This window comes from Artibeus jamaicensis, unplaced genomic scaffold, assembly GCF_021234435.1.
Source record: "Artibeus jamaicensis isolate MK-2021 breed Jamaican fruit bat unplaced genomic scaffold, CSHL_Jam_final contig_432, whole genome shotgun sequence".
In the NCBI taxonomy this organism is placed as follows: Eukaryota; Metazoa; Chordata; class Mammalia; order Chiroptera; family Phyllostomidae; genus Artibeus; species Artibeus jamaicensis.
Window position 1 is genome coordinate 11680871 of NW_026521828.1, and position 144179 is coordinate 11825049.

At 46.6% G+C, this 144179-nt stretch overlaps 2 protein-coding genes across 7 annotated transcripts; one reads left to right on the forward strand and one right to left on the reverse strand.

Moving 5' to 3' along the window:
- The first annotated feature begins 22068 nt into the window (after positions 1 to 22068).
- Positions 22069 to 89580, forward strand: GLRA1 (glycine receptor alpha 1). Of its 2 annotated transcripts, none has more exons than XM_037156920.2 (9): positions 22069 to 22124; positions 51927 to 52054; positions 58012 to 58079; positions 73907 to 74130; positions 76732 to 76814; positions 77987 to 78124; positions 79431 to 79645; positions 81355 to 81501; positions 89257 to 89580. In XM_037156920.2, exons 1-9 carry the CDS (start codon positions 22069 to 22071, stop codon positions 89569 to 89571), a joined length of 1374 nt encoding a protein of 457 aa, XP_037012815.1. In that variant the 3' UTR covers positions 89572 to 89580. The 2 variants fall into 2 exon arrangements, with proteins under 2 accessions (XP_037012815.1, XP_037012816.1); XM_037156921.2 differs by having other exon boundaries at positions 89281 to 89580.
- Positions 89581 to 102738: 13158 nt separating this feature from the next.
- Positions 102739 to 142103, reverse strand: G3BP1 (G3BP stress granule assembly factor 1). 5 transcript variants are annotated; one of them, XM_037156897.2, is made up of 13 exons: positions 141293 to 141312; positions 126567 to 126679; positions 122785 to 122866; positions 122217 to 122390; positions 119478 to 119568; positions 118493 to 118586; positions 116878 to 117079; positions 115656 to 115757; positions 113650 to 113761; positions 113314 to 113442; positions 112875 to 112984; positions 109746 to 109996; positions 102739 to 103939 (listed from the first exon to the last, which is right to left on the reverse strand). In XM_037156897.2, the coding sequence occupies exons 1-12, from the start codon at positions 141299 to 141301 to the stop codon at positions 109790 to 109792; spliced, it is 1425 nt and encodes a 474-aa protein (XP_037012792.2). In that variant the 5' UTR covers positions 141302 to 141312; the 3' UTR covers positions 102739 to 103939; positions 109746 to 109789. The 5 variants fall into 5 exon arrangements, with proteins under 5 accessions (XP_037012792.2, XP_053521846.1, XP_037012793.1 ...); XM_053665871.1 differs by lacking the exon at positions 102739 to 103939 and adding an exon at positions 141984 to 142103 and having other exon boundaries at positions 105109 to 109996; positions 141293 to 141342; XM_037156898.2 differs by lacking the exons at positions 102739 to 103939; positions 141293 to 141312 and adding an exon at positions 141984 to 142103 and having other exon boundaries at positions 105109 to 109996.
- Between the last annotated feature and the right edge of the window lie 2076 nt (positions 142104 to 144179).

The following is a 144179-nucleotide window of genomic DNA, read 5'->3' on the forward strand; positions in this document are numbered from 1 at the left end:
TGGATGGAAGTTTGCCAGCCCGTGTAGTAGAATATCACAGGCATGAATGAGGCACAGCCCCTGCACTCACAGGCCCGGGAGAGAAGGAGGCATAACCAATTCCACTCCTAGGGAATTCGCTTCAGTTCAAGTTCAATCACTGCATTACAACCTCCACACACTTGCCGTAACTGCAGGAAATTGCTATTATTTCGTTGTTTTTTCCCTACCAACTCACTTTTTGACTTATATAATCTCATTTTTAATGTTATAATACCTTTTATCACTGAAAAACCCATGTTACTTGCCAGAAATAGAAGCTGAACATAAATAAAAACAATATAACTAAATGATTGCTATTAAAATTCTAGCTAGCTGCAGCCACCTGCCTCACACTCTGGGCCTGAGGTCTGCTCTGCCCTCAGCCCTTATTTGAAAAAAAGAAGAAGAAACTGGCACATGGCTAAAAGGTGTTCGCGTCACAGTGGCACCAACGTGAGCCCTGCTTCCGCCCCCCCCCCACCACCCTCCCCCACCCCCCACCCCCCCCCCCACCCCCCCGGCTTCAGCCCCTCGTCTTTGCTGTCTTTGTCGTTGTAAAGCCGACCTCCCAGCCGCCAGGCTTGGGAAGCCCACATTCTGGGAACTGCATGAGCAGGAGAGAAACATCTGGACAGAGTGCAGGACAAAACTTAAGGGCACATGTGGCCTTTCAGTAGGACTTTGGGTAACGTCGAGGGTTTTGTCAGACATGAAATTCAGGAAGAACATTCCAGGCTACCTGAGTAAGAGAGTGACTAGAGATGAGATGAAAAAGAGGCGTGGCTTCTAAATTGTGAGCAGCTGGAATACCACGAAGAGGTTTTAGATACAACCCATCTGTTGCCCCAAGTGCTCCCCAAGACCGTGGGAGCTCAGGTTCCATTTCTAGGCTCTTCTGTGTGAGGGAGACAAGGAGCCATGGGCCAGGCTCTCTAGAGAAGGCCTGTGGGACAGGCACAATCATCAGGACCAGTGGCTCTTGACTTTTGTGCCACTCAGTGGCTCTTGGCTGTTGTGCCACTGAGGGCCCATTTGCCTGCCTAGCTGCAAAATATTTCAAATACTGAACTGCAGATTTAAGCCTTGATGATTGTCCTTCTGTTTCTTAACCAATGACATGCATTCTCCCTGGCCACCATGGCAGACTGCCGCTAACCACACTGAGTTGCTCTAATCCCAGGAGAAAATGGGGGTGATCTCACTCAGGTGGCTGTAGTGAGGACCTCTGGTGCCAAACCAAGTGCTCACAATGCCAGACCCCACTGCCCTGCTCTGACCCCACCCACACCATACAAGTTCAGGGCTACCAACTGTGTTACACTGCACAGAACTGGTAAGGGAATGGGAATGAGAATAGAACAGCCTTGAAGGTAATTTTTGAAAAGAAAGAATAGAGTGTCATGTGCTCTATTACTTGCTTTCACCTCTATTTGGAAACCCATACATAAATATGGGAACTGCTCTTCCTTTATGGTCAGCAGTGGAATTTCAGAGGAGCAAATGAAGTTTGCAGGAGCTGCCTCCCTCCTGCAGGGCTCCCAGAGAGTTCGATAACTCGATAACTCACAGCGGGTTGGTGGATAACAGTGTAAAGCAACGTGGCTGCAAAGCAGCAGCAGAAAATGCCCAGCAGGGCCCCTCCCAGGAGCTCCGAGGACCAGCAGGGCAGCCCCTGGCAAATCATCAGAGTAACAAGGCCCATCCTTGCACCTCCTCAGCAACAGTCGCTGCCCCGCCCCCACGAGGGAACAGAGGGCTTTGAGGCTTGCAGGCGGCTCCCCTTATCTCATTCCACATTCACAATCTCCTGGGAGAGAGTGGGATGAGACAGCTGAGACCCAATGTCTCATGTGAGATGACCCAGAACTCCCACTGCCTAAAATGACCTCTCCTCATCCCGCCCACCTGCTGACATTCACAGCTTCTTCCTTTGGTATGAAAGAGTATCTCACAGAAAAACAAAAACGTGACAAAGTCATCGTGACTTTTCCATGTTCTAGCAAGCACGCCGGGATGCGAGCGCCCACACGCCCGGATCTGTGTTAGCCTCTAATTCAGCTCGGTCTCCCCTCCTTCCCCCTCCCTACACAGCTCTGCAGCCCTCCCCCAGTGTGGCCCCCACTTTTGTCTGCAGCTTTGCTCCTCATTGCTCACCAGCATACCCTCAGCCTTCTCAGGGCTCCACCAGGCACTCATCTCCAAAGACTGAAGTCCATCCCCACCAGGAGTCAAGTCCCTCCAGGGTGTGCCTGGGCCCCCCACTTCCCTCTCCATGGTACTCCGCCTCCCATTCCCATGTTACAGGCTATCAGTCCCCAGACAATTAATTCTTTCTGGGCGGGAGGTGTGCCATCTTCCCCACCATTCCCAGCACTAAACCCAGTACCTCTGCCAGTGGAGAGTGTCAAAGATTGTCGCCTGAATGAATAAATCACTCATTAAGTGAGCAAGTGAGCACAGGCCTGGGAGTCAGGCATAAACGGCTTCAAACCCCGACCCTACAAGTCTGTCATCTTTAGAGTGGCCCATGTGACCACACGTGACTCAAGCTTCCCAAGCCTCCACCTCATCATTTGTAACATCTGTGAGAGAGCCAGAATACCCTGGTCAGGGGCGGTGGGGAGGATTCAATGACACATGCACACTCAGCGCTTAGCCCAGCCCTGGAGCAAGCAGAGCAGTCAACAGATGGCCCCAAAGCTGCAGACCTAGAGCCGCAGCTTCGTGCCAGGCACCTCGCTAGGCACTGAGGATGCTGCAGTAGTCACAACACACCCCCTGCATTGTGTTTGAACTATTTGTGTCCTATCTACCCTGTTAATGGTGCAGCCATTCATTCAGCACTTACCACAATAATAAAAGAGCACATGGCTTGCACTACATAGTTAATATTATCTCCTATAATGTTCACAATAACCCTAGAAATTAGGCACATTTGGTAGATCAGAAAACAAGGCCCAAAAGAGTCACTTGACTTGCCGAAGGTCATAGGACTCATGAGGGGCCAAACACTTGGACACACTTATCTGACTCCAAAGACTGATCTCTTAATCTCAATACCAAGCTCTCTTCTTGTCTCTAAGAACTTGCCGTTGACCTTTTCCCATCCTCACACTGACCTATGTCACAAGGGAAACACTTTACGTTATCCTAAACATCTATAAAACACAGCTTGTTTATGAGCTCTGAGGTCCCTGGAAGTAGGATGGGTACCACTAAGTGGGGTTGAGGCAAGAGCTAACCAGTGGGGAAGGGAGGGGTAAAGCAGGGTCACCAGTTTTCAGGTGAACTCTTCCCCAGGCAACTAACTACCTGGCCTAGTGCAAGGTGCTAGCTGAATGAATAACTAGGAAGGGAAGACCCAAGGAAGCTGGCCCACCAGGTTAGAGACCTAAGTGGCCAAAAGAAACTTAGCAACTCAGGGAACTGGGAAGGTGGGCTGGATGAAAAATGAAATAGAGGAGAACAAAGACTGAGCCTCCCATGAGAACAGCTGGCCCTACCCCATCCTGTGCACTCATCTCCTCGTTTGCCTAACGGCAAACCTTGCTGCAGACCAGTCAGCACCACAAGAGGCTGCAGAACACACCTGCCGAGCTCGTTGGACCACTGAGAGACTCCAGGAAGACACTGAAAGCAGTTAAAGAAGGTACATTTTGAGGATGATTTTTTAAAATTTATTTCTTGTAGGGTTAGAACTGTCATATGGTAGGAAGTGCACCAGCCAACTGTCCAAGAAGCAGTGTCTGCGCCCTCGCTTGGCCTCCTGAGCAAACTGCTGGGCCTCCTGGAGCCTGTCCTTCCTCTGGAAGTCAGCGGCGTGAATGCTCACCTCGAAGGGGTGGCCTGGGGGCTAACTGTGCAGACGAATAGATTAGCTCCCCATACAGGTGTGTTACCATGTCTGACATTTCCACAGCTGTGTTTTGTTAAATTTGTTACATATAAATAATAAGTCTTCTCCAGTAGCCCTCCTAACAGAAGACAGGCGGCATGGTCACCATAAATGCCCAAGCTTTGGGGTCAGACGGATCTGCCTTACAGTCTCAACTCTGCCCTGCATCAGCAGAGGAGGGTGAGCCGCTGTGCCTCTCTGTTTATCTTCAAAGCAGATATGATAACACGTTCTCATTTCTCTTCTTTAAAGTGGAAACAATATCTTCTTAAGGAGATAAAACATATTAATTGCCTACCATGTGTAGTAATTTTTTATCAAGGCACTTATATAAAAGAGTTTACATAAGAGAGTCTTTCTTTGAGTCACCTTTGTTCCATCCTTATTAAATATCAAACTTTGCAGGACAGAGAGTCACTTGGGAAGCAGCCGTGCTGTCAGCCAAGGGGTGTGCTGGGGACCTGAGATCCCCTTCCGCTGTTCCCTGAATGAAGGACAACCATGAGTTCTCTATTCCCGGGGCACATGCCTTGTTGATGCACTATTAACCCAGGCCCTGGAAATTCAGGTCAGGGATGTGGGGGGAAACTGGAGAAACTGCCATCGGCCTTTTGGGAAACCCATGTTAGACGGGAAGGTTTTCAAACAAATACAGACCCTTTGCTTCCGAAATTCAGGAGAAAACTGCCTTTCATGAGAGCCAGCAGCCAGGACCCCAGTAGAGAAGGGAGAGACGGCATTGCGTTTTTATCTTGCTCCGTTGCCTTTGGAAAGTGGCTGGGAACCTCAAAGGCTCAGATCTCCAGCCTCACCGTCAGGGGTCAACTGGCTGCTCAGAGGCACAGGCCCTGGGGTCTCTGAGGGACCCGCCCTCACCATTTCTGCCTGAGGCCTGAGATGCTACCAGGAGGGAAGGACTGAGACAGCCCCCAAAACACACAGGTCACCGACACAGACTAGGAATCATGGCGAGAAGAGTGTGGTGGCACCAACGACAGCAACGACGGGACATTTTCTCTGTGCCGGGCGCTGTGCTACGAGCTCTGTGTGCATGACCACACAACATGCCCATGACACAGGTACTGTTATCATTCCCACTTTACAAATAAGGAAACCAAAGTTCAGAGTGTTAACTCATTTTGCCAAGGTCACGCATTAGTGAGTAGGGGAGCCAGAATGGGAACCCCAGCGCCCATGTTCTTAGTCACTGTGACCGATGCCTGTGTGTGTAGCAAATGAGTGAGGATTCACCTCCTGAGTAGGTTTGCTCCCGGAGCCAATTACACCAAAGATCTCTTGAATCTCCTGCGTGCACAGGAGAAGCGCCAAGAAGCTCAACTCTTCCTAAGAGGCTTGGCTCTCCTCTGCACTACCCTCACCAAGCAATCACCCAGGAGTAGTACCTGCTTTCAAACCTTCAACAACACAGGCCTTAACCATCTTACAAGACAGCCCCTTCACCTTTTAAGAGCATTGGCTACCGGAAATTCTATACTGAACTAAAATATTTCTCCCCAAGACATCTACCCACTGGTTATTTCTGTCCTCTTGGATGACACAGAGCAAACTCAACCCTTCTCCCACCCAACAGTCCTCTTTGGAAATTTGGAAACAACAATTATGGTCCCTTCAGATATACTACCCCTACTGTCCCATACTGCACCCCATACCCCACCTCCCACACACACAAATTAAGGCATTTATTTAGTTCTTCGCTCTCAGTAAACACTGCCTGAACACCTGCCACAGACCAAACACTAGGCCATCTATGTGCCGAACAGACTAGGGAGCTTAAGTTCTAGGAGAGAAGACGAAACACACACAAATTATTCTGTTACCAGATACAAAACTGTGACACTGTAAAAAATACCTGGAAGAGTGCCGTGCAGGTTCAGAGGAGAAATCTTTTCCAGCTGTGTCGTGTGTGAAGACAAGAGGAGCGGTATTAGAGCCTGGTCTTAAAGAAGTACCACTGACCACCAGCTGTCGCAAAGAACTGGGTGCTCAGAGGGGTGTGGGTGGCATAATAATGAGGGTGCTGGGCTTGGAACGGACCTGCAAATGCTGTGGCTGTCTCTTCCCGCACCTGGTCTTCCTCATCCATACACTTCAATGGAACTGGTAACACCTGTCCTGACCACTCCGAGTTTCCATACAGATCAGAAGCAAGGGGGTTGAAAGACAAAAATGGGAGGAAAATGCCCTAGTGTGTGTGGAGTTCTTGGACCCCCTTTTCCTACCTGAAGACCACTCTGACACTTGCACAGTGTGTTGGGAGCTGGAGGAATCGCAAGACACATGCTTTGGTGAGAGCTCCCAGCACAAGCAGAGGAAAAAGAGAGAAAACTGAATTGCTGGCTCAAAGCCACGTGGCCTAAGTGTGAGCCAAAGCAACCAAGGAATAACCCCCGTTCCTGGGCACCATCTCATTACGGAATAATCCTATAAGACGTGATCAAAGAAAGGATCAACAGCTCAAACACGTTATCAGCCACCTAAGCCTTTGGAGGAGAAGGCCCACTGAGAGATTAAGACACTTTGGACGTGCCTGAGAGGTTTTCCTGCAGTTACAGCTTCACTAATTGATATCACAGCCTCAGCAACCACTCCCTCTGGCTCACTATTACCACCACCTGGGAGAGGAGAACGAACCCTCGTGCTCTCACGGGCCCAACGTGGAGAGCTGTGGCAGGTGCGCTGGGAGACGTGCTGCAAGGGCCCATGAGACACCCTTTTGCCTCTAATCATACACAGACACACTTTTGGGTGAGGTACAAGTCCCATGTCCACAGAGTCTATCAATCATCAAGAGGCATTTAGGGGACACTGTGTGAATCAGGGTCTCACAGGTGTAAAGGGAAGAGAGGTCCAACTGGCTTAAGCACAAAATAAGTTAATGATCCACTTAACTAAACAGGTTTGAGGTGAACTAGAGGCAGCTGTGCAGGCAGTGTCGCTGAGAAGCTGGCTCCCAGCTCTCCCCTGCCCTCGTGACGGCCTCACTGTGGGCTTCATCCTTCTGGTTTCGTTTTGGTGGGGGGCGGGGATGAGTTCTATTTCCATCCTCAAAGCACGAAGTCTAATGAACCATGATTGGATGGATATGGGTTATGTGCCTATTCCTGAGCGAGTCCCTGTTCAGGGGCCGGGGTGTGTGGATTAAGCAGCCCTCTGTCAGGCCCTCTCATTTGGGGATCTCAGGCTAAGCCCACCCAGGCCTAAACTAACAGTGGGTGAGGTGAGGGGTGTCCCTTGAGGAAAATCCAGATGCTGTTAGCAGAAGGATGACAAATGGGTGCAAGTTGAGCAAAAACAACATATGGTGTATTCTCAAAACTCTTCTGCTAGAAATCCAAAAGGGAAATCTACAAATCTTCAGTTGAGAGGAAGTTGCCACCTGTGAAATTAATAGAAAGCCAAACTGATTGTGAGAAATAACCCGAAGTGTACACTACACAGCATAAGTCCAGAAAATGATGCTAGGGGCTAAAAGTGCAAGCGTGGGACGACTCCCCAGTGGCACTGGTTACCTGCTAGGACTGAGCAAGATGCCGGACGGAGAGGCCTCACACACTGGTCCTCTGTAAGCTGGAGACCATGATGGACTCTCCACGGCATTATTGTGATAATTCAATGAGCAAGCACATCAAGAAGAGCGAAGCACAGGGCATGTCACATAGTAAATAAACCAGGAGGATTCCGCTCATTCATTTCAGGCTCACTGTGAGCCGAGAACTACTGTGGGCATTGACGACACAGTGGAGAAGAGGAGCTCCTGTTCCTGTGCGGCATATACCCCGAAGTGAAAAAAAGTGACTATGTAAATCAGCAAAAAAATGTTACATAAGGATAATTGCTATAAAAAATAAATAAAACAGAATGAATGGCAGCGGTGAGGCAGAGGTACTTTGGAGAGGGTGGTCAAGGAAGGCTTTTTGAGGAGGGGACAATTTAACTGAGATGGGAAGCACAAGAGCTAATTGTGTGAATATCTGAGCTCAAGACAAGTGAAAAACCTGTAGTTTGGCAAAATAAGGGAACAGTGGCATGAGGTGTGGTCGGAGAGGGAGGTCAGGGCTGAGCGCGTAAGTCTGGGGCAAGGAACTGTGTTTTATTCTTCAGGTAAAAGGAAGTCACTGCAAAGACTTGATATTTTAGCGATTACTCTGGCTACTGTGTGAAGAATGGACTGTGGGTAGGGTATAAAAGTAGAAGTAAGGGCAACAGAAGAAAAATGCTTGGTGAAAGAAACGAAGAGGAAAACTAACAGCGGTCCCTGAGGGAAGCATAAGGAGAGTTAGAAAGGCAGGCCTAACGTGAACCAGCCGCGGAGAGCCGGGAGTGCAGCACAGAGCAGGGGTGGGAGCCCTCGGCGGTCCCTCGCACCTCCTGGCTGTGAAGAAGTAATTTGTATCTGACAAACCCTCCTGCTGGGAATAACTATGAAAACTGGATCAAAAATAAAATCAGGTCTTTGAAGGCAATGGGGAGGCACAAGGAAGCCCTGACTTGAAGGGCCACAGGAAAGAACAACATATTGAATTAGGTCCTAAATCAGTGCTTTCTTCACTCGGGGCACTTCCGGATTGTCGTTGCAGAACAAAACGTCAAAACAGGAGGCAGTGGTCTAGCTAGAGCTTACAGCAGTTTCACTGGGCTTAAAGGACAAGTTTTTTAAAAAAATTAAAAAGTTACTGGCAGCCAGGAACCGCAGAGCCCGTATCCAGAGAAAAAGAACCCACAAAGAAGTGAGCCCAGAAGTCCCTGTGCAATCTCCCCACAGGGCATTTGCCAGATTCTCAGATGCACATGGTTGTGGCAAGTCTGGGAAGCCAAGCAAACTCGGGTCACCTCCTCTTGGAGGTGGGACTAACTTTCCTCCCCTTGACTGACAGCTGGACTTAGTGACTCTGCAGGGCAGAAACCTGCCAGCTACCACCATAACCAGGTGATCAAGGTCAACATCCACAGTGATAAATTGTGGTGCTATCCTGTACCCGCAGGCATCACGAGACAAGAGGGGCACATCTCTGTTGTGATATTCTTCCCAAAATTCATAACCTATGTTTAATCATGACAAAAAAATCATATGAACTCAAATTGAGTGATGTCCTACAAAATGCCTGTCCAATGCTCTTCAAAACTGTTAAAATCATAAAAAACAAGAAAAGACTGAGAGTCTAGCAAGACTCGGAGACTAAAAAGACTGATACCTAAATGTTATGTCACATCCTCAACTGGATCCTGGAACTGTAGGAGAACAATAAGGGGAAAACCGGAGAAATCAAAATAAAGTCTGTAGTTTAGCTAAAGGTAATATTGCCTCCTCAGTTTCATCATGTAAGATGTTAACATCTTACTGGGGAAACTGGGTGGAGGACACATGGGAAGTTTCCAGCCTATCTAAAATAACAATAATAACAAACAACAGTAATGGGGGTACTTCAGGGAGGGTGATCTGGGAAGGCTTTACTACAAAAATAAAGATTCTTTTTGACAAAGCGGCTGCTGAGAGGTGGAAAAGCTAAGCAATGATTTCAACAGTCCCATAGAGTTGGGGAAACAAACTTTGGGGTTCAGAGCCAGTAAAAGGGAAGATACTGGCTTTCAGTTGAGAAACTGAGGGGTGAAGCCCAAGGAGCAACACCAACCAAAACCAGACGCCCCCCACCAAGTCTCAAATCATCTCAGTCCGAGGTTGGATCAAGGTGATCTGTCCATCCTCTGACAGCCAGGTGGAGATTTAATCCTTTCTGGAAGATAACATGATTCAGAGCCACTCGAATTTTTTACATTCAGTTTAAGGTACCAGGCACGCCAGTACAGATGCAATGACCTAAATCCCATAAAATAAAATATCAGGCACTGCAAACATTCAATAAATAGCCCAGGCTCCAGCATTATCGGGCAGGAATATGAAATAATTATATTAATGTGTTCCAGAAAATAGATGAAAAGATGGAGAATTTCTTCAGAGAATCTATTTTTTTAAAGAAAAGAGAAGCCAGTGGAAATGCTAGCCTGAAAATTGAATTAATTGAATTGAATTCAATAGGTAAGTATAAAACCAGATTAAACACAGCAGAAGAGAAGATGAGTCAGAAGAGAAGAAAAGATCCAGCTGGACGCCGGAAGGGAGCGGGGCAAAGAACGGAAAATGCAGAACCCAGCCTATGCGACAAGGGGGACGCAACGAGGAAGTCTAACGTATATGGAATTGGGGCTGTAGATGAAGAGAGTGAAGAACAATAACTAAAGAAATACCATTGATTAAACACATCAAGACACAAATTTGGAAAGCTCTATGAGCCCCGAGCAGAATATTCACAAAGAGAACCAAACCTGAGCGGCATTGCAGGCTGAAGTGGGTGGAGGCCGCCAAGGGCGGCAGGCGTGACGGAGGACCTGCGTGGGGGTCTGCTGCAGTGAGACTGTGTGCCTGCCGCAGGAAGGAGAAGCCCCTCGGCAGGGTTAGAAGTAAGGAAACCAAAAGCTTGGAAATCTTCATTTTTTAAATGTAAAAGATCAATGTTAGATGCCAGATCAAGGTTCAGAGGTAAAAAAAGATATTGATACCATTGAGTTGAAGTGGAGATGAAGACAGCAAAGGGTTTTCTCTAGTCACTAAAACAGAGAAGCCAGAACAGAAGACATAACTTCTTGCTCCACGTGTTTGCTTGCACCGCTTTTTCCCTCCACGGAATACTGAAGAAGTCAGATGAGTTCTGTTTTCTAATATGCGTGAAGTAAATGATGCTCTTGCTTTAAGTTATTTTTAGAAGAAAAATTTAATTGAACAACTTCGGACAAGGAGCATAAATAAATGTGTTTGGAGAGTTGTTATAAAACACACAAAAAATGGAAACATTATTATTTTCAAACTTGACTCTTCAACCAAATGACACAATTTTTTACGTTTTGTGACTATATGGTAAAGGCCACTGAGAGGACAGATTCACTCAATAATAGGCAGCCTGGTGAGAAAATGCCTATTGAGAAATTTTAGGATTAAATTTTCTGTTATTCAATCTGTTCTACTTAGTTCTAAAACAAATTGTGTTTGATTCTTTTAGAAAAAGAAAAAGAAAACCAAACCTAGGCACATCATATAAAACTGATGAAAAACAATAGCCAAGTGCTGGAAACAGCCTAAGTGACCGAAAGTCCTGTAAATGAGCAGATCAAAAGACTGTGGTACATGTACACAATGGAACACTATGCATCAGAAAAAACGGAACTCCTACACTTCACAACAGCATGGATGGGGCCAGAGGGCATTATGCTGAGTGAAATAAGCCAGGAAGTGAAAGACAAATACCATATGATCTCACCAGTAAGTGGAACCTAATCAACAAAACAGACAAGCAAGCACAATAGAACCAGAGACACTGAAATAAAGAACAAACTGACAGTGAGTGACCTGAGGGGAGGTGGGACAGGGATATGGGCAGGGGGGCAGGGGGAGGGAGACTCAGTTCAAAGGACCCAGGGACAAAGGCAACACTAGGGGAGGTGGGTTGAATGTGGCAGGTGGGGGGAGGGTAGGGCAGAGGAGAGTAATGGGGGTAAAAATGAGGACAGCTGTAACTGAACAATAAAATTTTTTTTAAAAAACAAAGACAATAAAATATTAAAAACCACCAGGAAAAAGATGCATTGCCTTTAAAGTATCAAAAATAAGACTTGTAGCTGACTTTTCAAAGATATAATAAGGCAGAAAAGAATAGAATGGCATTGTTTTTTTTAGCACCAAACTTTTTATTTCATATAAGTCTATATGCATTGAACCTTTTAATTGCAAAAAATTAAGAATCAATAAAGAACACTAAGAGTTGATGAATACATAAGAATACATTATACTGTATCTATTTCATAAAAATAAGGGTTACATTCTTAGTCACACAATCTAAATTGCTGTTTCTGTTTATTAAATACAACTATCTTGGTCTCAAAAAAAATTCATGCAGCTTTGAAAGGGGCTTAACTTATAATCAGGATTATTTTCTAGCTTGAAAAAAATCTGTTTCATAAATATAAAGCACCATAGATTGGCATGAAAGGTTAGGTTAATTGAGACATTTCTGTGTAATCTGCTACAAGCTGAAGAATCTGAAACCTGAGTAATAATATATATTCATCTCAATACGGGTTATGATGTCTTTATATAAACAAAATATAACAATTCTTTATGCCACTGCAATATGTCACAATACATATTGCATATATTCTTATATTTTCTGATGAAAATACACCAGGAAACAAGGCATAAAATAAAGAAACAGGATGAATTTCAAATCCATTGTGTTTCTTACAAATATACTCACGCTTAATACAATATATATTTTAATTGATGTGCCTACTCCAACTATAGTTCCACATCCAATGATAAAGGTCCTAACTTTATAGACATACAAGATGTTTTTTAAATTATCTTTATTTTTCAACTACAGTTGACATACAATATTAGTTTTGTATACACCCAGTGATTCGACATCATATAACTTAGTGATCATCCAGATAAATCTCACACCCATCTGACACCACACGTAGTTATTACAAAGTTGTTGACTATATTCTCTATGCTGTACTTTACATCCCCGTGGCTACTGTGTAACTATCAATTTGTACTTCTTAATCCCTTCACCGTCTTTCACCCATCTTCCCATACCCCACCCCTGTCTGGCAACTGTGAAAGTGTTCTCTATATCTTGGAGTCTGTTTCTGTTTGGCTTTTTCACTTATTTTGATTTTTCTATTCAATTTTTGATAGATATGTATTTATTGCCATTTTATTGTTCATAATGTATGGGTTTTTCTTTCTTCTTAGGAAAAAAGACCCTTTAACATTTCATGTTATATTGGTTTGGTGGTAATGAACTCCTTTAGCTTTTTCTTGTCTGGGAAGCTTTTTATATGTCCTCTGATTCTAAATGATAGCTTTGCTGGGTAGAGTAATCTTGGTTGTAGGGCCTTGCTTTTCATCACTTTGAATATTTCTTGTCAATCCCTTCAGGCCTGCAAAGCTTCTTTTGAGAAATCAGCCAACAGTCTTATGAGAACTCCCTTGTAGATAACTGTTTATTTCTTGATGCTTTTAAGATTCTCTCTTTGTCTTTAACCTTTGGCATTTTGATTATGATGTGTCTTGGTGTGGTCCCATTTTGTGTGGAACTCTCTGTACTTCCTAGACTTGTATGCCTATTTCTTTCATGAGGTTTTCTTGTTATTTTTTCCAACAGGTTTTCAATTTCTTGCTCTTCTTTTTCTCCTCTGGCACCCCCATGTTACAAATGTTGGCACACTTGGAGTTGTCCCAGAGGCTCCTTACATTATGTTTATTTTTTTTTCTTTCTGCTGTTCTGATTGGGTGTTCTTTGCTTCCTTATATTCCAAACTACTGCTTTGTTTCTTGGCTTTATCTTCTCTACTGTTGGCTGCCTCTAATTTATTCTTCAGTTAGTATAGCTTTCATTTCTGACTTTTTAAAATGGTTTCCATGTCCTTTTTATTTTCCTGGTGTTCTCACTAAGTTCCTTGAACATCCATACAACCATTTTTTAAATTCTGTTAGTTTGCTTGACTCCATTTCAGTTGGTTCTTTTTCTTATTCTTTCCCTTGGAACCTGTGTGTTTGCCTCCTCATTTTGGCTGCTTCCCTGTGCTTGTTTCTATGTTTTAGGTAGGCCTGCTATGTCTTCCAGGCTTAATAGCTTGGTCTAATGTAGTAGTTGTCCTGTAGAGTCCAGTGGCACAGTCTCCCCATTCACCTGAGCTGACCATTCCAGGTTCACCCCTGGAGTGGACTGTGTACACTCTCCTATTGTAGTTGAGCTTTGATTGCTGTTGGCATGTCAATGTGAGGGATTTACCCCCAAGTTAATTGGCTGCAAGAACTTTTTGGGACAACTGTGGAGGATCAGCTGTACAGAGTACTCCCCAACTCCAGCAGCACTTACTTCAGCAGAGCTCTGGTGTCCACTAAGTCTGTCCCTTGAGTGTGTCACTTATGGAGGTTATGGCAGGTGCTTCAATGTGGTCTGAAGCTATCCATTGGGTCTATGGGCTCTGGGGCCTCCAGGGAGGTACAGGCTAAGGTCAGTTGTCACCTGTGATCAGCCAAGGGCACCCTGGCATTAACTATAAAGCGATAGGCAGATGGCTGCTGCTTGTGCTAGGTGAGGAGGAGCCCAGAAGAGGCCAAGCTGTGAACCAAGGCTGCTGCCCACTAGTGCTGCACCTGGGGCCACTTAGTGAGAGGTATAGAGCATGCTGAGGCCAATGCTGCTTGTTCAAGATTATAGAAAAGTTTGAAGCATGAGCCAAGACAGGCCATTTTTATGAAAAAGTCACTAGAAAGAGCCTGTGTAGCCCTACAAGTTGGGTGAGGGTGTCTCAGGGAATCACCAGGGTCTAATAAACAGTGAGAGCCAGGTTGATGGAGACTCAGATATGGTGCTGCCTGCTGGCTCTATGGGCAGAACTCAGAAAAGGAACAATGGCCTCCACCAGCACTTCCATCTGGGAGAAAGCTGCCCCTCCAGCTCTTGCCCTGATGCCAGACAATTCAATTTCTCCCCCCAGTGCTGGAGCTCAGAGGGAATGATTCCAAGTAAGTCCATGCCTGGGACTCCAGAAGCCCTCCAATTCACTCAGCCACAATCCTTGCTGGTTTTACAGCCAGAAGTTATGGGGACATCTCTTCCTGACACTGGAACCCTGGGCTGGGAGCCACGTGTGGGGCTGGAACCCCTTGCTCCTCAGTGGGGGACCATTGCAACTGAGATATCTCTCCCAATTTTTATCTGCCACACATGGATGTGGGACCAGCCCGTTCTATATCTCAATGTGGCTTCTTCTTTATGTCCTTAGTTGAGGACTTCCATTTAGCTGGATTTTAGGCAGTTCCGAACGATAGTTACTCAGTAGTTAAGTTGTAATTTTGATGTGGTTGTGGGAACTTCCAAGTACTGTTTTTACCTACACCTCCATCTCGACTGGAAACCTTGGAATGATACTATTAAACAGTACATTTCAAAATACCTCTAAGGATGTCATTTTTAACTAAAAAACATTTTGAACTGAATAATATTGAAAATACAACAACTTATGGAATGTAGCTAGAGTAAAGTAAGGAGAAAATACAAAGATTTTATATATTTTTTTCAAGGTTAAAAATCAATTATCTGAGCATCCATTTCAAAAAGCCAGAAAAAAAGACAAGCAAATCAATCACCCCACCCAAAGAAACGCATAAGTTGAGAGAAAAAACAAATAGAAAACAAATTTATAATACAGAAAAAACTTTTAAGATAGTTATTTGAAATGACCAATAAAATGGCTAATCCCCTAGAAAATAATAAGTAAAGCACAAATTACCAATGTGACAATAAAAAGATGTTACTACAGACTCTGTAAACTAACAAGATAAGAGGATTATAGTAATTTTATGCAAATACATAGGTAAATTTATATTAAATGCCTAGAAAAAATACAATTTACTAAAACCAACACAAGAAGAATACCTGATCATAATAGTCCTATATCTTTTAAATAAATTGAATTTATAAATAAAAACCTTCCACTAAGCAACATCCAAGTCCAGATGTCTTTGCCAATGAATACTTCCAAACATTTTAAAAAACAAATAACTACAGTCTTATATAGACATTTCTAAGGAATAGAAAAGAAAAAATATTCACAGCTTGTTGATGAAGCCACTGCTATCTTAAAATGAAAACCTGGAAGAGCTTCTTAAAAAGAAAAGTTATAGGTCAGCCCCACACATGAACAAAGATAATTTCATTTAGTCAAAAACAAGTAAAATAGATGTTATGAAAATTAAATAGTACACACCTTCAGTGGATAATGACTGGGAGGGAAGATGAGGCAGGCCCCTACAGTGCTAGTGATGTTCTACATTGTGATAAAGATGCATCCATTTTATAAATCATTGATCAAAGTGGAGGCACTTCGCATGTGGGTATCTCTGTTTTAAAGATGCAGTACGGGAACCTCTTTCCATCACCTCCTCCCTTCTAGCAAAACTGATTACGCTCTTCTTGCGCTTCATGTGTGTAGTTCCTTACACAGAGAAGGCACTTAATAAATATTTGTCAAAAACCGAACAAACCTCAGCTCAGGGTCAGACATGCATCCAGAATTTAATAAGTATGTACCTTTTAAAGCAAAGGAATGAGCCACTTAATGAAAACTCAGAAGGAAAAAAAAAAGTCTTCTGCCAAACCTTCTTCATATCAAAAGTCCTTGTGGAGGAAGAAGATGAAAGACCCAATAAGAGGAACTGACTGAAAAAACATGAAATAAGAGTTAAGGGCAGACTGAGAGGAAAGTAGGGGAGTCTCAGAGATGGTGTGAGGGAAGGATGGGGATCAAGCACAAAGAGATCATTAAAAGTTTCACAAGGATGTTGAGCTGCTAGACGTCAGAGGGGAGTATAGACCTGGCTGCAAAAAAAAAACAAAACGGAGAATTTTGAGCAGAAAGCCAAGGTCCAATCAGCTTGATGTGAAGCTTTTCTTCCTCACTGATTCTACTTCCTCTTCTTGCATTTCGGGTCTCTGTGTAAAGGTTTGGCAGCCATGACTTGAGAGGCAGGAGTCCCAAGTTCTAGATTCAGCTTTGTGGTGATACCTCAAGCCAGTCATGCCACTGTCTTGGCCCCTGGGTGACTAATATGCGACAGACAGTCTATCAGGGTTTTATGCATCTACTTCTTATGACTGAAAATTCTCCTGGTGCCACTGAGACTTCTCAAGTGGTTCTGAGGTCCCCTCTTTAAAGCACAAAGAACAGACTAAAAATTTGCAATGACAAAAAAAAGGTAGCAAGCGCATCTCTAAGTTGGATTAGGAAAGGATGGCAGCTCCTTGGACAAAAGGCTCTTCCATAGTCTCACTTTCAGACCTATACTCATCATCATGCTTCAGCACAAGTAGGCAAATTATGTGGCAGCTCCAAATATCCATCTCTCTTTAAAGAGTGTCGTCGAAGCCTGTCAAAGCAGTGTTGACATATCCAGCACTCTCCTCTGTGAGTGTCATTGTGACCAGAGGCTTGGCATTGTTCATTACATGAGCTGGCTAGGAGCAGCGCAATCTTACCTGGTTGACACTATTCCTTCCTCTTCTTTTCTTCTCTTCAGGCTCTCTCCATAAATCTTTTTTTTCTTCTTTGACTTATTCAACGCATTCATCTTTGAAAGAAATATTTACTGAGCACTTCCTATGTGCCAGGCCCTGTGCCAAGTGCTAGATATAGGCATATCAGTAACGAGCGAGGTACAGTCCCTTCCCTTGGAGATTTCCTCAACCTTCTCTTTCATGCCCCTCATCTTAGTTGGAGCAAAATATAGTGAAAAGACCCTTTAGCCCTAATTAGGGTACCTGTATTCTTGTTCCAATCTTGCTGTTAGTCTAAGGGGTAAGTCCCTTAACCTGTCTGGATATAATTTTCCTCTTCTGTAAATAAAAGTGTTGAACAAGAGCAGTATGTAAGAACCTCTTAGACTAAGTGCTGGCCTGTGAACCAAAAGATTGCTGGTTCAATTCCCAGTCAGGGTACGTGCCTGAGTTGTAGGCTGGGTCCCCAGTTGGGGGTGTGCAAGAGGCAACTGATCAATGTACCTCTTGCATACCAATGTTTCTCTCCCAATCTTTCCCCCTCTCTAAAAATAAATAAATAAAATCTTTTTTTAATAGAAAAAAGAACCTCTCACATAGGTTTTTCTCTAGTAGCTCCTAACTAACCTCCTTGCTTTCATTTTTTCCCCTTCCCCCCACACTTATTTTAAACACAGCACCCATACTAATCTTGTTAAAATGTTAAGTCAGGTCTTGTTACTCCTCTGCTCACATCCCCCCAGTGGGGCTCTGCCAAAATAAAACCCAAATTCCTTACTGTGTCCTGGAGGTAGCACACGACCTAGCCCCCAACTACCTCTCTGACCTGGCACTCTTCCCTCCCTCAGTCCCCCAGGCACACTGGTCTCCTTGGTGTTTCCTGCACACTCTAAGCACACTTCCCTCTCAGGGCCTTTGCATGTGCTTTGCCACTGCAAGGGAAGCCCTCCCTCCCCCCCCCCCCCCACCACCCCAGCTTTGCATGACTCATTCCCTGACCTCCTTCAGTGCTGTGCTCCATTGTGTCCTCAGAAGGCATTTTCTGATCTGACCGCCCTATGTAAAATAGCCCCTTTGTGTCACTCTATGACCCTTTACCATGCTTCTTTCTTTTCTATCCTTATAATATGTCGTAATTTACTTATCTTCTGTCTCCCTCCACTAGAAAATACACACCATTAGAATAGGGATCTTACCTACTTTGTTCCCTGCTATATCCCTAGTGTCTAGAACAGTGCCTGACATGTACTAAGTGCTCAGTGAATGTCTGCTGGACTAATGAAGGAATGAATCTCCTCTAATAATAAAGTAAGTCTTGGTGTGTGTCAAAATGTATTTATACTTAGCAGGATTCAAATCTGGCTACTGGGACCTACAAGGGGCTGGTCAGGTATCAGAATTGAGCTACACAGAGTACTTAACAATAGAACTGGACCATCAGCAGAAGCCAGTCCATTCCTTTCCACTCAGACTTCAGTTTCATCGCTAGGCAGTCGCAATGAGATCAGACCTTAATACCATTTCTTTTAAGCAGCTTCACTTGGTGAGAGGAGTAGGCATTACTGTTCTCATTTGACTTAAGCCCAGAAATTTTGGTCATTTGTCCCACATCATCCAGCCTTTTCAAGGCAGATATACAATAAGAACACAGATCCTGACCTCCAAGCCTATCATTGTTTATGTTTTCTTTTTTTAAATCCTCACCTGAAAATATGTTTTTAAATTGATTTTAGAGAAAGGAGAGGAAGAGAGAGAAACATCAATCAGTTGCCTACTACATGTGCCCCAGTCAGGAATCAAACTTGCAACCAGGTATATGCCCTGACAGGGGTTCAAACCCACAACCTTTTGATGTACAGGACAATGCTCCAACCAGCTGAGCCACCCAGCCAGGGCTACAGCTGTTTGTTTTCAACAGTGATGCACGCAAGACTGGAAGACCTGTGTGCACTATTTATAGGCATGAGAAATACGTGAGGTATGGGATAAAAAGTGCACATTCACAATCATGAGGAACTTTTTCCACTGAACCTCTGAAGTGATTGCATGTTCTAGGGGTTCATGTATTGATCTTTCACATTGTCACACCCTCAAAGCTTGGCACATGCTCGATTCATGTGTGCTGATTAAATAAAAGTAGCAGCCTCATATTAAATGGAAGCCCACTAGATAATAAAATTACACTTAGGTAATAATTACTCTCATTGCCTGCATAGGCCACAGCCTTGGAGACATTCACACCCACAAAGAGCAAAACCACCACACTCACATACATACACACCACATCCCTTGAAGGAGAAGGAGAAGAAAAAGTGACATCTCCACACTGTATCCACACCTGCCTGTACAGGTGCTTGCCAGCCAGGTGAGGAGTGAGGACAAAGTTGCCAGCTCACAGTTTGGTTTGGTATCTCTGGGGCACAATAATGATACACACAGATGAATGCATACACAGAGAGGGGCAAAGTAGGTTTACACTTGTGAAACCCAGAGTTTATTCTGGTATTATATGTTATTTTCCATATGAACAACTGTAAACCCATGTTTGCCCCACCCTGCATGCCTATGTGGACAGAGGCCTGTTTACAAACACAAACGCACAAATTCTCATGTGCACCTACATTCATTATAATTAGGCAGAATACAAATTACGACTCAATTTACATACACAGAAATACACATGGCTGTCTCACCCAAGCATACTCCCAAAAATAAATGCACAGGTATACAAGCACATTCACAAAGATAATGTTTACCTCAAGGTATGACTGTAAGAAGTATGTGAGATTATGTGACATGCACACTAATACCTGCCATGTAGAAGACATGCTGATAAAGGTTAGTGATCAGTAGATACATAACACAAATCTGTGTCAGACTTATGTGAATACCCACCTTCAAAGAAAATTTCCTTTCAGTCACTACTCAGAACCTCATGGAAATTCAAAGTAGCTCATTACTGTTCTGGTGCATAGGAGCCAATAAAAGAGCAAGTAACGTGGGGTGTGCTGTACCCCAGGGGAGGGAAGAGGCTGGCAAACAAAGCTTTCTGGATTTTTTTTTTTCTGGAGGACAGGCATGGGCTTGGGGGAAGCTGAACTGTTAAGAATTATTTTAGAGAGAACCAGTCTCCAACAACTCAAAAAGAGTTCCAAAAGTAACGGGGGGGGGGGGGGGGGGCTCAGTGGGCTGGGAGGAAAGAACCCCAGAGTCCCAGCCAATTCAAATCAGCCAGAAAAACCTGCAGAGGCCATTAATCCACCAAAGTCCAGGAGCTTGAAGAAAATCTGATTAACTCCACCTCCTCAGCTGAGCTCTGGAGTGAAATGTATAGCTGGTTTCTGAGACCCAAGTAAGGTGGGAAAACAGAGAAACAGGAGAAAGAGAATGCAGGGAATGGGAGGGTAGATGCTGAATACCTGTATGTACAGCTTGACTCTACCATTATTTTGGAGCAAGCCACAACTCCACATGGCTCTGTGTCCCCAGCTTGTGAGATGTAAATACAACTGTCTTCTGTGCAGCTGGAAGATGGCATGTCTTCCTCATTTCCCAAACGGTTGCCAGCAGTGAGGCCAGGACAGCGGGAAATTGCTCAAGGAATTTCCCCTTCATTTTCCTGCTGCAGTGACCCTAGGGGGAAAGAGCAGGGAGAAGAATGTCTTCCTTTATTGACTAGGCTTCTCTTTGAAACCTCTCCTTTTTCTTGGGGCCAAATATTATAACTTCAGAGCTCTAAAGAAACTCCTGGTTCTTGCTCAATTCTTCCCATTTAAGGTGATAAACTGAGCCCAGAAGCATGTCTGAACTGGGGCCTGTGGGTCTGTTTTATTCACATGCAACTACATTCTTTTAAAAAAAATGCATTGTTTTTCGAGACCTCCAGAGATTAACTCCATAACCTCCTCCACCCCACCACTCCCACGCAAAGAAGAGGGAGACACGATCTCATCCAGCACTCTAAGCGTTAAACTAAACCCAGAGTCTAACACCCAATTGGTGAAACTCTGGGAAAAGATCTGGTTTTTGCTGCCGTTGGCCAATGAGCACCTCCAGTGGGTGGGTTTGAAGATACTAAGGAGTTTTCCCCCCTTTTTTCTCTCCACCCCCTCCCATCAGCCATCGCCTGCCCCCCCCCTTCAATCCCCAACGCCGCCAGTTTGTTAAATTAATGCAGCAAGAAACTCTAAAGATCTGAAGGAGTCTTGGCCAAAGGAAGATGGGTGAGCTCGGAAAACCAAGATATATCTGAAGCCTTGGGCTCCTGAGCCCCCCAGAATCGCCATGGACCCTAGCAGCCCCTGAAACTTGCCCTGAGCTCGCTCACGTCTGCAGCCCCGAGCGATGGGACATCTTTCCTGCAGCGATCATAACTTATTCGGCGGGGACCAGAGAACAGGAATTGAAAGGCGACAGCAGACAGACACACAGGCAGGGGAAGATTTCGGGACTCGGTCGCGATGCGCCAGCCTGGCACATTCTCCAGCATCTAACTGAAGGCAGCACCATCCATCGCTTCCCCTCGCCCCTATCCCCCCTTCAGGCCAGCCCAGGGGCATTAAGCCCTTACTCTACCCAAGATGCTCACCCAATCTAACAGTCCGCGGCCAGTGCTCTGATCTCCACGGAAGATTCTTTTTTCTTGCATGGAGCTGGCCGTTTAAAGAGAAAAACGGGTAAAAAGAAAATATACCCACCCCCAAACGTGCCTCCCCAGCGCCGCAGGGAGCCAACAGACACGCTGGAGTTTAACAAACAGCAATACTCTTCGCGCTCCCGAAAAGCAGGGCTGGACGCTCTCCGCGGTGCTGAAACGCTTCGCAGCGGCTGCTGTCCGCGGTACCTACAGCCCCCTGGCTCCAATTTCCCCTGGGGCTTCCCTTCTGTGCCCGCTTCCCCGCCTCCCCTTAGCATCTGGATTATTTTTCAACAGCGCTCGCTGGTTTTATAAGTACCAATCTGAAACATTTTTGACCCCATAACTCGTGGACTACAAAGCACAAGGACCTGAAAATGTACAGCTTCAATACTCTTCGACTCTACCTTTGGGAGACCATTGTATTCTTCAGGTATGCAATTTTCTACTAACCACATCGCTCTGATGGAGATGGGGGAAAGGAGCACGGAGGCTGACTCTGTCCGTGATCCCCTCATTTGGGGGGAGGGGTATCATATGCCACAGCAATCGGGTCCTTCCGTCCCCCGCTCCCCCCTCCCCAGCCCCGCCCGCAGGATGTCTGGCTTGTGCGTGGAGGTCTGAGACAGTCGTTGCTCCTGGCAGCTGTTCGCCTGTTTCTCGTGATTTGTTTGCCCTTCTGCCTGCTACACCCCCGCTCCATCTATGGCCCCCAGCCCCCCTGCATATTGGCTCTCACTCAGCTGGGGACTTTAAGGGGAAGCTTTAGGAGTTACTCAGTTTAATTAGGACTGCATTCTCTCTAACCGCAGTGCCGAAAACCTCAGCTCCCCCGTCTGGGGGAGCCAAGTGACAACTAGCGGCGACGGGGGAGGTTGCACTGGAACTCACTGGACATAAAACATTTCATTTTCTCTCCTTTTTTTTGCTGTTGTTGTTTTCTTTTTCTGCGGATTGTGGGAGTGTGCTGCTGAGGCTTAGTGCTCGGAAATGATAGTGCGATGACCTCAGTTTGTAAAGTCCTGAACTTGGTTGGGTACACAGTGGGTCTATTTGGAAACAGATTCTGGGAAACATTTCCCTTTTGAAACTTTGACTCTCTCCTCTCCTTACCTTTCCAAACTCTACTTCGTTAGCTGAAGGTCCTGAACTGTTGGGCAACTCCTGTTTGTGTTTTGTTTATTAATATATGTCTATCCCTGACTCGGTAGCTAAGTTTCCCCACCCATTTTCTCCCAGGTTAAAATTCTCTTCCTACAGGCGTAGCATGTAGGTTCATATGTTGGTACAAGCAAAAAGTGAAAAATTGCCACTTCAGGAAGCATTGAAAATGGATAGTCCTTTTGAAAGTGTGTGAATGATACCATCTTCAGAGGTGGTTATGATAAATTCCATTTACATGAATTGAAAAAAATTATCCTTCTTCCATGACCTGCAGGGATCATTAATCTTCCTCATTTTAGATGCCTGCCTCTCATATTTTCCCATGGCAAAGGACTAACAGTAATTTGAAAAACCTACACTAAGCTGCTTTTTAAAATAGGTAACAACTGAATACTATTCTCCCCTGTCATAAACCAGTAAATAATGATTGGATTTGGGGGTTTTTAGCATTGTAGAGAACTCTGCATATGAATGGTTGGTTTGACTAACTGTCGGTTGGACTATTACATGAACGACACCTCCCCCTAGACTGTAAGGGTCTACACATAAGCCTTTCTTCATGTCTTTCTCTGGAGATAAAAAAAAGACCCCTCTCCTTCTCCGAGCTACCCAATATTTAAAGCTTCTAATCTCCAGTTCAAATAATCCTTTGATAGGCCACAGTCCTGCCTACAGCTCAGAATGCAAACAGCCGGGGAGTCAGATAGAATGAAAAAAAAAAGTGCAACAATCCAGAGCCTTGTGAAATGTAGCAGTTTGGTGGGGGAAAGGGCAGAAAGTATCCTCTGCCCTTTTAATTGAACAATACCAAATCATTTCTCCCATTCATACAGAGTAGAACTATAAAATGCTGTGGAGGTGGAGTTCTTGGTAACATTTGTATGCAAATTGAGTCTCTGTTTGGCATATGGAGCAGAACTGAACCAGAGAGATTAAAGAGCAAATTAATAAGACCAAGCACATCACCCCCACCCAACTCCTTTTTTCTCGATGAATAGTACGTAATGTTTGATTTTGTTCTTCTAGACATCATCTTTCAAAAGGGAAACACAGTCTAAAAGGTTTGCATGGTAATCGTCTTGATAAGGTTATAAATGTACCATGTTAATACTTTAAATAAACTGGCGGTGGCCTATCAGGAAGCATCACTCTGCATCGGCTTCCCCTACATGGGTCACGATGTGTGTGAGCAACAATGGAGATGGGCTAAGGCTCCGTGTGTTTATAAGGAGAGTCATGATGACGGAGAGCTGGGAAGCGACTGGCACCACTGCACTTTCAAAACACAGAAACGGCTTCAGCATTGGAGGAGTCAACACTGTTTCAGAGATAACCTGAAACATAAAATAATGAAAATGAGAACTGAACTAGGAAAATACCCTTAGCAATTTTTCATAGAGGTGAAAAAATGGGTTATAGGGAGGAAAAGTATTATCATTGTGTAACTGGCATGGTCATTTCCAACTCTCTCATCTTTCTAAATTTTAGGTGAAAAGTAGGGAAGCATTAAAATCTGGGGGCTCCATAGAATGCGTATGGGGGTAAATGGGGACTGACAGCCCCCTAGAAGGTTCTGTGTGAATAACCCCTCCCCCCATAAGGGACAGGTGTTGTGTTAGGATGAGCCAATCCAATCGTCTCAGGCACCCAGGTGCTCCTTATATTAAATGATGCCAGCTGCTCACCTTGTTGGGGCAACCTGGGGGCTAGAAAAGGGAAACTCAGTAGCAGAAGTACTGCTGCATCAGCACGTAACCAGTGAGATGGCAATAATGACAGCAAAACAAATAAAACAACAATCAGACTTCTCGAGGCAGAAATCTCATCTGGTGCCAACAATCAAGGCCTCAGAAAGAGCTGAGGGGGACAGAGACTGGGGTCCTGAGAGTCAGACAGCATTGTGGTACTCATCAGCTAGGTCCCCACAAGTAAAAAGAGGCGATTCAGCTGAAGTTCCTATTCTGATATTTGAAAAGCCTGTGGGTCTAAAATTCTAAGAGTGACATTTTAGTATAACCTAAATTTTGTCTCTTTATTTTTATCAATGAGGATAGGGCTTTAGATCCAGACTGGTCAAAAATAACAGGCAAAGAGGGGTTTCTAATGCATTCCTTTCTAAACAAAGAAAACTTGCTTTGATTCCCAGACCCCTTACAGAGACTTATAGGTGGAAAGGGACCAGGGTAACCCCCAAATTTTCTCACCTCAGTAACTCAAATAGACCCATGGTATACAACCACATCTCTCAACCTCAGCACCACTGGCAATTTGAACTGGACGATTCCTTGTTAAGAGGGCTTCCCTGTGCATTGTAAGATGTTCAGCAGCATCCTTGGCACCAGAGCACCCCTTCTCCAGTAATAACAACCAAGAACCCCTTCAGACCCTGCCAGAAGTCCAGGGTTGGGAGACAAAACTGCCTATAGTTGAGAACCACTGGTAATGGAGTAATGACTTTTGAATCCACTGCACTGATGCACTAATTATAATGAGAAAAGTCTAGTTTCCTTGAGGAAATATCCCTCATGAAACACGTAAGCACCCCAGAGAAGCAAAAAGAGGCCTAGCTTATGCGTGAGAAGGGAATAAAAGCAGAGGACCTAAACCAGGTCTAAGTGGTGGGTGGCTTTCCCCAAAGATGATGGCTTTTCATCATGTGCCGGTTCCACCTGCCATCCCAGGAAATGGTCCCTTGCTCAGGGTTTTGCACTGAATGTGGCACACACTTGCTGAGAAAGGTCACCCAAACCTTGAAGGGAAAATATTTCTCTGCTCAGTAGGGTCAAAAGGAACAGAGCAAATAGGTATTTTTTCATATCTTGGTCCTGAAAAAGCACCCAGTTGAAAGGCAAATGAGGCAGCCCCTCTGGCTTCCTGGCCTCCAAGCTTGCTGAGAGGGCCAGGCGACCACCCAGTCTTCCTCCTGGAGCATAGCAGTATGCTCCTGAAACCTCCCTCGCTGCATTCTGGGCACTGCGGAAAGTGTCTAGGAGCTACTGAAGTGGGTCAAGGACTTTTTCCTAAGGACAGAAGCCCCTGGGGCAAGTTTTCAGTAGGGTTAATCAAAATGTCACCCTACCCATTTGGGGGGCCTCAGGAACCTTGAGAAGGAGAAACCATTGTGTCTTCTGTCCCCATGGGACAGCTTGGACAAGGACCCTCGGGTGGTAAACAGAGTTACAGTTCAGCACATACCTTCTGCATATTTGCAACACTGATAGTGACCTTTCAGGGGTGTTTAGGGAATTTGTTTTGGAGACCACCCTGGGAAAGAGGTCGCAGCCATGTAGTGCAGTGAAAGAGTGGCTAGGCTGTGATCTGGGAGCCCCTTCTAGAGTCGCTCTGCCCCCACCCTGCAGCATGGCTTTCACAGGTCTCTCTCCCCTGTGAGGACTCGGTTTTCTTACCGGTGAACTCAGACGACTGCTTCCAACACCTCTGAGTCCCCTCCAGTTGTGCATTAGGTCTTTCAGAGAGACAGAGGCCCAGGCTCACAAAGGCTCGGGGTGAAGCTGCCTCGCTGCAGATGCTGCCTTCACTTCTTGACCAGGCGTTTATGTGTCACGTGCTCATGTGTCCAGTCCAAAACTAGGCACTCCACAGGGGAGACAGAGGTAACAGATGCCACAACCCCTGTCCTGGCAGGAAGGGGAGACGTGGCTCCTTTTAAAGCTACATCAAAACCTTCCTTCTTCAGAGGGCCCAAAGAGCTCAGCCAGCCTGCCCGCGGCCTGCGACAGCACCACACTTATGTGGGCGTCATTAACTTTATTTCCTTCATCAGCAGACAGGAGCCAGAATGATTTCTAAGATGGATGGCACTGTCTCCCATCTGGCCGTCCTGATGCTATTCTGCAGGTTTTCTGCTGCTTTAGACAAAGTGGCCGTGGTCCAAAGGGCAGAAGACCTGGGATCCAGAATTTAGCTAGTGGCATGACCTTGAGAGGATTCTATGACCTTTCTGGCCTCGGTTTCCCCAGCCCCCCCAAAAAAGAGAATAAAATGCACAAGTCATTTTATCTAAAATAATTGTTAGCTGTGTCAGCCAAGGGCAATATTCTCCCAACCTCCTCCATAATAGAACAGGTTTGGGTACAGCTATCAGCATATTTTAATTATTACAAGAAAGAACAACATTGAATTATATTCAAGCTCAGCGGTCTGAAAGAATTCAAGGCCTCACTAACAACTTCATTCTTTGGGGAGTTACCCCAACCTAGAAACAATTAATGACAGGTCCCATAAATATGTCAGTTTCCCCAGAAAATGCCTCATCTGATGAGAAAGTACAGCGTCTGATCACCACTCTCATAGATCTCAAGAACAGCCTGAGAAGGAGAGCAAAGTTTCCCGTACTTTTTTATCAGTGATTCTGTTTGGCTTTTTCTCCCACATAAAGACTATGTTTTAAATTTTTGTTTACCAAACCCCATTCATAAATAACTTATTTTCCTTCTCTCTATTAATCAGAGGCATACACAACTGCCAGAAATACAAACACCATAAAATAGGCAATGTCACCATACTGAGTTGACCTAAGAAAAAACAAAAGTGAAGGCACACAATGCTTTTAGTTAGTCTATAAAGCCTTAGAAGAAGTGTTAAATATGCCATTTGTTAAAGTCTTTGAAATGTTTCAGATGGATTTTGAGTCCTCATTATTATTTCATGAACACCCTAAGTACCCAGAGACCCCATTTAGAAAACATTAAATTTGATTTATTCTAATTGCTCCAAGAGAAGAATTGGAGTAAATAGATAGATTAATTTTTTAATGTATGTATGCAAATTCTGAGTCATTGCCATTTCAAACTTTCTGGCAGATCTGTCACTTGGTGAAAGGGGCCACATCAGTGGTAGTGAGGGTCCCTGTCAATGGAGGTATGCAAGCATAGACTGGGCATCCACCTTCCAGGAGGGATGTAGAAGAAATATGAACTGCTTTTGTTGGTTGAGACTTGTAATTTGCTACAACAAAGTAAACAAAACACAGATCAGAAGCAAATCTTCATGATACTTAAGTTCCTTCTTTCCTGATTTCCAAATTACCATCAGATCTCTATAAGCTCTCTGGTGCTATGAACACCTACTCCCACCTTTTTCTTCTTTAAAAGGGGTTGTATTGTGAAAGGGGCAATGACCACACACGCATACCATGCAACAAAGGATTATTGAAATGAAATCATCTCCATTATGTAAGAGCCTGATTGTACGCAACGAGAACACCCTCAGAAGAAGAGACTGTCAGAGCCAGAAGGACCAACGGAAAATGCATTGGTCCGTGGACATGCAGGCATGGGTGGTGTTCACAGGATGGGCGGCCGGGATGGCTGAAGGCCTCTTGGCCCTGAACTGCTGCCGTCTCTCCTGAACCAATCCCCTGTGAAGCATAATGCACAACTGATAACACCATGCAACTGGCCAGCAAGTCCACTGAGAAAGCACAGTGGAAGGGGACAAGGCCCAGAGATGCTGGGGGCGGGGGTTAGCGCACTGCCCGTGCTTTGTAGTGCAATCCCTTCTGAGGGGAGCTGAGGCCCCAAAGCTTTTGAAACTCTTTACAAAGGATCCCTTTGTGGTTTCCTGAAGTTGATATTGTCCCAGTCTCCCGAGGCTAATTCAGTGCAATTAGATTACCACTCACTGCCTTTGAATTCGGCTGTTTTTCAGTGTCCGTTGCTAAATGAGTTTGCAGTCTTAAGAAGGAGCTGCTGACAGTCAATCCCAGCCATGAAATGGGCAGCGCTGCCTCCAACTTCATGTACTGGGCAACCCACAAGCACCTACAGAACCAGCCTCTGCTCCCTTCCTCACTAGGTCCACCCTTCATCTCCTACTCATTAACCCCAGAGAACCACACTTTCCTTCCGTGTCTTAACCAACAGAATCACAGAGACGTAGGGCCTTCCCTAATTCAACAGTTCTCAAATCTAGCTGTGAGGAATCCTAGAACGCACTTTCCCACCGTCATACTAGGCTACTGACACAGAATCTCTCAGGATCTGGGCCCGAAACCTGGAATGTTTACCAGAGTCCCTAAGTCAGTGCTTTTAAAACTTCATGGAGATGCTGAGTCAGACTCAGGAGGATGGGGGTGGGGCGTCTCCATTTCTAACAGTCCCCAGATGATGCTCTTGCTCCAGGACCAAAGGTGTGAGTAGCAAGGCTCCAAATCATTCTGCCTGGGGGCCCCTGATGGGCCCTTTTATTTTGCAAGTGAGAGGATACATGACTTCCCCCCCAACCCAGGTTACAGAGGGAATGGCAGAGCTCCCAAAGCCCGACCCAACTGCGCATGTCCCCACACTCGTTCCTGTCGAGTCCATGTGGCCTGGACTCTGCCACTGCACTTTCCTCCCGTCAGCCCTCTCCCACACTGTCCACCCCCCGAACCACAAGCATGCCCCTCGAGAAGGGCTCCTCAGGGAGTGATCCACAGCCCCTGAAGTCCTAATGCCCCAAAAGCTCTCACTCCCACGGCGGTGAGCTCCCACATGGTGACATTGCATAAGAGAGGGGTGCCTGGAGAATGGGCTCTGAACCCTGGGACACCACAAGGGGAGTCTGTGAGAACAGATGGAAGAGGCAGGTGCTCAGGAGGGAACCCGTGGGTTCTTTCTCTGAGGATAATGTCAAGCCAGTCTTCCCGTGCACGGTGCACCCACACCCCTGCATGACCAGAGGCCCACCTCACCCTCCCAGAGGTGCAGAGGCTGCTGCCCGTTCCACTGTCTATCTGACTTTGACCCCTGTCCTCCCTTCTTCTCTACCTCTTTGACCTATCACCCTGTCCGCCAAAGTACCTTAGGATCCTACCCATGGAGCAGGGTAACTGCTCTGACCTTGGGCCTTGAGAGCTGCGTGCCCACTACCTCATGCTCAGTTCTGCAGCGCTCCCTGGCTTCAGAGGACCGCGGCAAGGCCAGGTTGCTGCGGTCCTCACCGCCAGGCCCCAGGGCCATTCCTCGGACAAGAGCCCTTCACAGTTTATAGAGAGTTTCACTTCCATGACCCCAAGTGAGTTTCCCAATCACCTTTAGAAAAACAAAACAGTGGTTACTACCTCCATTTTAAAGCTGAGAAAACTGAGGCTCGGAGAAGAAAGATGACTTGCCTAAGACCACACTGTGAATCTCAGAGTAAAGCCGGGATTCAAATGCGGATCTCCTTCCTCCTGACCAACCACACTGCCTCTTTCGCCGTAGAGCTGGACTCCATGTATATCCCTGGCCCTCTATGCTTTACATCTATTCTCTTCATATGTTCCTCTTAAAGCTGCCCCCCCCCCCGTGAGCTGGCACAGATATGAGGCTAAGAGCCCTCACCCTCGGCCAGTGGGCTGCAGGGGTGGAAAGAGGCCTGTGGGAGAAGAGCTGGGAATTCCCCGCCGGGCTTCGCTTTGACAGTGTCATTTCCTTCCAATTCTCAGCCGGATGGGTATCTCTTTCTCAGTTTGGGATCCTTTCGAATTGTACCATACATGCATACATTCTTTTTTTCTAAGTTCTAAAACTAGATATAAGCCTAAAATCCCCTTCAATAATGATCTCCAGGTCCATCCCAGCTTTTATTTCTTTAAGGAGCTTCTTACCTGATCACTTTTGTTCTGTTTTTATACACATATGAAATGATGATATATTTATTCCAGCAGTTATACACCCACATGTTGAAACATACTGAAATCTATTGAAATACATACACTACCTATTGCAATATATATACTGTCACTTCATGGAGTCATACCACCCATACGGTTCTGCAGTCCGTCCTGTGTGCGTGCCAGCATGTCCAGGAAGCTGTCCTGTTGGAGCTCCGAGCGCACCTCCGACGTGTAACTGCAGCAGGCCACTCTGCCATGGGTTTCCCATTGTTTCCAGCCATCGCCCTGTTGATGGGCACTTACGTTTCTTCTAATTTCCCCACTGCAATCAGTGCGACTAGAGTCACAGGGCGCCTACACCTTTGTGAACACATGTGACAGCTGTCCCGGCAGATAACGAGAACAAGAGCTGGGACTGCGGGCCCGGAGCACCAGCATCTTCGATGTTAACAGACACCCCAGGTGGACGCTGCTTTCTTCTGGAACTCTCCCTCCCTGCCCACCCCCTCCCTTGCAATGCTCCCTCTAAGCCTCAACTGCAACCACTCACTGACAATAACCATTCCTATCGAGTGTTTATTCAATGGTAGGTACTGTGCTAACAACCATATGCTTCAGCTCCTAAGCCCACAAAAGTCCTTAGACATAAGCACTATTTTATTCCCATTTTACAGGTAACAGACTAAGGCATAAAGAGGTTATGTAACTTGCCCAAAGCAACACAACTAGTAAGAGGCAGAGCCAGGATTCAAGAACAAATCTGACCCCAGGAAACTCTGTTTTAACCACTGCTCAACTACTATCATTACTCTAAGAATGACCCAGGGAGGAGGGTGGAGACTGAACTGGATGAGGGGGAGGGGGCAGAGTTGGCTGCTCCAGATCATCCAGGGCTAATCACTTGCAAGTGGTTTTAGACACTAACAAAGTTAACAAACATCTATAACTAGCTATGAGTATTCAGTCTCCACCCTTCACATAGGAAGAAATCGTCACTGAATTCCACCCCGTCCCAAAGCTACATGGTTGGAGTTCTGAGGGTGGAGACAGGTGACTGCAGCCCATCCTCTCTTCTCTGTCCCACTTGCCTTGTGACCAAAGTCACTCCATTGGAAAAGCTGTTGGGGGTTATGGGAGAGAACCTTGGACTGAGTTGGGAGGTCAGGAAGAAGGACAGCACATCCTCTGGTCTGTTATTATGTTTTTTATTGCTACTCCCTAGTACTTAGACCGAGGACCTTTCCAAGTCTCACGCTCTAACCCCAAACACACAGGACTGTGTGTACCTGGTTTCCCTCTCTGTTCAGTGGGGGAGGTTGGAGAGGCCGCCCAGCCTCCAGCCCTGAAGGCCTCACCACAAGCTCCAGGCCTGCCACTCGCAAAGCAGCCCCAACTCAGGACACCTCCATGTCGGGGGCAGGGGCGCACTGGAGAGAGGGAGGGAGGACTGGGCCAGCTCTCCTTCAGGACCATCGCTTAGTGGGTGTCACTTAGTCACGGCCTGTGGGAGGCCCAGGCAGTGCTGCCTCGGACGCCTGTTTCTAAGAGTCCTCTGAAGGACACCAGGGACGTCCCCAAATGTGCCCCTAGCAGGCCTGCTGCTAGTGGAAGGAAAAAACACAGCAGACATCCGTGTCTCCTAATATCAGCTCCTGAAATAAACTTGCTAGTTTGTTTACAAAATAAACATTGTACGTGTTTGTTATCAAATATTTAAACCACACAGGGAGATATGTTTAGAACTAAAATACAAAGAAATCTTGCTCCCTGGGGTAAATCACTGAAACAGTTTGATATTCATCTCTGCAAATGATTTTAATAGCATGATAACAACAAAAACGTGAGTGCTTACTATGTGCCTGATACCTTTCTAAAAGTTGAATATGTTTTAACCCATGTAATTCTCAGGACAGTCCTGTAAAGTACATGCTACTATCCATCCCTTTTCATGGATGAGGTTACAGATGAGGAAACAGAGAGCTAAAGTACTTTTCTTAGGATTGCTCAGCTTGGAAACAGTGGGGCCAGACAGAAATCCATGCAGTCTGGCTTCAGGGAGCCTTTAACTGCTTTGCTACAATAGTGAGCTGTTTGTTTTATGAAAATGGTTTGTACTAAACACCCTGTTCTGCACCTTCCCTTTTTTCGCTTGTCAATACCTTGGTGTTGTACACACAGGTCGACCCTCAGTCACTTTTGCATCTGGGCCGCCTCTCACTGCAAACGCCAGGTTTCGGTGTCACACCACTCTCAGCTCACTGCAGTCCAGCCCCCAACGCCCTTCCCTGATCCTCTTCCAAATCCCAGCTCCAACAGCCTTTCTCATGGGTCTCCATAACATGCCACCATTCTCCCCTCTGTACTTGCTCACGTGTCTGTCTGTCCCTCCACACCTCTAGAAAAGCCCCTTTCCTCATTTTCCCCATGAAAGACATGCCCCAAGCTTTGGATCCAAGCCCACTTAGTTTTGAATCTTCCCTCTGCAACTTCCATGTGCTATTATCTTTACCCTTTGCTCAAGTAAATAAACAGTCAGCTTTGGAGTCCTCTCTCTGAGCAGAGCACAAACCCTTAACAAATGACATTCCCTCCCCACTTCTCTGGGATCCTAGCCTCCAGCCCCACCCCTCGCATTGCTTTCTCCATGAGGAGCCCCCTGGGTTGCCGCCATTCCTACCCCTGATTGGGCGGGACTCTCTGTCCTAAATCCCTTCAGAAATGTAGGCTTCCCTTTCGGCACTCAGCTCATTCTAAGTGGCCTTCCGTACACTTAGGTACCCTAACTTTCCTGCAGAACCGTAAGCTCTTCAATGACTAGGAGCTTAATGAAGTTCTCAGTGCTTATGAAAGGCCAATAGAAGACAAGGGACACAAACTCTGGTGCTACCCAGGGTTTTTAACTGCTCCACTTCCCCCTCAAAGGTAGTATCATCCCCATGGCTCATGAATATTAGATATTCGGTGCTTGTGCCATTGAATTGCTTTGTCCCCATGTACCTGCTCCAGCCCTCCTCTTACTGGCTCTGCAGAAGCCAGGGATCAGAAGGCTTCTGCCCGGCCAACCCCAAATCACTGCTGTGTCTCACTGTGACCCATTTTGCTCCAAGAAATGAGTCACAGTGGCAGTGAGCTAGACGCAGTGGCTCGGCCCTGACTCAGTCACTGTTCAGCCTTATCCTTGCTGGGTGGCCAAGTACATCCAAATTCTGGGCCCCTCGAAACATCTGAGCCATCACAGACAAGGGTGCTCCCCACCGTTACCTGGGTCTACAGAGAGGCCCCTTCCATGGGACAAGGCGAACTTTCTAGAATGGTTTGTAATTGGACAGAGGCATGGACTGCATTGGAGATAGTTTTCTTGACTGGACCTAAACCATCTGGTAGAATTGAAAACCCTGCACAGAAGCCAAGGAAAGACAGCATCATGCCCAGACAGAAGGGGCTTGGAAGGATTCATTGACTATGCCTTCAAATATAAAAAGTTACCCTTCCCGAATAAGAGGGTAACAAGGTTCAGTAAAAGATGTCCTCCCCATGCTGCCTCAGACTGGATGGCCCAGAGATCAGAGCGAGATTTCCTTCCCCCATGGGCCCTGCTCTGACTTTGCGACTGAATCTCAGTTTTTCCATCCCTGAAATAAGATTAGACTGTGAAAACACAATGGGTCTTTCCAGCCATCACTGCATAATTCTTAAATTAAGCTGGCTCACAAAGGGCCCAGCAGTTAAAACCTCTAGCTTGGGAATCAGCCAGATCCGATCCAGAGTCCTGGTTACACAATTTGCTAGCTGAATGCCTTGGAGCAAGATTGTTTTTATGACTCCCAAGCCTCAGTTTTCCTCTTCTGTAAAATGGCACCAGGAATTATCCCTCGCTGACAGATCACACTAAAGGATGAAATGGAAGAAGGCATGTAGAGGCTTAGCAGTGCACGTGGCACATAGCAACTGTGCAAAGCAGGAAAGCCATGATTACTGGTATTCAGGAGGGAGAGGTGCAAAGCACTGTGGGAACATAAAGAAAAGTCTGACTAACCCTGCCTGGAGGTGGGGAGACCGTACAAAATTGAAGATGATTTCCTAGGAGTCGGGACACTTAAGACAATTAGCCATAAAGAATGACTAACTCACCAGGTGCCAAGAGAGGATGATGCAGGCAGAGGAACAGGGCTTACAGAACAGGCAAGCTGGGTGAGGTGGAGCTCCAACGCACTGCGTCGGCCAGCTGTCCACCACTGCCCAAGCTCAGGTCAGTCCTACTCTGCTCTGTTCCCTTCCAACGGGCCTTTCGTCCATTGGAAACCCAGCTGAGAGTGGATAACGTGTGCATTATCAAAAAAATATGTACTGAATTCTTACTCTATGCCAGCAGTTGTTCTAAGTTCTGGGAAGAGTTCTAAGAATGGTGATGAGCAGAGTAGACATGGTCCTGGCTCTCACCCAACTCAACCCCTAGAGCAGGGAACAAACAAAGAAACAACTTGGGAGACTGCAGAATTCAGGCCATGGCCGGTGCTGTAAACCTAGTAAAACAGGATAATGGGACAGAGAATGGTCCACTAGCGGCTGCCCCAGGGCACCTATACTCTCACTTGAGCCTTAATCACAAGAGATGGGAGGTGGAAGAGGGCTGCTCCCTTTTATCGATGAGCAAACAGAAACCCTGAGAGGAGCAGTGATTCATCCAAAGTCTAGTAGCCAATAAACCCCAAAGGCAGGTGGCCTTCTTCCATGCAGAAGAATCAGAAATATCCAAAATGAAAGACTAAATGGGGGTTTGGGTGGGAGGAGAAGCAAGTAGCAAAACAGAATGCATAGTAGGATCCCATTTTTACTTTTTAACTCTTTTATTGTTCTCACGTGGGGAAAAAAGTCCAGAGAAATGGGCCCCAAACTATAGCTGTGATTATCTATTGCAAATGAGACTATGGGGGATGTTCACTCCCTGCATTAAATATTCCCGTAATGCTTGAATGCTTTATAAATATATATATACATATATATACACATATATACACAAACACAAACACACATATAACTTTTGAAAGCTGAAAAATAGATTTTTTAAAAGAATGTCAGAGAGCAGAGGTTTGATGCAATCAAACCTGGAGCCCACCTTAATAAAAGATAACCACGCCAGGTAGAGGAAAAAAGGCATTTGCAGTGATCTGAACCAGGGCCCAGTTGATTAAAACAAGTGAAAACCAGCCTGGAGGCTGAGACGGGTGTGTTTGGGAGAATTTTCTGAGCAAAGGGAAGTTGCCTTCCCACTGACGTTAGTTTGCTGAACGGAAACTCTCCCTGAGAAATGGAAAGCCAGAATTATATTAGGCTTAGGTTTTTAGAACAAATGCAGGATGGGGCATATTTTCTTTTTTTTTATTTTATTTAGTTATTTTTCAAGTACAGTTTTCTATTTCTCCCATCCCAGCCCACCCCACCCCATGCTCCCTACCTCCCTCCCATTTCCACCCCCCTTAGTTATTGTCCCTGTGTCCTTTATACTTGCTCTTCTAAATCCCTCCCATTTTTTCTCCTTAAATTCCTTCCCCTCTCCCCTCTGGTCACTGTCCCCTTGTTCTCTATTTCAGTGTCTCTGTTTTATTTTGCTTGCTTATTTGTTTTGTTGTTTAGCTTCCTGTTAGAGGTGAGATCATATGGTATTTGTCTTTCAACACCTGGCTTAATTCACTCAACATAATGCTTTCCAGTTCCATCCATGTTGTTGCAAAGGGTAGTAGCTCCTTCTTTCTCTCTGCTGCATAGAATTCCATTGTGTATATGTACCACAATTTTTTGATCCATTCATTCACTGACGGGCACTTAGGTTGCAAATATGTTTTCCCATACAGTTGGTTGTCTTTTTAATTTAATACTGCTTTCTTTAGCCACGCAGAAGCTTTTTATTTTGATGAGATCAGGATGGGACATATTTTCAAAAGAGAATAAGAAATAGCCCTGCCTGGTGTGGCTCAGTGGGTTGAGTGCCAGCCTGAGAACCAAAGGCTCACTGGTTCAATTGCCCACTGCCTGGGATGTGGGCCAGGTCCCCAGTCAGGGCACATGCCCAGGGTATGCAAGAGGCAACCACGCACTGCTGTTATTCTCCCTCTCTTTCTCCCTCCTTTCCTCTCGATCTAAAAATAAATAAATAAAATCTTAAAAGTAAATAAATAAATAAATAAATTTTCAAAAAAAAGAAGGAAAGAACTAGAAGGGGGGAAACAAAAGAGGGAGAGTAAGGGGGAGACATGAAGAAAAACAGAGGGAAGAGCACTCAACTCAGGTCTTCTCTGTGGTCAGCCAAGAACTCACTGGGTGCATCTCTTTCCCTCTCTGGAGCATAGTATCCTCATCTGTAAAGTGGGTGGGTGGATGTATTATATGACTTCTAAGATCTGTTTTAGCTCCATCATTCTAGGATTCAGAAGCAAGTGAAAGAAAAAGGAAGGACGGTGGAGGACCAGAAGGGGAGAGAAATGCAGGCAGGAAGAAGCAAATGCTAATGAGAGAAGGAGCAAAGGAGAGAGGATAAAAGGAGGGCATTCCCCAAAGCAGCTGGAGTCCGCCTCTCTTGTTGAAAGGAAAGAAAAACACTCACATCAGGAGTTAACAACAAGAAAAGCTTTATCCTCAGCCAGCCAACTCCATGGGTCCCACTGCAGCAGCCATGGCTGGTGCCTGAAGATGCTGCCCAGTTCTCTGCCCAGGTCTGACCAGGAACAATGATTAGCATATTCCCCAGGGGAAAGACTAGAGAAATGTGCCCAGGGGAGCTAGGAGTGCAGCATTACCACATGGTGCCTGGGAGGACGCAGTCCTGGGAACCACCAGAGAAAATCCCAGGGTGGAAAGAATCTTCCAAGGTCATCTTCCGCAGCCCCTTGCCTATAAGCGTCCCTTCCCTACCTGCCCAGTGCCAAAGGATTTAGTGGAGAACAACACTCAGCCTCGTCCTCCTTTTACAGTTACCTGAGCCACCCCAGGCCCTGAGTCCCTCAACCATAGAGACAGTGCCTCCAACTGTGCCAGGCACAGGTGGACCGGCCCTTCAGACCCACCTGATAATTGCTCAATAGGGTGAAATGGTTCTAATCTTTCTCCCAATAATACCTACACTGTTGCTTAACATTCCAGTCTAAACATCATTTTATTTATGCTTCTCTTCCCCTGTTTCAAAGTCCAACCTGCCGTTCACCTGAGGGGCCAGAAGCTGGCAGACACTGGCCTCTGCAGAAGAGGTAGAATTCTAGCTCTACAGGTAGCATCTCCAAACCTGTAACTGACCCCAGTGAAGAAGTGAACAGAGTATCACTATATAAGTGAAAACCACAAGGCCATAGGTAATTGCTCACGCAACATACAATGAGCAACCGCTGAATGCCAGGTCCTTGGCTCAGTGATTAATCTGATTTTTTTACTCTTCCCAACAATCTTAAAATTGGAATGAACTCCTCCTAGTTTACAGGTGAGGTAACTGAGGCCAAGAGAAGTTAAGCAACTTTCAAGGGCATACCAGTCAGCAGTGAGGTCACAGTTCTAGCCCCATCTTCAGCTGGTGGACCCGGATAGCATGCTGCAAACAGTTCGGCCTGTGTGCACACACACTTCCAGCAACGAGAAACTCGCTGTCTCCTTAGGGCGGCCTCTTCTGTTACTGGGTGGATCTAATGGTCAAAACAGTCTCTCCTCACATTCTTCAGGCAGCTGCCTCCCTATTTGCAAGCCCTACCTGCCTTCCCTGGTCACCTAGAGCATGTCAGGGGGCTGTTGAAGGTACCTAAACTATGAAATCGGAAAGATACGGTTCTATTCCTACCCACCCCCTACTAGCCATTGAACTTTCAGCTGAGTTGCTTCTGCCATCTGTGCCTGGGTCACCTAATCTGTACAGTACAAACACAAATATGTACCTCATAAAGCATTCTGGAGGAAAAAAGAAGTAGTATTTGCAAAGGGCTTAGCTCAGCGTCTGGCAAATAGTAAATACTCAAGAACGTTATTTTATTAGGTTGAAATCTTCTTCCCCATGACAGCCTGACAGGATTTGTAAAAAAAAAAAAAAAAAAAAAAAAGATTTCTCTGCCTAGAATAAAGTCTTCTCTGAGCCAAACAGCCACAGAGCCCTTAATTATTCCTTACTGGTCAAGTTCAGGTTTGTTACCAGCCCAGTTGTTCTTTTCTGGGCCTGCTCCAACCTGATAATGTCCCTCTTAAAAGGCAGGACCTGCAATGGGACATAAATAATCAGCTGAGATCCGAAGCCCAGCGCACAGCGCACAGCCCTCAGCCAGTGGGTCCTGCCTCGCTTGACCCTTTTAGTCTTTAGATTTGTCTAAGGTTCTTCAGAATGACAAGGTGTAGCCTAGACCGGCATAAAAGTTTAGTGAAAAATATTTGACCCTTATGAACAGAATCTTTAATTTTTATTGGTAGTAATGGCTAACGTACTGAGTGGTTTCTGCGTGCCTAGCACTGTAGCAGCACTTGACACGTATTTTGCTCCATTCACCCCACCAATCCTAGAAACACTGTTTTTACCCTCGATTTATCGATAAGCAGATTTGAGGAGGGTAAGTGACTTGCCCCAGATCACACAGCTGTGTGGCAGAATCAGTCTGGTGCCTACCACACAACCCTGCCTCTCCCATGTGGGACGTTTACAATTTGTAAGGACTTTCAGAAATGAAGAATTGATTAGGACACAAACGGAAGTCATAGTCAGGGCAATTTAATTTTAAAAAAGCATATAGCAGCATGTAGGACCAACCACATACAATACAAATGATTCTTCATAAGGCAGACCCGCCTTTTGGAGAACGAATTTGCAATGAGGAGCCGGGTTGCTGGCCTGGGTGGAGGGCTCCTTGACACAGATACAGCTTTTCTGCCTTAGAAATATTCATGCCCTTTGACTCAGCAAAATTTTGCTTCTAGGACGTGAGCAGAGGTTTGTGGCCAAGGGAGTTTTAACAGCATAATTTATAGCAGCTAAAAATTGAAAACGATATAAGTGCCCATCATCAAGGGAGGATTAGCTCAGTGAATGCTAACACAGCCACACGCTGACCTAGGTGGTCATTTATAATCACGTTTCTGTGGAATAACAAGAGAAAGTGCTCATTTAGAGTCTTCTGTTAAAAAGCAGGAAAAATTGATTATAATCTTTAGAGAAAGAAAACTAGAAGAGATTTGCTCATATATTAACAATAGCATCCAGGTAGTGAAACTTCCAGTGGGTTTTCCATTTTCTCTGGTCCTTGTGGTATTTTTCCAATGTGCACTTATTGCTTTAATATCAGGGGAAAGTGTTACTTTTTTAAAGGCTGAGAGAACCTGGTCTGAGGACAGCGAGCCAGCATGCAAAGGACAGTTTTCGCCACTGGACAGTCCCAGGTGCGCAGCGGCCATCACTGCCCTGCCACCAGCGGCTCTCCTTAATCCTAGTGATCAAAACGGCAAAGCAACGCCATTAATGCACTATTTACGAAGAGCGCAGCAGAATGGTTACCTGAGAGCACTGCGGCTCCCCTCCAGGTGTGAGAGGGGTGGTCCTTGAAGACTCCAGCACAGAGCACAAAGAAGCCTCTAAAAGTTCACATATTCATCCCCCATCGTAGAGCCTAGACAACCAATTCTCTCTCAATCGCTAACAATCATGTCGAACATGTACCCTTTGCCAGGCACCAAAAAGTAAACCCTGGAAAGAACGGCTCTGCTCTGCAGAGCCCCCATGAAAGCAGCTCCCGTCGCCCCCACCTAACAGATGGAGACACCAAGGCAGGCAGAATGGGGAATGTGTCCGAGGCCGGGCAGCTGGCAGACGGCAGAGCCCGGGCCTGGTGGGAGTCCCCACACTTCCCCCGGAGCATGCCCCTGGTTCAATCCAGAAATAGGTCTTCATTTGTGCAACATGTCTTCAACATGATTTCAAATAGTAATTTATAAATTAGGACAGGAGGTATCTACACTCAGTGGATGAGGAAACTGATGTTTAACTATAAAAAAGAGCTTGCTCAAGATCACAGGAGAAAGGATCCGAACAGGCGAGTCTGACCCAGGCTTCCTGACTCCACATCCACAGCTTGTCCCATCCCTGGGCCGCCTCTCTCTGCCTCGGTGGCATATGAGAAGAAGCAGGGGACAGAGGAATTTGGGGCCTCTGCTTGGTCCCCCCATGAGCTGCAAAGAGGTGAAGCACCTGGAGGATCCTAAGGTGCAGGGTAGAAAGGAAAAAAAACCTAGAAGGAAAAGACTCAGCAGTAACCCCTGCTACCCCTTGGGCACTAGCCCTCCCTCAGCCCAAAACCAAGAAGGGGCATTGGCCACAGCATCTGTCTGTCTTCCTCTCATCTCATTAAGACCCACAGGTTTCACTCACACCCCACCTCCTCCATTCTCCTCTGTAACTACTCCAGATAGAAACTTGTACTAACCCACAGAGCAGCAGAGACTTAAAACAATGTACATTCAAATTGAGTGAGCTGTTTTAGCAACATTTGAATAGCTGCTTTAAAACTTATGCCAAATTCTACCTCATTTAGATTCATGTATCAACCGTGCCACCCAAGCACCTTGATTAAGTCATTCAACCTCTCCAGGCCTCAGTGTCCTCGTCTGAAAAAGAAAAAAGAAAATGGGCCCTGGCTGGTGTGGCTCAGTGGATTGAGCGCTGGCCTGCAAAGTGAAACGTCTCTGGTTCGATTCCAGGTCAGGGCACATGCCTGGGCTGTAGGCCAGCTCCCCATTTGGGGGCATGTGAGAGGCAACTGATTGTTTCACACACTGATGCTTCTCTCCTCTCTCTCTATCCCTTCCCCTCTTTCTAAGTAAATAAAATCTTCAAAAAGAGAAAATGGTACCTTCTCCATAGATTTGGTGAGTGGCTCAGTGCTGTGCATGGCACCTAGAAAGTGTACAGTCATTGGTAGCAATTGCTATTGTTGTTAGTTAACATCTACGTCTGTTTTCTCACCTACAAAATGAAGATGATCACCCCTCCTGACATTGCAGAGTTATGATACAGTCATTAATTTACAGCAGGTGCTCAATAAATGCCTTTTTTTTAATGCACAAGAGGACCAGGACTCATAATTCTAAGAGTCTTTTACCTACACCTCCCCCAAGACTTTGGAACCTGCCGAGTGAGACAAAGGAGTTCCACCCCACTGAGCACCGCTGCGGCTCTCTGTCTGCAGGAGTCAGGGAATCAGCAGAGGGCTCTGCCACTTACGGCTTGATTAGGGCCCCAAGCTCCCGTAAATTCTCTATTTACATACAAATGCCCACTTCAGCTAAGCCCTCTCAACTCACAGAGAAGTGTTCTCAGTCTGAACACACGTCAGTTTATTAAAGGCGGCTTCAGAGTTTAATCCAAGTTGCTCTTCCTACAATTTAGAGTCATTTTTTCCTCAGTGCCCAGTGAGGATGGTTTATTTTCTCACCATTCCCCTTCGAATCAGTCTTTTGGATGCTTGAAGACCACATGTGTGGCCTTCACTTCTTAGGAAAACACGTGTTCTCTGGGAAAAAACAGCTCATTTTGCTAATGCATTTTCTACAGGTTCATTGCTACCCGACTTGTTTCTCAGTATAGGTTTGAACTAGTGCAGACTTGGAAAGTGACACATTGTTCTCCAACAGGGCCCAGATGTTCCGGCACTTCCCCGTCCTCACGTAGGTTTCCCTCTATTCATTTGGGAGCTCTTGGGAAACAAGGCTTCTGACATATTCATTACTGATGCAGGTAACAGAGAGGCCTGTGGGGTCAGGGGTACCTGAATAAGTTATTTATCCTCTACGACCCTCAGTTTCTTCATCAGTAAAGTAAATGATACCCAACCCACAGGATTCTATTCAGAATTAAATGTCACAGATAAAGCTCTTAGTGAGCCCTCGCTGGTGTAGCTCAGTGGATTGAGTGCCGGCTGCAAGCCCACCAGTTCAGTTCCCAGTTAAGGCACATGCCTGGGTTGTGGGCCAGGTCCCCAGTATGAGGAGCACAAGAGGCAACCACACACTGATATTTCTCTCTCTCTCTTTCTCCTTCTCTTCCCCTCTCTCTAAAAATGAACAAATAAATTTGTTAAAAGAATGCAAATGTCTTGTTAAAAAAAAAAAACACCTCTTAGTGAAATGCCTGGCACTGTCTAACCCCTCTGATGTATAGCAGGCGCCCATGATTATTTTGGATAAGTAAGCAAATAAGTGAAGTAATAAATTAATGCTACCTCCAACAAAATGATGATTGCCTCAAAGCGCCTAGCGAATGGAAAAGGTCGGCGGACCTGAGAAGGAAAAGCACTCATTGGCACGGCATCTGTGAAGGCACCGGGAGCCTCTGCCATTCAAACAGCACCTGCCATTGGCAAAGGCAGATCATATTTTCAAGACGAGTGAGCTGAGATGGAGAAAAATAAAGTGAAAGGCAAGCAGACTACAGAGAAATTCTGAGAGACGACTTAATAAGTAATCAAGAAGGGTTTGGTGGCAAACACACAATACAATATACAGACAATGCGTTGTAGAGTTGTACACCTGAAACCTACGTAATTTTATCAACCAATGCCACCCCAATAAACTCAATAACATAAAAAGCAGGGTTCACCCACCCCCTTCTTGCCCTCTGGGAAGGAATTGAAGATAGTCAAGTGGGAGATGCCCCAGAGTAGATCTGGAGGCCTCGGTCACACCATGGCTCTGCACCCAGGACCCTGTGCAGCTCTCTTAACCTGTGGGCGAGCCTCTGAGTCATCACCTGTGCGTGGAGCTGCTGTTATGGGGGCGGTCTGAGTGAAGGACTTGGGCGTGCCATGTGAACTGAAAGTCTTATTAAATGACACTGGTCATAACCTGGTGTCAGCCCGTTCTTTCCTATTCCCAGAGCTCCTTGGATTCTCCCTGTAGCTCCAAAGAGCCAGGCAAACATTCATGTCATGAGCCAGAGCAGCTCCTCAGAGGGACTTCGCAAATCAATATCACTTGGAAGAGTCAATAGGTGCAGTGGCCAATAGTGTGGGCTGTGGAGACCCACTAACTGGAGACCTCTGCCGAGTGCAGGCTGTAGGACTTCAGCTGAACGTCCGAAAATGCAGGTGTCACCCTCCTTACCTGCAAAGGGGAGGAAATGAGGTCATCATCACAGGATGGTGGGGAAGATTAAATACTGTAACATATCTCAAGTACCGGCACACAGTAAGTAAGAAGGGAAGGGTAGCTATTACTATCATTAGCTAATACCATGTCTCTATCTGTTTTCGGCCTATTATTAATTCTCCTCGATATTTATACTCCCAGCTCTTTGCGACCTCAAGTGACCGATCCCTGCTGATTAATGCAATCTTTTTTTTCCCTAAACTTTTAGTCCAGAAGCCCTGAGCTCCATTCTCTATAAAGATGTACTTTTCCAATGAGATTTATCTGATTAAAAAGAAAGCCGCATTGAAGGTAATGAGAGCCATTTGCTCTCCTGTCCAACTCGTGGGGCGCATGCTGATTATGCAGGGCTCGATAGGAGCTTCGCCTCAGGCAGAGGACACCCAGAGGCCTGTTCTCCAGCACTCAAGCCTCTGAAAAATTCTCCTGGGTTCCTCACATTGTAACTCTTCTGGGGGCCTTCTTGGTGTCCACAGGCCTAAGCCAGAGGCACAAGAAAACTTTCCCAAGTAAGAAATATAGGGATGGTCAGGGCAAAGTGAGGAGGTCATTATGGAATTATAATTAGTACACTAAGTGGGAAGATGCGTAAGGTTTGTTCACAAAGGTTGGACCTTGCCCATCAGTCTGGGTCATTCCGTGGAGGGTTATGGATGCTTTCAAAAGAAACAGGACAGCTTCTTCTCCAGTTCTCCTGCCTTGGGCTTTCCCAGAGGACACCAGAGGATTTCCCCCAGGGACTGACTAACTCATCAGGGCTAGAAGTGAAATCATATCACCGATGCCAAGTACCTGCGTAGATAAACTCAACTTCCTCTGGAACACAAGGTATCTACCACACATTTAGCAAACAATGACTGATCCCTGAGCATAAGCCAGGCTCTGTGCTCCAGGAAAACTGTATTTATTAAGAGCCTGAAATGAAGCTTGCAAAAATCATTGTTTCAGGGTCTTGTCTACATGATACCTGATTGCCCCAATTCCAAGAGATAGGAAGGTAGCTTGAGCCAGAGAACACCCAGGGCTGCCATGATTGCCGCCTTGCACATACACGTGGAGTAAGAAGTGAGAAAAAGGAAACCCTGATGAAACTTAACCAAATACAGGGTGGTGTGCCAGAACTGGAACAAGACACACGCATTTCGATTTCATTTGTAAAATGGGGACAGACATTCCTGCCTCTCAGGATGCATAAAATGATAAGATAGATAATGATGGGGTAGAGTGGGTTTGGGTTTTGTTGGTTTTTTTTTTGCCACCAAACAAAAAAATTAAAATGAAGCTTTTTGGAAATAAAGTGAGAGGCTGTGAGAAGTAGAGACTCCCTCTCCAGGTAACCACCCGCAGGACAGGACACGCTACTCTAGATAGACTGGGTTTGAAGGGCCAGGACTAGGGTGAAGCAAGTGAACCCCATGAACCAAGGCAAAAAGTTAAGGAGGCACTCATTGTTGGGATCCAGCAAGTGCAGGACTGCCACTTGTACAAGCCTGAGAATGAATGCCTCCTTAAATGTTGCTAGGCACCTCATTCTCTTCACCATCTTCCTGGCCCTGCTCTGTGGGGGATTCATAAAATAAAGCAGGAGAGCCAGTGGATGGAAAGCTGGCCACAGGAACAGACTGGAAGTGGTGATAAGGAGTATGAGAGATCCCCAGAGAATCAGGCTTCCCTAGGGGCAGGGGAAGAACCAGATGCAGGGATCCAAGATTGTATCTTACTGTGCTAGAGGATTGTATTCGAATGCCTGTGCTTTTTACCCAGATAACAGTTCCTGATAGGAAGCAGCTATAGCTGTGGGAGATGGGACAGGAGGGGGAGGATGGCTTGTTCCCTGGGATAATTGGGCTCAGAGCATGAGAACTGTGCATTCTGCTCCCAGGGGTGCTTAGCAGATCATGGAGTGAGAGTAATAAAATGTCAGGCACTCCGGGGTCAGCCTAAGCCCCTTACTGCAATCAGATACAATCCAAATTGCACAGCTGGCTGGGGAAAGCCAGATGTCGACCTAAGGATGCAACCACTTCCAAACACATGGGCAAGCGGAGGGTGACCCGCAGGGCACATTCTGCAAGGCCCCGGGAGTCAGAGCCAGGGACAGGAAACTGGTTCTGTCCCCAAGGCGAGAGCGCCCGCCCCACTCAGCCTCCCCGCTCTCCAGGGGCCTCCCCCTTCCTTTCCCAGGGCAGCCCACAGGCAGGAGGACGCTTTCTCTCCCAAACTCACAGCGTGAGCAGTGGCAAATGTTGGGTCTTTCAAACGTGCACGAAGGCTTAATTAATAAAACTCAGAAAAATTACCTGATTTATGTTCCCACCTCCCCACAAATACCGCCTTTCTTCTCTGAATCACCAGAGCAATCCAATTATACCACCTAGACTGGATGGCAGCCTCTTAGAATCGCTTCTGCACCTAATCTAGTCTATCTGCTGAACTATAAACAATTAGAGGGCAGAGGCTATTCATCAACAAATGATGATCGATTGCCCCTCCACGCCAGGCACCGAACAAGGCAGACTGGAACTCCGCCCACACGGAGGCCGTGACATGTTTATCTGTGTGTCCCCCTCGGTGCCTTACATAGCGGGTGCCTAATACATCAGAGCTGGAGGACCCACAGGAATGAGACAAGCCACCACACTACTCTGCAGTCCCCTGGCAGAGACTGGTGGCCCACCCTGCTGCACCCTCCTGCTGAGTTGGAGCCCAGAACCCTTCTCTGAGCAGCCACTGCCAGGCCGGAGTGGGCCCGCAAGGGAAACTGCTTCTGTGCCTGGTCTAATCCAAAGCTGCCATTTCACAGAAGACACCACTGAGGACCATCCTGGAAAAAGACTTAGCCCAAGACCACACAGAAAGTTAGCAAAAGAGCCAAGACTACCCCCGGGTTCCTCAGCCCCCACCTCAATGTTTCTTCCTGTATTCCGCCATGACCTTCGTAACTGTGAATTAGGTAGGTGCTCATGGAAACACAGAGCTGGTCTTCAAGCGACCACGACTAGTTGACTGGGTACTTTCTGCACAGAATAAACACCAGCTCACTGGACTACCTGTCTGCCAACACAAAGGGAAGACTTATTCTAGCCCAAGTCAGAGGACAAGTAACCTGGAAACCTCGTCGGGCACACACACTACTGGGAGGTGTCTTCAGAGGGCCGTAGCCCCAGCCTGGCCAGGTCTCGGCTCGGTCTGACCAGAAACCACTGAGAAATCCCCATGGACTGTTTTCACTGCAAAGGGATTAGGGAGGAATAATCTTCCATTAACTTTCAGACCCACAGTGAGGGCAGAGGCCCAGGGTCCAGCCCCTACTCCGTCCAACCCCACAGACTCAGTGTCCTGTGCTTGTCTCTCATTTGTCCCTTCTATCCCTCCTTCCCTCCCTCATACACACACTAAACTTTCAGTTCTCCAAGTCCTCTCTCACCTCTAGACTCTCTACATGCTGTTCCTTCTACCCAAAACACTCTTCCTCCCTATTTCTCCCAGGCCAACTCCACACCCGGGCTGCAAGTTTCACCATAAAAAGCCACTTTCTCCACCAGCCTCTGGGAAACCCCTGCTCTTGCACCCAGTGCAGCTCGGCTCCCGTGCTCCGTGCTCACTGAATCCCCGGGTGCAGCTCTGGCTGCCCTCGAACCCCTCCGCCTTCACACTCGCCTCTTCCTCTCCCACGCCCCCATGGCCCTTCCCTTCTCGAGCTTCCTCTCCCGCTCCACGTCCCCTCCCTTGGTTCTCCTCCGCCTCCCGCTCTGTCTCCCCTTCACCTTCACCGCGCCTTTCCTCTCTTTCCCTCCTCCCGACTTCTCGCCCTTCTCGCCGTGGTGAACTCAGATGATGGAATCTCAGGGGGGACCCCCTCTGCTGACCCAGCATGGTTTTTGGCGGGGTGCCAGGCAACTGGGTGTGATTAAAACTGTTTCTCCCCGGTGCCATCACCACCCCAGCTCATTTGAAATTCAGATGGACAGATTCATATCGATTCCGTATTTCCAAATGACGTTGCAACTGGAGAATGAGAATCTGAGTATTGATCCAGCCCTTCTGTCAACAAATCCCCAAAAAGCAAGGTGGCCCCCTGGGGAGAAACTGGAGACCAGCAGGGGCAGGACTGAGACACAAGCACACTCGCGTCCCCTCATAGGGGTCCAGACGGAGTCAAACCCCGAGACCAGATGAGTGAAAAAGGAAGACTACTACAGACTAACAAAATGATTCGGGCCAGAGGGGCTCTCAGAGATTATTCTAAGCCCCTCATTTTATAGCTGGGGAAACTGAAAGTAAAGCGGGAAGTGACCCACAGAAGGTCACATGGCACCCACTTCACCACATCACCTGCCTCCACCCCCACTGTGGAACCTCATGCCTGGGCTCTCCCAGGTCTCTGTCATGAGGAGTCAAAACTGAGGTCCTTTAAGTACCAAAGTCTCCTAGTGTGGCAGATCCCCTAATGAAGAGGTGACAGATACTGTCACACTTCACCCAGTCAGCTGTCGTCATAAGCCTGCTCTGCGAGGGGCGGTCACTTGGTCCCAGGAGACCTTACATCTTTCTGAAAATTACTTTTAATCAAATCTGTCTAAACCCAGTCTGATCACTGCAGGACATTGCAATAATCCCTGAAACAATCTGCATCATTTCCAAATACTTGTATAGGGTCGGTAAATCCTAACAACCGAACGTTCCGTGTTTCAGCTCCATCCCTGGCCCCTCTGTCCAGTAGCTCTGGTCCACGAGCAGATGTTAGCTCTCAGCAGAGGCAGCGCTTCTACCGGAGCAGCGAGGGCCTGTCGGTGCCTATCTGCTCTGCACCGGCACGGAGATGTATCACGGGGGGCCCTGAACTAGTTCTCTGCCAAACATCTAAATATACACAGACATGCACAATTGTCAAGAGGAGGGGTGTGGCTATTTTGACATTAAAATGGAGTCTTCGTATTTCACAAAAAAAGAATAATAGGGGAATATTGGACTAGGGCAGTAAGAGATAGAAATGATTTTAGGTGGTTCACATCCAGTTTACAGTGGATTATCGAGCCAATTCTCTTTCAGTTCTTCTCATTAGTTCAAGGAGAAAGTCTCGGGGGTTAACATGTCTCTCACACCTCCCAGCATTTGATGGTCCTCCTCTGGAACAATGGCATTTACACCAAATTTCAAACTCTCCTTCAGGTTTTTTTTTCCATTGTATTCGCTATCATGATTATCTCTATGATGGCACATCACACTGGTTTGTCATTTGTGAGTCGTGGAACAAAAAACTCCCTTTTGTAAAAGGGTAAGTTTCAAAGACACAAGGCAATTCAGAAGCCATTCGTACCTGGCACATAGGAGAGAGACTGTCAGAGTTTCAGAGAATTCAACTGTCAGTCCCTCAGCAAAACAGAGGGTCATTCAGTAATTCACAACTATTTCGGTAATTCACAACTATTTCAGTAATTTACAACTATTCCATCTTTAGGTGATACGTTCAGAGTTGTGTACATCATAATTGCTGAAATCAGACCGATGTTTTGATTTTCTTGGATGTAACAGAACATAACAAGCTTCAAAAACAATTAGTAATATTAGCAGCTATCGTGATTTACGCTCTCAGCCATTTATAAAAGGCTTTCCCTTAGACGGTAGCATGGGGCGAGTCAACACTTAAAATGTGTGTTCTTATTCCTTCGGTCATTAAAGCGCTGTGTGACTCGAGACCCATGACTTAACCTCTCAGAGTCTCCACCGTCCACTCCAGGTTGCCCCGCCGGGTTTTGTAGTGAGTCAACGGCCAGTTGCCCAGAAGGCAAATGCCTGGCGCTGACGTGCGAGCTCGGAGAACCAGAGGACTCTGCAGCTTTGGGGAGGATTCAGGCATGAAATGGCACATTTTGCTAATAGCAAATGGTGAGGGATAATTCGGGGCGAATTCATGCTCTCACTGCACCACCTAATAGGATTCAGGCTGATGAAAGAGGCCTTGGGGCCAAGAGATGGCTTGCGCTCTAGTAACTGCTGGGAGGGGGCTCGATGTTTCCAAATCTTATTATCTGAGAGGAGGGGCTGGACGGAGAATGGGAGCTTATGAAAGCTTCATCACCGCCCCTCCTGGAGAGGTTCGAGAAGTAAGTTACAGCAGCAGAGAAGTCGTGAATCATCACTTGCATTCCTGTGGTCCCCTTGGCTCACATTGGCGCCACAGAGCAACCACGAGCCTGGTGCTGAATGGAGAAAAGGCTGGGGATGCAGTGCTTCCGCCCCGTGGGCCGTGGGAGGTTCCTGGCAGGACTTCCCAGCCACGTGGGGTCCACAGTGCAGCTGAAAGTACAGCAGGACCAGAAGAAGTCCCCAGACTGGTTCTGAACCACGTCAAACACACGTACACGCAGAGCGAGGCAAGAGCAAGACAATACATCAAATGTCTGCTCCGTTCCAAGAAGTGTCCTGGGCGTTTTGTGTTGTTTTTACCTGTGCTATCTCAGTTACTCCTTGTGTAAAACTAATTGGACATGTGAGGCAACTAAAGGTCAGAGAGGTTAAGTGACTTCCCTGAGACCACACAGACAGCATGAGACGGCACTGGTTCCAAATCCCCTGTTCCATGTGATACCGCACAGCACATTTCAGCAACACACACCACATACATGCACCCACAAAGTCATCTCACACAGTCACCCCTACACCCCATGTAAACATGCACCCTGCCTATACACACAAAATGCCCATACTAGATTCACACTTAACAGCACCCTTTCCCATGAACCCAGCTGTTCACATTTCTGCACACACAAATCTATAGGACAGAACCCACTGTTCATCCACAAACACCCTAATCCCCACACATCCATACATATGTACCCCCTGTACAACAGAACACGCATACATATCATACCTGGAAACCTGCCCACTTCACGCAGACCCATAAACACCCACAGTCACACACATAAAAACAGTTGAAGTGCATTTGTCCCTCATCCTGTCCATCAAAACTAGCTCTTGTTCTATGAATAAGGGGCCTTCACATCACTAAGCACGAGTGTCTCGATAATCCTGAAATACCTTTTGCATCTTCAAAATACCAAGTTGCTCTCAGTATTTTTTCATTAGTGGGTGTAATAGTCTAATTATTTTTAAATTGTTGATCCATACATGCATATTTATGAATATTTGATTAATTAAAGGAGCACATTATTCACTCATTCATTCATCATGCAATTACTCAGCACTAGTTATGTTTGAAACACCATGGTAGGCACAGTAGGAGATTAAAAGAACAAACAACAAATACAAACACCATGACTCTTGGTCCTGGGGCCACAACACAAAGAACTATATTGCGAGGCAGCACGGCCAGGACCTGCCAAGTTGGGGGGTGAGAGGAGAGGGGCCGGGACACAGGATGGCTCGGAGGCCCCAGTCATAGGAAATGGGGACGCCATGTCCTACCTGGCAACGTGTGGGCTCATGTTACTGTACACGCACTTCCTCCCATGTCCCAGCCCCTCAGCACACATGACAGGGTACCCAGCTCCCAGCTCTCTCCTGGGCGTCATTTCAGGATGAGAAAAGCCCACTTGCACAAAGCAACCCAAATGATTGTTCTTCAGCCCTTCGGCTGCCCATTTTGACTCATCTAGAAATCTGTGTGTTCTTAGACATCAGTAACTCACACTATGGTACAGATAAGAACCCGAACAACTTTGGTGAGTGGGAATGAGGGATTGGTCCCTTCCACCAGCTGTGCCCCACTTTTCCCAACTGAGCATTTTCTAAAGTTTGTGTTTCATGAGCTAGCAGTCCCATAAACATAGCACCTAAGCTTGTGAAAGGTTCTGAGAGGACCTCGGGTAAGGATGCCTGACCAAATCCATGTTCCCGGATGTAACTTTTCTTCCTTTTAACTAGTGACTGATTCTGAAGAGAGTCTTTGGGGAAAGCCTGGACTGCTTGATCGCTAAGATTCTTTCTAGTGGTGCTATTCCTGGACCCAGGAGGGTGCAGGCACATGAAACACAGGGCTGGGCCTAGCAGGAGCTTAACCCTTCAGTCTCCTCTCCCCCGGAGACCAGCAGTCAAGTGTCTAATCCCCAGAGATGCAGCCTTGAAAGACCAGCAGCTTCTCAGCAGCAATCAGACATGACCTGCCTGCCAGGATCCCACGCTGGCTAATATTTGGGCTGTGCCCTAGGCCTTACCTCATTAAGGATCGATATTACCCATTTCTCAGGCTGCAAACACTCTAGGGGTTCTACAAGGGCTCGACAAGGCTGGGATTTAACCACAGCATGAGAAAGAGCCATCATTAACCCTCTGCTTTCCTCTCTCCCTTCTCAGCCTTGCTGCTTCTAAGGAGGGTGAAGCGGCCCGCTCTGCACCCAAGCCTATGTCTCCCTCGGACTTCCTGGATAAGCTCATGGGGAGAACCTCTGGATACGATGCCAGGATCAGGCCCAACTTTAAAGGTAGAGAAAATGTTCCTCCTAGGTCCCCAGGCACCTGCCTTCCTAGATTAAGAAGCAAGCAGCATGGTATTGGACACAGATGGTAAATACGTGGTAGGAATTTCATACTCTTTCCTCTGCCCTAGGCAGACATTGTTAATCAATTCATTCTGCTCCCCCACCAAGCCCAACCAAACAATACTTCTGGTTGCCAGGAGTCAGTATATGAACCAGAAGCTATTTGCTACCTTTGGTATGATGGACAGATAGACAATGTGGAATGTAAGGAAATGCGTTCAAGTTTTGGTTAGAGCACATACTTACTCTCTGAACTTTGATAGCCCTCTTCCTTACAGATGTTGAGATCCCTTCCTGGGCCTCAGTTTCCTCATCTCTGCAGGGATGATGTCGGCTCTACCCGTGGTCTTTAAACTTCATAAATGCTCTAGGGCCCCCTCCCTGTACCCCAAAAAAGAGAGGCAGAGGGCACAATAAGCAAGCTCACTCTTGCCTCTCCCCCAAGCAGCTCCACTTTTATTTGTTATAGCTAAGAGGCTTTCAACTAAAATTCATCTCCTGAAAAGTTCCCAGAGATTAACAAATAATTTGGAAACGTTCAAGTCTAAATCAGAGCCACAATTTCAAATGCATACAGGAACTAGGCAGATAACGTAAATGAGTGAGGGGAACCAGGAGTAAGGCAATAGGGAGTGGTAAGGACTGTGGAGAAGTAGAAGGCGGGCCCTCTAAAAGGCACGGCCTCTCCTTAGCCCCAGCGCGCAGCTGCCCAACAGGAATGTAAGCCCCACGTGCCAGGTCACCCAGTGCTTCACAGTATTCCATGAAGAGCCAGAAATCAATATTTATGCAAAATTCCTTGATCCTAAAATATGTATGTTCAAACAGAGCACAATTGTGAGCCAAATATACCTTGTAGGGAGTCCATTTACAAACCCTCACCAAAGTGACCTGAGAGGTTTCTTTCAGTCCTCATGGTCCTGTGAGATCTCAACATCTGTAACCAGAGGGACCAGTTCCCACTGTGCGCTGGTGCTCGGGGAGGCTGTGCCCATCTCAGACTGCTGAGCAGGACTCTGCGGGTGCAGCCTCGCAGCCTTTCTGGGAGCCTGTGCACTTCGACTTCCTCCCAGCACCCCTGCAAAAGCCTCATCTCAAGGACCCACTGTCAGCCTCCTAATCAACCCTGATGCCAGATGCCCTTCCTCACCGTTCCTTTTGGCTCAAGTCCAAAATCAAACAAGGGATGTGACAGCTGGTAACAGCTTCCAAATATTTGCTCCCTTTGCCCCCATTCTCAGAGTGTTCTGTACATAGAAAACAGTCTGGGAGATGCCTTGAGGTTCCTTTGGGCCCACCTCCCCCCCTGTTTACCTCGGGGCTCCTTCGCTGCCCCAGCACCATGCTCCTGAGGCCACACCTTCCAGCATCATTAGCATAAATAAACTTTGGTCCCCTTGAGAACAGGTAAGTCAGGTCCAAGGTTGCTGTCACAGCACACTGAGCCCAAGCCCTTCACCAGGATCACAGTATCAAACCCTCAGAGGGACCAGGCAGATACGGCACATGAAGGAGGCAGGATGAAGATGAGAAAAGAAAATGGAAAAGCACAGGGCTAGTCTAGGACAGCCACTCTCAGCTCAGGCAGTAGCTGCCCAGTAGAAACACAGGCGCTGAGCAGCAGGCCTTCCAAGGTAAGACTTGATTCTGGGGTTTTGTGAAATCTTTCAAGTTAGCAGCTAAATCTCACTTTTTAGAAACACCATTGGCTAAATCAAATACATTAAAGAACTGACCACCAGGTTGCATCCCCAGCCCATCCCCACACCAGGTTGCGTCCAGCTGTCAGGCATTCCAGCCCACAGCGCCCCCTGGTGGGCTCTCTCAGAACTCCATCGTGAGTGCCCTGGTCTTCTCCCCCGACAAAGGAGGGACTCCTGTCGAAAGTGCAAACGTCCAGGGGTCACATGTTAGCTATCCTTTGTGCATACATTTGCACATAGCACATAAAAGGCCCTCGATAAATCTTTCATAAGTGAATGCGTCAGTCAATGAACCAACAACTATGCTAAGGCTTAGAGCCGTTAGGTGACTCCCAGGTCACGCCGTCAAGGCTGCTGGGACTTTATTTAACCCAGCCAGCCGCTCTGAGACTCAATTCTTTATCTAATGCAGGTCATTTATTTATTTGTTTATTTGCTTATTTATTTATTTATTTATTGACTGACTGACTTGGTAGTGAACAACTTAAAAAAATGAAATGTCAGCCCTGGCTGGTGCACCTCAGTGGACTGAGTGCCAGCCTGCAAACCAAAGGGTCACCAGTTTGATTCCCAGTCGGGGCACAAGCCTGGGTTACAAGCTAGGTCCCCAGTGCAGGGTGCACAAGAGAGGCAACCACATATTGATGTTTTTCTCCCTCTCTTTTTCCCTCCCCTCCCCTCTCTTGAAAAATAAGTAAAATCTTTCAAAAATAATAAAGTAACATTTCACCCAGACTGTAAAACCGTTGAGTCAGGGCCCACTCTGACCACCTTGGGCCGAACACTGGGGCCCGCATCTACAGAACAGAAAATCTCAGTCCTCCCTCAACCTGCACTGTCTCAAACCCCTCGGCCCCTCTGAGTCAGGGTCCGAGCGCGGCGCAGCTCCCTGGAACCCCACCAGGAGCTGGGACACAACGTATCTGCTGAAACACTGGCATGAGGAGGGGCCTCCATCCCCTGAGCCCCCCCACACACACCGTCCCGTCACACTTCCACTCAGACACGGATAAGATTTCCCAAAGCCCCGCACAAACCACAGGGCTCCCGATGATAAGGCCCCTGTGACCCCAACACGACAGGAAGAGGCCTGCACTGTTTGGAACCTCCAGAGTGATTAACCGGTGGTTTCCTTCAGGCACCAGACACTGGTGCTCCTGACTCTGCGGAAGTAAGTTAAGAGTGGCTGGGAGCAGGTGGCTGGGAGCAGGTGGCTGGGTCTGCAGAACGCAGTGGCGGTGCGCACTGTAACCGGGGAGTACAAGGGCGCTAAAATTCGATGCTAGAACTTGGCCACTTACCGGATACATGTGACCCAGAGTAAATTCTTGACGCTTCTGGGCCTCTGCTCCTGCATCTGTACAATGACCCAGTAGGACGAGGCCCTGCCAGCTCTGATTCTCTGTATCTTCTCTAAGATTCTGTGTAGGATAATGGTTCCCAGGATCAGGGGCACAGCCCAATGCAAACACACACACAAAAAAGCAAAATTAAACTTTAATATTTAATGAAATATATACATTATTCTGCTGCCAAAGGCAGCCAGATTGTAATTTTCTTGAGGATAATTTAATTTCAGATTTATATCAATGAAGCTCACCTCCCCAGGGGTCCTTGTGGCTGGCACCCTCCCACACACGTAAATCAGGACCTAATTTATAGGGGAGTCACAGCACCAGATGCTTGCAGGGGCTGGGCGGGGGCTCTGTGCACATCACTCAAGGCACAGGCAGTAACTCTTTGGGGCATTTTAATAGGAAAAGGCTAAATGAAAAGAAAAACCCGGGTGTGAATCTAAATGAGAGAAGAAAACTTAATGGGCCTTTGTTTAGGTGGCAGTGATGAGGAGGCGGGTATCCATGCAGCATTAGGGAAATTCTTTAGCAGGCAAAGCTGTGGACCACGGGAAAAATCCGCTTGAGATGAAACGCCCATATTTTGCCATGTATAATGCATACTTCTTTGCCCAGATCTTTGAGGGAAAAAATAAGGATGCGCATTATACATGGGTAATACTACTTCTGTATCGATATAAATGTTCTTAATTCTTTTACTTATGCTTATGTGTTAAAAGTGTAACTCTTGAAGCAATAACAATATCCTTAGACAAAATAACACTCTGGTGTTAAATATAACTGGTTTTGTTTCTAAATATAAATAAGTAAATCACTGAATTAAAACAGAAGATTTCTTTCCTGAAAGTTCGGACCAAAAACATGGGTGCACACTACACACGGGTGTGCACGGCAGGCGGCACACTGCGGGAAGTTCCCCTCGGCTGGGCTGCCCTGGCACCGGCACCGGGCTTGAATGGCGGCTGGTCTACAGCAGTGGTTCCTAAACCTGCCTGTGCACGAGAATCACCAGGGAGCTGGTTAAAATAGAGATTCTGGGCTAACCTCCAGAGATTTGGGTCCACCGGCTCTAGGGCTGGGCCGAGGAATCTGCACTTTAACTCGTTCCCCAGGTGACTCTGCTGCAGACAGCCCTGTCTGTGCATCAGTTCAGGTGACCTTTAAGAAACCCTCCAGCCCTGAAATCCTATAACCTTGTGATTTGAATGAATAGCTTCCTAAGGGAGTTCCAAACCACTGGAGCTCAGAGGGGTGCCCAGATCAAGAGCTACCCCGCCCCCAGACTGATAGGGAAATTGGGGCCCAGAACAGGGAAGGGGCATGCCTGAGGGGAGATAGCCAGTGAGCACTGGAGCTGAGTCTAAAACCCAGGGACCCTGTGTTCTCACCACAAGACCGAGCCCTGCCCTATATACCAAGATTTCTGAAAAGAAGGAAATCTTGGCTGAGTTTGGGTGACATGCTTGGGCTACTCTTTCAAGAGGGACACAGAGGATCTGGTAATGGAACACAAGGACATCTGCTTCCTTCTTTCCACGATCAGAAAACTTGGGTCCAAGTCCTGGCTCTACAGCTTGCTGGCTAAATAAGCCCAGGGGCGTTGCTAAGACTTCCTGTGCCCCACCTGTACAGCAGGGACAGTAATGTTGCCCTGCCTACCTCAGCCTCGATGGGGCTCAACAAGAAAGTGGACCTGAAAAATTCACAAATTGCACATTGCAATATTCATGTATAGGATTATGACCCATTATCCAAATCTGACCCACTGTCAAGGTCACCTCAAGTCATCACCTTCATGAGGTCTTCCCTAATACCTCACTCTCCTGAACTTCACTTGCACCTGGGCTCCTACTGTTTGTATCACTCTTACCCACTCCACTCTGATTATTTGAGGCTGGCCCTCTTGTCAGCTCGTATGAAAGCCCACAGCTTAAAACCCTGGATTTTAGCGCTGTGTGACCTTGAGCCACCACATTCTTCCTCTGAACCCTCTTCTACAAGTGCAGCCATTAAGACCACCAGCTTGGGAATTAGATGAATCCAAATTCAAACTCTGGCTTGTCTACTCACTAGCCACGTGGCTGAGGATAAACAACCTCTCTGAGCCTGTTCCCTCATCTGTAATAACCATGTTGAGGCTGGATGAAATGAGATCATGTTAGTAAAACTCTCCACCCAGCAGCAAATCCTATAATGCTCAATAAATTCTAACTGCTATAATTAACAGCATAAAATAAAGATATTTAGCTTCAATTGGACAGAGGTCCCTCTAGCAATATGATTCCAATAAAGAGCAAAAATTCTTCCACTTTTCTCCTATCCTTTGCAGTAGGATTCAAAAAGCCTGCCTGGGAAGTATTTAGCAAAGACTCTGGACTTCCCTTGAGGTCCCCTCTGGATTCCTCAGCTGGTAATTCCCATCAACACCCTTTCAGAGATCATTCCTCGTTCATGAGTTCAAGGCAAGGAACTTGCTGTTCCTTGTGATTCCCAAGATTGCCTCCAAATGTAGCCGTAAACACTTTCCAGCCGAAAATCAGAAGGCAGCTGATGGGTTTGGGGAAGGGATTTCAACCATATGGCAGAGTGATGAATCACCCCGTGTTAATGAGAGTACGTCTCGGCTCAGACTCCGGCGCTCTGTACCTGGTGCTCACTTGGGGACCAGAGAGTCTGGCACAGTGTTGTGGCTGGGGGTCCCAGATGCTCGGGGTGGGGTGGAGGGCAAACGGAGGCCTCCTTGCCAAGGAGTCTCCAACCCTGAAGTGTTCCAAGAACGAGTCCTATCCTGTGGGGTTCCTCATGACTACAGAGCTGAGCAGGGATCTCTCTTGATTGGCAGGTCCCCCGGTGAATGTGAGCTGCAATATTTTCATCAACAGCTTTGGTTCCATTGCTGAGACAACTATGGTGAGTGAGTCCAAACGCAAGCTGCTCTTTCCTGCTGGGGACGTCTCTCTCCCTGAAATGCTTACCCTCCGCTTTGGTCTTCCCCGAGGAGGTAGGGGGTCTATTTCAGGTCTGGCGATTGGACATTTCTACTGTCCTCGTGGATGTTTTAGGCAAGGACATTCATCTGAAAATGGCCAAAGAGCTAGCAGGGCCCACACACGCCCAACACCCAGGATTCCAACATAAAATCCTATCAGTGGGTTAAAGTTTAGATGAAAAAAAAAACATGAAGACCTCCTTGTATCGTAAGGTTCACATTCCACTGCGGAATATCAGGAGACTGGTCACAGAGGCTGAAAGGGGTATATCGAGTTGATTCTACTCTACTCTCCACTTCTGCATGTATTTAAAAAGTCCCATAGTGAAAAGCTTAAAATAAACCAATAACACCACAAAAAAAGCTGAAAGAAAAAATACTAAAATGTGACTAGCTATTATTCCTGTATCATAAACCGATAAATTTATTTTTTTCTTTCAGCATTTCCATATTTTTCAAATTTCCAAAAGGAAAAATATTATATTAGTAATTATAAATAAATACAATGATACTTCAAAGTATTGAATTAGTAAAAATACTTAAAGTATTTTTCTCAGTCCTTGGACACAAAAATAATGAGTTGTGCTTGTTCGGAAGGGAGTGACCTGTGAGAAAATAACTAAGGCCTCTCTTGATGAGCAGAGTGAGCGGCAGCCAGTCGCCGAGTCTGCAGACGTCACGTCCTTGGAGTCCTCCACACCATCCGTTCTGGACACTGCCCCGCCCCCAGTCTCGTTCTGGCTCCCAACATGGCTCGTTCACATACCGAAAGGGTTCTCAGCTTTCATCCTGTCCTCCCCACTCCCATCCATTCTTTCTTACAAAAAAAAGGCCTTTCTCTTTAGAAAAATTATTTATTTATTTTTAGAGAAAGGGGAAAGGAAAGAAAGAGAGAAGAAAAATCAGTGTGTAGTTGCCTCTCGTGCACCCCCACCAGGGACCTGGCCTGCAACCCATGCATGTGCCCTGAGTGAGAATCAAACCAGCAACACTTTAGTTCACTGGCCTGTACTCAATCCACTGAGCTACGCCAGCCAGAGCAAGAATGGCCTTTCAAAAAGACAAACAAACCATGCCACGCCCTTGCTCTAACAAGCCCCGCCCCTCTGCCCCAGGACTCCCCCTCACCTTCAGCATTAAGCCCAAATTCCTTTGCAAAGCTGAGAAGGCCCTTCCTGATCCTGGCGTCTTCTCACCTCTCTCACCGCCTACTCAGGACGAAGGCAGTGGTTTCCAGTTCCCCACGCAGGTGGTGGTTCTCTCCCATTTACAGCTTCTGTGGACCCTGTCCACACCCAGTGCAGTCTTCCTCCCCTTGCCCTGTCCTCTTCTCCTCTAAATTTCTGCCTCAGATTACCTCCACAGGAAGACTTCACACTCTAACACGTGTGTGCCTGTATGTATGAGTCCACATATGGCCTGACCCAAGACTAGGATGGGTCCCCTCCTCCTGTTCTCATGACACTCTTTACAATTCCGTAGTAGCACTTCCACCATCACAATCTGCTCGGTCGTCCCTCCTCTCTCACTACAAGTGTGTTGTGGTGGAGAACCTCGCCTCGTTTCCTGTGATAACCTCAGACAGCTAGTGCAGTGATTTAATAACAGGTACTCCATAACTTTTAAAAATAAGTCAACCAAATCAGGTATCTTGCCTGTCAATTCAAACCCTCATGTTGTCCCAAGCATTAGATGGCATCAAATCTTTCAGTGACTGGCAAAAGTCACTGAGCTCTGTAGGTCACAGGGCAAATGGCCCAAAATCCTTTTTTTTTTCAAAGAGGCCTTTTTTTTTGCTCTTGAATTTATTGGGTCAACATTGGTTAATAAAACTATACAGGTTTCAGGTGTACAGTTCTATAATACATCATCTGTATAGTAGATTGTGCGCTCACCACCCCAAGTAAGTCTGCTTGCATCGCCATTTCTCTCCGCTTCACCCTCCTCTGACTCCCCCCCCTCCCCGCTTACCCTCAGTAATCACCACACTGACGTCTATGTCTGGATAGAGCCGAGTAGACCCTACCCACATCCAAAGGGAAATGGATCAAACTCCCCCAAAATGAGGCCCCTTATCTCCAAATGGAGCCCACCCCACCTGTCGACTAGGGATGAACATGGCTGCTTTCCATTGGGCATCCGGGTCAACCCAGCACGTTTTTCCGCACTTTGAATGGAGAACTTGTAAAAGCTCCTAATGGGCCCTTGCTTTTCTTCTCCCTCCCAAATCAGAGGTGCACTGACATTTGTAATCCTCACAGTCTTTGTGCAATGAGTGTTGGCCCCTCCGTTCTTCCAAAATGGTGAATAGTTATCAAACCCTATCATGGACCAGCAGGTAAAGAACTTGGCTACCTGAGGACAGGTGTACATATCTGGGCTCCCCCACCACACCCACCTGGTTCCCTGAAATCACCACACAGATCTATTTCCTTGACACGATTCTGGAAAAAACAGCAGTTTGCCCTTATTTTGTGCAACAATTAAAAGCCCGGGCTCTGAATTCACATAGACCTGGGCTCACTAAATGTGAGGACCTGATTTGCTTCATGCCTTTATGCCTCAGTTTCCTCATCTGTAGAGTCCCAGCAGTGATGAACACACTGACCTCATCAAGTCATTATGTGCAGGACAGTGTCTATCACAGTAAATGCTTTGGAAATGCTCTACGTGTTTTGAGGGGGAAGATGAGGATGATGACAATAGAGACTGTGGACACTGAAGCCTCAAAGCTACCACTGATTGGCTGTGAGCTCTCAGCACAGGCTTTTCTTAGTTTGCCCCTCCCCCAGGTCTCTGTCTACCGGTCCAGACTCCACTCCTGCTGCATTTGGCTTCCTGCTGAGAGTAGCAACTGAGACACCTTTCCATGCCCAGACAAAGCCTGAGGCTCAGCTCTGCCACCTGGGCAGGGTGGTGACCTAACTCAGCTTCCTCATCTGTAAAATGGGGCACCAGTAGCATCCACCACGTGGCCTGCTGCAGAGAAAGTGCCAAGGGCAGGACCTGACACGAAGTGCGCACACAGTGAACGTCAGCCGTCACTATGAAACACACTGAGAATCTCCAGCACATCTCACCCTCACTCTCTCACTGGATTCCTTCACCAAACGCTCGGTCTTGCTCCGTAAAGTAGAGGTGGCAGACCCTACGTTCTCCATAATGCAGCCGAGGAACCTGGGATTTGGAGATATCCCGTCCCAGAGCAGTGAGTGACGGAGCAGGGGTTAAACCACAGACAAGCGTTCACTCTGCATCATGCCACTGGAACACGGAAGAGCAGACTCGGGGAGCTGGGGGCCCACCCACCCAGGAAGCACACTTTTGCAATAACCTAAGTCCTACCCAAGGTGGAGACCCAGTCTCATCTCACTAAGCTCAGCACACCTCAGGGGGGAACAGTAAACAGTGGTAACAGAGACAACCAGCCAGTGGAGTGCAGACGGGAGGCCCTGGGGTGGGGGCGGGGGGAGCAATTACCTTTAGGCAGGAAATGAAGGGTTGGAGATGAGGAGCTGTCTTGGGAGTGGCCTACAGCTGACTGGTTTCTCCCTACTTTTTAACCTCAACCCCAAAAATAGGAGCTGCCCTTTTCCAGCTTGCACACCCCACAGTACCATGATTTTTCCCCCACTGGGTTCTTAATTACCTTCATGTATTTAATTTGCTTTGTAGATGATTTAGGAGGAGAAAAAAATTAAAATCTCATAACTGGCAAAAGCCTTACACGGTCTAAGCCAGTTCCTTGTTCTACGGAAAGGGAATCTGATGACTAGAACGGCGGCACGGCTGGAGCAAGGTCACAGAGCACGGAGTGGGTGCCCCGAGCAGTGGCCGAGGGCTCTGCTCCCTTTGGCTCTCTCTCCCCTGGATCCCATGCACCAAACCATCTGGGCCACCTTCCCATTCAAGCCCCTTCCTTGTCACTCCGCGCACCACAGCGACAAGCGCACATCGACACTAGTGTGCCAGGCAGGGTGCAGCGTGCTTTTGCACACACCTTCTCCTAGAGACCTCACAGCAACCCCCGAGGCAGGAAATGCGACCCCCATTTTACCAACAAGGAAGCAGGATCAGAAAGGTTTGGGTCCAGGGAATTAGAGCAGAAAGGAAATGTCACTGGGCGGCTATATCAGGCCCCAGATTTCCCGGCCAGGGCTCTGCCTCTCCAGCCACCAGAAGAGCTGCCATGCCCCAGGGGTCCCAGGTAATGTGGACACAGTCCCAGAGTCAGAAGCCTTCCGGCTGCACCGGCTCTGCAGGAGCAGCAGGAGCACCTAGCAGCTCTGTAACAGCTGGAGGCCCTACATTCTGCTGTCTGCTTCCCGGGCCTGGCCTTCGTCACCAGACCTGAGAGCAGAGATAGGCAGCCAGCAAAGCAGCAGGGGCCTCGATCCATTCCAGACCCTGGGAGGGCGGAGGCTACCTGTCCTTCAGCTGAACTTCCCAGGGACTTTCTTGGAGTCTAGGCAGCCAGACAAAGGTCACCATTTGGAGGTGGAGCAGGAATGCATGAGGAAAAGGCGGGACGGGGCGCCTGGCCTAGGGTGGCCTCTCTGGCAGAGCCTACAGGGAACCACCCAGCTCGTCTGGACATGGGTGCTTGTGAGTGTGCATGGGTGGGTACTGCAGCATCTATGTGTCTGCGCAGTGTGATGCATATGTGTGTGTTGTGGGATTGTGAAAATGTGCACACAGACATGTGTATTTATTTGTGTGTGCTAGTTGGAATATGCTTGGACATGTAACCTCAAAGGGAAATGTGTATGACTATATATAGGGATAAGTGTGTGTATCCCTGGTTATAAATGTACAAATGAATATGTTTAAGTGTGAGTGTGCATGCATCTGTGAAAGTATATATGTAAAAATATGCTGAAGTAGTTGAGAGTGAGTGTACCTGAAGGGTACTATCTTCATTTTTGTAATTGTGTGTGGAGATCTGTGAATCTATAAGCGCATGGTTAAGTATGCATCAGCATGAGTCAGCATACTTATATGTGTGTATGCACATGCAAATATATATGAGTGAAAGAGTGTGCACATAGGAGTCAATAATGTAGGTGAGTCTGTCTATGCACGTGTGCAGGTATACATGCAAGTGTGCACATATAGCATCATGTGTGTCGCTGCAATTCATGTGGCACTATATGCAAACAAACGAGAGACAGTGGGTACCTGTGTGTGTGTTGGCATCCTTTGGGCAGGAACCCCAGGGTTTCCATTGCCAGGTCAGAAGCTGCAGCCTCTCTTACCCAGGATCAGGCCAGCCTGGCATCGAGATGGGCACACTGTGGCCAGGACCCCCTGGGCAGGACCCCCAGGGTTAGTGACAGCCTCTTCAGGGTGTGCTTATGGACAGCAAAAGTCTGCATACTTTCTAAGGTGTATGAGTGACAGATGAAAACAAGCTTTGTAATAAGCCCAATAAAAAAAACAAACAAGAGAAATAGGAGAGCAGATAAACAACCTCATGTACATCCTCCTGGGCCCTCTCTGTGACCACACCTTCACCTGTGGACACACACCTTTGCAGAGATGGATTGCACAGTGCAGTTTGCTTTCTCACTTCCCCCACCTCAGACTCTGTCCACACCACTACACATAGCTCTACCTCATTCCTAACTCTCGGCTCACCACCAAATTTGGGGACATAATAGGTAATTATCATTCTCTTGTGAGAGGGGAACATAATAGGTAATTACCTATTATAATAGGTAACTGCATATTTGATAGATGTTCCCAGAATGTAGGGCCCACCTGTAAACTTCTGCAGCCTAGACGCCCCCCCATGGTATTGAACCACCCTTCAGAGAGACCTTCAGGGTTAGGCAGCTTTTCATTTACAAACAAATATTCTTCCGTGGGACTCCTTGCCCGTTTCCTTAGGATATATTCCAGAAGTGGGGTGACTTTATCAAAACAACACGCCCTGTGTTTTAGCCCCTTCACAGGCACCACTGCCCAGCTCACTTCTGACGCAGCTCAGCGATCTGCGGTCCTGAGAGCGGTGGGCTTCCCTTCATCCTTGCCACCTGGGGGGCTGCACCTGTTTTTATTTTGCCAGATGAGATTTTTTTTAATGTACTTCATTGTCATTTTTAATTCTCACTCCAGATTTCTAGTGAACTTGAGCATCTTTGCATATTTTTATTGGGCAGTTTGAACAATATTATAGTCTCTCTTCTCTCCATGTACTTCCTTAATCCATTTGGTTTAGTTTTCTGGTTTAGTTTACTTTTCTCTGATTATTTCCAACATCCTTCTTAAGTAGCCAGTATGCCCCCGCCGATGTGACATGCTAACTTTTCCATAAACTGACTCTCCATATGTGTTCTGTCTGTTTCCAGTCTCGGTGTATTGACCCATTCATTGCTCTGGCAACAATACCACACTATTTCAATCACTGTGGCTTCACAGTGTCTTTCTAAGTTTGGTGGAGAACGTCCTGTGTTCTCCTTTTACAAGGTTTTCTTGACCTTTTTGGCACATTTGCTCTTCCACAAGACCTTTAGAACCAGCTCGTGGAGGCCTAAAAATTGCCTCAGATTTTATAGATCAAGTTTACAGATTAAGTTGGGAAGAAGTGACACCTGTACTATATTTTACAAACATGGTGTGTGTGTCTCTCTCTATTTATTTAGGTATTCCCTTATGCTTTTCAGTAAAGTTTTAGAGTTTAACCAAAAAACTTAAAAAAAAACCTCACGCATTCCTTGTTAGGCTTATTTTTAGATTTTCGGGGGGTTGGTTGCTACTGTGGATGAGATTCTTTTTTGTTGTTGCACTTTATGCTACACGTTCAGTCGGTCTGCACAGCTAATGCTAGGTCACTCCTTATACTCGTGGGTTGGGAGATCCACAGGAAAGTCTGTTAAAAGTCATCCAGTTGGATGTGGCTCAACACTCCACAAAGCCTTGGTAAACCGCAGACAGCGAGAAGGCCAAGGGCTTTCTCAGAAATGCTGCGGAGTCTGTTCAGAAAGAAAACGAAATTACAAGCAGCCTTGGAACATCTGCTGGGTGAGCCTTCCTCAATACGCCACCAAGGGGAGCATCACCGTCGCGGATTCATGACAGCCCAGAGTTGGCTCTCCGCAGGTCACGTCCAGGAAGGCTGACTCACGACAATCGAACCCACGAAGACCAAAGGGGGTAACTAAAGCTGCCAGGCTATTCTAATTTATGATGGATCTTTCCATTCGAACAAGAGTGTTGCTCTTGTCCTCCATGAAAGCACTTCCTTGCCACTCTCTGACTAATAAGGAAGCCAATCAAAAGTTGCTTTTGACAGTCTGGAAGGAAATTTCACCCAGGCCTTTTTAAAGCGACGTCTAAGAAACCGCCCCAGCCTCACCACACCGGAGCCCTCATTCCAGTGACAGAAAAGCTGGCGTTCCCCCCAACAGGGCGCCCTCTCCCCCAGGTGACACCAGAGTACCAGCTGCCAAATTCCTGCTCCTCAAACTGCCCTTTCTTACACTACTAAATGAACACCTCCCCCATGTCTGTAAGACAGTTCTCTAAACAAGACATGATCAAATATATTAAGATTCCACTTACTCAATTACAAGCACGCACCTGTCCTGAATCACCTGGGCTGCACATCCGTCGGTCACTGTGATGGACGAGGGGCCTCGCCCAGCTCCTCTGCAGCCTATTCATCTCTGCCATCAGTTTCACTCCCGAGGGCAGGCTTGTTTTCCACAGGTCCAGGTTAGTGAGTGTCTCGCCATTGTGCCCTGGACTGCCGACACTGTCCCCTGTCCCCTGTCCCCTCTCCAGGTTCATATACGCCCTTCAATGTGTAAATTTGGCAATCAGTGTGAACCCACCCGCTGTTCAATTTGCCAACCCGAAGTTCTCCGCCTGACACTATCAGGATCTGCATGAGCCAACCTGTCACACAGGCTCAGTGGGGCGCCCATACACAGCGGCTACTACATTTCTTTAACCCGCTCACCCAGAACTTGGTTTTAAAGAGGAAGGGGCTGGGAATAGAGAGGCAGTATGCAGTTGTCACAAGAAGGTGAAATTGGGCACCAGCCAGTCCTGGATTTGTACCCCTGCTCTAGCACCTACCAGCTAGGGAACTTTGAACAAGACACTTCACCTCTGTCCAGCCTCTCAGAGTTTCCATTTCCTGCTAAAATGAGCATAATAATACCCAGAGTGCTGGGTTGATGAAAGGTTGAGAGATACAATGCACACAAAGTTCAAGCAAATGTCAGACATCCAATAAAACTCGCTGCCATTAGCATGGTCATGTAATTATTAAACTCACACTAGAGACAAACAGAGATGCCCAGCTCCACTGGTCCAAACCATCTACTGTTCTTTACAACAAATACAGCTCTGATTGCGTGAGACCCAAATGAGAATGCACCAGGCAGGGTGGTGGCTGAGGGAGGGATGGAGGCGCAGAGCAGGCATCTGGAGCCAAGGAGGCGGTGAGTCAGGATCTGGGGAGTCGCCAGCACTGGACTTGAGTGCAGAGCAGACAGTGGGTCAAAGATGAGGGTCAAGGCGGGAATGAGGTAGGAGCATTAGTGGATTGCTGGCCTGGGGCAGAGGTCTTTTGTCCTTTGCTTTTTTTTAATACTTCCTGCTCGAGTGGGCTCTACCAACCCACAGGTATATAACAACAGCCAAAGGCAGTATCCAATGGCCCTGAGGTGTCATAAAACCATCCCTCGGTGCAATTCTGGGAGACCCTGGGTAGTGTAATCTGGTGGTTAAGTGTTTGGTCCCTGGCATTAACATCTTGGGTTTAAATCCTAGCTTTGCCACTTACAGCTGTGTGATGTTGGAAACAGTTCTTTAACCTCTGAGTACCTTGAATGATAATAGAACCTGAATCACAGGATTATTATAAAGATAAAATAACACACATAAAGCTCTTAGCATCATTCTTTGCATGCGATGAAGTCTCAGTCTATTAGTATTATTTGCACTGTTATTATCAGTTCTGGATCTACCAGTAATTCATCATGGGAACTTGAGCTTCTAGGGCCTTAGTTTCAACATTTGTCCAAAGGGGCCGAGAATGTTCTCTTCCATGCCAAACTGCAGAGAAGAAATTAATGTAAAGGTGATTTGAAGAGTAAAATGCAGCACATACGTATACAATATTATTACTAAAAGGAGCCAGTCAGTACCATATGCTACTTAAAAGCATAGGACTTTACCATCAGCCAGTTGTGGATTCAAGCCTCAGCTCTTTCACTAACTTTAGACAAAGCACTAAATACCCCAAAGCCTCTATTTATCTGTGAAATGGTGTCACTGTCAGAACTGAAGCACTTAGCATAGAAGCTGGCACATGCCGGTGAGCTAGGTCCATCCCCTCGCAGGGCTGTTTGCAGACGGGGCTGACTCCGCTCATGTTTGGAGGCAACATCTCTGGCTCTCAGAGGTTTGGGAAAGTGCTTGAGGAGAAGGCAGCAGGTGAAAGAGGAAGCAGCGGCTCCTGACCCAAGCCTGGGCACCCTCCACTCCGCAGGCCCCCAGGCCCTGGCTTTCACAGGCACCTGTTCTCATGCACCTGAATCCCAAACCCTGTCAGAGCCAAGTGGAGGTTAGAGCTTCTCCAAGGACAGCGGCGCTTGCCTGATGGCAGATTCGGCTGGCTCTCCCCTCTGCCCTCAAAGGCACACGATGCATAGGGAGAGAGGTGGGACAGCAGCCCAGGTTTCTGTATGCAGGCCCCACCGCAGCCACTGAACTGCTATGTGGCCACGGAAAACCCCTGTCCCTCTCGGGGCCACTAGTAAAAAGGAGGAGCTCAGGCAGAGGTCTCCAAGGTTCTTTCTAGCTGTGATGAGGAAGATGATGATGATCACAAAGAACCATGATGTGCTCACCCACCCCACTCTCCATTCCTGCTGCGTTAGTTTAGCTCCTCCTGGTCTCTCCACTGGACTGCTTCCCAACAGCCCGAATCAGGTCTCCCGGCCTGCGTCCTCTCACCTCCAACACGGCACGGCCATCCCACCACACTGACCTCCCTGAAGTCAAACTAGGGTAAGCTCCCCTGCCTGAGACTTCAATGGGGCCTGACCGGCCACAGGATAAAGCCTGAAGCCCCCGTTTGGTAGCCGAGGACGGCCACGGTCTCAAGCCCATGTCATAGCCTCTCATCATCGCAGACGGTCTGAGAGCGTAAATGTTAAATGATGGGACAAACCAGATTCAAATGCCAACCCCACTGTGGAGTAACTGTGAATTTGGACAAATTACATAACCTCACTGAGCCTTCCTCATCTATGAAATTCAGTTGAAAATACCAATGTGGTAGGATTGTTTTAAAGGTAAAAGGAGCTGAACTGCATGGCACACTTAGCACAATACCTGGTACACAGCAGGTCCTCAGTATGGGGGACCTTTTATTACTTTTGCTGGTAACAGTTGAGCTAAACTAAACTGTTTGAAAGCCCCTTCCCACACACCCGTGCTGGTGCTGTTCCTCCTACGTGAGAGTCCTTCGACCCTCAACGCCACACATCCCGGTCCTTAAAGCACGGAGACTGCGCCCTGGTCTGCACGTACCATCCTGTTCTAAGCCCCATGCTCCTCCCCGGGTCCTTCCTCCTCACACTTCGCTGGCCTCCCTTCCAGCTGGAACCAGACCTCGTTCACATCGCAGAGCAGTACCAGAGCTAGACAAGCTTACTGCAGGAGAACGGAACAGACTGATGGGACCATTCCAAATGCCACAGGCTCTCCAGAGCTTTTCTGGGGTCACCCAGCCTGGCTGGGAGTCTCTCCTTGACTTGGGAACAGTACCAAGTGGCTATTTGTTACAACCTCTTATGACGCTTATCACTCTCGGTATGTGTGGTAGATGGTTTTGTCCGTAGCATGCCTTGCCTGCTGGGTACTTCAAGCTCTGCAGGGGTACAAATCAAGACTGTGTGCCTCCCTGGTCACAGTACTCCCTCTGGGCCTAATGTTTAGGGAGTTGAATTGAGTTTAGAAGAGACACACCCCTTCAGAGCTGGCGTGCTGAAGCTAAGGAAGGTGTAAACATCTTGTTCTCTGGCCACCTCCTGGGCAGTGTCTCTTGGTTCTGACTGCAGTGGGCACACATCTTGCCTTCCCCAGCCCCTTCCCACCAACACACTCACCAGGCTCTTAGCTCTTTCACACTAAAGCACCTCACGCTATTTCAAGACAATACTGAGTTTAGAGAAATTTACTGGGCAGGGTTAGAATCTGAAATTAGACACACTGTGGCAGGGGCAGGGGGGCACACAGAAAGCCCTCAATAAATACTTGTTGAATGACAGAATGAATGAATGAACTCTCCACCTTAGTCTGACCAGCGTGGCCATTGCCCAGTTTCCAGAATCAGACCACGAGGGAATCTTAAAGGCAAGATCGGTGAGCTAATGCTAAAAATTGTTGAACTAGAACTCTGGAAATCCCCCCTGCCTCAGACTTAGGTGGGCCACCTTTGAGAGGTTGAGATCTAGAAACCAATTGCCAGAGGTGGAACCTGAGATTATCAGGCAGAGGATTCCAATGTTGCTGCCTGGGGCCATGAACCTGAACATGGACCCCACCATGTCAAACACCTTTGCTTCGTGAGTACATGGCTCAGTAAGCAAAACAGCATTCAGCTCTCAGGCTATTACACCAATCCCATCGATCCCTTCCGCACTGCAGTGCCACTGCTGCTCACCAAGGAGGAGGGAACAGTGGATGGCACAGCTCATTCAGGCAGCAGCTGCTGCAGGGAGAAGCGGGGCTGCCGGGGAACGGGCCCCGGGCTGCACGGGCTGCACGGGCTGCACGGGCTGCCTGAGCACCCAGGCGCCTGCTCCAGGCCGGGCCCTCGCCCATCACTAGTCGTTTCACTTTGAGACCCTGCAGGGTTCTTCCTTCTTTAGGTGAGGTATGTTTGTATTTTTACAATCAACGTGCATTGCTTCTATAGCAAGAAAAAATTAAATATTTTTACAAAGCAGTGATAACAAAATAGGGACTATGTCCATGAAAAAATACCATATGTTTGTACCCATGTACTTAGCATGAAAGTACTCTTCACAATGCATTTTTGCAGTGGCAGTATGGACTAGAATCCAGCCACTTATTTTCTTTGTGAATTTATGACTTAATTACCCTGAACCTAAATGCCTTCAACTGTCAGATGGGAAGAACTGTAAAATGAGGATAATAAGCTAATTCTAGTGATGTGAGTATTGAATGATGGATGTATAGTATGTTGAAGTATCCACTATATGCCAGATCAATAGATGTATACAATCAACAAATGCAGTCCTTTTCCTATTAAAAATAAAATAAAATATCAGTAATAAAGTGCAAATGTAAATAGTGTCCTTCCCTAGCTAAAACCCCTCAGAGCCCCGCATTACTCCCAGGATGAGGGCCACACTACTCCTCAGGAGGGCGTGAGAGGCCCTGCCTACTTCCCCTCCGCCCCTCCCCGCCCCCACAGTCACTCACTGTTCTCTCCAAAGCACAGCACTGGCACCCAGCTTGCTTTGTCTCTAGGCCTTCACATATGCCGTTGCAGCTGCCCAAAATGCTTTTCTGCTTTGGCTCAACCATATCTGGCCTTACCTTAAATACCATGTCTTCCTGGAGCCTCCATGACTACCACCCCAAGTCTGGATTGGGGGGCTGTCTTCTCTATCTGCCTAGCACCCTGGGCTTAGTCCCTACCTGAGGCTCCAGGTGCTGTAGACTCGGCGCTGCAGGTCTGGGACTGCACAGGTATGTTTTTCTGGTTCCCAGCACATTCTCCAGTGCCTAGAACAGTGCCTGGCACTTACTAGATGCTCAGTGAAATCTTCTTTAAAAAGCAAACTAATAACTACTAGCTACTAGTTAAAACTAGTAACTATTAGATTTGGAAGGGTTCTAAGAGATCATCTAGCCTAACTCCTTCTTTTACCAGAGAAGTGATTCAGGTTCTAATCCCTGGTCCTTCACTGACTTGCTGTGTGACCTTAGACAATGCCTTCCCTCTCCAAGTCTCAGTCTTTCCAGCTATAAAATGAGGAAAGCTCTTCCTGTTCCAACTTCTCCTACCTTTGCCTCCTCCTCCTCTTCCTCCTCAGTCCTTCCCCGGGCCCCTGCCCCTATCCCTCCCACCCCCATCCTGGGTACTGGGTAGCTCCCAGATGCACTGACTGGGGGAGTCAGTGGGATTGTGCAGGAGAAGGTAAACTCAGATTCATCCTCTCAAATGTTGCCAGTCAAGTTAAGGAGATGAGACACACACAGGGAGGAAGTGCAAAACGAAATGTTCCTGGTGATTCCGTTTTGCTGGGAGATCAGAAAAGGAAGAGATCAGGGGAGCCTGAGGGCACCAAGACTCCTCCAGGAAATGAGGCTTCAGCTAAGCAGGCAGAATTTACCTGGGCCATGAGGGTGGGAGCGCGTCCTGGCACAGAGCTGGCTCCCCACATGCGTGGCCCGTCCAGAACGAGTGCTTGCTCCCTGAGGGTCGGGCAGATGCGGGTTCACGTCCCAGCTCTGCCATTTACTAGCTCTGGGCCTTGGACACGTTTCTCAAGCCTTCAAAACCTCAGTTTCCTTCCTCTTACCATGGGAATCTGAATGTCTGACGTTCAGGGCTTTGGTAACGATTAAACGTGACAGTATCTAGAGCAGCACCTGCTGCCTAACAGACCATTTTAAGAAATGCCACTTTCTTTTCTTCCTACCAGTTACATAAACAGGCTTGACATGTCACTGGCAAGAACATCAGAAGTGCTGCTGGGGTTTGGGGACCGAAGGCTTTCTCTGCCCAGCCATCCATAGTCCGTTTACTCTGACATGGCCAGACCCCTGATTCATTGCACATGCGCGTGCGTGTGCACACACACACACACACACACACACACACACGCTTCCTGTAAGATCCCAGGAAAAGGGCTGTATCTAACCCCCGATCCAATGGGGCCCAACCAGAAGCTGTCTGCGACTGTCGACAACAACAGCCTAAACCCCAAAGAGTCTACTCCAGGCTGGTCTGAAGTCCTCCCTCCACATTCCCTCCAGTGGGACTTACCAGATGATGAGACAAACGTCATTCTCCATGGGGGTGCAGGGAGGGGCCTCGATTAAATTATAGAACCCTTCTAGAAAATACTTCGGCACAGTTAGGAAGCTATCGCTGCTTCTGTAGGCAAACAGAACGAGGCGTGTGCTGTGGGAGGAACTTGCCGGGGTGAGGAGGGCGGGGAGGGTTGTCTGTTTCGGTTCACCCCTGCAGGTGACAGATCAGGAGTGATTAGCATTTAGCAGCAGCGCCCCAAAGAAAATGCAGCGTGATCTCATTTACCCGGCACCTTCCCGCACCTTCGGGGAAGACACAGCGGCAGGGGCTCGTGACTAAAGCTTGTTTCCTGAAGGAGAGCGTTTCAAGTTGGGTCTGAGCTGAGGCTATTCATCTCTGAGAACTTTAAGCTCTTTCGGGGCTCCAACAGAGAGCTATGCTCTTGCTCCTGGGAAGACACGGGTATCCCCTAAATCCTGCTAGCGGTGTCACGACATTCATGGAACCCAGGTTTCTAAAGCCCCTCTCACAAAATTTCAGACTAGCTTTGTGACTGTTCCTTAATTTCATTACCCAGTTTCTGGCCTTGGAGGCCTGAATGCCCCCTCACTAGAAGTGGGGACTTTGGTGCCAGGACTAGCTCTGCTCTGCCTTCCCAGAGTGACCCTGGGCCGGATGCAGTTCTCTCTGAACTTAAGTTTCCCCAACCAGGAAACAGGAGCGGGGAGGAGTTTTGACTAAGAGAGCAATTCCTAACCTATGTTCTGTGGAAGACACACATCATGCACAAACTGAAGGGTTTGCGGCCATCATACACCAGGGAAGTATTGCACAGTCCAGTCCCCTCCTGGAGAGCCACGCAGTTCATTAGCATGTTGAGTTCACTTCTGAGAAATCCTACAGTGAAGAGCTCTGTTGCATTTGGGTTAGCCGAACCCTCCCCTTAACTGGTTGATCGTGAATTCTTTTTATCAGTGGAGCAGCTACCCTGCAGCCCCATAGAAGCACCTCACTCAGCGCTGAGTTTAGGACCCAGTGAGATGCGACTCCACAACACCTCTCGTGTTAATTCTCCCCACACAAATCCACACACCACAGGGAAGGATACGGAAGGCCGGCGTGAAAACACAGTGGGGGAACACTACAGAAGTTTTACTCACCCTTCCCTCACTGCTTAGAAATTGTCCTCTTTAGGCAAAATCGTTTGAACAGCCAGGCATCAGCTTCTAGTCTGTCCTGTTGTTTCTGCAATCCGTCCAGGCCGGTGGCTGACCCACCTGAGTGCCCCTGAGAATTGCCGCACTGGTGGGGTTCATGATAAAAGGGGGACGCGAACTTCGTCTATGACGTATTACCTCTCTCACCTAAAAAACAACATTCACAGGACGAAAATGTTGACAGGATGGACACAGGTTTTTATGACATCAGCCTGAACTTTCTATTTATTTAATGTCTCAAAACAGAGAATAAGGTTTAAATCGTCTCAGTTCAGAGGTGAATACACTTCACGGTTAGCGAATGTTCAGGGATGATGCTGATGCCCTTGGACTTGGCCTGGTGCAGGACTTTCCCGTCTCGCTCCCAAATCAGCTGCAACCACGCTTTAATTAGAGCCCCCAGAGGGGCCCTGGAAGGCTCTGACTGAAGGCATGAGGGCCTCAGAGGGTGGACATCCCAGGGCCCAGTGCTGACCCCACCTCCCTGCCCCCCCACCTGCAGGACTATAGGGTCAACATCTTCCTGCGGCAGCAGTGGAATGACCCCCGGCTGGCCTACAATGAATACCCAGACGACTCCCTGGACCTGGACCCCTCCATGCTGGATTCCATCTGGAAGCCCGACCTGTTCTTTGCCAACGAGAAGGGGGCCCACTTCCACGAGATCACCACGGACAACAAGCTGCTGAGGATCTCCCGGAACGGCAATGTCCTCTACAGCATCAGGTGAGCCCCCGGAGGCTCATCACCCCAGCCTCAGGAAGTGCCTCACCCTCCGCCTTCTGGGAGCAGACTCTAAGAGAGGGGTCAAACGGGGGCAAATGGGCCCTGAGAACCCAACACCTTTGCCAAATAGGCAGGGCCAGCTCTGCAATTTACACTCAGCGAGTGAGAACAAAATACCATGGGAAGTCATAGGGGCAAGCAGTTTGTTGCAAGCAGGGAGATCAAGGGAGCATCTGGGAGGAGGTGGGGTTTGAGTTAGGCCCCTAAGCTCACCCAGAGTTTCAGTGAGACGAGATGGAACAAGAGGATTCACAGGCAGCAACCCCCAGTGAGAGCGTGCAGATGCACGAGAACAGGCCAGGTGGCCTGCTGAGCCACACGGCACGGCACCCAGCGGCACTGAGTGCACACTGCAGTGATTGTCACCAGGGGGAGCGCACGTTAAATGTTCTTACCACCTTTGTTAAAAAAATGTCAGGAGCAAAGGCACACGCCTGAATAGTTCCAGCAGCTTCCCCGAAACTGGGCCGGCCCGGTGGAGGCGCTGCTTACCCGTGTCAGCCCGGGCGGCTGTGCCTCTTTCCAGAGGCGCTTTCCCTCCTCCTGCCTGGCCCAGAGCCTAGGGAGCCCCCACCCCAGCTCCCCACAGATACGGGTCCGTCTCCTGCCACCCCGCCCCACCTAACTCCCTGTCTCCCCCAGGATAGGAAGAAAATGACCGTTCCCTGAGAATGTACTTACCAGGTACTTTACACAGAGGATGTCTAATCCTCCTACCAGCCTCACAAAGTGGGTTTAATTTTGCAGATTAGACAAGTATCGGAAAGTTTAAGTAATTTACTGAGGTTCCCACAGCTAATCTGACACCCACTCTGCCCCTGGAAGAGCAGGGGCATGGGATTCAGTAGACATGCAGCTGTGTAAGGAATGAATGGAGATGCTTTTATTTGGAAGAGCTTAACGGGGAGTGCTGGTCCTCAATGACTCCCCTCCGGCTCCAGGTCCTCAGGGGGATAAATCTTTCTATTTCCCTTAGGAGACAAGCTTGAAACGCCCAGGCCCATGGGAGAGGCGGCACGGCCCAATCCCCGGATGTGACTGAGGGGCAGACGGGTGGGAGAGGGCACTGAGAGACCGTCACAGGGAAAGGAGGCACCACAGAGGGGCAGGCTGGACGGAACCAGAGGCAGCGTCACCTTCCTCACCTGGGAGACCACCCACCCAGTGCACATTCAGACGGGAAAGCCCTGTCCGGCTGGCTGGGTTGGGTGGCGACCAGTGGAGCGGGGGTCGCCCTGGTTGGATTTTGAAGCTGCCAGGCTAGTTTTGTGTCTGGGAAGCTAAGCCCCCAAGCAGCAGGACCAATCAGCAGAAAGTGATATTCCCTGGGTCCTTCAACTTCAGGAAATTAACCCAGTGTGACAGCTGCCCCACTTTGGAGCTTTTCTCTTCAGAAATCAGCTGCGTTCACTTTTCACCACCCTTCTTCTGCCTCGTCTTCCCCCCCCTCCCCTTTCCCCCTCTTGCTTCTACTTGGTGCCTAAAGGGACCCACATCCAGAGCTGTGGGTGTGAGTTGGAGGGAGGACATCCATGTGGGCTGGGGCCTCACCGTGTGCAGCCGAGGTGCCAGCACCAAGTGCCACTACATTGCCACCAACCCGATGCCTTTCGGGAAAGCAGCGCTGGAAAGCCTGCTGGCCAACACATGGCCCAGCTTCCCAAGGCTGGCGACATGGTATTAAGTCCTGCCTGAGCCATCAGCCTTCTCTGGGACCTTATAGGAGTCCCTGCCTACCCTGCTCTGCGCCTCGGTTTTCTCACCTGACAAGTGAGGGAATGGGCCTAACAATTGAGAGCCTTTCCTCTCCAGTCCCTGCAGCAGGTGCTCAGATGCTGGCAAAGCCTCTCCAGCAGAAGCCTTGTATTTCGGCCGGAGTGCAGACCTCGCTCGGATTCTGCTAAGGGGACTTCCGCTGGGTCTGAGGCCTCTGCAAGGGTGGAGCAACCCAAAGTCAACAGCTAGCCCAGAAGCCTGGGGTTTCCACCACTTCCCAGCTGACCCCAGCATGAGCTCACAGATGTGAGCCAGCTGTGTTTGGACACCCAGAAGGCAGGAGACCTTTGGACGTAACTTTTGATGAGCCAAGGGCATGCAGGGAGGCAGCCAGGAACCACTCACAGCACCTGCTGCCAGTGCCCCTGAGAATGCCTGAGGCCTGGGGCTACTCAGAGGGAAATTCAGGCCCCGCTCCTACCTCAGTCTCCGCAGAAGAGCAGGGATTTGAGGAGGGGAGGCCCGGCCTCCAGAGCCCTGGGCGCCTAGATAAGGCAGGCCCCCCAAAGCCAGACGGACTCCAAGGAAACACAGAGGTTCCCCTGACTCTGTGTGACCTTAGGAAACCTACTTCTCTCTCTGAGCCTCCATTTACATACCTGAAGTGTGGCAATACACAAACACTGGTTCCAAAAAACCCTAGTTCCCTGGCCTCCTTGACCCCTGGACCTGTCCTAGTGAACTGGTTTCTGGTCATAACCAGAATGGAGGCACAGCTTCCCTGGTCTGTGGGCCCTGCCTCATTCGACTCCCTTCTCTTCCCAGAATCACCCTGACCCTGGCCTGCCCCATGGACTTGAAGAATTTTCCCATGGATGTCCAGACGTGTATCATGCAACTGGAAAGCTGTGAGTCCCTTCTCTGAGGCCTCAAGAAAGAATCAGGCCCCCCTTTACTCTCGGGACTGGCAGACACCCCCACATAGCAACTCCTGACTGAGAGAAGCCCCCAGGAGATTCCTGTAACAGCTCATCATATCAGATGAGGGGCTTAGCTCTTGGAAAATGCTTTGGAAGTGTAGCTCCTTTTACCTGGGCTGAGGCCCCACTGGGGGCCAGCAGCATTCCCCAAGGAAGCACTGGTCTGTGTCCCTGTGAGCACGCCCTCCAGGAGGTCAGGAAAAATAGTCTGAATGAGCCACGGTCCTGGAGCCCATGGGCACGCTCGTTCCCACAGGGCAGAGAGATGACTGGCTGGCACAGGGCAGCAAGTGGGACCGGTCCTATTAGAAGCACCAAGAATGGTGGCCTCAGAGCAGAAGGAGGGCTTCCTCCTAACTGGGAGGGAGAGGTATCATTGGAGACGCTTTATGAACAGCCAGTGAACCCGGATGCTAACAGGTGGGGGAGGTGGCTGGATTCTTTGACAGTAAACCCAGAGAGCAATCTAATTTTTAAAATATAATTAAATGGAAGGACATGGAGGTCCCTCACAGACTTGTAGGAAAATCTGAAAATACAGAGGAGCCAGAGCAGCACACTCAGGCAGCAGGAGCTAACAAACTCTCCCCTTGGAGCACCGCCTCCAAAGGGAATCAGCACAGGCCACCCCTGAAAGCTTTTCTGACTCCACTTGAGGGTCAAGTCCTGGGGCGGAGCGTCTGACGGGTCTCGCTGAGCCACCATCCGGCACTCCCACCCCCAAATGACAGTCCCACCACAATAGCATACCGCAGAGTCACTCCCATGAGGAGAGTCTGCTGTGGGCAGAAGACGGAACCTGCAAGGATATGCACAGGCACAAATGGCAGATGTCAGCTGAACTTGACCATGGAGGTGAGGGGAAGGGGGCAACAGGGCAAGCTAAGGTAGGGCGCTGGGAGCGGTAGGAAGAGAGGGAGAAGGGTAGTGGGGTAAATGCAAACAATTAAACCAGGTTTAACCTCCTTTGTGGGGAGGGGAGCAAATCGGTTTCGTAAGTCTGTTGAGCATTTGATGCCTCTGTCTCTACCCTGACCAACCCTGACATGCCCCACGTAAGTGCCTCTGGGTGGTGACTGCTCCTTCTGATCCCATCCCAGTTGGGTACACCATGAACGACCTCATCTTTGAGTGGCAAGAGCAGGGAGCTGTGCAGGTGGCAGATGGACTGACCCTGCCCCAGTTCATCCTGAAGGAGGAGAAGGACTTGAGATACTGCACCAAGCATTACAACACAGGTGGGTGCAAGGGGCTGCCCTCAGGTCCCACCCCCCACCGGGGGCCAGAGGCCATTTCAAACATTCACTCAGCCATTGCTTCAGCAGACCGTATGAGGCAGTCACGGTGGGCGTAGCTGTGTGTTTATGACCAGTGGTGAAGAGAATATTCTTTGAAACCAGAAAGTGGCTCTGGCACTTTCTTCCTGTGAGTCCTGGGGCAAGTAGCAGGAGTTTAGGCCACAGCTCATCACAAAGAAAGCCGGAGGTACAGTCTTCATTCCAGGTGGCAGTGCACCTCACTCAAACGGGCCTGATTCCTCAGGCGGAAGAGCCGCTGTGGGGAGGACACCTGGCCGTCTCTGTCACAGAGGGACTGGCATTGCTGATGGGGCCCGGGCACAGACCGTGCTCACGTCAGACCTCAGCAGGGGGAAGCTGAGAGGCGGCACTGAAGTTAGTGCAGCTGGGAAGAAGCCGCTGGGCTGTCAGCTACAAGGGGACGTGGGGCGCCGCCTCTCTCTAGCTCAGCTCTCTACCTCGGGGCTGAAGGAGCAAACGGAGGAGGAAAAGGCGCCGTGCTGGGGGAGACCTCGCGTGTAAACTCCGGTGGTGGAGGAAGAGGAGGGTTGCCTGGGCCGCCTGTGGGGAGGAGTCAGGGCATTCCAGGCAGAGGGACTGGCAAGATCAAGTGTGAAAACACGCTCCGGGCAAGGGATGGAGTGCAGGTGGTGGCGACTACGGTGAAGAAAGAGGGGGATGGGTTGGAAAACAGGTAGCGCTCCATCCTCCATCCTGAGGGGCAGACTACAGAGGCTGAACCCTCCCTGCAGGTAAAGGGGACCTTCTTGGATGAGGAGAGAAGAAAGGAGGGAAAGAAAGGTTTTGCAAAAGGAAGGAACAGGATCAAGTCATGTTTTGGGAAGAAAAGTGGCGGAAGGGGAGTAGATGGTGCACTTCAGCCCACTCTTTGCAACAAAATAGTGATGATGAGGATGGCAGCAACTGGCATTCCTGAGCACTAATGAGGTGTGAGGATGTGCAACATTCTTTATAGGCACCATCTCATTCCCTCGTCATGGTAACCATAACAGTAAACATGTGAGGTAGGCTTATTACTATTATTACTACTATTATTGTCATCGTCGCCATTCTCCCCAATTTACCATGGACAAGACAAGTGAGACACAGCGGGAGTCAAACATTTGCCGAAGGACACGCGACTATCGTGCTGAACCAGGACTAGAGCCGAGATTGTTCTGACCCCCAAATCTTAGTCCTTCCTACCCACGAGGCTACTTTGCCTTCACACTGTAATGCCTTCCAGGTAAATTCACCTGCATTGAGGCCCGGTTCCACCTGGAGCGACAGATGGGCTACTACCTGATCCAGATGTATATTCCCAGCCTGCTCATTGTCATCCTCTCGTGGATTTCCTTCTGGATCAACATGGACGCCGCACCCGCCCGTGTGGGCCTGGGCATCACCACTGTGCTCACCATGACCACCCAGAGCTCCGGCTCTCGAGCATCCCTGCCCAAGGTGAGGGCCAAGTGCGCAGAGTACCTGCACAGGCGGGGAGGCTGCTCCTCTCCCTGCCCTGCCTGAGATAGGCCAGCACGAGGAACTGGTCACTATTTCTCCATCTGCCACACATAGTAGGACCCAGCACTCTGATCCATTGAACCTTTCCTCCAGATTTAACATTATGTTCAGTATAAACACACACACACAAAAAAAGATGAGAAAAAGAAAAAGTGAAGGCAATGGTCACCAGACAGGTTTTGCTCCATTCTCTACCAACATTAAGCACACATTCGGCTCTGTTTACTATTAACAATCGCCTCCTCCATTCGTTTTAATGCTGAGGACCACCATTCCACTCCTTCACCAGCAGTGGGAAGTACTTTGTGTCGGGGGGTCTCCAAGTCCGCCCCCAGGTTTAGAGATTTGATGCGACTCACGGCCTCAGCACGCAGTTGTGGGCAAGGCTAAGGCTCCTTGCGGTGAACACTCAGGACGCACAGCTTGATGGCATGGGAAAGAGACACAGGCAGAGGCTGGCGGGACCCACGGGCAGGCTTCCCTGCCTGCTCCCTCCCACCCGTGCGGGACCACATAGAGCGCCCTCTTACCTCAGCAACAAACGGCAACTCAAGCTGAGATGTTTCTGCCCAGAGAGACAGAAATGGTTTTGAGACTCATTTAAGATTCAGAATCAAAGGTTTTTTCTGGGTGCTTGGGTGCCTAGCACAAACCAGAATTCCAGAGCCCCAGGGCAGCAGATGTTCAGCATAAGCCATGTTCTTGTATAAGGAATCAAGGCACACTTATCAGTTAGGGAAAGTGGGAACACCCCCCCAAATCCAAGTTTCCAGACGTCATCCAAGGGCCAGCCTTGCAAGCAGGTCCTTCATAGGATGGCAGCCTCATGCCTGTTATGCTGACCCTTTTCCGCGCATACCTGAATCTGATGCTTGTATTTGTAATGTTAAACGCCACGTTTTGTTACATTCACCATTTAACTATTAAGACACAGGCTGCTCCATTTACTATTAACCCTAGACACTGAATTTCACTGTTTACTAATAATACCAGATGACGCATTCTGCCTCATTCATTCCATGCTAGACATCATCCTGTTCCATTCCTCCACTGCCAGACACGGCATTCCACTTCATGCATTACTGACGGCAGATGCTAATTCTCCTCCAGTCTCCCTCAAACATTCCATCCTGTTCCTTTCACGGTTAACACTAGACCTCACCTTCTGCTTAATTCACTTGTAACACCAGACATAATGTTCTGCTTCATTTACTAGTAATGCCAAGCACCTCATACTCCTCCATTCACCCACACTTAGATCCCACATTCTGCCCCCTTCTCTGTGAATGCTGGGAGCCTCGCTCTGCTGTGCTCCTTCTACTGCTAGCCTCTGCCTTCTCCCACCTCCCCTACTGCCACTGCAGACCCATCCTGGTTATTCTCTCAACACTCCATGCAACGCTCGGCTCTGCGATGAACCCCCCTCCAGTGCCCCTCCAGGCGCCGCATTCTGCTTTCCCAATTACTCTGCCCGACCTCCTGGCCAGGCTTCTTGGGGCCTTTTTCTTCTGTTTTCCTCTGTGCTCTCCCCGCTAACACCCCAGCTGGGGAGGGGACGGCAGTGGGGGACAGGGGAGCTCCATCCCACACAGTCAGCACTCCTCTCCTCTGCCCTCACTGCCCGGTTCTTCCCCCACCCCACCCAGGTGTCCTACGTGAAAGCCATTGACATTTGGATGGCCGTGTGTCTGCTCTTCGTGTTCTCCGCCTTGCTGGAGTACGCTGCAGTCAACTTTGTGTCTCGGCAGCACAAAGAGCTTCTCCGGTTCCGCAGGAAGCGAAGACACCACAAGGTAGGCCTTTGGGTCCCTGCCTAGGGAGGGACAGCTGGCGGCAAACGACAGAGCTCCCGGCAGGCAGCCTTGTCTTATGACACTTGTTTCGCTGGACCATCCTTCTCAGTGGGTGAGGCAGGCATGAAATGGGAATGAAAATCACAAGTTCCAGCTTCCTCTGCCATAAATAACGCCCCAACTGGGTCTGCAGGTGGTCACTGGTTCAATGGTTCTAATACTACAGAAATGACCAGGGTGCGCCTGAAGTCAGAGCTGATGGTACAAATGCCGGTGGGGCCAAGCTAGTGGCTCACTAGAAACCCAACACAGAGCAGGCTTGGGGCTACTTACTGGTCTTTTCTGCAGGGCTGCATTATTTCAGGGGGCTTGGTTCCAGGTGGGAATTGCACCATGAAGGGTGAGGTGTTCGAGTAACAGGTCCACTTTCCAGGCCTTTGCTCCCAACCTCCGAGGAAGGGGCATCCAGCGAGATCCTCCCCCAGCACAGATTCTCTCCCTGATGGACTGCATAGAGGACTATTTTCTCTGAACAGTCTCCACCCTCTTCTAACGACCTCGGAGGCTGTAGTCCAACCAGCAAACGCCCCTGGGGAGTGTGCGGCCGAGGCAGCACACCGGCTCCACACCCTGGTCCCTACCGCTCCCCCAGGATCAGACAGTCTGCTCTTCTCTCTGGCCTCATCTTCCCATCACTGTCACCCTCTCCTGTGCTCTCCGGGCACCATCTACACTAGCTGTCTCCCCAGCTCCTCAAATACACACACAGGTCTTCAGGAAGCTTGCTTTTCCCTCCTGGGATACTCCTCCAGGGAGCAGCTGATTTCCCAGCCCTCTGCTGAGCTGTCTTTCCCCGACACCTTGGCCAGGGTCCCAGGCCTGGACTGAGGCTCCTTTACAAGGCTACCGAGTGCAGTCAGACAGGTCATGTCCTACAAGGGCCCCAGCCAGCAAGGCCCTCTCCTGTACGCTGTGCCCTGGCATGGGCTGTGCTAGCCAGAGGAAAGGCTTCCAATCACAAGTTCCTGAAGGGCAGGCCTGTCCCTGATTTGCACAAAGGCCGTGAGCACTAGCAAAGGCCATGTTCTGCTCAAACCCAGTTTCTGTCCTTCTGAACATCTACCCTGACTTGTAATTATACATTCAGTGATGTGATTGCTTAATGCTCATCTCTTTCACTGAGTTGTAACCTTCATAAGGACAGAGGCCACGTCTACTCTTGTGCAGCAATACATGCCTAGTGCCCAACACAAAGCCTGACACATAGTGAACGTGTAAGAGCCATCCGTGGGGCATGCAGAGAGAGGAACAGCAAAGGAGCCGAGGTGCAGGCCGACAGCCCGCCTGGAAGTTTTTCCAGCAACAGATTAGGGCAACCAAGAACCCATACGCTATGACCTGTCTGGCCACACCACACGCCTGCCACGCACCAAGGCACTACACGTTTCAGATTGACCTATTCCATGCCACTGCACCAAAGGACTCCACGCTGTGACAAAGGACCTACCTCTTTAGCTCTCTTTGGTATGGGACTCGAAGCTAGCCTCGTCTGAGGCCGAATTTTTCCCTCTGTAACGTGGACTAAAGCTGGCATAAGGGGGGCTGTGGTGCGGATGAAATCAGATTCCAAAGCGGCCTTAAGGTTTGTTCCCGCCACAAGTGCCAGGGATTAAAATGATTACACAGGCATACCTCTCCACTCGTGTGTCTTAAACATTAGCGATCTGACTTCGTTAACTTCTAACAGTTCACCACAGGCAGAAGGCAGACATTCCAGGACGGAAGGTGCCATGGGAGTGAAGATACAACCTGCACGGGGAGAGGACACCATATTTAAGAAGCCAGAAAGCGTTTCCATAGGACCCCTAGTTTCAGTCCTTCCATTACTGTCCACTGGATTTCCAGCCTCTGACTCCCAAAACAATCTGAGTGAGGAACTGACCAAACACGACTGTCTCTGGGATTTACTTTTTACTTTTCGTTTTTCCCACGGGCTAGTGGCTTTTTGCTAAAAGATGATTAATACCAGACCACTAGACTGTGCACTTCACAACTCCAGGGGGCGCTGTTTGCACAGGCTAAAATGTGAATGGAACCCCTTGCAGATGTGTGAGAGGGTGGACCTGTGGTACTTCCAAAGGCTGCCTCCTGCCTTGCCAAATCCCTCCCAGTGTGACACACTAGAGGAAAACAGACACATTCACTCTGGCCAGGTAAAGTGTGGATAAGGCTGCTGACCAGATTTGATCAGATTCTGCTGTGCGGTTCCCTGCTGGCTCTTTCACAACCTGCAAGGGCCCCTCAAAGAGCATCCCAGCCGCTCCGCCTGGGCAAGGGATGGCAGGGGGGAGGAGCCAGTCCCCAGGACCGCAGAGACCCTGAAGGTAAAGGCAGGGGCAGGGCTCAAGGGCCCACGGCTCCTCCCACACACTAGCTGTGCCGCATCAATTGCTATCAACCATCAGTGTTTCCTTACTGAAGCAGGTAAAAATAGTCTTGCATTTATTGGATCTTAAATAAGAACCATAATAAGGTGGAGGTCAACAACTAGTAGCCAGAAAGTCAAATTCAGCATGGAAATATCATTCATTTCACCAGCAGTATCTTAAAAATCTGGAATAAGGTGCCAGCATTTAAAAACCACACGTCTAATATCTCTCAAAAAATCACAGCCTGCCGCCCCACTGAACGCACACCCCACGTGGTGCTGGTGCCCTGGACATGCCGCCGGGCAGGGGGTGCAGTGCGCAGTTTACCACGGCCCTCCCTGACGGGACAGGCTTTTCAGCCCAGCTCACTTCATCACTCACGTTTCTCCTGCCCAGTCCCTTGCAGATGTTCAAATTCGTCTGACCTTGTTCCTAAGAGCTCTGAACTTGGCACAAATGTCAGGACCTATAAGGACACAGAGTTAGACTCGCCATTAAGAGCTTCCGCTGGAGCTGGCCACTCTGGTGTGGCTCACACACTGGCAGTGACCAGGCTCGGGCTGCAGGAAGTACACAGAGGGATTTTAATCCCCAGATGGTGAATGGAGAGAAACTAGCCACATGCCTGTGTTTCTCAGAGCCTGAGGATCCTGGCCAGGCCCCTCAACTCCCACCATCCTCCCAAGCTACCTCATTTGTTGGGCAGAAAGCATCTGGTTCTCAAATTCCTGAAGGGCCTCATTAGTCAGAGTATTAGGAAGCCTCTGTGAGGTGGACTAGGCGGGCACAATCCCAGCCTCCCTGGGTTCCAGAGAGTATGACAGGATTTCCCCTGGCTGGTCCCCAGGCAGCTCCAGATGCTTCTGGGCATTCGTTTCCTGCCACCTGCTGGTGAGAAGAGGAATAGAAGGCTTTGTTCAGTTGTGTCTAGAGAATTTCCCTTCTCCGGCTACAAAGTGAAATTGATAGTCATCTAACCAGATGGGGCCTCCAGTTCCCACCCACCCCTTCCACTCCCATGCTTAGCAGACGAGGCAGGGAATAATTTACCCAAAATTATTGGGTTGGCCAAAAAGTCTGTTACATTTCTCCCATGGGATGGCTCTAGTAGTGCTCAGTTGTCTTTAACTTCATTGGAAACAACTTGGTTAGATTGTGCTGTGACAGCCATCACATCAGTGCGCATTAAAAAAACCTATCAAATTGGTGAACTTTTGTGCAGCCACTTTAATATTAAAGATGGAAAAAGATAAGCAACATTTTCAGCGCATCATGTTTTATTATTTCAAGAAAGGTGTAAGACTTCCGCCACGATGGAGGCATAAGTGGATGTGCCGTGCCTTCTCACACAACCAAGATTAGAGAAAACTAAATATTAGCAACAGAAAACACAGCCAGAACACGGAAAATTGAACGTTTCGGAAGTCCGTTAACAACAAATTCTTCAGCCTGACCGGTAAGGGGCGAAACCAGCGGCTGGCGGAGCAGGGTTGCACAGGAGGACTCGGCCAGACGGACTCAGGCCCGCGGAATCCAGGCGCAGGGTCAGACCTAGTGAGCAACTGAGTGAGCGACCAGGCGAGCGACGGCGGGGGAGACAGCGGGGTAGCGGGGCTGCGTGTTGACTGAGGTCGTGCATTTGTGCGCGGGTGGACAGGCAAGGGAGTGGGCGGTTGGACCGGGCTGGCAGGTCCCCACGGCAAGCGGCAGTGGAGGGCGCTGCCATTTCCCTGCTCTGACCCCACCTCCACATACCCCAGCGACTCTGAGTGGCCCGGCCCAGGTGAACCACCTAAGGCACTGCTCCTCCGCACCCAACTGTGAGAAGCGGCAGAGGGGGTCGCCATTTCCCCGCTCTGACCACGCCCCCACATACAGCATCACAACCCAGCGACCTGGGAATCCAAGCGCCGCTTCTCACACTTAAAGGGCCCGAAAAGACCAAGAATGGCGCAGGAGGATCTCAGAGCCCCAGAGCCAATAGATCTAAGCGATGAAGAAATAGCAAAACTCACAGATGCACAGTTTAAAACATTGGTGATCAGGATCCTCACAGAACTGGTTGATTATACTGACAAATTAGACAAATATATGAAGGCGAAACTAATTGAAATGAATGGAATTGCACAGGACACCAATAGCAATGAAAAGGAAACTGGGACTCAAATCAATGGAGTGGACCAGAAGAAAGCAAATAATGGCCAAACAGAAAAGAGTCAAGAAGCAAGAATTCAAAGAAATGAGGAGAGTCTTAGGAACCTCCAGGACATCTTTAAACGCTCCAACATCAGAATTATAGGGGTACCAGAAGGAGGAAAGGCACAGCCACCAGTGGAAAACTTATTTGAACAAATAATAAAGGAGAATTTCCCCAATCTGGCAAAGGAAATAGACTTCCAGGAAATCCAGGAAGCTCAGAGAGTCCCAAAGAAGTTGGACCCAAGAAGGAACACACCAAGGCACATCATAATTACATTAGCCAAAATTAAAATGAAGGAGAGAATCCTAGAAGCAGCAAGAGCTAAGGGGACAGTCACCTATAAAGGAGTCCCCATCAGACTGTCAGTGGATTTCTCAAGAGAGACCTTACAGGCAAGAAGGGGCTGGAAAGAGGTATTCCAAGTCATGAAATCTAAAGACCTACATCCAAGATTGCTCTATCCAGCAAAACTTTCATTTAAAATGGAAGGACAGATAAAGTGCTTCTCAGATAAGATCAAATTCAAGGAGTTCATCATCACCAAGCCCTTATTATATGAAATGTTAAAGGGACTTATCTAAGAAAAAGAAGTTAAAGAAACATGAACAGTGAAAGGACAACAAACTCACAGTTATTAACAACCACACCTAAAACGAAAGCAAACTAAAAGGACAGCTAGATCAGGAGTGGAAACATAGAAATGAAGATCTCAAGGAGGGTTAGCAACAGGGGAGTGGGAGGAGGAGAAGGGGGGAGAAGGTACAGAAAATAAGTAGCATAGACAGTAGATAGAAAATAGATGGGGGGGCAAGAATAGCATGGGAAATATAGAATCTAAAGGACTTGAGACACATGGTCATAAACTAAAGGGGAGGTAATGGTGGGGATGAGGGGTAGGGTAGAGGGGAATAAAGGGGGAATAGAACAACTGTAACAGCATAATCAATTAAAAAATTTAAAAAAAAACAAAGACTTAGCTGTAAGCGCTTAGGGCAGCTCTCGTTTGCAGCTCTCATGAGCACCGTGAGGGTCCGCCCCTGCGCAGGTTAAAACTTTGGCCAATAAAATAACACTTCTGAAAAAAAAAAAGGTATAATGTAACTGAAATGCAAAAACTATATGTGCAGTGTGTGGAGAAGGCGCTGTGACTGATCGAACGTGTCAGAGTGGTTTCCTGGTGCTCCTGACATTCGGCCAAATAACTCTCTGCGGTGGGGCTGCTCTCTGCACGGGCAGAGGTTCAGCAGCGCCCTGGCCTCTGCCCACTACGATCCAGTAGCGGGAGGTAGCCGACACACTCAGATACCCAGATCAACCAGGTTATTGGTGAAAATAAAACATGTGTCTTTTATTTTACAAAAAAAAAAGAACGGACTTTTTGGCCAACCCAATAGACAGTTAACTTGGTGCATCCCCTACATACCCAGAGCCCACTTCCCGACACGGCAGCCTCCAGCAAGCGCAGATTACTAGTGACAGGCCCAGCTTGTTGCCCTCATCCTCCTCATTTCTCCCTTTATGAGCTTACGGTGATCTTGCCCTGCTCATATGCTCACTTAGTGTTGAGGGGTCCGTGCACATGAGAGACTGCACCTCTGTGTTCGTGGGGCTTACAGTCTAGTGAGAGAGGCAGATGTCAATCAGAGAATACAAAGTGTTCAGAGCTGTCAGTGGGTGTGGCTGCACAGGGACCTCATGAAGCAGAGCAGGGACGCGGAGCCTGTCACTGGGCTCCGGACGGCTTCTGAGTCAGAATTCCTTGAGTGAAAGGGGCGGAGCTGGAAGCGGAGCTGCAGTGGAGTGGCCCCAGGCAGAGGGTGACTCGAACAGAGGCCCCAGTCAAAGAGAGAGTGCATGGCCCTTCTGAATACACGGAAATGTGTCCAGGGGACCAGAGCACAGAACGCCAGATAGACGCGGGCACCAGGTGAGACCGGAAAGGTCTCCTGGAGGCAGTAGGAAGACTACGCTGAAAGTGGTCACAAGGCCAGGTGGCAGCCCAAAATAGGGTGGCAGGAGTCAAGCTGGAGAGGCCCCAGTGGCTTGGTTGACCCTGACATGCCCGGGGACCAGCAGGAGACAGGGCTGCCCCTCTGAAGGCTCCCACCACCTGAAGGGCAACGTGAGCTGATAACACTTCCCCAGAGCCACACGCAGAATCAAGACCTCAGCTGAGACCCTCGGGGCCACCTCAGAGCTCACACGGAGCAAACACTGGGGGGGACTCAAGAGCAGACAGTAATAGGGCCTCCAGGACTCCAATGAGGGCACGGTTGGCATGCTAGCAGGGGGGCCAAGAAGGGCCAGGGCAGCAGGCACCTTGGGAGCTGGCATGAGGCAGGGCAGTGGGGTGTGCAGGGACAACACAGAAAGTGCGACAATGACAGCAGGGAGCAAAGCAAACGGGGTGGGGGGGGGTGCCCTGTGGAGGTAAGTTGGAGCCAAACAATGAAGGGCCTTGAATGATGACTTGATCCAAGTCTGGAGGTTGGGCTGAGGCCACAGCCACCAGGGACGAGGGAATGTGGAGGTAGGAAGGAGCTTTGGCTTCCCTGGCTTCAGAAACGGATGTGAGGCCCCCAGCTCTTGCTCCCTCCACAGCATTCTCCCGCTCCCTGCAACCCACAGATGAAAAGACATGAACTGGGATGGGGGGGTGGGGGAGGGGGGCAAGGAGGCAACAGAAGCAAAGCAGGGGATCTCTCCAAATTGTCCCCTGGATTTCTGATAAAGCAGCACTCGGATGCCTGCTCATCTAAAACCTCTGATGGGCAGAAGAACCTTCTGAGGTAGTGGGGTGACTCTTAGCCCCACTTACAGCTAAAAATGAAATAAAATAAACCCCGAGACTCACAGAAGACTTGCCTAAAGTCATACAGCCACGAGGTAACAGAAGCAACCCTTGAACACAGGTCTCAAGACGGCCTGCCACATTTCCATCCCCTGGTTTGCATCTGTTTGGCACGTGAGCGGCGCCCCTCTATAAGGCATAACTCCCCGGCCAGCCAAAAGCCTTCGGAAACCTGGGACGGTGGTGCCGGGCGGCAGGGAGAACCAGATGGGCATGGCCCGGCCCCGGGAGTGCCTTGCAGGGAGGGTGCCCAGCCCCTGTCTTATTTTAAGTAGAGCCCCATGTTGAATCTGTTCCAGGAGGACGAGGCGGGAGAGGGCCGCTTCAACTTCGCCGCCTACGGGATGGGCCCGGCCTGCCTGCAGGCCAAGGACGGCATCTCGGTCAAGGGCGCCAATAACAACAACACCACCAACCCTCCTCCTGCGCCATCGAAGTCCCCGGAGGAGATGCGGAAACTCTTCATCCAGAGGGCCAAGAAGATTGACAAAATATCCCGCATCGGCTTCCCCATGGCCTTCCTCATCTTCAACATGTTCTACTGGATCATCTACAAGATTGTCCGCAGGGAGGACGTCCACAACCAGTGACGGGTCTGCGATGGGGGGAGGCCGGGAGAGGGCGGAGTGGGCGCGCACAGGAGGAGGAGGGGAGGAGTGGGAGGGGCACGCGTGTGAACGACTCCCTCTTTCCCTGCGACCTGTGCACAGCACAAGGCAGTGGTGCATGAGTCTTAGAATGCGGCACTATCTATCTGCGCACGGGTGAGCCGGTGGGGGCGGGGGGCTTCTCCAATACAGGAACTGAGGGGCCGGGGAAGGAAGGGTGGGGGCGGGTGTCAGGGGAGAGGAGCTTTCAAACATCGGGGTCCGCGGCCTGTGCGGCTCTCCTGTTTGGAAGAAGAGTGCAGTCTGCCCCAGAGCTGCAGGAAAGCAATGTAATATATGATATCTATTCATGCTTAATATTAATGCGAAACCATGAGAGCAAAAGATTTTTCTTAACCTATCAGCCTAGTAACTGCTTAAATTTTTAAAGTCACAGAAGTGATGGACAATTTTTCCCTGAGTGGAAACAGTCACAAATAAGCTTGCTCTGGTGTGTGTCCCACGTCGAGCCCCTCCAAACGCCATGCCTGTCTTCCATCCGGCCCAGGGGGACACGTGCCAAAAAGCTATTGCCATTCTGCCGCTGCCTCGAGAGGGCTGGGCTGCCAGAGCATGCAGCAAGGAGGCGGGAAGGGCGGAGAGGAGAGAAAGGACTGAAGAGAGGGGACGTTTCAGAGGCCCAAGCACTGAGGATCCAGACAAGCCCGCCTGGATCCTCCTGTCTGGGGGCTCAGGACCGCACCCGCCCCTCTCTGAGCCCTCTCGCCTCTGTGCTTCCGCACCCGCCCCTCTTACCCTCCACCCAGAAGTGGCCACCATGGTTTTCTCATCATGTTGCCAATATGCAATCTTTTTTACGGTTAAAAAGAAAAAAGTAATAATCTCAAGAAATAATATGCATAGACTGTGAACAGATGCACTTTTTTCAAATGTCTATTTTTTTGGAACGTCTCTTTGGAATTGCAAGCGGCTGTGTCCTGGGGAGGTGGGGTCCACGGGATGAACCGAGCTGATGCAGGGCGGGTTCTGCAGAGCAGAACTAACTGCAGGAGGCGAAGGGTAGAGCCAAGGCTGCTCAGCTCAGACACACACAGGTGGATGGGAACAGTACTGTGCTGAGAGTCTGTTCATTATATTTTGACATTTCATAGACTGCAAATAATGTGGGAAGCGTGGGGGGATGACCCCATTATATTTTTATAAGTCTTTTTTTTTCCTTTTTGGTGCTTTGTTTAGCTTTAACATGTGATAACTATTTCTCTTTCCTTCTAACTCTGAAGTGCCGGATCTACCCCCGGACAGCTAGGGCACCCCAGGAAGGGAGGGAGAGCCCAGGAAGCGACTGCAAGTGGGGGAGATGTGCAGAGGGACCCAGCCATCCGCAGACAGGAGGGCTGCGAGGTGGGCTGTGTCCAGTGGCCTTGGCCAGCTCGCTGCTGACTCCACGCTGCCCCCCATGCTGGCCCCACTGTATCTGGGGCTCTCCCTGCTCCGGTCAGTGACTGGGGTCGCACTTCTTCCTTTGCACATTGGTGTTGTGGCTTCAGATCGAAGTAGGTAGGTGGTAAGACAGAGCTGACAATCAGTTTGTACTGCAGCTTAGGGTTTTGCTTGTGTCTTTAGTGCCCCCTCCTTGGGCCAGGACAGAGATGAGACACAGGGAGCCTCGCTCCTTCCTGAAGCACCTTCCCACAGGGAGTTTTCTCCCACACCCAGATGCACAATAGCTGATGTCTCCAGAGGCCAAGAGAGCGGGCCCAGACAGGGATCTAGAGTGACGTAGGTCAAGAAAATGCACTATGCGGCCAAAAAGGGATTTGGCGTTGGGGCTTGGGGATAGAGCTATTTACACTCCGTTTCCGGGGTCGATGGCCTTCCATTCTCTTGGCCTGTGCAGTCCAGGAAGCCAAACTGCATTCTAGCCTTGGATGGTGTGGGGTAGACACTAGACTCCTTTTTTCCAAGAAGCATTTACGGGTGGGAGCCGAGTGGGCGGGAGCCTCCCATCTAGCACCACCCTTTTCCCCACCGCAAACACGCGCCTAAAGGAGGAAACGTTACCGAGGGACTTGAACTACGGCCAGTTCAAGGCCAGAGTAGCAGTCCCCAGCACCTTTCATTAGCACTGCACTCACTTTATTGAAGGGAGGAGGAAACCGCAGTTCGAAGTGGCCCGAGAGCCCCTGCAGAGGCTGGCAGCCCCTTCTCTAGCACTTCATTCACTCTACTGAAAGGGAAAATCATTTTTAATGAAACAAATTAAAGAAGCCCTTCTCTCTACTTTGCCCCTCGCTGGTCGGCATCGGGAAAGTCCGAAGCCCCAGGAAGCCTCGTGACAAGGGCAGCAGGTCTCCATCAGGGACTGGAGGCAGCGCCAGCGGCTCTGACACCCTGCCTCCCCTCAAACGGCCACATCCGCAGATCCCAGACCGGGCCCCTCGGACGAGGGGCCTGGGGTCTCCTGGACCAAGAAATGGACCAAGAAATCATGGGGCCACTTGCCCAGCCTCTGCTGGGTCCCTGAGCCTCTGTCCCCACATTCAACTTGTGGGCCCACCGGAAGCTGCCAGGTCTAGTCGGCGGGATCCATCGGACGACAGAATCATCTCTTTCAGACACAGAGAGGGGCGTCACTGAACTCTGCCCTCGGGCTACCCCTGACTCGGTGTCCCTCAAGGGGGGAAACGTGACAGATGCGCTCTGGCAGCGAGGCGAGTCTGAGATTTTGTCCCACCACTAATGTGCTGGGAGAACAGTTAAATGACCAAGCTTTCGCTTCTCTAAATACACAGCGGGGACAGTGGTGCGGGCGGCCCCTCACCCTGTGCGCTCCTGCTGCTCTGTGGGAAGTCACGCAGCGAGAAGCCTCAGGTCGTTCTGGTTTCTCACCCTCCCGGGCAGACACGCATGTAAATATGCGCACGTACACGGGCCCACACAGCTCTCGTCGCCTTTCTTCTTTGCAAAATTTGCAGATTCGTTTTTCCTCTTGCTCTGCTTTATCAACGAGGAACAGCGGCAGGGAGGGGGGGGACATTAATCATTATGAAGTCAAAGCTGCCATCGTGAATTAGGAATGGAGCATGCTTGAAAAGATGTTACCATTCGTGTATGTCGAGGATTTAGCAGTCGGTCACATGGACTTCATCACTATAGGAAATCGAACTACATAATTTAGGCCACATACGTGTTAGGTGGCTCCAACAGAGAGGACAGACAAACCTTCCTTAATTTCCTGTTGAGTCTGAGTACAGCAAATACCTCGCCTTAGGAAGACGCATGCCAAGTGCTACCGTGGGGGCAATGGTTTAGGTGCAGGGGCTGGTCCGCTGGTTTCCACACCTTTGCACGTAGAGACCAGTACTTGTGCACAGAGAGAGAGCCGATGCCGGTACAGAGGAGCTGGGACTTCCCCGCCTCCCAGCTGCAGCTCTTCCTGGGAGCCCGAGGTAGGGCACAGCAATTAGGCAGACAGATAATCCCAGCCACTTCCCACCTATTAGGTTATAATGTGTCTCGTTTGTTTCCAGAGCAGCCACGATAAATGGCTCAGCTCTGCCACCCTCTGGCCCTTCCACACATTCCAAAGTCCATTCTTAGCTAAGGCTCAAGGGAGTGACCAAGGACGGCTGGAATAGAAAGGACGGTGAACCTGCATGTGCACCCGTGAGTGGTACCTGGAACGGAACTCCAGTTCAAGTCTAGAGAGGCAGAAGGTCATTTGAACCAAAGAATTTCTTCTTCTAAGCTATCGATAAATAAGAAATGCATCCCTCTAAGAAGCTCACCAATACTCTTCATAGGCTGGTTTTTTTCATACTGGGGAGAAAATAAGACAAGAGATGGCTCCTTTCCTTCGAAGTACCCACTTTCGTGAGCATCGCTCATTGAAAAGAGACGGCTTCACGAGGCCCTGTGCTGTCAGACTGCCGGTGGATTGGTGCCCCAGCCAAGCTGGTGCCATCGTCACTAAGTCAGCCTGTTGTGAAAATTAGATTCCCCAGTCAATTGCAGCACGCTGAAACGGAAGGGAATTGAATTGCCACCGTCTGCAGTGACTGCCTCCTCCGTGGGAAAAGCTGGCACGCAGAGGGCTGGGAGTGGTCCAGCCTGTATCCGCTCTGGGACTGGGGTCGAAACCCGGGACCTGCAGCTGCTCGCCAGTCCGGCTGGGAGCCTACAGCTGGCACGACCGGGACTCTCTGGAAGCTACCTGATTCAGTAAGTGAGCGCCGCCTGCTCTCCGCCCCGGCCCTGAGGAAGCAGGCGGATCGGTTTGCCCCACAGCCTGCCTGTCTCAGGTTAAGCAGAAAGCTGGTGCTCGGAGGGGCAGGGCAGGTCTGCCGAGAAAGGGTGAACGGATCTCTCTCTACCCCTGATAGAAAGCGTCTTTAATTCATGAACCAACTGGACCAAAAATTCTCTAAACAGGCAAGCAGGAAACATGCTCTTAAAATTCAATTTAGCTTCCCCCCCCCTCCATGAAGCCCCCTCTCTCAGAAACCACTTCAGAAATTTGAAATAAGGACCCTCCCATTTTCCTGCAGCTCTATGAAGCTGGAAACAGGAGCTCATCCTGGCCAAAGGCAGGCAGAAAAGCAACAGGCTATGTTCTGATTGAACTGGCTTGCTTTTCACGCCTGCTATCAGTGTAATGAAGAGCGTGTGTTGGAAACGCCTCGGTCTCTCAGTTCCCTGAAGTGTCAGTGCGTAGAAGGAACGCCCCTGGAAAGCTTGAAACCCCTATAGACACGAAGAACTTTTAAAAAACGCTGACAGGCTGCCCTCCCCGCCCCAGCCCCGTAGGAAGCGAAGGAAAGCAGTGACTTTCTTCTGCCTGTCCCCACTGATCTCAGGGCACCGAGGAGAGCCCTGCAGACCCCTCTTCCCGCCCCAGTGGTCTAGAACCTCGAGGGCCCAGGCTCCGTGACGCTCCTACCAGCTTTTTGTCCTGCCTCTTGCTTAAGGATTTCTCAAGCTGCAAAGTGTCGGGAGATAGGTCTGCTCATACGAGGGCGCTTCTTATTCATGCTGTTTGAAAGGAGCCATGTGTTTATTTCAAGCAATAATTAAGGTGCTTTATCATTCTTTGGAACAGCAAAATGAATTCCAAAGTAGAAATTATTGCCCAATAATTTTTAGGATCATTAAGGCCTCAACTAGAGCATCCAGACCATCACTCCTTTCCCCTCTGTTCCCCCTCCATCTGTGTTTCCTGTTTCATCAGTTTTATGTCTTATTTTGTGAAACCAAACTCTGCCAGAAGATGCTGGCTTGCTCCTAGGGGCCGGAGACGCAGGGGCACTAACACAGACTAGGGAGCTCCGGGCTCATCTGCAGCTGCAATTTCTATGCCTCCTCTTGTCTGTGCATTCTGAAACGTCACCACCCTGGAAAACTCCCACTGCAACGCTGGGCCGAGAGGGCGGAGTGTAGAGACTGGCAAGGCAAAAACATGCCCTCCAGGGACCCCGGCCAGGACCACTGCATTGTACACAGGGCTCCGGAGCCCAGCTCACTAACCGGGGAGGAAAGACTTGCTGCCTGCGTGCAGGTTCCAGACAGAAGCAGTCTCCCAATCCCACACCTGCATTCCCTTGTTTCTGGCCTCCTTTCCTCAGATTCGCCTGTTTTCTTATGCAGCCTCAGAAACCCAGTGCCCTGTGTAAACACACCTGCCCCCTGAAGTGGACAGAGGCCAATGGGAAGTGGGTCCTTGCTCCGGGGCCGGCTCAGGCTCACCGTGGAAGCATGGGTATGCTACTCTGCCTTTCTCGGCCTGCTTACGCCCGTGTAAAAACAGGGGGCTGGCAGAGAACTTTCACAGCCAAACTCGGGATAGGATACTTGCATGGGTTGAAGGAGAAGAAAGGGCACGTGTCATAAAACACTTCACTGCCTCCCCATGTCAGTGTCTGACTCAGACCTCGGCCCCGGCCAGCCAGTGGGAAGGTAGGGAGACGTTAAGAAAGAGGAGTCTTGGCCCGCAAGGAGATTACAATCTTAACTTTTCTGCCACCAAGGTCAAGGCATTTCCCAGCACTGGTGGCCTCGCCTCACAGTCCAGCTTCTCACCTGAGCATCCTATCCAACACCAGGACATTCCACTCTGGCACGTCAGCCTGCATGTCCTGTGAGGGCTGGAACCCTTTCCAGAGCAGCCGTTTGAATTCCCTGTCAGGGTCTCTGGAAGAATCAAAGAGAAACTCGTCAGGGCAGCGCCCCCCCCCCCCGGCCCCCCCCCCCAGGGAAGAAGTGCAGTGCCTCCAAGGCCCTCTCTGCCTGTGCCAATCACCACAGACAGAATTTACACATAACAAATTGCCAGCAAGATGTGAGAATAGTTTCCTGTTTGTCCCTGTTAATTTAGCTGTAGTTACAGGCAGAAAGCGTGGCACCGCTCCAGACCACTGGGGAGACTCATCTAAATCCATCCAGTTAGCTGGGCTCCACTAATAAAAGGAAAAAACAGTATGGCAGGTGTCGCAGGAGCTGGGCCAGCTCCCGCCCCACCCCCACCCCAAACCAACCTCCCCCGGCAATGAAGTTTCTGAAATTGCTTCCCCAGCCCTGCAGCTCCAACAAACACTCTTTATGATCAGAAGCACTGCTCCTGTCTCTCCCAACAGGGGTGTATTTATGCTTCCTATCAATGGAGTCCCTTCCAAATGTTTCTGGGGTGACGTGAGGAACGTTCCCCACTCTCCCTTCACCTGGCCCTGGAATTCATGAGAATTTTGCAAACGGAAGCTTTGTTCTTGTTCCTGAAGTTAAAAATCAAGATTTACAATAAATACTGTGGAAGGTTTCGAATTTCCCACAGTGATATGGAAACCGTGTTGTACACCAGCGCTCTGTGCCGTCACCGTATAACTGGCCACCTCTTCTTTGCCCCGAACAAGACTGAAATCAGAGATATTTAAACAAGACCTAGGATGACGGGTAGATAGTCAATGAAACAAAGAGGGAAATGGCAACTGTATATTCCGGGTGGTTAATAGAGACAGTCACTACAAAATTCTCCCACATTTTCCTCACCATTTCCCCTGGGCCCCGATTTTTCTATCTGTAAAACAGGGGTATTGAATTAGTGGGGGTTGAGGGGCTTTCCTAGCTGTAAAGTTGGCTGTGCTTTCTTTTTTCAAGCCACTTCTCTGTTGTCTTTTAATTGGAAGAGAAAGCAGGACCTCCCACAGACCCTGCAGCGGCCCCATGCCGCTTCCCACCCTATCAGCTTCCCTCTGGTCCACTGGAGGGCGGTTGTCCTGGCTCAGCCCAGGGGGCGCTGGCTTGGATGGGCGACTACCAAAGAAAAGCCCGTCATCCTGAGCCCGATCGTTACCTCCCTGACCCTCAGGGTCCTTCTGTACTTGGGGGCAATGATACCTGCCTGGCCAGCCCCGTGTGTAGGTAAAATGACAGCATGAATGTCAACCCCACCCCTGGCTGTAAGTGAAGCATTCTCATTATCTCAGGCTCCGAAACCCTAATCACTTCTTCCTGCTCACCAGAAGAGGTCACCAAAAGCTTTCTTTCAGAATTGAGACAGGCTTCCCAAAGGCCAAATCCACCCACCCTTCAGAGCAGCTGACAGTGACATTTTATGACGAGCTCAGGGACTCTCTCACTGGTGAATCACTCCGCGCTCCCCTCCGAGCTCACACACGCGCTGACCTCAGTTCCGGTCCTGACTACACTGACCAAGCGCCTACATCCCCTTTGCCCAGATACGTGGGCACCAGCTGAACAGAGGCACCACACGAAGCTCTGCAAACACCCTTACTCACATGTGCACTGGGAGTGGACTGTGAGCAAACCTAGTGAACTATGAATGTCACAGTACTGCTGCCAGACACCTCTTCTGTGTCAGTCTCTCAAAATTAAGTCACTTAATTCCCACAGTGGCCCGGATCTTATTTCTCATTTTATGGCTGAGGACACTTACAGCTCTGAAAGTTTCTTTTACTGGCCCAAGGCAACGTCTTGCCAAAGTCTGGACACGACTCCATGAGCAATGGGAAGATTGTGATTGCCTCTTCCAGTTATCTGTTCTTGACCTTCGACAAGTTATTTCACCCTGTGACCTTAGTCACCCACCCGTTAAGCTCTTCTCTCCCAAACTGAATACAAAAACAAGTAATTGATGTAGTTCATCAGTCCTTTTAGCTTAAAGGAATCTTGTAACTGTAAATTAAAAATACGGAGACTTTTGCCCAGGTATATTCCAGTATACAAAAATTTAACTCATAATCTGTGAAATGCCAAGGAATACTTTCTTGTACTAGATGAGAAGTCAAACATCGTCCTGATCAAGCACCAAACTAAACAGTCCTTCGTCTTCACCTTCTCACCGCGTGGTCATGAACAAACGAACCCATCTGACCACTTTAAAACGTTAACAGCCTGCTAACCCAGTTGTGGTACCGAAAGGACTTAGAGCTGATGTGGGGTGATGTTCTAGCTACAGAATTGTGGGAGAGGGTGAAACACGTACACAGCAGGGACGGCAGGAGCCCAGAACACGCCCTGTTAACCATCTTGCGGAAGAGATCACGGTGTGCCTGGATTGGCTTGGACTTGGCCAGAATCAAGATCAAGGGCTAGACCTTCTCTGGAAGTCTTTCCTCAGCCTGGAATCCCTTGAAAACATTCACTTGACCAAGACTGAGAACCTACTACAAACAATGCAAGGCACAGAAACCAAAGATAAGCACTGTCCTTAACCAGTGACTTCCCTAACCCCAGGGAAGACATGGGAAGAGGCAAGAGAGAATTCGGAGGCGAGAAATCGGGTCTCACAGGTGATTCCCCCACCAGCTGACTATCTGGGTTTATGGAATTGTGGTCTCACTCATCCTTCCAAGGGTAATGTACAGGTAACTACTCCCCCCACGCAGGCGCTCAGGGACAGAGGGATCACCTGCCCAGGAGACACCTTAGAAGTGGAACTATTACAACTGGTGGCACAACCAGCATTCCAGTAACGGAGGGCTTTCTTAATGGCTCTTGACCCCCATGCAAGCTCTGGACATGAAGTGGGAGTTACAGGGAAATGTATGGACCTATCCTTCTCCACAAAAAAAAAAAAAAAACCTGAAGTAGAAGCTGCTGCTTCTCTCCCAGTCTTTGCATTCTAACAATCCCCTAGGTAATGTGTCCAGGTTAAGCCAGCCAGTTCAGGTGACAAGGACTCTGAGTACTGCAGCTCCTCCTTGGCCTCACCCTTCTCTCGTCACCTGCATCCAGAAGCTTGGCCTTGAGCGTGACAGCACCACAAGCACCAGCAGTGTTGCCAGGGTGTCTCGGCCACTGCTCTGAGGGCCTGGCCCCACTGCACAGCCCTGCACTCTGGTGAGATGAATGGCCCTCTGAAGGGGCTGTTGAGCCACCTCGAGTCTGAGTCCGTGGGTTTCCAGGCAACCACTCAGTACTGCTTTTATATGACTTTTCGAAGTGTCTCAGCATGCAGAAAGCAGCTCAGCCTTTCGGGGTTCGTCAGTAGAGGCTCAGGGAGGTGGTCTCAATAGTTAGTGTCACAACCAGGACTAGAATGAACATATATTCTTTCCACTCTACCAGCTTTGTTTTCAATCTCCCTACACCGGCCCGTCAGCCATCACTGGCTGTTTATTAATTGTGGCAAGAGTGTGCTCTAACAGCAGGGCAGTAGAATAAAGCACGACCTGGGGACAACAGAAATTCCAAAGTACTAATCAGGAGCACAGAAGGGAAAGGAGGGAATGAAGTGGGCGAGGAATAAATCATGGAACATTTCAAGGCCTAAGGGCCACTAGAGCAGTAAGTGGTAACACACCAGATTTTGACAGATGGGGAAAGAGTATCTATCCAGCAGAGAGAACAATGGTGTGTGAAAACACGAGGGTAAAAAACCAGAGGCATGCACAGGCACAGTGGTTTCCCACTTGGTTCAAGTCTAATGGACGGGAGGCAAGGCTGGAGAGATGGACTCCGAGTTCATCACAGCCTTCACTGCAGAACAAGGCGGGTGGGACTCTAGAGTTGGCAGTTCTCAAAGACAGACAAACAGCGGTTACTCCCTCATGGAAGAGCGCCTCATTCTGCCTCCTTCCCATTAGCTGACCCTCCCAGCCAGATTCAGAATTTCCTGTGCTTATTTGAGGACGGGGACACTTACCTTTCCCTTCATCTTAGGGGTCTAGTACCCACTAGAAACTCCCATCTTCAAGGACATCAATGCAACCCGACATGTTGTTTTTAGGTTGTGCTACTGGATAGGCACTGAAAAGGGGACGACAGAGACAATTTTTGAGACTCCACACTCAGGCTGCTAGGTGACCGATTCTGAGGCACTGCCAGAGCCTTTCATCTACCAGCAAGCCCACAGCTGGCACAGCGCAGGTGTTCCTAACGGGGGAGCTGGTGGAGCAAGTGCTATTTGGTGTTGAACGGAGCTTTAAACAGGGCCGACCGGGAAGAAGTTCCACATACCCTTTTTGTTTCCAGCTGCGTGTAAATTGGCCTAAGGAGTCTCTCGCTATTCAAAACATGAAATTGTGTCCATAGAGAACAAAAAGTTATATGAAGAGTAAAAAGGCTAAATGATTTTTTTTTATAAAAGACAAAATGACTTTAATCAAGTCAATACTAGTAGATAAAATGAAGTTTCTTTCGGAAAGTTACCTTTCTTGGGTTAACTGTTTAGAAAAAATATTTCTGGGGAAAGAGATTAGGATTGCCTACCCTGGTAAATGATCGGCCCAAATATTTTTTTAATGTGGTGCTTCCATATCAAATAAATAGTTTGCTTAACTCAAAAATTCTTTTCAACATTGGTTATTCCTACCTCATTCAAAGGTGTCCATACCGTGCTCTCAGGGTATGCGAGGGTGTCCTGGGGATAGTATGTAAGCCAAAAATTTGGATGTTCCTATAGTGCACTTCGTTCGGAGCACTGAATTTAAAATTCATACTATTACATATATTAATGGTTCGATTTTCCAACACTTAGTCCGTCACAGCATTTTCAGCACTAATGACACTTAAAATGAGTGAAGGGGTCTACCTTGCTGCCCAGTCTACTGGGCAGAGACGAAAGGCCCACCCGTGCGACTCGTGCGTGTCCAGCAGCACCGAGGTCCCAACGCGGAAACACCGAAAACCAGGCAAGCTCAAGAGCCAAACTCTACTTTCAAGACAAACACAGCAGGGGCCTCAGCCGCCTCCAACTGAAGTTTGAAAAACTGAACACACGTCTTCAACTTCTGCAATTAGACCTGAAAATGAACCAAGTCAAAAGCAGTGGTACTTTTCAGCCCTCTAGGTAATGTTGCCAAAGTGTGTCCATGTCTCTTTGTCTGGGTCTCATTGTCACAATCAGCCTGTTAGCTAAACTCACTTCTCTAGAATGGATGAGAATTACTTCAATGTAAATGACTAGTGTCATTTGGGCAAAGAACAGCTGGTGTGTGATTGGAAAGAACTGTGATTGGTCACTTTCTAAGTGCTGAAACATACTGAAGTGCTTCCAAGTCACTATTCGGTCCTCTCCTCCAGGAAGGCCACCTCCAGAGACCTCATTCTCAAACTGGACTGGCCCCGGGAACCCATGGGAGGAGACCAAGTTACCCCACAGCCATAGTTGGGAACACACTGGAGTCACACCTGGGAACTGGCCCAGGAGAACTGGGGATGAGCAGGACTCCTGGTGATGACCAATTCACAGCTACAACACCATTAATGAAAAGGCAGCTTTAGAGTGATTTAAAACAATTCAAAATGAATTAGAACATTGTCAAATAAAGGCTCAGTCAGGCACTGGGAGAAGGGTTTTTTATTTGTTCATCACAAACCTAGTAACTTTTTTTTTGACCCAAGATTATCCTCTTATGGTAGTTTCTACCAACAGAACCAGCATCCAATCCCAAGTCTCACCCCCACCTTGACAAAGCAAATAAATGACTTCCGCCTAACAGGCAGTCTCCTCAAAAGGACTCCCCCTCCAGGTTGTCCCTGCTTCATCCATTTGGGTATTTGCACAAAAGACCTACCTACCCTTTGTCTTCAAAGTGACCCAATTTGATGTTCAGGTAGAAAAGTAAATCCCATGCTGATTCTTCTACAAGTGATTTTACATTTTCTTTTTTCCAAAAAGGTAGCTGCCAACTTAATGTCATGACACATAGAGGGTGAAGTTCAAGGTTATCCCCCATCACCTCCAGGGGATGTTGCCCGAAACTTCACATTTTGCTTCATTTCACTGTATCTATTCAAAAAGTTGGTTTTTAACCCCAAAGAACAGAAGGGTACTGTGTAAACTGCGGCTCACAACACCAGCACTGGCTGTGGCATCTGTTACAGGTAAGACAATGGAAGTTCAAGTTCTGTGATTCTGACACTTTAGGGAGATGTGAAATGTATGCTGGTCTGGGCAGGGAGAACTAGTGAAGCTAAAAAGTGCTTGATCACCTATAATGGAAGAGGTTCAAGATCATGCATACTTCCGCACTACAGGCTGCAGAAGTCACAAGCCCACAGAGCAGTAACTGACAGCTAGCCAGAATAAAAGAGAGTTCGAAGTAGCCTGGGGAAATCTGAACTGGCCTGGAAAACTGGGTCAGAATTACTCATGAAGCTCCTCATCCCTTCCCAGAAGAGTATGTGACAGTATGTCTTTTATACGGAAACCTCTTTGTACATATGTATAAACTTGGTATGGCCTTAATGCTGCAGTTAAGGATTTGTTTGGCTACCACCTTAAGCAGCGTGTTAAGCAATCGCTTCCTTAATGTAACATTTTTACTTTTGACAGGACTCTTAAACTCGACTAACCAACTCCCCTTTGCCCCTTACTCTTCCCCTTTTTGCATGAAGTCATAAAAGTTATGGCAGTTATTTTTTGGCTTGTAAAACAAAACCTATTTCTGCAGTTTGAAGATGGAATGTAAAATTTCTGTGATACATGTATATAAAAATCTATTTATTGAACCATCCATACACACATATCCATGCTGATTCACTGGAAAAAAATTAAAGTTTTCTGTAATTTTCTCTGTGGTTAATCCATAGTTGTTATTCAACCAACTTTATAGGTACAACTTTTGATGTTTTGCGATTCCCCTAGAAAGAAAACTACATATCTGGAAAACACCATTTCACCAAAGACAAGGCTTTATGTCATTCATTCAGGAAGTATTTATTGATATGTGCGCCACGGGAGATACAGAGATGTCTCAGACACAGACCCTGCCCGTCGGAGCTTACAGTCTAGGAGGGAGAGAGAACACACACCTGGGACGCACAGTCAGAGCTGTTTCGGTGGGATGAATCTGGTACTGGATACACAGAAGGCAGGGGTGAGAAGAGGTAAAGGAAGCTGAGAGGCCACCGAAATCGCCCAGGTGAGGAGGAGAGATGTGAAAGATGGCTGAGGTAGAACTGACAAGACTCAGCTGGACACTGGGTGTGGGCAGTGGGAAAAAGGGGAGCAGACAACTTGGACGTGGGGCAGGGCCAGGGGCATGAGCTGAAAGGATGGAGTGGATCTGTGAGAAAAAATAAACATTGGCACATAAAATCCTTCTGCACAGAAACAAGCTCCCCAGACACCCTGGGCGCAGTCAGAAAGAAACAACTCGTCACTCAGACTGGGGACGGGAGCGCCTCAAATGACCAGTGACTTCCTCCCTCCTCTGCCCACCCCTTTCCCAACAATTCTCACCTCCATGAAGTGTCCCAGCATCAAAATTTACTCGGTTAAGTCCTACCTCTAGGTATGTGCCCCTCGTGAAAGTGAGACTGAGGCACACTGATTCACTCGACCACAGGAGTCACCCTGGAAGGCTGCTTGTGCACGTCCCGTGCCTGCTGGTGGTGCCCAAGGGTCAACTCCTCGGTCCTTGTCCTCTGGGAGCTGGCGTTCTAACAATGTAGTAAAACAGGTGCAGGCCACGCTAACTCTGGGCCGAAGTTTTTAGCCAGGAGGAGGCATAAAGTGCTCCAGGAACACATGTTTTCTTAAAAGTCCAGACTGGGACAGACTATCCAACAGAGGGGACCAATGTGAAAGGGAAGAGGAGGGGAATGAATTGGTTCCTCACTTCAAATTCTGGCCAGATCAACACCAAACCGAGTTCCCCACTCCTGTTGCAATCTCTTCTCTCTTAGGGGAAAAAAATTAGTTATTGAACTGGGTCTTCAAAAAAATGACTTGGATGGCAAGGAATCTGCACAGGGGCAAAGCAGGTGCAAGTCTATCTTCAGGGAAGAGAGGCACTTGAAGCCACGGAGTCAGCAATGCTGGCTTACGAGAGGAACCAGAAGTAGTTCAGAATGGCCGGAGCATCGCCTCCACGAAGAACGGGAGAAATCACTGCAAAGGAAGGTTAGGACCCTGAGACTACATGGCACTGCCAGGCACTGAACAGGGTACATGCCTAAGACCAGATGGCTGCCCCTTAGGAGCTTACAGTTATAACAATACAAGGTGGAAAAAGCACCACAATGTACAGAATGTAAATGCTGACAGATTCAGGAGAAAATTACAGCTGAGTTTCAGCTATTAACACATTAGGATACCCAACAGCTCTCTGACAGCTAGTAGCACACCCGACCCTGAGGGGGCGCTGTCAGCATCCCTAGACTACAGGCCCTGGTGGCAGTGGGCTCGGAGAGCTCTAAGGAGACAGAAAACCTAGAAGTGACAACTGAGCGAGGCCGAAGCCCCTGGGTGAGCGTATAAAACGTGGCTCCTTCCTTCCCCCACCTTCTAACCTTCACCAGCTCTGGCTTCCGGGGGTGAACCTCGGGCAGACTAGTAATCTCTCTGAGATGCTTCACGTTACTTTTACAAGCCAATTTAGGACTCTACACTAATACTCAAATTCTCTGAGCCACCTCTATCTTTTGAAAAATGAAGGGGTTGTACAAATCATTTTAGTCCTTCCAGCACTAACTTTCTATGATTCAAAGAACTGTATGAGCCTCCTGTCTCTTGTGATGATAACAGAATGGAGATTAAGGAAACATTCTATTATTTCACATTTAAAATTATGATTTTTCCATATAAATCGCAAATGATTCCAAAACCATCAGCGAAGTTCCACCTCCCACTCTTCTTCAACTTCTAACATGTACATAGCTTTGTGAATTTATTTTTAACAAGCTATCTTCATATAATTTACTTAAGTATGCACTGAATCTTTAAAGAAAGGAAGTCCTTTTCTTCTCCCTACTTCCTTATGCCAGCTTCTTGGAAGGTCTTCATTTAAAACGGCCAAATCAGTATATCTATCACAAAAACATTTAAGAATTCAAGCCAAATCCAAAGTCAAATAGGTGACATCAAAGCTTGGGGAAAGTTTCAGTAACCAAAATGGTTAATTATAACAATATTTAAACTGCTTATATCCAGATTAAATAAGATATGATCATCCCTCTAGTTACTACCAAAAGTATAAGCAAACTTCCTATTAAGTGGGTTTGTGGAAAAAAAAAAAAATACTTGTTAAAGAAATTCAATAGTGAATTTTTGGTACACAACCCTTAATTTCTTTTTTCTTTTTCTTTTTTTTTTTAAGAAAATAAGACATACTAAATAGACACCAGTTCCTCAGGGAATCTGTGACGCTGGCCACACTTCAAAGTACTAAACACGCATGGATTTATGGAGCTGGCCAGGTCACGTGTTATGGAAGTTAACAGTGGAACTGACTCCTAACATTATTTTCATCTCACAGGGACTATTGTTAAAAAACAAAAGCAAAACAAAACAAACCAACTACCAAGTTCAAGTGAAAATCAGAGGAAGGCAAACTGTCCAAGGTTTTCAAAACAAGCCACATAATCAAAAGGCAAACAACCTTGATTCTAAGCCATGTACATTAGCAAAAATCAAAACTGAAGCAGGGCAGTGGCTTTAGGCCATCTCCAATCAACTCTTCATTCAATTCAGGCCGTGATGAGAGGCTATTTCATTGGAAGCATGAACAAAGCAGGCTAATTTCAGCATTATCCTGAGCTAGGTACAGATTCACTAGAAAGAATGTAAATGAAAGTTGTATCTCACATATGCCACCATTTTTCCTTTAATCTAGTAAGAGTTTCACGAGCCTGCCTATGGTCCCCAGAACTTTTACATCACAGCACACAAATACGAATCCCAAAATGTATTCCTACCTTACAACTGGCAATCCTTCCGTAATTATCTAGAACCACATGGCCAATTACTTGATCAGCAACTTTAATCTACAACTTCATCCCACACAAGACATTGCTAAGTTGCTAATATATTCCTTAAGATTTCTAAAACATTTGTGGAAGACTACCTTAAGTGTCCAATGCCCATTTTTGGTATACTAGGCAGTTAGCTAGGACCTCATATTCAAATAAATGTTGAAGTCGCTTCTTTTACAAGGTTCAAAACTGCTGAACTAAAAGTCATTTGTATGCAGCTCCTACAGAGATTCTAAGTAACAAAAAAAAATAAAACTTCAATATAAAAGACATCTTTAGATCAGTAGATTTGACAAATGCAACCATTTACATAAAAGAAATAGGCCGCTCAGCATAAACAATGGTCTACAAATTTAAACGTCATAGAAAGATCATTTCCATATAGATTCTAACAAATGTTTTCTATAAAGTGCCTCAATTCCCACTAACTCATTAAAACCATGAAGGGTTTTCAAATAAACTTGATAACAAAGAAAAGGCTGAAGGAAAAGGACCAGAGGACGGCAATTCCAAGCATGAAGCACAACTACTATCAACTCGCCTAGATTACGTTCTAATAAAAAATAGTTATCATCCACATCGGATTTCAAGATTATACTAAATGTATTATTAATTAAAGCAGGTAAGAAAATAATCTAAGAACAAAGTCATTATTAGGGTGTTACCAAACAGTCTGCAAGTCAAAAAAAGTCCTATTAAAAAAATAAAATCAATGTTTGCTGTACCACTAAAGGAAATGGAGAACAAAAGTGCTAACGATCCTGGTTAAGAATATTTTATAGACTCTGGTCTCTTTACTGTAGCAATTTCATGGTCATGTCCTATTATCTCAATGTCATTCAAATGGAAACAGGAAGGCCTTTTTGTTCTAGAGAAAAAGCATCCAATTGGGAGGCCAATCTGCTCCTCGCTGCAGGGATGGCTTGGAGACCTAGTCATGTAACTGCTCTGATACTGCTTCTTCTTTTCTATTACTTTGGGGAAAACTCCCTAACTCACAGAGTCATGAAAATTAATTTTCCAACCTAAAACTCAAGTGCAATTCAACTAACACTGTGGCAGTAACCTACTCAAAGTCAAATAATTTTTTTTGGATTATCCATTTCACTGTTCCCAGCAATAGCTCAAAAAGTTGAGAACACAAGTAAAACCCAACCTAAACATAAAAGCAAACAAAAGTATTTTTTTATGTCTCAAGATGTATTCATTTTCAACAGGTCTTAAAAGACTAAGATGCACACTGAGCCAAACCAAACCTGCCCAGTAAGATGCAATGTAAGTAAACTGGTGAAGGCCGTTAAGCTCAGTAGAACAGAACCATACTCTGGGCCATTCTTACAGATGAAAAATTGTATTTTAAAATCTGAAAGGTTGAATGTGATGAGCGGATGCTGCGCACAGAAAAATCTCACCCTGACCTATTTCACTTTTACTTTCTACCTGTGTGAACACATGTATCTCCATGGTACCATGTTTATTCCATCAGCATGACCGTGAGCGAGGATGTCAGTGTTTTTAAGTGTTAGCCATAATGCCAATTCACATTCATAAAAGTCCAATACTAGTCAAAACTCCACAATCACCCACATTCTACTCAGTTGAAATTACTGAAGCAAATTTGTTTTCTGAGATCACGTGATAACTCCCTGCAACAAATTACAAGCAGCATCTGGCATACTGCTGCTACCCATCCAAAACACTTTCATTAAGTATTTTATTGTAGTTCTATTACAAAATTTTTAAAAACCACACAGTTGGTACCAATGAAGGAAAATGAGATTACTTACAGGAGATGTTACCATAATTCCTGAAGAGATATCTATTTTCTAATTCATTTATCTTTATTTTCAAAGCATGAGTCTCCGACTCCAGCTGTAGCACTACCCCACCGCCCGGCCCACCACGCATCGCAGGAGGAGGACTATCTGGGTTTTCATGTAGCCCATTCATTTTTACAGAACATGTGGCATCGCTGGCCCCACCCACTGAATGACAACTGCAGTGTCCCCCTCCACACACCCCATAAGCTCACACATTTCCAAACATCCTCCAGGATATAACCGCCCCAAACAGAGCACCACTGCATCTGGTTAGTGCCTCTAAACCTCTTAGTAGGAAGAACTCTTATTCTGAAAAGTATGCTTCAGTACTCAATTGTGAAAAATTATTTCTAGGCTATCCATAATATGACCTTATATTTACTGCAAAAAATAACTCAGGCTAAGTATTTTTTCTTTCCACCTCAAGCTTAATATAAGCTACAGAAGTACAAGCTGAAATTTCTTCTAATTATCACTGGCCTGGGCCAAATTGAGTGGTTACCAAATAACAGTTTAAAGTGACCCCCCAAACAGCCATGTGACTCAGTTATATAAAGTTTCTTTACATGAAGGAGATGCTGCCAACTTTCAAATATCTGCGGTACTGAGGACTAACTGATAACATTGAATTTCATTTTAAGACTACACCCTTCAGCAAACCTAGTTTCCCAGTAACAGAGAGACAAACATTCCTATGCCTACTCACGCTACCCTCAAACAAGAGCCCTAAAGATGAACACTGTGAAAAAGAAAATAAATAAGTTAAATCTGACAACCTCGTTGCCCTTCCATTAGTAATGACGAGCTATCACACGAAGGCTTGCTTCACAAGTGTGTGAGCGAAACCTCCACCCGCCTCACACTCAGCACTCCACAAACAACACACTGTGTACAACGAGCATTACTCTACATTGCCGGATTAAAATTTCTGCCAGAAATATTTTAATAAAAATTGGCCATTTCCAAAAAGCACCCACTGCATGCCCATCAATAAAAGAGAACCATTAACAAAATAGAAAATTTACCATATGGCTATGATTTAACGGAAACCGCCTAGCAGACACTCAAGCACATCAGCAAAGTCCAATATTAAAGTCACATTCTTTCTTATGGGCTGATTAGAATTCTGAAGATGCCAAAATAAAAGGCAAACCTATTTAAGTCAAAGGACCTCTATAGAAGAATCTATCCTCAAAGGCATTCCAGTTTGAGACTCAATTTCAGAATAAGGCATAACAGATGAACAGAAGACATACAGAGTGAAAAGAGGGGTTCCACAATCCCCAGCACACTCTGAACCTGGGGTGGGGGGAAGAACTCTAAGCATTTTAAATTCTTCTTCTTTAAAACAACTGCCAAGGCTGGAACCAATGATAAATAGAAGGCACAAGAGTTTTGCTCTAGTTTTGTGTTATTCGGTTTCTGGTTTTGGTATTTTGTTTGTTTTTACAGATACAAATTAAACATGAGGAAAAACTCTACTTCAAAAAACCTAACAATTCAAGAAAAGTGTTATCACATTTGCATTCTAGACATTTAAAACCTATCTCAATTTATCAACAGTGGTGAATCGTTCTGTGATCTTATATTAAAAGAAGAAAAATTCACTAACCCCTTTTATTGTTTTTAACCACACCAGAGACAATCAAAATTGTCAGTTTTTCCAGTGGCAGTTTCTCCACATCGAAAGGCAGTCACGACTCTCCTAATAAGAAACAATTTCAGTTTTTCCTGCCTTCAAAATGTTTATCAAATCTTGTATTTCTCAAAGGCTTTGAAACATGTAGAAAATAAGAAATATCCCAATGAATAAAACATACCAAATGTCAGTAATAAGCAAGACACATTACTTTGGGGAAATGGCTATTGAAAATAAAAATCCAGTCTATATATGCAAAGTAAAGCAAGGAAATTCAGTCTTTTTTTTTTCTTCTTTTAAAATCCATTTTTCCTAAAATATCATTCCACAAAATTGGAAGTGAAGGACTGAAAGGTGAGGAGAGGGGAAGGGAAGGGAGGGGACACACACCATTAACACAAAAAGTAAAATTGTACAAACTGAAGCAGTTTATAAGAGACCGGGGTCATACTGCAAGATACCGAAGGGTGGTTGAGGAAATTCACCATTCTGCAGGAGCGGGCGTTCGTGACCATCGGCGAAGAGCGATTCACTGCCTGGGAGCGACCGCCCTTCCGACTCCGAATCCTGGCTTCTGCACCAGGCCTCCCCGGGGAGGGCCTCTCATCGTACCACCCAGCCCACCTCGAGGGCCTCCGGGTCCCCGCAGGCGGTTATCACGCCGGTCCCCTTCCCGGGCAGCTCGAGTCTTCTTCTCTTCCACATTCAGACGGACCTCACCTCTGAACATGATGGGCTGTAAGAGTCAAGGTGAGAAGATTTACACAGTGCTGATGCACTACCAACTATCAAAGTTAAAACAAGGCTATTATATAGAACCAGAAGCTTACAAATCACCTATGTTCTCACAGTTAAATTTTCACTTCCAACGCAGAACACACAATGTGCCCACTAGCAAATACATGGAGGCAGTCAGATATGCCGGGCACGCAGGCCAGTTGGGGAAGGCCATTTCGGGAGCACTGCAACTCAAATAATTCTCACCCTATTTATCAAATACTGTCTCCCCACAGAATCCCATAAACAGAATATAAGAATTGCCGCCTTCTCTACCGACTGTGAGGCTTAGAATAAAACCCCGCCATCATCTAATGTGAAAAGTTTGTGCTGCAAGGGCTTATACACAGTACATACACATGTCAAACACATCACTAGTTTCCTCTAAATGTAACTTTCACAAAATGCTACTGGCCTTAAAAGAATCTTGAAAAACACTGAAGACAATGAAGAGCACATTATCTTATTGAACACAACACACCCACACTAGGTCACCAGCCTTCTTTTCCACCCGACAGTAGGAAACGAAGGGTCGCTCCAGATTCCAATGACTTCAGTACACCCCCCAAAGCATCCACCAGTTTTCTAACTGAAATACTGTTTAAAATAAACATCTAACAGTACTAACTATGCAGGTAAAGTGCTCCATATGTTTCACGTCTCTTATCTCATTTAACTGTCACAGCAACCCTCTGAGGACTGTCATCACACCTGCTTTTACACACTAGCGAACCAAGGGCCGGGGCGGTGAGGGGCTCGGCTCCCGGTCACAGCACCAGCCAGCAATGGAAGAGGAGCGTCAACTGCACCACCCTGACTGGGAAGCGTAAGCTCGGAATTGCTCTGCTACGCATGACTGCACCATGGTCAGCAGGCTCCTGCAGCTACTTCTGCACTCATAAAGAACTGACGAAGGGAACTGATGAAGGGAGGGCCTTCTACCAATAGAGAGATGAGGGGAAAAAAAATTAAGCTAAATTTAAAGTTCCCAAAATACAAAGGAGTGACCTGAAATACACATGCAGAAGTCTTTTTTGAACTCTAATTCTAATTTATATTTTAAATTCTGATTAAATATATATTTATACATTTATAAATGTATTTTACTTGACACTTAACATAATATATTTTTATACACACACCATACAAATCACTTCACATGCAATTTGAAGTGCTGTTCCAGGCAATGTTCTAGACTGAGCAGGAAAAACAAAATCGTGTTAGAGCCTGAAAGATGAAGGCGAGAGAGGCGGGGGCTGAGGACCTTTTCAACGTCGTTAGGAAGACATCGCTGGGGAGGTACCAGGGGCAGAGGCAAGCTGAACGAAAAGGTGTCAGACACACTCACGGCCCCTCGAGAGGAACTTCCTCACCTCAAACACTTCTTATGGATAAGGACACCACACCTTACCCATGTTGGTTAAAAAAAAAAACCCATGTCTTGGACAATTAACTAAGACGCAATGATCAAGTCTGACCTCCTTTGGCCCAGTGGCAGTACCACACTCTGTAAGGACACAAAGAAGTCAAGGTTGCACCAGACAGGCCAGCCACTGCACCCACTGCACGCTCCCCGAGGGCCCCACCCACAAAGCCCACTGGAGATGCCTGGGCTCAGTGTGCTGTGGTTTGGGTGAGAGAAGCCCCTGTTCTCTCATTTCTCAGTGTTGTGCAGGGGACACTTCACAAAAATAGTGACTTCAATGTACACACCTCACTGGCACTCCAGAGAATGCAGGCCTGCAGATTAAGTCTCACGCAATGTTATGACCACAACATTAAACTTTGCAGTATAGCTGTAAACACTGTGGAAAACCTCTGGGAAATAGTGATCTACAACATTTCTATTACATGCTTAAAAATGTGTAGTTTTAGCCCTGACTGGTGTGGCTCAGTGGATTGAGCACCAGCCTACCAAAGGGTCACTGGTTCGATTCCCGGTCAGGCTACATGCCTGGGTTGCAGGCCAGGTCCCTGGTAGGGGATACATGAAAGGCAACTACACATTAATGTCTCTCTCCCTCCCTTCCCTTCTCTCTAAAAATCAATGAGCATGTCCTTGGGTAAGGATTAAAAAAGAAATTAAAAATAAAATAAGAGGGTTATCTTTATGTGAATTTTACATAAATTTTTTAAAAAGTGAGAATTTTAAGATCCCACACCAATCTCAATAAATTAACAATTATTTAACCCTTTGTTCCTCTCTACTATGAGTGCTACAAAAAGTGCCATTTGCTAATGAAAGATGTGGGGGGAGGAAAGCTTTCTTTAGTAGGAACTACACAGTAAAACGAGTCCGGCTCTACAAATCCCTCTGTGATCAGACCAACAGCCTTGTTAGCAGCAGTGGTTCCAAGCGGGGTGACTCCACCACCAGACAATTTATAGAATAAAAGTCCCTCAGAGTTACGTAGCACAGCTGGCAGTGCTATACCGAGACTGCCCAGGGCAAACAGGCTCCTAAATTAGCTAAAGGTAACATTTTATTTCATGTTCTACACCAGAAGCTATCACCAAGAAATGGAATTTGCATAACTCTCAGGGCACTGGTAACTATTAGTTATTTATTTCTCACCATTCACTCAATCAAAAGCCAAGTTATTTAGCACAGAAGCCTTGTTGTTGTAAACCCCCAGGCGGTCCTTTCGATACTAATGGCCACACGGCATGGAACCTGTTACCCAAACCCGCTGGAATACATCACACTTCCCATCTAACAGAGATGGGAAGGAAGAAGATTCAAACAGCCAACACACATGCTTGGGTTTTTTTGTTTTTTTTTTTTGGGGGGGGGGGGTTGGGTTTTTTTTCTTAAATCAAGATAAGAAACTGCTTACCCTGTTGCTAAGGACCTTCTGAACAGGCTCAGAATCATCAAACACAACGAACCCGAAATTGGGTAGTTTCCCACCACTGTTAATGCGCAGCTCCACCACATTCCCGTAGCCTGCAAGCGAAACACAGAATCTCAAGTAACTCATTGGAACTTTTCTTTTAAATATTACATGCACACTACCCAATATGACGTGGCTACAGAGCACCTGAAATACGGCCCGTCACTGCCATTATGTGTAAACGACACATGATTCTGAAAGCTGAGTATAGGAAAATGTGTACCATCCGTATACATCTTTACACACTGAGATGGCAGTTTAGACACAGTGTGTGAAACGATTACACACAATGTGTCTAAACTGTGAGCAGATTGCTCATCTGCTAGGCCTACTGGAGAGTGCGGCATCAGATGAACTTGGTGTGTACCACTCATTCACCTACTTTGAAAGAAATCCTTAAGCTCTGACTTATCCACATCATGAGGCAGATTGCCAATGAAGAGCTGGTGGCTGTCAGGGTGTCTCACAGTTCTCCGGGGTTCGACATCACCTTGCTCACCAGCCTCACGGACTGAAGAGAAAACAAAAGCAGAAATGAGAGATGAAGACACCTTTCAGTGACTGTGCCATTCAATTGCTTTCTCTTTACCCTAAATATAGGTAATTCCACCAACTGCACAATTTTTTAAGGAAGCAAACATCAAGCACCTCCCACCAAAAAACAAGTTCTTACCTCAAAACCCCCCAAACTAGGAAAGTCGCCCTTCTGTGCTCTTACCTGGTCTAGGTCCCCTCTGGGGAGGAATATTTATCCGCTGTTCTCGAACCCTTTGATCCCTCTGAGGCCTCTGCGGTGGAACCTGAGATTCAGGCTTGGACTCCGGGCGAGGCTGAAAAATTTATAAGTTAACTTCTGTGTAAAAACAAAGCAAGCTTCCTTTTCTCTTGTGAACTTTTTAATTTTTAGAAATATATTTTACTTATTATGCTATTATGATTGTCCCATTGTTTTCTCTTTATTCCCCTCTACCCTGCACACCCCCTCCCTCCCACATTCCACATCCCCTCCCTTCACGTCCATGGGTCATACATATAAGTTCTTTGGCTTCTACATTTCCCATACTATTCTTAACCACCCCCTATCTGTTTTCTACCTACCATTTATGCTTATTATTCCCTGTACCTTTTCCCTCATTCTCCCTCTTCCCCCTCCCCACTGATAACTTTTCATGTGATCTACATTTCTGTGAATCTGTTCCTGTTCTGTTTGCTTATAGTTTATTTCTGTTTTTGTTTTAGGTGTGGTTGTTAATAACTGTGAGTTTGCTGTCCTTTCACTGTTCATATTTTTTATCTTCTTCTTCTTAGATAAGTCCCTTTAACATTTCATATAATAAGGGCTTGGTGATGAAGTTAACTCCTTGAACTTGACCTTATCTGAGGAGCACTTTATCTGCCCTTTCATTCTAAACGAAAGCTTTGCTGGATGGAGCAATCTTGGATGCAGGTCCTTGCCTTTCATGACTTGGAATACCTCTTTCCAGCCCCTTCTTGCCTGTTTCTTGCCTTTAAGGTCTCTTTTGAGAAATCAGCTGACAGTCTGATGGGAACTGCTTTGTAGGTAACTGTTTCCCTTCCTCTTGCTACTTTCAAAATTCTGTCCTTATCTTTACTCTTGGCTAATGTAATTATGATGTGCCTTGGCGTGGGCTTCCTTAGGTCCATCTTCTTTGGAGCCGTCTGAGCTTCCTGGAAGTCTATTTCCTTGGCCAGATTGGGGAAGTTCTCCATTATGTTTTCAAATAAGTTTTCAATTTCTTGCCCTTCTACTTTTCCTTCTGGCACCCCTAAAATTCTGACGTTGGAATGTTTAAAGTTGTCTCAAAGGTTCCTAGGCCTCTCCTCATTTTTTTGAATTCTTGTTTCTTCATTCTGTTCTGTTTGGTTGTTTCTCTCTTCCTTCTGCTCCAAACCATTGATGTGAGTCCCAGTTTTCTTCTTGTCACTATTGGTTCCCCGTACATTTTCCTTTATTTCACTTTTCATAGCCTTCACTTTTTCCTCTATTTTGTGACCATATTCAACCAATCCTGTGAGCATCCTGATTACCAATGTTTTGAACTGTGCATCTGACAGGTTGGCTATCTCTTCATTGTTTACTTGTATTTTTTCTGGAGCTTTGTTTTGATCTGTTCTTTCATTCGGGCTGTATTTTTTTTTGTCTTGTCACACCTGTTACTAGTGAGGGGCGGAGCCCTAGGTGTTCACCAGCGCAGGTCACCCACATCACTACACTGTGATGCTGTATGTGGGGCGGGGTCCAAGAGGGAACAATGGCACTTGCTCGGCTCTCTGCCAGTTTTCAGTCACTTACCCCACTACCCACAATCAAATAGTGCTGATTCCCGGGTGGGTGAGCTTGTGTACTTCCTTGGGACCCTGGGAGTCCCTCAAATAAACTCTGTGAGGCTGGGAGTTTCTCCCGCTGCGGCCTCAACCCCCACAGGAGGTCTCAGTCAGAGGTTCGAGGCTCTGTTTCCCCACCGCTGGGACCCTGGGTTGCGCAGTCTGTCTCGCTCCCCGGCTGCTCCTCCGGGTTTCTCTGTGCGGGAATGTTGGACTGCCTGGTCCACCAGCCTCCGACTTGTCAGGTCCTCTCTGCGCAGCTGCCAGTCTCCACCCCTCCTACCCACATCGGTTCCCACGTTGTCTAAACCTCTATGAAACTACATTACTCAGAATACAAGTAAATTTGTCTTAATACAAGCTTACTACGAAACTCACCTGGGAAGCTGGGACTTTAACAACATGAGGTGGAATCCCAGTAACTGGGACGGCTCCACTGGGTGGAAGGTTCTTGCTGGTCACAGATGCCCAGGAAAATGTCTAAGGTAACAGAACACCAACACCAGCTGATTACACTGTATGTCAGAACAACGTAACAGCTATGAGCTCCTGATTTCTTGTACATCTGCCTTGCATTTTCGTAGGCAGGACAGTTTATAATCCTGACATTCCATCCTCCCCCACAGTCAAATTCAGCACTAAAATTCCTTAGAACTGCTATGATACAAACACTGATCCAGTCACATCAACGTTAGAATTACCTTAAACACCTTTCCATCCATACCAAAAACCACAAATCCTGTTATTTAACTCTTAATTATCTTCTTTCCAATCTCTACTACCAGGACCCTAATCCAAAATATATTATCTCTCCCCAGAAACCTAACAACTACTACTCACCCATTCTCTATCTAGCCAATTACTTTTCTACCTGTCCGCTAAAGACATCTCAGTTTCTTTCCTACTTTTACTCACTAAAGGAGAGACCAAGAACTCCATCCTTCTTACAAACAGTTCCCATACGCAGAACACTGCCTACCACAGAGGCAACTGGATGAACTGCCAGACACACATACATGGTATTATAAGAACTCTGACCCCATAAATACAGCACAAACGATAGTCCTTCACAGAGTTTCAAATGTAAAGGTTCTTGAGTTAGTCAACATCACCCTGATGTGACTTAGGGGTAAACTGAAAAGCTCCAAATTTTTGAAATCAGGTATTCTAATTAGAAAAGTAGTTACATCTTAGCAATACACTCCTACTCTAAAGTCATCCTTAAATACATTTCACAGAAAAAGGCAGGCAAGTCTGCTGTCTCATTATTTTTTGAAGCTACGTTATCACTTGTTTGTTATAACAAGAACCTAATAATTTGCAATTTAAAACATGAGGGGTTGTTAATAGGCTAATAAAATAGCACCTGATATTTCTGGTCTAAAAAGTATTCAAGTTTCCTTAGAGGGCAAAAAAATTTACTTTTGAGCTTATAAAGCAACGTGTATCTTCTTATGAGACATGGCTCAATGTGTAAGAAATTTCCCTGGACCACCAACATGAAAACGCACCTACCAAAGTCGACCAAGCAATAACAAAGGAGAAAAGAGATTTTTAAAATAAACCAGCAACAGCACAAACACGCAGACAGGCCGCGCACCCTCAAGTCTTCCTGCGCCGCCTGGGTGATGTCCGCAGGCGCCGGAGACGCGCTCTTCTGCACATCCTCGGGAGCCGTCTCTTCCAACGCAGGCTCACACTTTTCCTCCTGGATCTCAGACGCTGGCTCTTGCTCCGGCTCCGGTTCAGGATCAGGCTCTGGTTCAGCAACAGGTTCCTCTAAATGTTCTTCCAAATCATTGCTTTAACAGGAAAATTTGAGAAATATTATTCTGCCTCCATTGACTTGGCAAGAAATCCCCAAGTATTCATTAACTACAGAGACCTGAACCCCCAAAAGATCTAAGAAATACGTGTCTGAGTATGAGCAAATCTTAACTGTAGTTAGGTTAGCTCACTGCTCGTAAGCAAATGCATCAAAATTAACCAAACCAGCTTCTCAGTTAGAATTCCAAAACTATTACAACCGACCTTGCACGCATCACAAAACTGTAACAGGCCGTGAGGAGGGGGAAGGGCAGTGGAGCTGCTCAGTGGGCACAGTCTCAGTTCTGCAGGATGAAAGGTCTAGTGCCGCGCTGCACAGCCACGTGCAGAGTTACCACCACCACACAGGACCCTCGAACACGTCAGGGAGGCACACGTCGTTAGGGGCTTTTACCACAAGAACCCCTCATAATAAATAGGGGAAAATGACATTAATTATGATTCAGAACCGTTCTTAAACTTTCACATAAATCACTTTGTTACAGCTATAGGTGTTTCCCCACCTGAAATTCTAATTTGGTCCATTTTTGGTATGACAATTAATCATTTTCAACCAGCAAGCCAGGTAGGTACTGTGGTCATTTCATCAGTACACCTTCAGAAACATTTAAAAATATCCTCTAAGTATTGAATACTAGTATTAATGGTATCACATGGCAACAAGTAAATAGCTTATTAATTTCTATTCCTATCAAACACATTTCTAGTTGCAGATTAAAACAAAAAAACAAATACCTAAGATACTGTCATGCATTTAACTGAGTTAATTAATGAAATTCTTTACTGCTGCAAATCATGTCTGAATTTCTATCAATTTATGCCTCATCTCTAAATAAGTCCTTGTATACTTTATATCCCCCGCAAAGCACTTAATGCAGTGGCTCGATGTGCTAATTACTCAGTAAGAAATTCCAACTCTTGCCCTGGCTGCTGTGGCTTGGGATTGACCGCCGGGCTGCAAACCAAAGGGCACCGGCTGGATTCAGAGTCAGGGCACAGGCCTGGGTTGTGGGCCAGGCCCCCAGTTGGGGGTACAGGAGAGGCGACCACACATTGATGTCTTTTTCTCTTCTTCCCTCCCTTTAATAAAAATAATATATAAAATATTTATAAAGAAGAAATCCCAATGCTTTTTCATTTACCACCCAAAAAAAACTAAGCCAAAAAGCAACTAAACATACTATGTAAGTAGTCCTCAGAGAAAATTATATGAAACAGATTACAGATTTTTGAAGCTCAAAGATACCAAAAGTGAAGCCTCCCTATTGGGAAATTATCATTACCTTCTGAGGTCAATCTGAGAATGCACAACTGCACTCCAAGAAAGAGAAAGACCAGACAACCCAATTCCCACGCAGCTCCAGACAAGCGAACAAAGCCCTCCTTACCCAACAGGCTGATCGTAGAAAGTTCCAGGATCATCAGGTGCCACCTCAGGCGTCTGCTGTCTTTCTTCAGGTTCCTCTACTTCTTCCTCAGACTCTTTTAAAAAAGTGAGAAAACAGATTTTAAAGTAATGTGCTTACTTAAGTCATAGTCGCAATAGAAAGGGCAACAAAACAAGAAAAGCAGAGGCACGTTCAGTAAAATGATGGCACAGCCTTTTAAGGACAGAATGAAAGCCACTGTGTTGTCAGGTTAAGAACATGGAACCTGACGTCATGCTGCGAATAATCCAACAACAGCTCTACCACCTAACTAGCTCTAGGAGGGCACCAGGCAAATTCTCTGTACTGCAGTGTCCTAGTCTATCCGAGGGAGCAACAGGACCCAAAGTACTTAACTATAAGGCTGCTGCACTGCATAATAAATATAAAATGCTTACAATCATCTCGCCATACAGAAATTGTTCTGAGACGATTATCTATGGGTCTCTCGTGTTTCTACACATCTTGCAATTGAGGCAATGGCTATCCTTTGTTGCGGATTATCTTTTAAGGACATTTACATAGCAAACCACCCTAACTCTGGAGGGAAAATTGTATATCCCTCCAGAGTCACGTGCAGGCATATTTACGCCCATTCTCAAAGATTTGGGTTCCGTAAACTTAAGGTTCCATTCTTGTAATGCACCCCTGTTGCCATGTAAGCATCATTTGGACTTCAATGTCCCATGGAAACTGTGACAGAAATACTACTAGTCTTGCTGTAATAACCTGTCCACTTCTGATTTAGGAATTTTGTGTCTTCTACCAATTCCCATCAAGCAGACTAACTTACTAGCTTCGACTAGGTAAAAAACTCAGGCCTTTCATATGTCTTTATAAGCAGAAGTTATTAATGAAGAATACAGACCATAATGGAAACATCTAAGAAATCCAGATTCTCTTTGAGTCCATTGATGCCACCAAAAAATTTAGGCAAGTAACTTACCCTCTTGAGGCTCAGTGACAAAGCCACCAAAGACCTCATCTTGGTACCTGAAGATATCGTTGTGAACGTAGAACTTATTTGCAACAGAGCCCTGCAATGCCAACAAAACATTTTTACTATTCAGCAAATTTTTAACAAGCCAAATCACCCTACACCAGTGGTTCTCAACTGAAGGTATTATTGACCCCCAACCCCCCAGGAACCACCTGGCAATATTTGGGGGCATTTCAGTTTTCTTAATGAGCAATGCAGCAACTGGCAGCTACTAAGCAGAGGGCAGGGGTGCTGCTAAGCATCCTTCAATGCACAGGACCACCAGTCACAACCAAGACTTAATTCAGCCCAAAATATTAACATTGCCAAGTCCAAAAAGTCCCACTCCACATTATGGCTGTTAACAACTACACTCACATACACGGCTTGCTTTAAATACTACCAGATGGATACCCAAAAATCGATAAAACTTTAATTCTGTGAATACCACAGCCACATCTCACAGCACTTCTTGACCAATAAATACCCACTGCCAAATGTGAAAGCTTTTAACTCCCTAAAACTGTATCCAAGACTACTGATGCAAGCACTCCAGGGCATGGAAAGGTTTGCACAACCCGATTAAGACACTCTGGAATCTAAATCCAAATATGTCAACTAGTAGTTAGCTATTCAACTTCTAAGGCTGTTCCTAATCGGTACAGAGAGATACCACCCTATTCCTCAGAGCTCTGAGTATTCAATGAGACAGTTTATGTAACAATGCACTGTATACACTAAGGTAATGTTAGATTCTTCCTTGCACATCCCATAGTCCCATGCATATTTACAAGTCCATCGACGGTTTTACACTGTATATAATCTAAGCCTTCCTCTAAAAATCATGACTAAAATGACCTCATATAATTTTTCAAAGACAATTCAGTTATTTTATATTCAAACAGTAAAATGATAGGGGTTTTCAATTAACAATCCTGAACAGAAAATTATCTAAGAGTAATGCTAGAGAAAACATTTAATCAGCAAGTCCTCACTGAACCACTTCCACGTGCTTATGTGAACAGCTGCCTGCCCTGGCTCGGTCCAGACCCACCAGGAAAACAGTGCACATGCGGCTATTCCACATCCACCCGTGGCCCCTCCACGATGAGCAAGGTAACCAAAAAGAATGAGCGGTCCTTGAAGAAAACGGCTTGTTCCAGAGCCAGGGCTGAAGCAGAGACAGTGCTAGGTGAGCCTGAACACCATGGGCCACGAAGTTACAAAGTGCCCACATACACTGATGCACACACACAGAAGCCGCTTACGGAGGTTCATACTCAGCATGTCCGGAACATTTTAGATACCAATACACAGTTAGCAATGCGTTAACCCCATTAAATAAACAAAGACTCCATGAGTGGTAACAGAGAAAAGGCAAAAGTTCTTCACAGCAGAATACCAATAAACACAGAATGACAGAATCAGATAATCATCAGAGTTGCAGTTGGTTCTAGCAAGAATCATCAATTAATGCAAAAACTAGTACATAAGTTGGATGAAGAGGAGGATATCTGCAGTCTCAAAAAGAACCACCCACAATTTACTTACTAATGAGAAAAGCAAAAATACTAACTTCACAGTGGCAAAACCTGTTGACCACCACCTTAACTCAGTAATCCAAGTTAATATCAATAATGGTAGTCTGGCCAGCTAGCTCAGTTGTTTAGAGCATTGTCTGGATAACCCACCGTTGTAGGCTCAATCCCTGGCCAGGGCACATATAAGAAACCAATGAATGTGTACATAAGTGGACCAACAAAGCGATGTTTATCTCCCTCTCACTCACTCTCAAATCAAATCAATAAATAAAACTTAAAAAAAAAAGGGGGGGCCCTGGTGGCTCATGTAGCTCAGTGGATTGAACGAGGGCCTGAGAATCAGAGGACCGTGGTTCGATTCCCATTCCCAGTCAGGGCACATGCCTGGGTTGCAGGCCAGTTCCCAGCAGGGGACGCACAAGAGGCAACCATACATTGATATTTCTCTCCCTCTCTCCTTCCCTTCCACTCTAAAGATAAATAAATAAAATCTTTTAAAAAAAATTTTAAAAAAAAACCACTACATAAATCAAGAGCCTCCCTCACATGAAGTTCTAAAGGACACGTAGGCACATGACCGAAACCTGATCACAAGTCCCAGACGACACAGACCGAGGCATTCTACAAAGTCACTGGATCACGCGCTTTTCTCATACCTTTTCTCACATCAATGCCACACAGAAAACAAAAGATTAAACAACTGAGGCAGACAAAAGGAGAGTGAAGAGACGTCATGGCCACATACAGTGTGTAACCCTAGACTCGACCAGGGGCCGGGGCGGGGATTACTGTGAAGGACGTTACTGGGAAGATGACCAAACTTCAACATGGACTACAGACCGGTAACTGGTTACGGTTACAGCCACACTTCATGCCTGCACTGTGGTGTGGAAGAGAACCCTGCAGTCTCGGAAATGCTCGTTCTGGAGAATGACCAGGCGTGGGATCTCCAACTCACTCTCGAGGGGTTCAGAAGTTAAAATGAAACAGAATACTCTTTAAAATAGAATTATAAACGCGTGGACAGGTGTTGACAGTGGCTCCAGACAGAGAGTATGTGGGAGTTACTGTATTATTACTACAACTTTTCTATAAATTTGAAACTTCAAAATGAATCATTTTAAAAGAGGTGTTTCTTTTTTTCATGCTGTTTCTTTTCTCTTACCTCAGGAGCAAGGACAAATGTCTGCATGAATCTCCTCAAAGCCTGGTTGTTATTGGAGAGCAACCCCATCACCTGGACCACCACGCCGTCATTCAGAGTGGCATGGGCATCAACGTGGCGGATCTTAGTGTGGCAGTTGGTGAAGTTCTGGGACATCACTTTCCTATGGATTTCCTAAGGGACAGAGGAACGGGTTAACGCCTCATGCTGTGCACAATCTCCAACAACAAAAACTTTCCAACACAAGTAAAGACAATATGCGTGTTTAATTAGGAACCACAAAGACCCTATTCTGGTTTGTCTTTGTATAGAGTTTATGTGAGTCAAACTGACAAATATGCCAGGGAGCAAAAAACCTTCAGTATATATGTATCATACAAAATAAACAAACATGACATCATAAGCATTCAATAACTGTATGAACCAAAGTTACTGAATACCCAAATTTCTACAAAGGTGAGAAAACTGATCTTTAAATATCAGCGAGTCCATTAAGCATGCATCCACCTCAATTTTAAGGGTCATTTTCTAGTTGCCCAGCAGCCCGCGCGAAGCCCAGTACGCTTACCTTCTGTCCGTAGACTGCGTCTGCGGGCTTGCCATTCGAGTCCAGTCCCCCGTGGACATATGAAGAGTTCTTTCCATAAAATCTGTGAAACGGAAGTGTAATTTACTTTGTCGGCCCCGAGTACCCTGAGACCGGGCACTTCTTTTTCACATCCGGCACCCGACTGCCTCAACGGCAGACAGACTCTTAGAAACAGGAGTGTGCGCCCTGTTTCCTCTTCGCACGCACTCAGAGTCACCCCACGTGCCAGGAAGCACTGCTGGATGGGGACCATTTGGTCAAGGCAGCAGAACACTGCTTTCACAAGTCCAAACTGCCAGGGGCTCGGGGGCAGGAGGGTCGTGGTGGGAAGGATCACGTAAGTTCGTAAGTTCAGGAAGGCTGCCTAAAATAAAACGAAGTTCCTGTTTTCAATCACGAAGAACACAGGCAGGTTTGTATTAGGACACCTATACTCTCCACAGACTTGAAGAGTCCTTCTATGCCTAAAAACACATGTGAAAATTCCCATTAAAACCCAGTAACTCATCACACAGGTACAGGTGGGTTTTAGGAGTTGTTTTTAATAATTTTTGCTGATGCATCGCAAGCTGTAATTCCCATAGCTTTCATTTTTCAACTCAACTGCTCGTTTGCATTAGAATACTATACTGGATCAGGAAAGCCAATGTAGGCTTAACCACACTACCACATTGTAAGGATTTGATGTCTGGATTCCAGATAAGCAACTTCTCCCAAATAAGGCCGTACACGCCATTCTACATCCTGACTCCGCCTCCCCAGCCTCCCCAAAGGGGAAAAGCTCTGGGCCCACAGGACCCCAAGCATATCCTTTAATTGTTAGTTATTAAAAGGCTGCATATTAGCCAATGAAATTGGTTCACTGCTGGCTCAGCTACTTTTCATTATATCTAAGATATAGCTCAGAGATTAAATGTGGGAAAAAGAGGATGCCTTAGAATCAATCAATAGCAATAGTGAGAAGAAACACGTGAATATACTGTATTCTGCCATGTATAATGCATACCCACATTTTTGGCCCAAACTTTTAGGAAAATCTTTCATTTTCATTTTTTAATTCAATTTTTTATTTATTTACCTTTAAAAACAAAATTGATTATCATATTCCAGGGTATTATTTTGTTTACAGATATTATTATTGCTTTCTATAGTTACACTTTTAATGCATAAGAATAAATGAAAGAATTAAAAACATTTCTATAGACATGGAATTAGTACTACCCATGTATAATGTGCAAGTTATTTTTTCCCTCAAAAATCGGGGCAAAGAAGTGTGCATTATACACCACAAAACACGGTGCTTGGTTTGTTTCTTCCAACCCCAGCTCCTTTTTCCATTCAAATTTACCTAGTTTCTATGGGCTCAGAATAAAATTTTGACCTAAAACACAACAAAAAGGAAAAAAAAGTTTGGAGACGTTTACTATCAGTAATAGTTATATAAATACCAGCAAAATTTTAACTCCTTAACATCTTTATCTGCAAAATGAGGTTATCTCCCAGAATGCTTTACTAAAATGTTTTGGAAAAGATTAAAAGGAAGTAGGTGAAAATATTTTGGACATTGTAAAGTCTTAAAAAAAAAAGAGACTGAGCCCTGGCTGGTGTGGCTCAGTGGATTGAGTGCAGACTGCAAACCAAAGGGTCACCGGTTCGGTGCCCAGTCGGGGCGCATGCCTGGAATGCAGGCCAGGTCCCCAGTGGGGGCCGCATAAGAGGCAACCACATATGGATGTTTCTCCCCCTCTTTAAAAAAAAAAAAAGAGAGAGAGAGTGAGATTTTCCACTTTCACAGTAAGGACTCAAAATCAACCTATAAGGAAACCCTCCCACGCCGCTGGTGGGCGTGCGGAAGTGGTGTAGACACCATGGACACAGTGTATCTACGCCGCTGGTGGGCGTGCGGAAGTGGTGTAGACACCATGGACACAGTGTATCCTCGAAATCTCAGAGCAGACCTACCACATGACCCAGTACCCTGAAAATACTTATTTGTAAAGATATACATACATACGCCTGAGGTCAGTGCAGCATTATTCACAATAGCCAAGACACAGAAACAATCCAAGTGTCCTTTGGTGGGTAACTGAATACAGAAGAGATGGTATATACATGAAACTCAATACTACTCAGCCATAAAAAAGATAAAATGTTGCTATTGAAAACAACACCATGGACAGGTCTTGAGAGTATCACCCTAGGTGAAATAAGTGAGACGGAAAAGGACAAGAACCACGACTTGACTTTATGCAGATGTGGGATATACACCAAGTAACAAATTCGTGAAAACCAGTAGATGTGGGATATATACCAAGTAACAAATTCGTGAAAACCAACATTGTAATGGTGGTTACCACAGGGTCAGGGTGGGGAGGAAGAAGACGGCAGAGGGGGTCAAACGCACGGCAGCAGAGGAGACTCTGGGTGGCGGGCACACCACGGAGTACACGGGTGTCGCGTTACAAAGCCGTACGCCTGACACTGACGTAATGTTGTTAACCAACAAATTCAATTTTTAAAAATTGAATACAGTAAAAAGAATTTATAAATTTCTCAGTGGATTGAGCGCGGGCCTGCGAACCAGAGTATCGCGGTTCGATTCCCAGTCAGGGCACATGCCTGGGTTGCAGGCCAGTTCCCGGCAGGGGACGCATGAAAGGCAACCACACATTGATGTTTCTCTCCCACTCTTTCTCCTTCCCTTCCCCTCTCGAAAAATAAATAAAGAAAATATTTAAAAAAAAAAAAAAAAAAAAAAAAAGAATTTATAAATTTCCTTTTGCATCTAATAATCATGTGTCATCCAATATGCAAGCTAGTCGAAGTATAGAGGAAAAATAGTTCTTGTCCAGCAAACACACATTTTGGAATTTCTAAGAATTTTAACAAGTCCACATACACTACGAGCTATAGATAATGAATGTTTATAATAGGAAATAATGAAAGCAATTCATCAGGGGATTAAAGTATGCTACATCTCTATAAAATGAACACTCTGGATATTAAAATCACTGTGAAACTTGTATAACCTATGTAAAAAGACCCCAGATTATCAAATAAACTAAAAGAACATTAAAGTGTTCACATGTACATAGAAAAGCTGTTAGCGTGAATTTACCTCCACGTTTATTTCATTACGTTTAAGTTTATAACAAGCATGTATTGTTTTCACTAAAAAAATAAATAACCAAGGCTCTGGCTGGCATAGCTCAGTGGATTGAGTGCAGGCCTGGGAGACAAACAACTGAGGTTCGATTCCCAGTCAGGGCACATGCCTGGGTTGTGGGCCAGTTCCCAGCAGGGGACCTACAAGAGGCAACCACACATTGATATTCCTCTCCCTCTCTCCTTCCTTTCCCCTCTAAAGATAAATAAATAAAATCTAATAAATTAATAACCAGTTTTTAAACCACATCGACACAAAGTATGTTAATACAACAGTCTTCAATATTCTTCAATACATTCCTACTAAATAATTCATGACTCACCAAAAACAGAACAAAAAATGAGGACAAAAGCATGAATACTACACCTTTCCATTTTCAGGTATTATTTTTCTGATAATGTGTAAGTTTTGGTTACTTAAGTCTAATTTTTAATTTTATTTGTATATTCTATTTAAAGTGATACCACTTTAACAACTGTGGTTTCCTGGCCCTTACACAAAGCACCACTCCGCAACACTCCCCAACAGCCCTACCAGGTGCACGAGCGGCGAGAGGAGAAACAGCCACCGGGGCTGCAGGGAGAACCCCGCTCACCTGTGCAGCATGTCTGGGGCCTGGTTCAGCAGCGTGTAGTACTGCCGCACGAACTCCCGCCCAACCAGCAGGGGACTAGGCTTCTCCATAACCATTGCTTTGGTCGATTCAACCTGGAAAAGAAGTTAAATACGCTCAACCAGAAAGATCAAATATCATACAAAGGAAGAAAGTGGCAGGGGAGAAGGTAATCATTTAGCTAAAACCAAATCAAAGTAAGACGAGATCACTTCAGAAATTCTTAGTTTTAAAAAGAAATAATCATTATAAAAAGAAAACCCACAGACCAGATGAGACTTCATACATTCAAATTTACTGCAATCAGCTAAACACTGGGAGAAAAAAGAAACACTACAAAGAATTCATCATTATTCCTAATACTCAATTTTCTTACACTAAATATAAGAACCTCATAGGCACATATTTCTAACACGTATCCTGTCAGTTTTCTTGAGCGAGCTCCAGGGGTAAGAGTACAAACATGTTCTATTTACAGAACTATTTCATTCAAGGGTGGCAAAGTGAAACAGCAGCTAGAGCTTAGGCATACAGGCACACGCGATCACATTTCTAGTCAAACTAAGAGAAATATTTGGTATCTTTATCTTTCTAAGCAAACCCACAAAAACTAAGTTTTAAATATGCTTTATTCATCCCATAGTGGGACCAAAAATAATCTGAAAGTATGGGTACAAGTTAACAAAATGATTTTCACAACAAAATAATTGCTGCCACACCAAAATTATCACAATTTAAAGTCAGTACCTCAGTGTTAAGAAATGCACTGCACAGATACAAAGTCCTCAATTATTGTTAGTTACTACTTTAAAAGACACTTTTTAGGGATATGATTTTGTAACCACTCCCCTATACACCTGAAACTAATGCAAAATAATATTAATGTAAATTGTTTTTTTTCCAAATGAGCATTCTTTTTTCACAAAGATTTTATTTATTTCTAGAGAGAGGGGAAGGGAAGGAGAAAGAGAGGGAGAGAAACATCGATGTGTGGTTGCCTTTCATGCACCTGACCACTGGCAACCTGGCCCACAACCCAGGCACTGCCCTGAGAATCAAACCAGGACCCCTTGGTTTGCAGGCCCGCACTCAATCCACTGAGCTACACTAGCCAGGGCTATTAATGTAAATTGCATTGAAAATTAATTTTTTTTAAAAATTCAAACAAGTAGAAAAAAACTTTGAAATGATCTTTGGCATGAGAAAATCAATTTTTCATTTAAGTAGATAAAAATTATCTTCCATTTAAAAGCAAACAGTAATATATATAATTACAGTATAAAAAAGGAGACAAATTTTATTTCCGTTTTCTTAAAGGATGGGCAAAATAAATTGAAACTGGTTGGACATATCCTGCACAAGTAATTTGTGGAGGTATGTTTATCTTCACTGTGTTTACTCATTCTTCTTAAATACCTGTCTACTTACACTTACTACTTGTTCCACCAAAATCTAAGAAATTAGATGAAAGGCTGTTCATCATTTTCCCCAAATTGCAGCATCACAATGGAGTAGCTTCCCAGGCACACTGGAGAGCAGTGTGCCTGCAGGCATGGTTATGAGGATATCAGTAATGAGAATTCAGATCCTAACTCTTACACTAATATTACTTAGTAAACTAACCTAAGGCAGAATGAGAAATTGCAGTATTTCCTGCCCCGCCCCCAGCTCTTGGTCCAGGAAAAGATTAATTTCAGATGTTCTTACTGATCCTAAATTCTTCACGACTTAAAGATTACAGCTGAACATTAAAGGTTCTTAATAGTCATCTAGCCTATGACTTTTTAAAATTTAATTTATTGGGGTTACTCTGGTTAACAAAAATACACAGATTTAGGGTGCAGGTCTACAAAATGTCATCTCTCTGTGGGAGATGTGTGTTCACCACCCCAAGTCGAGTCTCCATCCATCACCATTTATCCCCCTACTCCTCCTCCTCCCCCCCTTCTCACCACCCCCCATGCAATCACCACACTGCTGTCCACGTCCCTAAGTTTCACTTACGAGGTCTGTCTCTACTTTGCCTCTTATAGTTCATTTTGTTCATTAGAGGCTGCATGAGTGAAATCATATGGTGCCTGTCCTTCTGATTTTGCCTGTGGTTTCTGAGTTTTAAGGTTTCCCACTACTTACACCAGAGCAGCCACACTTTTTTATATATTCAAGTTCCCGTATAAATTTTCCTTTTTTAAAAAAATTACTCTTCCTTATGCTATTAGTTGCCTCAATTCCCCCCCCTTCCCTCCTCTGCCTAGCCCACCCCCTGCCCCCACAGTCATCCCCCAGCATTGTTCGGCCCACGTCCATGGGTCATGCACACATGTTCAAATTTTCCTTTCTTAAAAGGGCTTAGCTACAACTCTATGCAAAAATCACTAACATCTGACCCAACCTCAGTTAAAAGGGAAAATCCAATGTGATTCCATGACATCCTCAGATCTCACAACGATCTTCAAAACTGAAAAATTGCTCAGAAACTGGTGAAGTTAGTATCATTTTTATTCCATTTAGCTGTATTTACATTTTTTTCTAATAAATATACTGAGGCTGGACAGAGAATTGTGCTTCCCTGTCTGATCCAAAGTAGACAATGTATCCCCAACACAAAGCGACTTAAAGGGAGACCCCCAACGGGACAGACACACCAACCAGGGCGCATTAATAAACTCCTGTCCTTCCATCCTAACTGCACTCACTTCTCCTGGGTGTCATCTGCTCTTATTCCCTAGTCAGCATCACAAGTGCCGCCATCACTGCACTCAGTGACATCAACCTAACTTCACCCTTTACCCCTGCCAAGTAGTGTCCTTGTGCTACGAATTTCTAAGAAGCGTGTTATCAAACACTCTTTCCCACAAACAATCTTCCTGGGCAAAAATGATGAAAATCTTTAGGTGTATCAAAGAAAAGAAAAATTTAACCCTATAGACCACTTCTAGAATTTCTTTACCCTTTCTCTGCAATTGCCCAGATAATTCAAAGAATTGTAAAAGCTCATTCTTGGTTTGATTGTACCATTATCATCACTATTTTATCTCGGGTCACCGCCATAAAGCCAAGTACAGAAAATTAAACATTTATATGCTAAAGTTACCATCTCATTTGTGCATTTTCCTTAACTGCTATAATTCTGAGGCTTGTCAGAGAAATCCGTATCATTCACCAAGTTCCCAAACATTAATTTTATTAGTTTAACATAATTGAACAGTTTGGGAACTAGGTTCTCCGTGATCATTTCTGAATTTCCCAAACAGGTGGTCCTTTATGTGAGGTTGAAATTTTCGAGTACAGGAACGTGCAACATAGCTTCGGTGAAATAAAGTCGCCAGTTTTACCGCCAGTCGTGGGGGCTGCTCGACCACCTACCCAGCCGCGGAGGCTGTTTCCGCTACCAGCACCGTGTGCTCCCACTGACACAGAAGCTCCGGCTCTTCTATACGAAACACTGACCAATGAGCACGAGGGAAATGACTGCAGTATTTTAAAATAATATTCTTGTCAATTATATTGCGATAAAACTGGGAAAAACAGAAAAATAATAGTCCACGTGACTGAATATATATGGCAGTTTAGTAAAAAGGAAGTATACTGCTTCACTGTTTAAAAGAACACAAAACAAAAAAAGAGGCTGATTCCAAAACTTAAAAAGCCAAAGGCTTCAAGAACTCTACATTAGTTAAGAAGAATGAAAGTTTTGTCCTAAATGTTACATTTCTTGAGTTGAGATCATTTCTTACAGAATTTTCTAGTCCTAACACTAACAGTTATCTGACACACGAGAGGAAATAAGTTTTCTTTCACAGGTTAAAATTCTGTGCCAGCCAGATGAACCCCTGAGCACCCGCCTGTCGGGGGGACGGTCAGGGCCTGCGGGCTTCAGGCTGGGCAGCAGGGCCGCAGCTACCGCCGGGACTGAGAGGACGAGGGCGGGGCAGACCGAGGGGCGGGGCAGACCGAGGGGCCGGGTGAGGAGGCCCCAGCCGGCGTGAGAAACACGCAGGTACTGGGGTAGCTGCCTGGGTACAAATGAAGAACTTTCTATATTCTTGTTTGTAAATCATGCCTCAAAATGCTAAATAAAACATGCTTCCACGTTTTTTAAAAAGTCTGAAAACACCCTAAAAATGTATCAACGTAACTGAAATCACCGAACTACCCAACAGCATCAGTCACTACAAAACGCTGAGCAACGTTCCTGGGTGACCCGAGATCACACACTGCAAGCTTTGTAAATGTGCCTGTCTATTTAATAAGCATTTTCAGTACACAAAAGAAAGGAAGAAAGGAAGAGAAAGGGGGAGAAAGGGGGAAAGGGGGAGAGGGGGAGAGAGGGAGAGGAAGAGAGGGAGAGGGAGAGAGAGAGAGAGAGAGAGACAGAGACAGAGACAGAGACAGACATACTCCATCCTAATTAGAAAAATCTTAAGCCCTGGCTGGTGTAGCTCAGTGGATTGAGCGCCGGCCTGTGAACCAAAAGATCACGGTTCAACTCCCAGTCAGGGCACAAGCCTGGGTTGCATGCCAGTTCCCAGCAGGGGATGCATAAGAGGCAACCATACATTGATATTTCCCTCCCTCTTCCCTTCCCTTCTAAAGATAAATAAATTTTTAAAAGATTAAAAATTTAAAAAAAGAAAAATCTTCTTTGATAAATCATCTCTAACTTTCATCTTCATTTCTGGCCCGAACCTAAAAAACAAACCATGAGAAATATGTGAACTAATGTCATACCTCTAAGAATAAATCTTTAATCTCACTCTTGTTCATCAGAACTCTCAATTCTATCAAATCTAAAATAATGAAAGTAAACAAATGCAAATGAATTCATCTCAGCACAGCTAGTGTTTTGCCAGTTACTGATGCATATTCTCCCTCATTTACTAACACGTCTGGAACACTGTCCTTCTGAAAGAGGTTTTACAAATTTACACAACTGTGGAGTCTGGCTGTTTGCAACGTAACCACATAGGCCAATGGACTCGTCGGTGGTAAGACTGTAAAGCAGGGAAACACAAAAACCAGGAGAAGGAAACGAGTCTTACTATTTCAATCCCCACGCTCATGTGAAGAATTCATAAGAAAAGCCACTCTCCCAGGACAAAGTTTGTTAAACATTCCAAATAATTCCAATTTGGCGATCACTCCCTTCTACCACTCTTTGAGCAACAGGATAAACCTTTTAGGGTTTATATTAAAAATCACTCAAAAATAGTACTCCTGTGGGGCTGGGTGAAAAGGGGGAAGGGATTAAACAAAAACTCGTAGACACGGACAACAGTGTGGTGATCACCGAGACAGTGAGGTGGGGTCGTAGACACGGACAACAGTGTGGTGATCACCGAGACAGTGAGGTGGGGTCGTAGACACGGACAACAGTGTGGTGATCACCGAGACAGTGAGGTGGGGTCGTAGACACGGACAACAGTGTGGTGATCACCAGACACTAGGTGGGGTCGTAGACACGGACAACAGTGTGGTGATCACCGAGACAGTGAGGTGGGGTCGTAGACACGGACAACAGTGTGGTGATCACCGAGACAGTGAGGTGGGGTCGTAGACACGGACAACAGTGTGGTGATCACCGAGACAGTGAGGTGGGGTCGTAGACACGGACAACAGTGTGGTGATCACCGAGACAGTGAGGTGGGGTCGTAGACACGGACAACAGTGTGGTGATCACCGAGACACTGAGGTGGGGTCGTAGACACGGACAACAGTGTGGTGATCACCGAGACAGTGAGGTGGGGTCGTAGACACGGACAACAGTGTGGTGATCACCGAGACAGTGAGGTGGGGTTGTAGACACGGACAACAGTGTGGTGATCACCGAGACAGTGAGGTGGGGGAGGCAGAAGAGGGTGATGAGAGGAACGAATGGTGGTGGAAGGAGACTGGATTCTGGGGTGGTGAACACACAATACGATATTCAGATGATTTATTACAGAACTGTACACTTAAAACCTACATAATTTGATTAACCAATGTCACCACAAAAAATTCAATAACGTTTTTAAAAATAATATTCCTAAGAATGATATAAACTAAAATCATTACAGTCTAGAAAGATCAGAGACGAAAAGAATAAAGGGGGAGAGGAGAATCACTCATTTTTCACTAAAGGACATTTACTTTCCACTAATTTTATAATATTTCCACCAAGTTTATAATATTCCCAGTACTTGTAAATCTCATAAAAATCCCAAAATTATACTCTATAAAAGAGGATAGGAAAATATGTATTTAAACAATTATACTTTCCCTTAACGATTTTTTCTACAAATACTGAAAAGTTGCTAGACTAGGGAAAGGGAACAGTTCTTAACCTCAAGAACTGAGGAAAATACCGACCATTTAGAAACCCTCGGGGAGCCCTGGCTGGTGCAGCTCAGTGGACTGAGCGCTGGCCTGAGAACCAAAGAAATCCTCAGGGAGAGAGAGACAGTAAACATGACCTTCTGGTCAGGGCCCAGTTTCAGTTTTTCATGATGAGGTAAGTTTTCTATCTGGTTACTTTCTCCAGCTCTCGGGGGCAAAGGTCTAAGAGCTAAGCATTCACCTAGAAACACTTGCAATTTTTCTTCACCGTTACATCTGTCTTGAAACAAGGTATCTGTGTACCATGTTTTTTAAAGGACTTTATCAGAATACTTTCTGATCAAGTTTTCCAATTTTAGGAAGGAATTTGCTTTTGGCTTATGATACTATCATTTTTCCAACAGTATCACTCTGTGTTGGCTTCAGGGTCCTTCAAAGCCAACAAGGAAAGCTTCATTAAAGGTAGTTTCAATGCAAAAAGTCTGAGGCAATAGAATCGGTTACTAGTTACCTATACAGACTGAAGGTGATTTTTATACTTTTCTTACCTAATGCGAAAAACAGCGTCATCAGTAAGTGCTAGTCTAGAAAAGCACAAACACATGGAAACCCTGAAGACATCTCACAGATGAACAGAATCACGGATTCATTTTTGCTGGACTGACCCTGATATGAAATACTGCCTTAACTTTCAAAATGTCCACATAATACCAAATTTTACAAGACTGCAAGGCAACTTTAAAGAAATTTCCCATCAATAATTTTGCACAAGTTTACCGAGAAATGTTAAAGGTGCTCCCTCTGGAGAGCCGGGAGCGCTTGTGTTCCAAGGGCTGGGAAGCACAATGAGGACGGACCACACACAATCCGCCCAAACCACTTTCAACTCTAGAGCCCAAACCACCTTCAATTCTAGAGCTTACTCAAACAAAATCAAAATAGCTAAAGGCCTTACTAGCTCATGATATGTAAATGCCAGGTTTAAGATAAAATGCAGCATCATACAATAAAAGATTAGTATGCAGAATGTGTGTAGAACTCCTATACAAATCACTTAAAAAAAAAAGAACCCAAAAGAAAAATAGGCCAAGGAAATGGAACAGGGAATTCTCAGAAAAGTAAATGGGCAACAAACAAAAGATTAAGTAACCAGTAAAATGCAAATTAAATCTATCAGTTGTCACAGGAGATTTCTCCCAAAGTATTAAAACAGTACCAAACCCTGGCAAAAGATGTCAGGAAGAGAGAACCTGCAGAAAGAGACCAGCTGGTACGACCACGGCTGAGAACCGTTTTGCAGCTATCTTGGTAAAGTCAGAAGCATTCTGATGGATCCAGCAATTCTCTTCTAGATACATACACAAAAGAGAAACGCAGCTGTTTACACGAAACACAGAGACCTTAACTGCCACTCTAGCTCTACAACACAAGGCAGGGAATAATGGAAGTGGATTAAGTTGTGGCTCATCCACACTGTGGAACTCTCCACACCCAAGACAACCACGCTGGGCACTTCTAAGTGATGCTGTCTAACAGTGGTGCTAAAAACATGCCCAGTGAAATGAATTAGGACTGTCCCTGGGAAACCAGAACATAAAGTCACCCTATTTACATCAGTCATAAAGTCAGCGTGGAAGAGATCTCAAAAACAATGTTAACTGTAAAATCAATAGCCAACTACGTGCTGTATGACAGCCATAAGTGTTTAAAAGTCGTTTTTTTAGTATACACTAAACGATACCAGACATTGTTCACAGGCACATATATAAACTTATTTTTTAAATAATCCAGATGAAAAATAGGTCTATGGCCTAAAATACAGTTAGGAAATATACCCAGAAGTGCAGACAACTTGGTAGAAAATGGGCACTCCTCCACAAAGGGTGCTGAAACAGCTGCATATCCACCTACAGAAAAAGAACCTCAGTGTGTGCCTCCCATCACGTTAAAATTTAACTTGAAATTTTTTTCTTTTTAAATCAATGTATGGTTGCTTCTCATGCATCCCCTGCTGGGAACTGGCCTGCAACCCAGGCATGTGCCCTAACAGGGAATCAAACCATGATCTTTTGGTTCGCAGGCCTGTGCTCAATCCACTGAGCTACACCAGCCAGGGCTGAAATGTTTTGATAAAACCTAAAACTATAAAACTTCTAGTGAAAATCCGCATGACCTTAGTTAAGCAAATATTGTAGATACAACACCAAAAACATAGTCTCTAAGAAGAGAAAACATGAACTCTACCAGTATTAAAAATTCCTGCTCTGCAAGACACTAGAGAATGAAAAGGCAAGCCAGACTGGGAACAAATATTTACAAAGCATTTATCTGACAGAATAAAGAGCTCTCGGAATTGAATAACAACCCATAAAAACAAATAAGCACGTGAAAAATGCTAAGCATCATTAGTAATTACAGAAATGCAACTTAAAACCACAGTGAGTTACCTGCCACCACACACCTGACAGAAGGGCTACAATTTAAAAGGCTGCCCATACAGTGCTGGCCAGGATATCACGGAAATGGAGTCCTCAAACACTGCTGGTGAAAATGAAAAGTGGTGCGGCCAACTCGGAAATGTCGCTCATTTCTTTAGCTTTATTTGTAATAGCCAAAAGCTGGAAACAAACCAAATGTCCATCAACACGTTCCATCAACACGTGAAAGGATAAACAAAGTGTGATACACTCACAGAACAGTAGTACTAGCAATTAAAATAATAAAGCACATATTGTAGGGCTCAATTTATATAAAAACTGCAGAATGCATCTGATCTTCAGTGACAGACAGCAGTTAATGTATTTCTGAGGACAGAAGAGGTGGGCGAGTGGGCAGAAAAGAGAACGGCAACGGGGCCTGAGTGACCTCTGAGGGGCAGCGGATACATTCTTGATTGTGGCGACAGTTTTATGGGTGTAACTGATGCCGAAAATTACTGCATTGTGCATCTGACATGTGATATTTATTGTATGTCAATTTATCGCAATAAAGTTGTTTTGTTTTGTTTAACCCACCAATAAAATAGCCTGGAAAGATGAAAGGTCATCTTGGGAAGAGATAGGATGGAAACCTGTACAGGAAAAAAAGAAGTAAGCCCTGGCTGGTATGCCTCAGTGGACTGAGTGCCAGCCTGCGAACCAATGGGTCCCAGTTCGATACCCAGTCAGGGCACGTGCCTGGATCACAAGCCAGGTCCCCAGGAGGGGGAGCAAGAGAAGCAACCACACATTTATGTTTTTCTCTCTCTCTCTCCCTTCCCCTCTCTAAAATAAATAAAATCTTAAGTTAAAAAAAAAGTCAAACACAAAAGGGTAGTACAAAGTGTTATGAAAGGGTGATACAAAATGTTAAATGTGAATTCTCAGTACATGGTATTTAAGTGGTATCTTCCTACTCTATTTTAATTACTTGTCAAAAACACTAAGGAAAAATAAACAAGAAATCCTTGTTTATTGAACATGAATATGAATTGTCGTACATTTTGTTGCAAGATTATGCCACGTACTGAAACACTGGAAATCTGTTGTACTACTGGAAAAACAAATGTCTTCCCAGAACCTAAGAAACTTGCACACACAAGCCAACGTCTGTGCTCAGAGGAGGAGCCGGATCGCCACCAGCAGACCTGATGCTCAATCTATTTTCCAAACTCTGCACATTCACCACCTGTTGCCTCCCTTCAAAATTCTTCCCGGCAGCTCCTTGGAGAAATGGTTGACTCTAGGACAGGACAGAAAATTACAAGATGAGCCAGAAGCACCTGGTAAAGAAAATGTTTAAAAAAAAAAAAAGGCAGAGAAACATGATCATCAAAAGGGCATAAGAGACCTGACTGATGTGGCTCGAGATGGTCGGCTGTCAAGCTGGTTGGGTGTCGTTCTGGCCCTGGTCTGATTCCCAGTCGGGACTTGTGCCTGGGTTGCAGGTTCAATCCCTGGTAGAGAGAGGCACGTATGATGGGCAACCGATCAATGTTTCTATTTCCCCTTCCCTGCCCTTCTCTCTAAAAATAAATAAAATCTTTTAAAAAACAGAGGGAGGCACAAAAGCCAAAACTGGAACAACTTGACCAATAAAGTAAAAAAGCAAAAATAAATTCAGGGTAACACTGGATTATAACCCAAAGAATATCCACAGGAAAAAAAAATCAGTGGGTAAAATAATACAGTCTTAATAAAAAGTAAATAAATGGGGGAGCAGAAACGACTCTTCCTCACTGCAAATGTGGAAGGAGGGACATGAAGAATCACCATCAGAACAATGCTCTAGCTGCAGGCAAGACCCACTAACAAATGTTAAAATTAAGGGCGAAAACCTTAAAGAAACAATATTTGCATAGCTTCAAGCTGTCTAGAAAATACAGTGGCAGCTTTAATGTATCTATGAATTTGTGGACAACAAATTCACAGAATTCTCCTCACTCTTACTGACTAGCTTCTAATGAAAAGAATACGTGAAGGGGAAAACTTCTAACCTAGTGGACACCACCCTCGTGAGTGATCAAGGTTAAATTCAACCAGCGATGATATTACATACCCCCTGCTGTAGGAAGGGTAAGTCACCCGTGTGGTATTCTTCCCTCAAATCCGTAACACCAGACACACCCAAACTGAGATCTGAAGTGTCAGGGCCACAAAGACAAAGGAAAGACAGGAACTGTCCCAGACCAGAGATGAGAAACTAGGGAGACATGAGGACCAAGTGCAGTGTAGTATCCTGGACTGGACCTGGGAAAGAGGACATTAGTGGAATAAGTAAGAAACCCCAGTTAAGACCAATCATTTAATAGTATTTTACCAAGGTCAATTTCTTAGCCTTGGTAACAATAGTTGGGGAGACGTCGACATTAGGGGAGGGGTGAAGGCTGTGTAGGACGTCTCTGCATTTCAACTCCTGTATAAATCTAAAATTTATCTCAAAGACAAGTTTTCCCAAAAGATAGAAACTTCAAGACAGAAGTTAGAAAACAACAATTCACAAGTCTTTTCTTAGTTTTTAGCATCCCTTTCCCACTCCGAAATGAAAAATGAGCCCAGCCCAGGTATCTCAATGGGTTAGAGCATCTTCTCACTGTGTCAAAGTCGTGGGTTCATTTCCCAGCCAGGGCACATGCAGGAATCAATCACTGAGCGCATGGTAAGTGGCACAACGAAAATCAATCTCTCTCCCCAGGCAATTTTAACAAGTCAGCTGGGTTTATAATTAAGCAACAATCTGTTCTTTCTCATGAAGACAAAAAAAACCACTATGAAATTCTTAAAAACGTAATTTCCTGTCCTTCGGACTTCACACCGCACAGGTGGCCACACTCCAGGCAGCCGAGACCTCACGGTACACGAAGACCCTGTGTGCTTGAGGCACAGCCCAGGACAGGCGGGCATCACGTTTGTGCCTTCCAGGTCCCAAATTCTTCAGTGTCTTTGAATAGCTACCATATATCTAACTCCAGTTCCCTACTAGGCACACAACAGGGTTTAGAAATAGTTTAAACAACTATTTGAATGTCGGATTATCAATTCTCTTTTAAGCAAAAACATGAGAACACCTAAAATATGTGAAAGCGCTTTTAACATATGTAAAGGACCATACAGATATAAAATAATGCAAAATAATGCTGTTATACAACCACTTAAGTTAACAGCCACCAAGGATGACATCCCTACAAAATGTGTCCCACCCAGGGAGCCAGCTTTCTTTCTCTGAATCATCTAATAGTTACTCTTTATTAAATACCTGAAATATCACACACAGCTAAGTAATGAGATGGGCCAGAGGACAGAAGGGAAAGTCTATCACATAAAGACTGTATTTACTAGGGCCACGGCTGGCGAAACTATTTCACATTTACATTCTGTTTATCAAGTCCACTCCTCATGTATCAATTATTAGCAGCTCTTCACCATTATCACCCGGCTTATAATTTAGTTTTCCCAATCAAGGCCAGACAAGATGTCCAAGAACACGTAAAACAAAACAAAAAATATTTATTTAAACAGAAAGTTTATTTTTGAGATTTAAAACCATAAACCTAGTTAACTGCCACAGTGTGATCACCAACTACAAGTGAGATTACGGTTGCTGAGTCTAAATTTAACTCAAGGCTGAACGGGAGATATTGCACTAAAGGCTTCTGCCCACTGGATGTTAACCGCCTGGGGGTGGGGGTGAGGGAGTGGGGAGCAGAATGGAGGGGGTAGTTTTTTTTTTACCCCACCTACACTGAGAATTATCTCCCTTCATTAAGGTCAATTAAGTTTCGTCCAAAGCGGCCTTAAAGCACAATTAAATGAACATAGAATGCATATATAAGTTCTGAAATACGATTTTTTTAAATTATTTGTTGAAAGGTCAAGTGGGTAATTTTATTAAACTGGCAAAAAGAAACTTGATTTAGGTAAAAAGTTAAGTTTTATATTAAATTTCATCTTTTATTTAAACATTGCGCCTCCTGCGAACCACATACAATTCAAAAACCTATAAAAATTTAAAACGAACCTCTGCCCTTTATTCTCTATGCAAAGTAATAAAACAAGTTAAAGTAAAAAAATAAAATAATGTAAATTACAAAAAAAATCACTGCAAAGTAGGTCACCAACAAACATCACCAAATCTCCCGATTATTTCCTTAGCACATTGTCACCTGAGAACAGCAAAGTGAGTTAAATGAAGAACGAGGAACTGCCTACTCTTCTACCAGTTCAGAAGTACAAAAGCTCAGATTGAAAGGATTTAACAAAAGCAACATCTGACTTGTCTGAGAATCAGGGCAGCACCCAAGTCTTGCATTAGTATAATTTTTCTTTAATTCATTTGTTCCTGATAAATGAACACAGGACAGAACAGCTAGGCTACCAACTGGTGAAACAGCAGTTTCCATCTTCCCAACCAACTGATAACCACTTGCCTGAAGCCAAGAACTGTTCTTTTTTAAGAACTATTTGAAGGGGAAAGTAACAAAATTTTCTCTCCATTAATGCATTAAGATGATTTCATTGACATATTTTACCTCCAGCAGTGATAAAATTAGACTCAAATTTAAGTTTAATGTAGATCATTAGAGTATGTTAACATTTGGTAACTTAAAATGCTAATTCAATAGTTAACCAGTAAAGGCAAGTGGAATTGATACAGAAAGGCAAGTTCCAGGGAAGACAATGTTATCTTCTAAAGCAATCTGTTTTTATGGTAACACTGACATAGGTACAACTTGTCAATATAAAATTTCATTCATATATCTATTGCTACTTTCTGTTCAGAAACACCCGAAGTTTTGCATAAATGGAAACACAAATATTAAGCTTCCTCATAGTTTTTAAATTTACTTACAAGGATTAAACGTGTGTTCTGACTGCAAAAGTCAAGACCGATCCCAAAAAGTGTCTGTACAAAATAATTTTTTTAAAAAGGCTGAAAGCCATTCCAATCAAAATTAATTTGTAAGAATTAGTCTCAAAACTTTTATTGTAGTCTATCTCAAACAGAGATTCCTCCAATGTAAGTATGACTTAGCCCAGTAACACAGGGACATGTAACATTTCATTAAGCCAGGGAATATAATGGCTTTCAAAAAACTAAAATATAACTCTACTAGAAAAATATAAACTCAAGTCTTTGAAAGTGTCTTCTACGTTTACACAGGAGCCTCACGGTAAATGCTAAATGATGAACTGAAATGCAGACAGCCTGCCACCCACGGAAGATCCCAACTACCTGCACAAGGGTAAGATTTCCAACACACCTCACTCGCCCCTCTTCACCTAGCCTAAGCTCCACGGAGGTGAAATTTACACTGTAACTGAACACCATCCTTTCTTTCCATTCCAATTTCAAATTTTAACCTATACATGCTGGCGAGATCTGAAAGTCATCACTCTGAACCCCATTTTCTTCCAATACAGAACAAGGAAGTTAAACAATGTTCTCAAAGGTCTTTTTCAAAAATCTGCTCCGATTTTTTGAAAAAGAGAGAAATAATCCAGGGGCTAGTATCAGAGCTTAACTTCCTGCTGGCGGGAATTTCCCATCATCATACTTTGAGTTTCAAATCTGACAAGGAACGCTGTCCATGTTCACTTGCACTTCCTTCATTTTACTCTATGTTTTTCCAAAAAGCTTTTAGAGGGCAGCACATCCATCAGCTTTCTGTGCGAATACATGTAGAAAGGAAGCACAAATGCCTTCTTTTTCTTTGTCTTTAAGCCCAAATCCAAACCTGGTCTCCCTGGAAGCCCAAGTACAAATGCCGCTGCAAGGCTGCAGCAGTTGGACTTCAGGCTGATGCTGTCCCCAGGGACTACTGTTGCCCTGGGGCCACAGAGAGCGCTGGAACAAAGGAAAAAATTGTCTCGGTACCTAGGAGTCAGGCGACCTGGATTCAAATACCTGCCCCTTACCGTCTGCATGCCTTTGACCATGTCACTCCATCTCTGGGCCTCCGAGTCTGCTGTAAAATGAAGAAAATCATCGAACCTACCTCATCAGTCATTGTGGGAGTAAATGTAAGGCACACTAGTTGTTCAATCCAGTGCCGGGCATACAATGAGGGCTTAGAAAAAGTGTTAGTTATTAGCACTTACTACCATGCACTCACTCGTTGCTCCCCTGACTCCCTGCAAAACCAAAGACCAGCACTTCTGCTTCCCGGGTCGAGAAATACTCATCGCACTTTCGTGTCATTCCCACCCCTAAATAAAAGCCTCCTATAGCCCAGGCCAAGCTGGAGCACCTTGCCAGGGAACGAAAGACTTTGCTGGAGCGTGGGGAGGCAGGCGGGAAATGCTGGCTAGCCAGCCGCGCAGGGCCCCGGCCCCGGCCCCCCCCCACCCCCGCCCCGAGCTCGCCCTGGGGCCTTGGCGGCGGCCGCAGCTCACTCTCGCCCCGCGTGGCAGTTGGACGCGGAACGTGCACGCAGCGGCCACGCGCAGGCGGAGGAGGGGGGTGGCGGGGGGACGGAGAGCCTCTGCGCGCCTGTGCGCCCGCCTGCGGCCGTTAAGAGAGGCACGCCTAGCACGAGCGCTACCTCTTCTCCTTCTCACAACTGCTGCAGCTGGTACTCGACCCCAGGGCGCCCACACCTCAGCGTACCTGTGCGGCTGAGCGGGAAAGGAACAAGCTTTGCTCCACAGCTCGGAGGAAGGAAAAACACCCTCACGCAACTGCGCCCGCACACACGCGTGCTCCGTCGCCGGGTCTATATAACTGCGACTCAGCCTAACTTGTTGCGACCAGCTCTGGCAGGCTGATGACCAATCCCAACCGTGTCCTCTGGGCTCCTCGATCAGCAATTGGGTATTGGCTCAGGATGAAGGCGTGACTCTTGATTGGCTTTGACTCATGCCTATGAGACTATGAAGATCTCGTTTCCCTAGTAACGGATTGACACAGAGAGAGGCCAGTTACTTAAAACTATAGTGGGAAGGTAGGTGGGAAGTTCTTTGACCGAGACCAATATTAGCCAATAAATGCGTGGAGCCGCTCCCATTCGTTAAAACGGCTTCCCTGGGCGGAGATCCGTTTTCCAATGCAGGAGCGGTTGCTCCACAAGGTGGGGCCCGTGTACTTTGGGGAAGTAAACCCCAAGCAACTAGGAGGTGGGAGCCAGGGAGGCCAAGGAAGCCCTCAGCCAATCGCAACGCGGAAGGAGCTGATTGACACGGGGGTTGGGCTGCACCGAGGAGACCGAGCTCCTGGGTCCCCTTGCTTTTGGGGCGGTTCTGTGGCTCTTCAGTCTAGGGTTGTGTCCTTTCTCCTTTCTTTTCCTCACTTGTTGGCTCCGACTCCTGAGGCCTCTCTCCCTCCTTTTCCGCAGATTGGCACCGCAGTAACCAAGTGGTAAAATTTCCCATTGTTTGTTTCTCTTATACCAACTTATTTCCATGCCTAAGGGCACTTGCTGGCTCTCACCATTAGTCAGCAGTATCATTGGACAGCTATTGAAGGAAGCCACAGGAGAAGATAACTCATCGTACCTAAGATCTTGTAAAAAGTCAAATAATGAAAAGTGCTGTTGAGCGGGAGAACACAAATTGCCCTGCTGTTTTTGGCAAGTGCTGCTACAGGTCAGCCCGAAGGTCGGCTCATGGGTGTCCGCTGGGGTTCTTCCTTTTTGCTGTTGCCGAGGGACCGTAGTTTTTAAATTCTGATCTGCTTGGGCCTCGAACATCCTGTGAGTCACCACCATTGTCATTCAGTTTTCTAACCGCCGTGGGTGTGGGGATTTATTTCTCCGGGTCATTTCATCTTTAAAAGGTAACTTGTCCGACTCCCAGAGATTTCCTGAAACAGTTCAACGGCAAAGTGGCCCTCCAGTCACAGAGATCTGTTCCAACCACATCTCTAAGTGTATTACTGGGCCCTCTGTTGGTGACCAAAAGCATTTTCTAAGGAAATACAAAGACACACCTGCGGTCCCTTCTCATTCCAGGCTTGTGACCTTGCGGGAGAGGCTCCCTTTAAGTTTTTGCAGAGAAATTTAGAAATGAAGCGCGTGGAGCGTCTCTTTTGCAAAAGAAAGGGTTGCGGGCAGCCGCTTGGTGGCATGTCTCCGGGCTCGTCCCCGTTCGCCTCCTGGCCCAGGCCTGGCCCGGGGAGCGAAGTGAGAGGGCCCCTCTGCTCACTACTCCTCCCCCACCCGCCCATGCCTCCATGTCCGCCAGCGGCCTTGCTCTTCCATCATTCATTGTGAGTTCCTGGGGTTGGAATCAGGGATGATCAAGACCCTGTCCCTGCTCGCCGTCACTCATTCAACAGCCCGGAACGCGGCCCTTGGCCAGAAGCTCCCCAAACTCGGGAACAGGTGTTTGAGGCTATGAAGACACCAGAGGAGAGAAGCTGCTGAAGTTTTTCTGGAGCAAGGAACCACCAGTGCAGGATCGTGCTAGCCATGCTAAGGAAATTGAAACTTCTGCTGAGCAGTGGAGAGCTCCTGGAAGATTTCTATCTGCATTTACGAGATGATTCTCCAAATTGAACTGCTAATGAGAGCAAATTGGCAAAACTTTAAATCCACAGAGTGGTAATCTAATCCAAGAAGCCTGTGATGGGGTCAAGGCTATTCTTAATTTCATTTTGAGGGAATTTTAAGTGGTTATAGCTCTTTTTGTAAGGCTATTGGCAGTCCTATTAAATTGTGTATATCCCACTTCTTGGTTGAGAGCCTCTTTTTTTTTTTTTTTTTTTTTACAAAGAGGCATATGGACATTATTGTCAGCTTGTTAGACTGTTTAAACTGAAAAGGTAATTGCTCATCAGTTTGCAAACTATTAATAATTAACCTTTGCT

Excerpts from the sequence above, each read along its gene's own strand:
- GLRA1 (XM_037156920.2), top strand. The coding sequence starts at position 22,069 with ATGTACAGCTTCAATACTCTTCGACTCTACCTTTGGGAGACCATTGTA. Across the intron at positions 79,646-81,354 it reads CTCGAGCATCCCTGCCCAAG|GTGTCCTACGTGAAAGCCAT; the intron begins GTGAGGGCCAAG and ends CACCCCACCCAG. Across the intron at positions 81,502-89,256 it reads GGAAGCGAAGACACCACAAG|AGCCCCATGTTGAATCTGTT; the intron begins GTAGGCCTTTGG and ends TATTTTAAGTAG.
- G3BP1 (XM_053665871.1), bottom strand. The coding sequence starts at position 141,313 with ATGGTCAAAGGCATGCAGACG. Across the intron at positions 119,569-122,216 it reads CATTTGTCCTTGCTCCTGAG|GGCTCTGTTGCAAATAAGTT; the intron begins GTAAGAGAAAAG and ends TTGGCATTGCAG. Across the intron at positions 109,997-112,874 it reads AGAAGGTCCTTAGCAACAGG|CCCATCATGTTCAGAGGTGA; the intron begins GTAAGCAGTTTC and ends TGACTCTTACAG.